The sequence below is a fragment of the Eleutherodactylus coqui genome, chromosome 1 (assembly GCF_035609145.1).
Source record: "Eleutherodactylus coqui strain aEleCoq1 chromosome 1, aEleCoq1.hap1, whole genome shotgun sequence".
Taxonomy (NCBI): domain Eukaryota; kingdom Metazoa; phylum Chordata; class Amphibia; order Anura; family Eleutherodactylidae; genus Eleutherodactylus; species Eleutherodactylus coqui.
In genome coordinates this window covers 533,532,630-533,676,808 of record NC_089837.1, presented here as the reverse complement: position 1 = coordinate 533,676,808, position 144,179 = coordinate 533,532,630, and the positions used below count along the sequence as shown (strand labels likewise).

Genomic DNA, 144,179 nt, shown 5'->3' with positions numbered 1-144,179 from the left:
TTCACAGGGTACACTCTGCTGTCCCTCATTAGGCTATCGCCCTAACATGGGTCATATGGCATCATTCACACGGTACACTCTGCTGTCCCTCCGCAGGCTATCGCCCTAACATGGATTATATGATGTCATTCACAAGGTACACTCTGCTGTCCCTCATCAGGCTATCACCCTAACATGGGTCATATGACATCATTCACAAGGTACACTCTGCTGTCCCCCATCATGCTATCGCCCTAACATGGGTCATGTGACGTCATTCACAAGGTACACTCTGCTGTCCCTCAGCAGGCTATCGCCCTAACATGGGTCATATGACGTCATTCACGAGGTACACTCTGCTGTCCCTCATCAGGCTATCACCCTAACATGGGTCATATGACATCATTCACAAGGTACACTCTGCTGTCCCCCATCATGCTATCGCCCTAACATGGGTCATGTGACGTCATTCACAAGGTACACTCTGCTGTCCCTCAGCAGGCTATCGCCCTAACATGGGTCATATGACGTCATTCACGAGGTACACTCTGCTGTCCCTCATCAGGCTATCACCCTAACATGGGTCATATGACATCATTCACAAGGTACACTCTGCTGTCTCCCATCATGCTATCGCCCTAACATGGGTCATGTGACGTCATTCACAAGGTACACTCTGCTGTCCCTCCGCAGGCTATCGCCCTAACATGGGTCATGTGACGTCATTCACAAGGTACACTCTGCTGTCCCTCAGCAGGCTATCGCCCTAACATAGGTCATATGACGTCATTCACAAGGTACACTCTGCTGTCCCTCAGCAGGCTATCGCCCTAACATGGGTCATATGACGTCATTCACACGGTACACTCTGCTGTCCCTCATTAGGCTATCGCCCTAACATGGATCATATGGCATCATTCACACGGTACACTCTGCTGTCCCTCCGCAGGCTATCGCCCTAACATGGGTCATAAGATGTCATTCACAAGGTACACTCTGCTGTCCCTCAGCAGGCTATCGCCCTAACATGGGTCATATGATGTCATTCACAGGGTACACTCTGCTGTCCCCCATCATGCTGTCGCCCTAACATGGGTCATATGACGTCATTCACAAGGTACACTCTGCTGTCCCCCATCATGCTATCGCCCTAACATGGGTCATATGACGTCATTCACAAGGTACACTCTGCTGTCCCTCAGCAGGCTATCGCCCTAACATAGGTCATATGACGTCATTCACAAGGTCCACTCTGCTGTCCCTCAGCAGGCTATCGCCCTAACATGGGTCATATGACGTCATTCACAACGTACACTCTGCTGTCCCTCCGCAGGCTATCGCCCTAACATGGGTCATATGACGTCATTCACAAGGTACACTGCTGTCCCTCATCAGGCTATCGCCCTAACATGGGTCATATGACGTCATTCACAAGGTACACTCTGCTGTCCCTCCTCAGGCTATCGCCCTAACATGGGTCATATGATGTCATTCACAAGGTACACTCTGCTGTCCCTCAGCAGGCTATCGCCCTAACATGGGTCATATGACATCAGTCACAAAGTACACTCTGCTGTCCCTCAGCAGGCTATCGCCCTAACATGGGTCATATGACGTCATTCACAAGTTACACTCTGCTGTCCCTCCTCAGGCTATCGCCCTAACATGGGTCATATGACGTCATTCACAAGGTACACTCTGCTGCCCCTCAGCAGGCTATCGCCCTAACATGGGTCATATGATGTCATTCACAAGGTACACTCTGCTGTCCCTCATCAGCCTATCGCCCTAACATGGGTCATATGATGTCATTCACAAGGTACACTCTGCTGTTCCTCATCAGCCTATCGCCCTAACATGGGTCATATGATGTCATTCACAAGGTACACTCTGCTGTCCCTCATCAGCCTATAGCCCTAACATGGGTCATATGACGTCATTCACAGGGTACACTCTGCTGTCCCTCAGCAGGCTATCGCCCTAACATAGGTCATATGACGTCATTCACAGGGTACACTCTGCTGTCCCTCATTAGGCTATCGCCCTAACATAGGTCATATGACGTCATTCACAAGGTACACTCTGCTGTCCCTCCGCAGGCTATCGCCCTAACATGGGTCATATGATGTCATTCACAAGGTACACTCTGCTGTCCCTCATCAGCCTATCGCCCTAACATGGGTCATATGACGTCATTCACAAGGTACACTCTGCTGTCCCTCAGCAGGCTATCGCCCTAACATGGGTCATATGCTGTCATTCACAAGGTACACTCTGCTGTCCCTCAGCAGGCTATCGCCCTAACATGGGTCATATGACGTCATTCACAAGGTACACTCTGCTGTCCCTCAGCAGGCTATCGCCCTAACATGGGTCATATGATGTCATTCACAAGGTACACTCTGCTGCCCCTCAGCAGGCTATCGCCCTAACATGGGTCATATGACATCAGTCACAAAGTACACTCTGCTGTCCCTCAGCAGGCTATCGCCCTAACATGGGTCATATGATGTCATTCACAAGGTACACTCTGCTGTCCCACCTCAGGCTATCGCCCTAACATAGGTCATATGACGTCATTCACAAGGTACACTCTGCTGTCCCTCAGCAGGCTATCGCCCTAACATGGGTCATATGACGTCATTCACAAGGTACACTCTGCTGTCCCTCAGCAGGCTATCGCCCTAACATAGGTCATATGACGTCATTCACAAGGTACACTCTGCTGTCCCTCAGCAGGCTATCGCCCTAACATGGGTCATATGACGTCATTCACAAGGTACACTCTGCTGTCCCTCATTAGGCTATCGCCCTAACATGGATCATATGGCATCATTCACACGGTACACTCTGCTGTCCCTCCGCAGGCTATCGCCCTAACATGGATCATATGATGTCATTCACAAGGTACACTCTGCTGTCCCTCCGCAGGCTATCGCCCTAACATGGGTCATATGACGTCATTCACAAGGTACACTCTGCTGCCCCTCAGCAGGCTATCGCCCTAACATGGGTCATACGATGTCATTCACAAGGTACACTCTGCTGTCCCTCCTCAGGCTATCGCCCTAACATGGGTCATATGGCATCATTCACAAGGTACACTCTGCTGTCCCTCAGCAGGCTATCGCCCTAACATGGGTCATATGACGTCATTCACAAGGTACACTCTGCTGCCCCTCAGCAGGCTATCGCCCTAACATGGGTCATATGACATCAGTCACAAAGTACACTCTGCTGTCCCTCAGCAGGCTATCGCCCTAACATGGGTCATATGATGTCATTCACAAGGTACACTCTGCTGTCCCTCCTCAGGCTATCGCCCTAACATGGGTCATATGGCATCATTCACAAGGTACACTCTGCTGTCCCTCCTCAGGCTATCGCCCTAACATGGGTCATATGACGTCATTCACAAGGTTCACTCTGCAGTCCCTCAGCAGGCTATCGCCCTAACATGGGTCATATAACATCATTCACAAGGTACACTCTGCTGTCCCTCAGCAGGCTATCGCCCTAACATGGGTCATATGGCATCATTCACACGGTACACTCTGCTGTCCCTCAGCAGGCTATCGCCCTAACATGGATCATATGGCATCATTCACACGGTACACTCTGCTGTCCCTCCGCAGGCTATCGCCCTAACATGGATCATATGATGTCATTCACAAGGTACACTCTGCTGTCCCTCCGCTGGCTATCGCCCTAACATGGGTCATATGACGTCATTCACAAGGTACACTCTGCTGCCCCTCAGCAGGCTATCGCCCTAACATGGGTCATATGACGTCATTCACAAGGTACACTCTGCTGCCCCTCAGCAGGCTATCGCCCTAACATGGGTCATATGATGTCATTCACAAGGTACACTCTGCTGTCCCTCCTCAGGCTATCGCCCTAACATGGGTCATATGATGTCATTCACAAGGTACACTCTGCTGTCCCTCAGCAGGCTATCGCCCTAACATTGGTCATATGACGTCATTCACAAGGTACACTCTGCAGTCCCTCAGCAGGCTATCGCCCTAACATGGGTCATATGACGTCATTCACAAGGTACACTCTGCTGTCCCTCCTCAGGCTATCGCCCTAACATGGGTCATATGTCGTCATTCACAAGGTCCACTCTGCAGTCCCTCAGCAGGCTATCGCCCTAACATGGGTCATATGACGTCATTCACAAGGTACACTCTGCTGTCTCTCAGCAGGCTATCGCCCTAACATGGGTCATATGACGTCATTCACAAGGTACACTCTGCTATCCCTCAGCAGGCTATCGCCGTAACATGGGTCATATGATGTCATTCAAAGGGTACACTCTGCTGTCCCTCAGCAGGCTATCGCCCTAACATGGGTCATATGATGTCATTCACAAGGTACACTCTGCTGTCCCTCATCAGCCTATCGCCCTAACATGGGTCATATGACGTCATTCACAAGGTACACTCTGCTGTCCCTCAGCAGGCTATCGCCCTAACATGGGTCATATGACGTCATTCACAAGGTACACTCTGCTGTCCCTCCGCAGGCTATCGCCCTAACATGGGTCATATGACGTCATTCACAGGGTACACTCTGCTGTCCCTCAGCAGGCTATCGCCCTAACATGGGTCATATGCTGTCATTCACAAGGTACACTCTGCTGTCCATCAGCAGGCTATCGCCCTAACATGGGTCATATGACGTCATTCACAGGGTACACTCTGCTGTCCCTCATCAGGCTATCGCCCTAACATGGGTCATATGACGTCATTCACAAAGTACACTCTGCTGTCCCTCCGCAGGCTATCGCCCTAACATGGGTCATATGCTGTCATTCACAAGGTACACTCTGCTGTCCATCAGCAGGCTATCGCCCTAACATGGGTCATATGACGTCATTCACAAGGTACACTCTGCTGTCCCTCAGCAGGCTATCGCCCTAACATGGGTCATATGCTATCATTCACAAGGTACACTCTGCTGTCCATCAGTAGGCTATCGCCCTAACATGGGTCATATGACGTCATTCACAAGGTACACTCTGCTGTCCCTCAGCAGGCTATCGCCCTAACATGGGTCATATGATGTCATTCACAAGGTACACTCTGCTGCCCATCAGCAGGCTATCACCCTAACATGGGTCATATGACGTCATTCACAAGGTACACTCTGCTGCCCCTCAGCAGGCTATCGCCCTAACATGGGTCATATGACGTCATTCACAAGGTACACTCTGCTGTCCCTCAGCAGGCTATCGCCCTAATATGGGTCATATGACGTCATTCACAAGGTACACTCTGCTGTCCTCAGCAGGCTATCGCCCTAACATGGGTCATATGACGTCATTCACAAGGTACACTCTGCTGTCCCTCAGCAGGCTATCGCCCTAACATGGGTCATATGACGTCATTCACAAGGTACACTCTGCTGTCCCTCATCAGGCTATCGCCCTAACATGGGTCATATGACGTCATTCACAAGGTACACTCTGCTGTCCCTCCGCAGGCTATCGCCCTAACATGGGTCATATGCTGTCATTCACAAGGTACACTCTGCTGTCCATCAGCAGGCTATCGCCCTAACATGGGTCATATGACGTCATTCACAAGGTACACTCTGCTGTCCCTCCGCAGGCTATCGCCCTAACATGGGTCATATGACGTCATTCGCAAGGTACACTCTGCTGCCCCTCAGCAGGCTATCGCCCTAACATGGGTCATATGACGTCATTCACAAGGTACACTCTGCTGCCCCTCAGCAGGCTATCGCCCTAACATGGGTCATATGATGTCATTCACAAGGTACACTCTGCTGTCCCTCCTCAGGCTATCGCCCTAACATGGGTCATATGACGTCATTCACAAGGTACACTCTGCTGTCCCTCCTCAGGCTATCGCCCTAACAAGGGTCATATGACATCAGTCACAAAGTACACTCTGCTGTCCCTCAGCAGGCTATCGCCCTAACATGGGTCATATGATGTCATTCACAAGGTACACTCTGCTGTCCCTCCTCAGGCTATCGCCCTAACATGGGTCATATGACGTCATTCACAAGGTACACTCTGCTGCCCCTCAGCAGGCTATAGCCCTAACATGGGTCATATGACGTCATTCACAAGGTACACTCTGCAGTCCCTCAGCAGGCTATCGCCCTAACATGGGTCATATGGCATCATTCACAAGGTACACTCTGCTGTCCCTCAGGAGGCTATCGCCCTAACATGGGTCATATGACGTCATTCACAAGGTACACTCTGCTGTCCCTCCTCAGGCTATCGCCCTAACATGGGTCATATGTCGTCATTCACAAGGTCCACTCTGCAGTCCCTCAGCAGGCTATCGCCCTAACATGGGTCATATGACGTCATTCACAAGGTACACTCTGCTGTCCCTCAGCAGGCTATCGCCCTAACATGGGTCATATGACATCAGTCACAAAGTACACTCTGCTGTCCCTCAGCAGGCTATCGCCCTAACATGGGTCATATGACGTCATTCACAAGGTACACTCTGCAGTCCCTCCTCAGGCTATCGCCCTAACATGGGTCATATGATGTCATTCACAAGGTACACTCTGCTGTCCCTCCTCAGGCTATCGCCCTAACATGGGTCATATGACGTCATTCACAAGGTACACTCTGCAGTCCCTCAGCAGGCTATCGCCCTAACATGGGTCATATGATGTCATTCACAAGGTACACTCTGCTGTCCCTCAGCAGGCTATCGCCCTAACATGGGTCATGTGACGTCATTCACAAGGTACACTCTGCTGTCCCTCAGCAGGCTATCGCCCTAACATGGGTCATATGATGTCATTCACAAGGTACACTCTGCTGTCCCTCAGCAGGCTATCGCCCTAACATAGGTCTTATGACGTCATTCACAAGGTACACTCTGCTGTCCCTCATTAGGCTATCGCCCTAACATGGGTCATATGGCATCATTCACACGGTACACTCTGCTGTCCCTCCGCAGGCTATCGCCCTAACATGGATCATATGATGTCATTCACTAGGTACACTCTGCTGTCCCTCAGCAGGCTATCGCCCTAACATGGATCATATGATGTCATTCACACGGTACACTCTGCTGTCCCTCCGCAGGCTATCGCCCTAACATGGGTCATATGATGTCATTCACAAGGTACACTCTGCTGTCCCTCAGCAGGCTATCGCCCTAACATGGATCATATGATGTCATTCACACGGTACACTCTGCTGTCCCTCCGCAGGCTATCGCCCTAACATGGATCATATGATGTCATTCACACGGTACACTCTGCTGTCCCTCCGCAGGCTATCGCCCTAACATGGGTCATATGATGTCATTCACAAGGTACACTCTGCTGTCCCTCCGCAGGCTATCGCCCTAACATGGGTCATATGACGTCATTCACGAGGTACACTCTATTGTCCCTCATCAGGCTATCACCCTAACATGGGTCATATGACATCATTCACAAGGTACACTCTGCTGTCCCCCATCATGCTATCGCCCTAACATGGGTCATGTGACGTCATTCACAAGGTACACTCTGCTGTCCCTCAGCAGGCTATCGCCCTAACATGGGTCATATGACGTCATTCACGAGGTACACTCTGCTGTCCCTCATCAGGCTATCACCCTAACATGGGTCATATGACATCATTCACAAGGTACACTCTGCTGTCCCCCATCATGCTATCGCCCTAACATGGGTCATGTGACGTCATTCACAAGGTACACTCTGCTGTCCCTCAGCAGGCTATCGCCCTAACATGGGTCATATGACGTCATTCACAAGGTACACTCTGCTGTCCCTCAGCAGGCTATCGCCCTAACATGGGTCATATGACGTCATTCACGAGGTACACTCTGCTGTCCCTCATCAGGCTATCACCCTAACATGGGTCATATGACATCATTCACAAGGTACACTCTGCTGTCCCTCAGCAGTCTATCGCCCTAACATGGGTCATATGACATCATTCACAAGGTATACTCTGCTGTCCCCCATCATGCTATCGCCCTAACATGGGTCATGTGACGTCATTCACAAGGTACACTCTGCTGTCCCTCCGCAGGCTATCGCCCTAACATGGGTCATATGACGTCATTCACAAGGTACACTCTGCTGTCCCTCAGCAGGCTATCACCCTAACATGGGTCATATGACGTCATTCACAAGGTACACTCTGCTGTCCCTCCTCAGGCTATCGCCCTAACATGGGTCATGTGACGTCATTCACAAGGTACACTCTGCTGTCCCTCAGCAGGCTATCGCCCTAACATGGGTCATATGATGTCATTCACAAGGTACACTCTGCTGTCCCTCCGTAGGCTATCACCCTAACATGGGTCATATGACGTCATTCACAGGGTACACTCTGCTGTCCCTCCTCAGGCTATCGCCCTAACATGGATCATATGATGTCATTCACACGGTACTCTCTGCTGTCCCTCCGCAGGCTATCGCCCTAACATGGGTCATATGATGTCATTTACAAGGTACACTCTGCTGTCCCTCCGCAGGCTATCGCCCTAACATGGGTCATATGACGTCATTCACGAGGTACACTCTGCTGTCCCTCATCAGGCTATCACCCTAACATGGGTCATATGACATCATTCACAAGGTACACTCTGCTGTCCCTCATCATGCTATCGCCCTAACATGGGTCATGTGACGTCATTCACAAGGTACACTCTGCTGTCCCTCAGCAGGCTATCGCCCTAACATGGGTCATATGACGTCATTCACGAGGTACACTCTGCTGTCCCTCATCAGGCTATCACCCTAACATGGGTCATATGACATCATTCACAAGGTACACTCTGCTGTCCCCCATCATGCTATCGCCCTAACATGGGTCATGTGACGTCATTCACAAGGTACACTCTGCTGTCCCTCAGCAGGCTATCGCCCTAACATGGGTCATATGACGTCATTCACAAGGTACACTCTGCTGTCCCTCAGCAGGCTATCGCCCTAACATGGGTCATATGACGTCATTCACGAGGTACACTCTGCTGTCCCTCATCAGGCTATCACCCTAACATGGGTCATATGACATCATTCACAAGGTACACTCTGCTGTCCCTCAGCAGTCTATCGCCCTAACATGGGTCATATGACATCATTCACAAGGTATACTCTGCTGTCCCCCATCATGCTATCGCCCTAACATGGGTCATGTGACGTCATTCACAAGGTACACTCTGCTGTCCCTCAGCAGGCTATCACCCTAACATGGGTCATATGACGTCATTCACAAGGTACACTCTGCTGTCCCTCCGCAGGCTATCGCCCTAACATGGGTCATATGACGTCATTCACAAGGTACACTCTGCTGTCCCTCAGCAGGCTATCACCCTAACATGGGTCATATGACGTCATTCACAAGGTACACTCTGCTGTCCCTCCTCAGGCTATCGCCCTAACATGGGTCATGTGACGTCATTCACAAGGTACACTCTGCTGTCCCTCAGCAGGCTATCGCCCTAACATGGGTCATATGATGTCATTCACAAGGTACACTCTGCTGTCCCTCCGTAGGCTATCACCCTAACATGGGTCATATGACGTCATTCACAGGGTACACTCTGCTTTCCCTCCTCAGGCTATCGCCCTAACATGGATCATATGATGTCATTCACACGGTACTCTCTGCTGTCCCTCCGCAGGCTATCGCCCTAACATGGGTCATATGATGTCATTCACAAGGTACACTCTGCTGTCCCTCCGCAGGCTATCGCCCTAACATGGGTCATATGACGTCATTCACGAGGTACACTCTGCTGTCCCTCATCAGGCTATCACCCTAACATGGGTCATATGACATCATTCACAAGGTACACTCTGCTGTCCCTCATCATGCTATCGCCCTAACATGGGTCATGTGACGTCATTCACAAGGTACACTCTGCTGTCCCTCAGCAGGCTATCGCCCTAACATGGGTCATATGACGTCATTCACGAGGTACACTCTGCTGTCCCTCATCAGGCTATCACCCTAACATGGGTCATATGACATCATTCACAAGGTACACTCTGCTGTCCCCCATCATGCTATCGCCCTAACATGGGTCATGTGACGTCATTCACAAGGTACACTCTGCTGTCCCTCAGCAGGCTATCGCCCTAACATGGGTCATATGACGTCATTCACAAGGTACACTCTGCTGTTCCTCAGCAGGCTATCGCCCTAACATGGGTCATATGACGTCATTCACAAGGTACACTCTGCTGTCCATCAGCAGGCTATCGCCCTAACATGGGTCATATGACGTCATTCACAAGGTACACTCTGCTGTCCCTCATCAGGCTATCACCCTAACATGGGTCATATGACATCATTCACAAGGTACACTCTGCTGTCCCTCATCAGGCTATCACCCTAACATGGGTCATATGACATCATTCACAAGGTACACTCTGCTGTCCCCCATCATGCTATCGCCCTAACATGGGTCATGTGACGTCATTCACAAGGTACACTCTGCTGTCCCTCAGCAGGCTATCGCCCTAACATGGGTCATATGACGTCATTCACGAGGTACACTCTGCTGTCCCTCATCAGGCTATCACCCTAACATGGGTCATATGACATCATTCACAAGGTACACTCTGCTGTCCCCCATCATGCTATCGCCCTAACATGGGTCATGTGACGTCATTCACAAGGTACACTCTGCTGTCCCTCAGCAGGCTATCGCCCTAACATGGGTCATATGACGTCATTCACAAGGTACACTCTGCTGTCCCTCAGCAGGCTATCGCCCTAACATGGGTCATATGACGTCATTCACGAGGTACACTCTGCTGTCCCTCATCAGGCTATCACCCTAACATGGGTCATATGACATCATTCACAAGGTACACTCTGCTGTCCCTCAGCAGTCTATCGCCCTAACATGGGTCATATGACATCATTCACAAGGTATACTCTGCTGTCCCCCATCATGCTATCGCCCTAACATGGGTCATGTGACGTCATTCACAAGGTACACTCTGCTGTCCCTCCGCAGGCTATCGCCCTAACATGGGTCATATGACGTCATTCACAAGGTACACTCTGCTGTCCCTCAGCAGGCTATCACCCTAACATGGGTCATATGACGTCATTCACAAGGTACACTCTGCTGTCCCTCCTCAGGCTATCGCCCTAACATGGGTCATGTGACGTCATTCACAAGGTACACTCTGCTGTCCCTCAGCAGGCTATCGCCCTAACATGGGTCATATGATGTCATTCACAAGGTACACTCTGCTGTCCCTCCGTAGGCTATCACCCTAACATGGGTCATATGACGTCATTCACAGGGTACACTCTGCTGTCCCTCCTCAGGCTATCGCCCTAACATGGATCATATGATGTCATTCACACGGTACTCTCTGCTGTCCCTCCGCAGGCTATCGCCCTAACATGGGTCATATGATGTCATTTACAAGGTACACTCTGCTGTCCCTCCGCAGGCTATCGCCCTAACATGGGTCATATGACGTCATTCACGAGGTACACTCTGCTGTCCCTCATCAGGCTATCACCCTAACATGGGTCATATGACATCATTCACAAGGTACACTCTGCTGTCCCTCATCATGCTATCGCCCTAACATGGGTCATGTGACGTCATTCACAAGGTACACTCTGCTGTCCCTCAGCAGGCTATCGCCCTAACATGGGTCATATGACGTCATTCACGAGGTACACTCTGCTGTCCCTCATCAGGCTATCACCCTAACATGGGTCATATGACATCATTCACAAGGTACACTCTGCTGTCCCCCATCATGCTATCGCCCTAACATGGGTCATGTGACGTCATTCACAAGGTACACTCTGCTGTCCCTCAGCAGGCTATCGCCCTAACATGGGTCATATGACGTCATTCACAAGGTACACTCTGCTGTCCCTCAGCAGGCTATCGCCCTAACATGGGTCATATGACGTCATTCACGAGGTACACTCTGCTGTCCCTCATCAGGCTATCACCCTAACATGGGTCATATGACATCATTCACAAGGTACACTCTGCTGTCCCTCAGCAGTCTATCGCCCTAACATGGGTCATATGACATCATTCACAAGGTATACTCTGCTGTCCCCCATCATGCTGTCGCCCTAACATGGGTCATGTGACGTCATTCACAAGGTACACTCTGCTGTCCCTCCGCAGGCTATCGCCCTAACATGGGTCATATGACGTCATTCACAAGGTACACTCTGCTGTCCCTCAGCAGGCTATCACCCTAACATGGGTCATATGACGTCATTCACAAGGTACACTCTGCTGTCCCTCCTCAGGCTATCGCCCTAACATGGGTCATGTGACGTCATTCACAAGGTACACTCTGCTGTCCCTCAGCAGGCTATCGCCCTAACATGGGTCATATGATGTCATTCACAAGGTACACTCTGCTGTCCCTCCGTAGGCTATCACCCTAACATGGGTCATATGACGTCATTCACAGGGTACACTCTGCTTTCCCTCCTCAGGCTATCGCCCTAACATGGATCATATGATGTCATTCACACGGTACTCTCTGCTGTCCCTCTGCAGGCTATCGCCCTAACATGGGTCATATGATGTTATTCACAAGGTACACTCTGCTGTCCCTCCGCAGGCTATCGCCCTAACATGGGTCATATGACGTCATTCACGAGGTACACTCTGCTGTCCCTCATCAGGCTATCACCCTAACATGGGTCATATGACATCATTCACAAGGTACACTCTGCTGTCCCTCATCATGCTATCGCCCTAACATGGGTCATGTGACGTCATTCACAAGGTACACTCTGCTGTCCCTCAGCAGGCTATCGCCCTAACATGGGTCATATGACGTCATTCACGAGGTACACTCTGCTGTCCCTCATCAGGCTATCACCCTAACATGGGTCATATGACATCATTCACAAGGTACACTCTGCTGTCCCCCATCATGCTATCGCCCTAACATGGGTCATGTGACGTCATTCACAAGGTACACTCTGCTGTCCCTCAGCAGGCTATCGCCCTAACATGGGTCATATGACGTCATTCACAAGGTACACTCTGCTGTTCCTCAGCAGGCTATCGCCCTAACATGGGTCATATGACGTCATTCACAAGGTACACTCTGCTGTCCATCAGCAGGCTATCGCCCTAACATGGGTCATATGACGTCATTCACAAGGTACACTCTGCTGTCCCTCATCAGGCTATCACCCTAACATGGGTCATATGACATCATTCACAAGGTACACTCTGCTGTCCCTCAGCAGTCTATCGCCCTAACATGGGTCATATGACATCATTCACAAGGTATACTCTGCTGTCCCCCATCATGCTATCGCCCTAACATGGGTCATGTGACGTCATTCACAAGGTACACTCTGCTGTCCCTCCGCAGGCTATCGCCCTAACATGGGTCATATGACGTCATTCACAAGGTACACTCTGCTGTCCCTCAGCAGGCTATCACCCTAACATGGGTCATATGACGTCATTCACAAGGTACACTCTGCTGTCCCTCCTCAGGCTATCGCCCTAACATGGGTCATGTGACGTCATTCACAAGGTACACTCTGCTGTCCCTCAGCAGGCTATCGCCCTAACATGGGTCATATGATGTCATTCACAAGGTACACTCTGCTGTCCCTCCTCAGGCTATCGCCCTAACATGGGTCATATGACGTCATTCACAAGGTACACTCTGCTGCCCCTCAGCAGGCTATAGCCCTAACATGGGTCATATGACGTCATTCACAAGGTACACTCTGCAGTCCCTCAGCAGGCTATCGCCCTAACATGGGTCATATGGCATCATTCACAAGGTACACTCTGCTGTCCCTCAGGAGGCTATCGCCCTAACATGGGTCATATGACGTCATTCACAAGGTACACTCTGCTGTCCCTCCTCAGGCTATCGCCCTAACATGGGTCATATGTCGTCATTCACAAGGTCCACTCTGCAGTCCCTCAGCAGGCTATCGCCCTAACATGGGTCATATGACGTCATTCACAAGGTACACTCTGCTGTCCCTCAGCAGGCTATCGCCCTAACATGGGTCATATGACATCAGTCACAAAGTACACTCTGCTGTCCCTCAGCAGGCTATCGCCCTAACATGGGTCATATGACGTCATTCACAAGGTACACTCTGCAGTCCCTCCTCAGGCTATCGCCCTAACATGGGTCATATGATGTCATTCACAAGGTACACTCTGCTGTCCCTCCTCAGGCTATCGCCCTAACATGGGTCATATGACGTCATTCACAAGGTACACTCTGCAGTCCCTCAGCAGGCTATCGCCCTAACATGGGTCATATGATGTCATTCACAAGGTACACTCTGCTGTCCCTCAGCAGGCTATCGCCCTAACATGGGTCATGTGACGTCATTCACAAGGTACACTCTGCTGTCCCTCAGCAGGCTATCGCCCTAACATGGGTCATATGATGTCATTCACAAGGTACACTCTGCTGTCCCTCAGCAGGCTATCGCCCTAACATAGGTCTTATGACGTCATTCACAAGGTACACTCTGCTGTCCCTCATTAGGCTATCGCCCTAACATGGGTCATATGGCATCATTCACACGGTACACTCTGCTGTCCCTCCGCAGGCTATCGCCCTAACATGGATCATATGATGTCATTCACTAGGTACACTCTGCTGTCCCTCAGCAGGCTATCGCCCTAACATGGATCATATGATGTCATTCACACGGTACACTCTGCTGTCCCTCCGCAGGCTATCGCCCTAACATGGGTCATATGATGTCATTCACAAGGTACACTCTGCTGTCCCTCAGCAGGCTATCGCCCTAACATGGATCATATGATGTCATTCACACGGTACACTCTGCTGTCCCTCCGCAGGCTATCGCCCTAACATGGATCATATGATGTCATTCACACGGTACACTCTGCTGTCCCTCCGCAGGCTATCGCCCTAACATGGGTCATATGATGTCATTCACAAGGTACACTCTGCTGTCCCTCCGCAGGCTATCGCCCTAACATGGGTCATATGACGTCATTCACGAGGTACACTCTATTGTCCCTCATCAGGCTATCACCCTAACATGGGTCATATGACATCATTCACAAGGTACACTCTGCTGTCCCCCATCATGCTATCGCCCTAACATGGGTCATGTGACGTCATTCACAAGGTACACTCTGCTGTCCCTCAGCAGGCTATCGCCCTAACATGGGTCATATGACGTCATTCACGAGGTACACTCTGCTGTCCCTCATCAGGCTATCACCCTAACATGGGTCATATGACATCATTCACAAGGTACACTCTGCTGTCCCCCATCATGCTATCGCCCTAACATGGGTCATGTGACGTCATTCACAAGGTACACTCTGCTGTCCCTCAGCAGGCTATCGCCCTAACATGGGTCATATGACGTCATTCACAAGGTACACTCTGCTGTCCCTCAGCAGGCTATCGCCCTAACATGGGTCATATGACGTCATTCACGAGGTACACTCTGCTGTCCCTCATCAGGCTATCACCCTAACATGGGTCATATGACATCATTCACAAGGTACACTCTGCTGTCCCTCAGCAGTCTATCGCCCTAACATGGGTCATATGACATCATTCACAAGGTATACTCTGCTGTCCCCCATCATGCTATCGCCCTAACATGGGTCATGTGACGTCATTCACAAGGTACACTCTGCTGTCCCTCCGCAGGCTATCGCCCTAACATGGGTCATATGACGTCATTCACAAGGTACACTCTGCTGTCCCTCAGCAGGCTATCACCCTAACATGGGTCATATGACGTCATTCACAAGGTACACTCTGCTGTCCCTCCTCAGGCTATCGCCCTAACATGGGTCATGTGACGTCATTCACAAGGTACACTCTGCTGTCCCTCAGCAGGCTATCGCCCTAACATGGGTCATATGATGTCATTCACAAGGTACACTCTGCTGTCCCTCCGTAGGCTATCACCCTAACATGGGTCATATGACGTCATTCACAGGGTACACTCTGCTGTCCCTCCTCAGGCTATCGCCCTAACATGGATCATATGATGTCATTCACACGGTACTCTCTGCTGTCCCTCCGCAGGCTATCGCCCTAACATGGGTCATATGATGTCATTTACAAGGTACACTCTGCTGTCCCTCCGCAGGCTATCGCCCTAACATGGGTCATATGACGTCATTCACGAGGTACACTCTGCTGTCCCTCATCAGGCTATCACCCTAACATGGGTCATATGACATCATTCACAAGGTACACTCTGCTGTCCCTCATCATGCTATCGCCCTAACATGGGTCATGTGACGTCATTCACAAGGTACACTCTGCTGTCCCTCAGCAGGCTATCGCCCTAACATGGGTCATATGACGTCATTCACGAGGTACACTCTGCTGTCCCTCATCAGGCTATCACCCTAACATGGGTCATATGACATCATTCACAAGGTACACTCTGCTGTCCCCCATCATGCTATCGCCCTAACATGGGTCATGTGACGTCATTCACAAGGTACACTCTGCTGTCCCTCAGCAGGCTATCGCCCTAACATGGGTCATATGACGTCATTCACAAGGTACACTCTGCTGTCCCTCAGCAGGCTATCGCCCTAACATGGGTCATATGACGTCATTCACGAGGTACACTCTGCTGTCCCTCATCAGGCTATCACCCTAACATGGGTCATATGACATCATTCACAAGGTACACTCTGCTGTCCCTCAGCAGTCTATCGCCCTAACATGGGTCATATGACATCATTCACAAGGTATACTCTGCTGTCCCCCATCATGCTATCGCCCTAACATGGGTCATGTGACGTCATTCACAAGGTACACTCTGCTGTCCCTCAGCAGGCTATCACCCTAACATGGGTCATATGACGTCATTCACAAGGTACACTCTGCTGTCCCTCCGCAGGCTATCGCCCTAACATGGGTCATATGACGTCATTCACAAGGTACACTCTGCTGTCCCTCAGCAGGCTATCACCCTAACATGGGTCATATGACGTCATTCACAAGGTACACTCTGCTGTCCCTCCTCAGGCTATCGCCCTAACATGGGTCATGTGACGTCATTCACAAGGTACACTCTGCTGTCCCTCAGCAGGCTATCGCCCTAACATGGGTCATATGATGTCATTCACAAGGTACACTCTGCTGTCCCTCCGTAGGCTATCACCCTAACATGGGTCATATGACGTCATTCACAGGGTACACTCTGCTTTCCCTCCTCAGGCTATCGCCCTAACATGGATCATATGATGTCATTCACACGGTACTCTCTGCTGTCCCTCCGCAGGCTATCGCCCTAACATGGGTCATATGATGTCATTCACAAGGTACACTCTGCTGTCCCTCCGCAGGCTATCGCCCTAACATGGGTCATATGACGTCATTCACGAGGTACACTCTGCTGTCCCTCATCAGGCTATCACCCTAACATGGGTCATATGACATCATTCACAAGGTACACTCTGCTGTCCCTCATCATGCTATCGCCCTAACATGGGTCATGTGACGTCATTCACAAGGTACACTCTGCTGTCCCTCAGCAGGCTATCGCCCTAACATGGGTCATATGACGTCATTCACGAGGTACACTCTGCTGTCCCTCATCAGGCTATCACCCTAACATGGGTCATATGACATCATTCACAAGGTACACTCTGCTGTCCCCCATCATGCTATCGCCCTAACATGGGTCATGTGACGTCATTCACAAGGTACACTCTGCTGTCCCTCAGCAGGCTATCGCCCTAACATGGGTCATATGACGTCATTCACAAGGTACACTCTGCTGTTCCTCAGCAGGCTATCGCCCTAACATGGGTCATATGACGTCATTCACAAGGTACACTCTGCTGTCCATCAGCAGGCTATCGCCCTAACATGGGTCATATGACGTCATTCACAAGGTACACTCTGCTGTCCCTCATCAGGCTATCACCCTAACATGGGTCATATGACATCATTCACAAGGTACACTCTGCTGTCCCTCATCAGGCTATCACCCTAACATGGGTCATATGACATCATTCACAAGGTACACTCTGCTGTCCCCCATCATGCTATCGCCCTAACATGGGTCATGTGACGTCATTCACAAGGTACACTCTGCTGTCCCTCAGCAGGCTATCGCCCTAACATGGGTCATATGACGTCATTCACGAGGTACACTCTGCTGTCCCTCATCAGGCTATCACCCTAACATGGGTCATATGACATCATTCACAAGGTACACTCTGCTGTCCCCCATCATGCTATCGCCCTAACATGGGTCATGTGACGTCATTCACAAGGTACACTCTGCTGTCCCTCAGCAGGCTATCGCCCTAACATGGGTCATATGACGTCATTCACAAGGTACACTCTGCTGTCCCTCAGCAGGCTATCGCCCTAACATGGGTCATATGACGTCATTCACGAGGTACACTCTGCTGTCCCTCATCAGGCTATCACCCTAACATGGGTCATATGACATCATTCACAAGGTACACTCTGCTGTCCCTCCTCAGGCTATCGCCCTAACATGGGTCATGTGACGTCATTCACAAGGTACACTCTGCTGTCCCTCAGCAGGCTATCGCCCTAACATGGGTCATATGATGTCATTCACAAGGTACACTCTGCTGTCCCTCCTCAGGCTATCGCCCTAACATGGGTCATATGACGTCATTCACAAGGTACACTCTGCTGCCCCTCAGCAGGCTATAGCCCTAACATGGGTCATATGACGTCATTCACAAGGTACACTCTGCAGTCCCTCAGCAGGCTATCGCCCTAACATGGGTCATATGGCATCATTCACAAGGTACACTCTGCTGTCCCTCAGGAGGCTATCGCCCTAACATGGGTCATATGACGTCATTCACAAGGTACACTCTGCTGTCCCTCCTCAGGCTATCGCCCTAACATGGGTCATATGTCGTCATTCACAAGGTCCACTCTGCAGTCCCTCAGCAGGCTATCGCCCTAACATGGGTCATATGACGTCATTCACAAGGTACACTCTGCTGTCCCTCAGCAGGCTATCGCCCTAACATGGGTCATATGACATCAGTCACAAAGTACACTCTGCTGTCCCTCAGCAGGCTATCGCCCTAACATGGGTCATATGACGTCATTCACAAGGTACACTCTGCAGTCCCTCCTCAGGCTATCGCCCTAACATGGGTCATATGATGTCATTCACAAGGTACACTCTGCTGTCCCTCCTCAGGCTATCGCCCTAACATGGGTCATATGACGTCATTCACAAGGTACACTCTGCAGTCCCTCAGCAGGCTATCGCCCTAACATGGGTCATATGATGTCATTCACAAGGTACACTCTGCTGTCCCTCAGCAGGCTATCGCCCTAACATGGGTCATGTGACGTCATTCACAAGGTACACTCTGCTGTCCCTCAGCAGGCTATCGCCCTAACATGGGTCATATGATGTCATTCACAAGGTACACTCTGCTGTCCCTCAGCAGGCTATCGCCCTAACATAGGTCTTATGACGTCATTCACAAGGTACACTCTGCTGTCCCTCATTAGGCTATCGCCCTAACATGGGTCATATGGCATCATTCACACGGTACACTCTGCTGTCCCTCCGCAGGCTATCGCCCTAACATGGATCATATGATGTCATTCACTAGGTACACTCTGCTGTCCCTCAGCAGGCTATCGCCCTAACATGGATCATATGATGTCATTCACACGGTACACTCTGCTGTCCCTCCGCAGGCTATCGCCCTAACATGGGTCATATGATGTCATTCACAAGGTACACTCTGCTGTCCCTCAGCAGGCTATCGCCCTAACATGGATCATATGATGTCATTCACACGGTACACTCTGCTGTCCCTCCGCAGGCTATCGCCCTAACATGGATCATATGATGTCATTCACACGGTACACTCTGCTGTCCCTCCGCAGGCTATCGCCCTAACATGGGTCATATGATGTCATTCACAAGGTACACTCTGCTGTCCCTCCGCAGGCTATCGCCCTAACATGGGTCATATGACGTCATTCACGAGGTACACTCTATTGTCCCTCATCAGGCTATCACCCTAACATGGGTCATATGACATCATTCACAAGGTACACTCTGCTGTCCCCCATCATGCTATCGCCCTAACATGGGTCATGTGACGTCATTCACAAGGTACACTCTGCTGTCCCTCCTCAGGCTATCGCCCTAACATGGGTCATGTGACGTCATTCACAAGGTACACTCTGCTGTCCCTCAGCAGGCTATCGCCCTAACATGGGTCATATGATGTCATTCACAAGGTACACTCTGCTGTCCCTCCTCAGGCTATCGCCCTAACATGGGTCATATGACGTCATTCACAAGGTACACTCTGCTGCCCCTCAGCAGGCTATAGCCCTAACATGGGTCATATGACGTCATTCACAAGGTACACTCTGCAGTCCCTCAGCAGGCTATCGCCCTAACATGGGTCATATGGCATCATTCACAAGGTACACTCTGCTGTCCCTCAGGAGGCTATCGCCCTAACATGGGTCATATGACGTCATTCACAAGGTACACTCTGCTGTCCCTCCTCAGGCTATCGCCCTAACATGGGTCATATGTCGTCATTCACAAGGTCCACTCTGCAGTCCCTCAGCAGGCTATCGCCCTAACATGGGTCATATGACGTCATTCACAAGGTACACTCTGCTGTCCCTCAGCAGGCTATCGCCCTAACATGGGTCATATGACATCAGTCACAAAGTACACTCTGCTGTCCCTCAGCAGGCTATCGCCCTAACATGGGTCATATGACGTCATTCACAAGGTACACTCTGCAGTCCCTCCTCAGGCTATCGCCCTAACATGGGTCATATGATGTCATTCACAAGGTACACTCTGCTGTCCCTCCTCAGGCTATCGCCCTAACATGGGTCATATGACGTCATTCACAAGGTACACTCTGCAGTCCCTCAGCAGGCTATCGCCCTAACATGGGTCATATGATGTCATTCACAAGGTACACTCTGCTGTCCCTCAGCAGGCTATCGCCCTAACATGGGTCATGTGACGTCATTCACAAGGTACACTCTGCTGTCCCTCAGCAGGCTATCGCCCTAACATGGGTCATATGATGTCATTCACAAGGTACACTCTGCTGTCCCTCAGCAGGCTATCGCCCTAACATAGGTCTTATGACGTCATTCACAAGGTACACTCTGCTGTCCCTCATTAGGCTATCGCCCTAACATGGGTCATATGGCATCATTCACACGGTACACTCTGCTGTCCCTCCGCAGGCTATCGCCCTAACATGGATCATATGATGTCATTCACTAGGTACACTCTGCTGTCCCTCAGCAGGCTATCGCCCTAACATGGATCATATGATGTCATTCACACGGTACACTCTGCTGTCCCTCCGCAGGCTATCGCCCTAACATGGGTCATATGATGTCATTCACAAGGTACACTCTGCTGTCCCTCAGCAGGCTATCGCCCTAACATGGATCATATGATGTCATTCACACGGTACACTCTGCTGTCCCTCCGCAGGCTATCGCCCTAACATGGATCATATGATGTCATTCACACGGTACACTCTGCTGTCCCTCCGCAGGCTATCGCCCTAACATGGGTCATATGATGTCATTCACAAGGTACACTCTGCTGTCCCTCCGCAGGCTATCGCCCTAACATGGGTCATATGACGTCATTCACGAGGTACACTCTATTGTCCCTCATCAGGCTATCACCCTAACATGGGTCATATGACATCATTCACAAGGTACACTCTGCTGTCCCCCATCATGCTATCGCCCTAACATGGGTCATGTGACGTCATTCACAAGGTACACTCTGCTGTCCCTCAGCAGGCTATCGCCCTAACATGGGTCATATGACGTCATTCACGAGGTACACTCTGCTGTCCCTCATCAGGCTATCACCCTAACATGGGTCATATGACATCATTCACAAGGTACACTCTGCTGTCCCCCATCATGCTATCGCCCTAACATGGGTCATGTGACGTCATTCACAAGGTACACTCTGCTGTCCCTCAGCAGGCTATCGCCCTAACATGGGTCATATGACGTCATTCACAAGGTACACTCTGCTGTCCCTCAGCAGGCTATCGCCCTAACATGGGTCATATGACGTCATTCACGAGGTACACTCTGCTGTCCCTCATCAGGCTATCACCCTAACATGGGTCATATGACATCATTCACAAGGTACACTCTGCTGTCCCTCAGCAGTCTATCGCCCTAACATGGGTCATATGACATCATTCACAAGGTATACTCTGCTGTCCCCCATCATGCTATCGCCCTAACATGGGTCATGTGACGTCATTCACAAGGTACACTCTGCTGTCCCTCCGCAGGCTATCGCCCTAACATGGGTCATATGACGTCATTCACAAGGTACACTCTGCTGTCCCTCAGCAGGCTATCACCCTAACATGGGTCATATGACGTCATTCACAAGGTACACTCTGCTGTCCCTCCTCAGGCTATCGCCCTAACATGGGTCATGTGACGTCATTCACAAGGTACACTCTGCTGTCCCTCAGCAGGCTATCGCCCTAACATGGGTCATATGATGTCATTCACAAGGTACACTCTGCTGTCCCTCCGTAGGCTATCACCCTAACATGGGTCATATGACGTCATTCACAGGGTACACTCTGCTGTCCCTCCTCAGGCTATCGCCCTAACATGGATCATATGATGTCATTCACACGGTACTCTCTGCTGTCCCTCCGCAGGCTATCGCCCTAACATGGGTCATATGATGTCATTTACAAGGTACACTCTGCTGTCCCTCCGCAGGCTATCGCCCTAACATGGGTCATATGACGTCATTCACGAGGTACACTCTGCTGTCCCTCATCAGGCTATCACCCTAACATGGGTCATATGACATCATTCACAAGGTACACTCTGCTGTCCCTCATCATGCTATCGCCCTAACATGGGTCATGTGACGTCATTCACAAGGTACACTCTGCTGTCCCTCAGCAGGCTATCGCCCTAACATGGGTCATATGACGTCATTCACGAGGTACACTCTGCTGTCCCTCATCAGGCTATCACCCTAACATGGGTCATATGACATCATTCACAAGGTACACTCTGCTGTCCCCCATCATGCTATCGCCCTAACATGGGTCATGTGACGTCATTCACAAGGTACACTCTGCTGTCCCTCAGCAGGCTATCGCCCTAACATGGGTCATATGACGTCATTCACAAGGTACACTCTGCTGTCCCTCAGCAGGCTATCGCCCTAACATGGGTCATATGACGTCATTCACGAGGTACACTCTGCTGTCCCTCATCAGGCTATCACCCTAACATGGGTCATATGACATCATTCACAAGGTACACTCTGCTGTCCCTCAGCAGTCTATCGCCCTAACATGGGTCATATGACATCATTCACAAGGTATACTCTGCTGTCCCCCATCATGCTATCGCCCTAACATGGGTCATGTGACGTCATTCACAAGGTACACTCTGCTGTCCCTCAGCAGGCTATCACCCTAACATGGGTCATATGACGTCATTCACAAGGTACACTCTGCTGTCCCTCCGCAGGCTATCGCCCTAACATGGGTCATATGACGTCATTCACAAGGTACACTCTGCTGTCCCTCAGCAGGCTATCACCCTAACATGGGTCATATGACGTCATTCACAAGGTACACTCTGCTGTCCCTCCTCAGGCTATCGCCCTAACATGGGTCATGTGACGTCATTCACAAGGTACACTCTGCTGTCCCTCAGCAGGCTATCGCCCTAACATGGGTCATATGATGTCATTCACAAGGTACACTCTGCTGTCCCTCCGTAGGCTATCACCCTAACATGGGTCATATGACGTCATTCACAGGGTACACTCTGCTTTCCCTCCTCAGGCTATCGCCCTAACATGGATCATATGATGTCATTCACACGGTACTCTCTGCTGTCCCTCCGCAGGCTATCGCCCTAACATGGGTCATATGATGTCATTCACAAGGTACACTCTGCTGTCCCTCCGCAGGCTATCGCCCTAACATGGGTCATATGACGTCATTCACGAGGTACACTCTGCTGTCCCTCATCAGGCTATCACCCTAACATGGGTCATATGACATCATTCACAAGGTACACTCTGCTGTCCCTCATCATGCTATCGCCCTAACATGGGTCATGTGACGTCATTCACAAGGTACACTCTGCTGTCCCTCAGCAGGCTATCGCCCTAACATGGGTCATATGACGTCATTCACGAGGTACACTCTGCTGTCCCTCATCAGGCTATCACCCTAACATGGGTCATATGACATCATTCACAAGGTACACTCTGCTGTCCCCCATCATGCTATCGCCCTAACATGGGTCATGTGACGTCATTCACAAGGTACACTCTGCTGTCCCTCAGCAGGCTATCGCCCTAACATGGGTCATATGACGTCATTCACAAGGTACACTCTGCTGTTCCTCAGCAGGCTATCGCCCTAACATGGGTCATATGACGTCATTCACAAGGTACACTCTGCTGTCCATCAGCAGGCTATCGCCCTAACATGGGTCATATGACGTCATTCACAAGGTACACTCTGCTGTCCCTCATCAGGCTATCACCCTAACATGGGTCATATGACATCATTCACAAGGTACACTCTGCTGTCCCTCATCAGGCTATCACCCTAACATGGGTCATATGACATCATTCACAAGGTACACTCTGCTGTCCCCCATCATGCTATCGCCCTAACATGGGTCATGTGACGTCATTCACAAGGTACACTCTGCTGTCCCTCAGCAGGCTATCGCCCTAACATGGGTCATATGACGTCATTCACGAGGTACACTCTGCTGTCCCTCATCAGGCTATCACCCTAACATGGGTCATATGACATCATTCACAAGGTACACTCTGCTGTCCCCCATCATGCTATCGCCCTAACATGGGTCATGTGACGTCATTCACAAGGTACACTCTGCTGTCCCTCAGCAGGCTATCGCCCTAACATGGGTCATATGACGTCATTCACAAGGTACACTCTGCTGTCCCTCAGCAGGCTATCGCCCTAACATGGGTCATATGACGTCATTCACGAGGTACACTCTGCTGTCCCTCATCAGGCTATCACCCTAACATGGGTCATATGACATCATTCACAAGGTACACTCTGCTGTCCCTCAGCAGTCTATCGCCCTAACATGGGTCATATGACATCATTCACAAGGTATACTCTGCTGTCCCCCATCATGCTATCGCCCTAACATGGGTCATGTGACGTCATTCACAAGGTACACTCTGCTGTCCCTCCGCAGGCTATCGCCCTAACATGGGTCATATGACGTCATTCACAAGGTACACTCTGCTGTCCCTCAGCAGGCTATCACCCTAACATGGGTCATATGACGTCATTCACAAGGTACACTCTGCTGTCCCTCCTCAGGCTATCGCCCTAACATGGGTCATGTGACGTCATTCACAAGGTACACTCTGCTGTCCCTCAGCAGGCTATCGCCCTAACATGGGTCATATGATGTCATTCACAAGGTACACTCTGCTGTCCCTCCGTAGGCTATCACCCTAACATGGGTCATATGACGTCATTCACAGGGTACACTCTGCTGTCCCTCCTCAGGCTATCGCCCTAACATGGATCATATGATGTCATTCACACGGTACTCTCTGCTGTCCCTCCGCAGGCTATCGCCCTAACATGGGTCATATGATGTCATTTACAAGGTACACTCTGCTGTCCCTCCGCAGGCTATCGCCCTAACATGGGTCATATGACGTCATTCACGAGGTACACTCTGCTGTCCCTCATCAGGCTATCACCCTAACATGGGTCATATGACATCATTCACAAGGTACACTCTGCTGTCCCTCATCATGCTATCGCCCTAACATGGGTCATGTGACGTCATTCACAAGGTACACTCTGCTGTCCCTCAGCAGGCTATCGCCCTAACATGGGTCATATGACGTCATTCACGAGGTACACTCTGCTGTCCCTCATCAGGCTATCACCCTAACATGGGTCATATGACATCATTCACAAGGTACACTCTGCTGTCCCCCATCATGCTATCGCCCTAACATGGGTCATGTGACGTCATTCACAAGGTACACTCTGCTGTCCCTCAGCAGGCTATCGCCCTAACATGGGTCATATGACGTCATTCACAAGGTACACTCTGCTGTCCCTCAGCAGGCTATCGCCCTAACATGGGTCATATGACGTCATTCACGAGGTACACTCTGCTGTCCCTCATCAGGCTATCACCCTAACATGGGTCATATGACATCATTCACAAGGTACACTCTGCTGTCCCTCAGCAGTCTATCGCCCTAACATGGGTCATATGACATCATTCACAAGGTATACTCTGCTGTCCCCCATCATGCTGTCGCCCTAACATGGGTCATGTGACGTCATTCACAAGGTACACTCTGCTGTCCCTCCGCAGGCTATCGCCCTAACATGGGTCATATGACGTCATTCACAAGGTACACTCTGCTGTCCCTCAGCAGGCTATCACCCTAACATGGGTCATATGACGTCATTCACAAGGTACACTCTGCTGTCCCTCCTCAGGCTATCGCCCTAACATGGGTCATGTGACGTCATTCACAAGGTACACTCTGCTGTCCCTCAGCAGGCTATCGCCCTAACATGGGTCATATGATGTCATTCACAAGGTACACTCTGCTGTCCCTCCGTAGGCTATCACCCTAACATGGGTCATATGACGTCATTCACAGGGTACACTCTGCTTTCCCTCCTCAGGCTATCGCCCTAACATGGATCATATGATGTCATTCACACGGTACTCTCTGCTGTCCCTCTGCAGGCTATCGCCCTAACATGGGTCATATGATGTTATTCACAAGGTACACTCTGCTGTCCCTCCGCAGGCTATCGCCCTAACATGGGTCATATGACGTCATTCACGAGGTACACTCTGCTGTCCCTCATCAGGCTATCACCCTAACATGGGTCATATGACATCATTCACAAGGTACACTCTGCTGTCCCTCATCATGCTATCGCCCTAACATGGGTCATGTGACGTCATTCACAAGGTACACTCTGCTGTCCCTCAGCAGGCTATCGCCCTAACATGGGTCATATGACGTCATTCACGAGGTACACTCTGCTGTCCCTCATCAGGCTATCACCCTAACATGGGTCATATGACATCATTCACAAGGTACACTCTGCTGTCCCCCATCATGCTATCGCCCTAACATGGGTCATGTGACGTCATTCACAAGGTACACTCTGCTGTCCCTCAGCAGGCTATCGCCCTAACATGGGTCATATGACGTCATTCACAAGGTACACTCTGCTGTTCCTCAGCAGGCTATCGCCCTAACATGGGTCATATGACGTCATTCACAAGGTACACTCTGCTGTCCATCAGCAGGCTATCGCCCTAACATGGGTCATATGACGTCATTCACAAGGTACACTCTGCTGTCCCTCATCAGGCTATCACCCTAACATGGGTCATATGACATCATTCACAAGGTACACTCTGCTGTCCCTCAGCAGTCTATCGCCCTAACATGGGTCATATGACATCATTCACAAGGTATACTCTGCTGTCCCCCATCATGCTATCGCCCTAACATGGGTCATGTGACGTCATTCACAAGGTACACTCTGCTGTCCCTCCGCAGGCTATCGCCCTAACATGGGTCATATGACGTCATTCACAAGGTACACTCTGCTGTCCCTCAGCAGGCTATCACCCTAACATGGGTCATATGACGTCATTCACAAGGTACACTCTGCTGTCCCTCCTCAGGCTATCGCCCTAACATGGGTCATGTGACGTCATTCACAAGGTACACTCTGCTGTCCCTCAGCAGGCTATCGCCCTAACATGGGTCATATGATGTCATTCACAAGGTACACTCTGCTGTCCCTCCGTAGGCTATCGCCCTAACATGGGTCATATGACGTCATTCACAGGGTACACTCTGCTTTCCCTCCTCAGGCTATCGCCCTAACATGGATCATATGATGTCATTCACACGGTACTCTCTGCTGTCCCTCTGCAGGCTATCGCCCTAACATGGGTCATATGATGTCATTCACAAGGTACACTCTGCTGTCCCTCCGCAGGCTATCGCCCTAACATGGGTCATATGACGTCATTCACGAGGTACACTCTGCTGTCCCTCATCAGGCTATCACCCTAACATGGGTCATATGACATCATTCACAAGGTACACTCTGCTGTCCCTCATCATGCTATCGCCCTAACATGGGTCATGTGACGTCATTCACAAGGTACACTCTGCTGTCCCTCAGCAGGCTATCGCCCTAACATGGGTCATATGACGTCATTCACGAGGTACACTCTGCTGTCCCTCATCAGGCTATCACCCTAACATGGGTCATATGACATCATTCACAAGGTACACTCTGCTGTCCCCCATCATGCTATCGCCCTAACATGGGTCATGTGACGTCATTCACAAGGTACACTCTGCTGTCCCTCAGCAGGCTATCGCCCTAACATGGGTCATATGACGTCATTCACAAGGTACACTCTGCTGTTCCTCAGCAGGCTATCGCCCTAACATGGGTCATATGACGTCATTCACAAGGTACACTCTGCTGTCCATCAGCAGGCTATCGCCCTAACATGGGTCATATGACGTCATTCACAAGGTACACTCTGCTGTCCCTCATCAGGCTATCACCCTAACATGGGTCATATGACATCATTCACAAGGTACACTCTGCTGTCCCTCAGCAGTCTATCGCCCTAACATGGGTCATATGACATCATTCACAAGGTATACTCTGCTGTCCCCCATCATGCTATCGCCCTAACATGGGTCATGTGACGTCATTCACAAGGTACACTCTGCTGTCCCTCCGCAGGCTATCGCCCTAACATGGGTCATATGACGTCATTCACAAGGTACACTCTGCTGTCCCTCAGCAGGCTATCACCCTAACATGGGTCATATGACGTCATTCACAAGGTACACTCTGCTGTCCCTCCTCAGGCTATCGCCCTAACATGGGTCATGTGACGTCATTCACAAGGTACACTCTGCTGTCCCTCAGCAGGCTATCGCCCTAACATGGGTCATATGATGTCATTCACAAGGTACACTCTGCTGTCCCTCCGTAGGCTATCACCCTAACATGGGTCATATGACGTCATTCACAGGGTACACTCTGCTTTCCCTCCTCAGGCTATCGCCCTAACATGGATCATATGATGTCATTCACACGGTACTCTCTGCTGTCCCTCCGCAGGCTATCGCCCTAACATGGGTCATATGATGTCATTCACAAGGTACACTCTGCTGTCCCTCCGCAGGCTATCGCCCTAACATGGGTCATATGACGTCATTCACGAGGTACACTCTGCTGTCCCTCATCAGGCTATCACCCTAACATGGGTCATATGACATCATTCACAAGGTACACTCTGCTGTCCCTCATCATGCTATCGCCCTAACATGGGTCATGTGACGTCATTCACAAGGTACACTCTGCTGTCCCTCAGCAGGCTATCGCCCTAACATGGGTCATATGACGTCATTCACGAGGTACACTCTGCTGTCCCTCATCAGGCTATCACCCTAACATGGGTCATATGACATCATTCACAAGGTACACTCTGCTGTCCCCCATCATGCTATCGCCCTAACATGGGTCATGTGACGTCATTCACAAGGTACACTCTGCTGTCCCTCAGCAGGCTATCGCCCTAACATGGGTCATATGACGTCATTCACAAGGTACACTCTGCTGTTCCTCAGCAGGCTATCGCCCTAACATGGGTCATATGACGTCATTCACAAGGTACACTCTGCTGTCCATCAGCAGGCTATCGCCCTAACATGGGTCATATGACGTCATTCACAAGGTACACTCTGCTGTCCCTCATCAGGCTATCACCCTAACATGGGTCATATGACATCATTCACAAGGTACACTCTGCTGTCCCTCAGCAGTCTATCGCCCTAACATGGGTCATATGACATCATTCACAAGGTATACTCTGCTGTCCGCCATCATGCTATCGCCCTAACATGGGTCATGTGACGTCATTCACAAGGTACACTCTGCTGTCCCTCCGCAGGCTATCGCCCTAACATGGGTCATGTGACGTCATTCTCAAGGTACACTCTGCTGTCCCTCAGCAGGCTATCACCCTAACATGGGTCATATGACGTCATTCACAAGGTACACTCTGCTGTCCCTCAGCAGGCTATCACCCTAACATGGGTCATATGACGTCATTCACAAGGTACACTCTGCTGTCCCTCCTCAGGCTATCGCCCTAACATGGGTCATATGACGTCATTCACAAGGTACACTCTGCTGTCCATCAGCAGGCTATCGCCATAACATGGGTCATATGACGTCATTCACAAGGTACACTCTGCTGTCCCTCAGCAGGCTATCGCCCTAACATGGGTCATATGATGTCATTCACAAGGTACACTCTGCTGTCCCTCCGTAGGCTATCGCCCTAACATGGGTCATATGACGTCATTCACAAGGTACACTCTGCTGTCCCTCAGCAGGCTATCGCCCTAACATGGGTCATATGACGTCATTCACAAGGTACACTCTGCTGTCCCTCAGCAGGCTATCGCCCTAACATGGGTCATATGACGTCATTCACAAGGTACACTCTGCTGTCCCTCAGCAGGCTATCGCCCTAACATGGGTCATATGACGTCATTCACAAGGTACACTCTGCTGTCCCTCCGCAGGCTATCGCCCTAACATGGGTCATATGACGTCATTCACGAGGTACACTCTGCTGCCCCTCAGCAGGCTATCGCCCTAACATGGGTCATATGACGTCATTCACAAGGTACACTCTGCTGCCCCTCAGCAGGCTATCGCCCTAACATGGGTCATATAACGTCATTCACAAGGTACACTCTGCTGTCCCTCAGCAGGCTATCGCCCTAACATGGGTCATATGATGTCATTCACAAGGTACACTCTGCTGTCCCTCCTCAGGCTATCGCCCTAACATGGGTCATATGACGTCATTCACAGGGTACACTCTGCTGTCCCTCCTCAGGCTATCGCCCTAACATGGATCATATGATGTCATTCACACGGTACTCTCTGCTGTCCCTCCTCAGGCTATCGCCCTAACATGGATCATATGATGTCATTCACACGGTACTCTCTGCTGTCCCTCCGCAGGCTATCGCCCTAACATGGGTCATATGATGTCATTCACAAGGTACACTCTGCTGTCCCTCCGCAGGCTATCGCCCTAACATGGGTCATATGACGTCATTCACGAGGTACACTCTGCTGTCCCTCATCAGGCTATCACCCTAACATGGGTCATATGACATCATTCACAAGGTACACTCTGCTGTCCCTCATCATGCTATCGCCCTAACATGGGTCATGTGACGTCATTCACAAGGTACACTCTGCTGTCCCTCAGCAGGCTATCGCCCTAACATGGGTCATATGACGTCATTCACGAGGTACACTCTGCTGTCCCTCATCAGGCTATCACCCTAACATGGGTCATATGACATCATTCACAAGGTACACTCTGCTGTCCCCCATCATGCTATCGCCCTAACATGGGTCATGTGACGTCATTCACAAGGTACACTCTGCTGTCCCTCAGCAGGCTATCGCCCTAACATGGGTCATTTGACGTCATTCACAAGGTACACTCTGCTGTTCCTCAGCAGGCTATCGCCCTAACATGGGTCATATGACGTCATTCACAAGGTACACTCTGCTGTCCATCAGCAGGCTATCGCCCTAACATGGGTCATATGACGTCATTCACAAGGTACACTCTGCTGTCCCTCATCAGGCTATCACCCTAACATGGGTCATATGACATCATTCACAAGGTACACTCTGCTGTCCCTCAGCAGTCTATCGCCCTAACATGGGTCATATGACATCATTCACAAGGTATACTCTGCTGTCCGCCATCATGCTATCGCCCTAACATGGGTCATGTGACGTCATTCACAAGGTACACTCTGCTGTCCCTCCGCAGGCTATCGCCCTAACATGGGTCATGTGACGTCATTCTCAAGGTACACTCTGCTGTCGCTCAGCAGGCTATCACCCTAACATGGGTCATATGACGTCATTCACAAGGTACACTCTGCTGTCCCTCAGCAGGCTATCACCCTAACATGGGTCATATGACGTCATTCACAAGGTACACTAAGCGCTGCGGAATAAGTTGGCGCTATACAAATAAAGATTATTATTATTATTATTTACACTCTGCTGTCCCTCCTCAGGCTATCGCCCTAACATGGGTCATATGACGTCATTCACAAGGTACACTCTGCTGTCCATCAGCAGGCTATCGCCCTAACATGGGTCATATGACGTCATTCACAAGGTACACTCTGCTGTCCATCAGCAGGCTATCGCCCTAACATGGGTCATATGACGTCATTCACAAGGTACACTCTGCTGTCCCTCATCAGGCTATCACCCTAACATGGGTCATATGACATCATTCACAAGGTACACTCTGCTGTCCCTCAGCAGTCTATCGCCCTAACATGGGTCATATGACATCATTCACAAGGTATACTCTGCTGTCCCCCATCATGCTATCGCCCTAACATGGGTCATGTGACGTCATTCACAAGGTACACTCTGCTGTCCCTCCGCAGGCTATCGCCCTAACATGGGTCATATGACGTCATTCACAAGGTACACTCTGCTGTCCCTCAGCAGGCTATCACCCTAACATGGGTCATATGACGTCATTCACAAGGTACACTCTGCTGTCCCTCCTCAGGCTATCGCCCTAACATGGGTCATGTGACGTCATTCACAAGGTACACTCTGCTGTCCCTCAGCAGGCTATCGCCCTAACATGGGTCATATGATGTCATTCACAAGGTACACTCTGCTGTCCCTCCGTAGGCTATCACCCTAACATGGGTCATATGACGTCATTCACAGGGTACACTCTGCTTTCCCTCCTCAGGCTATCGCCCTAACATGGATCATATGATGTCATTCACACGGTACTCTCTGCTGTCCCTCCGCAGGCTATCGCCCTAACATGGGTCATATGATGTCATTCACAAGGTACACTCTGCTGTCCCTCCGCAGGCTATCGCCCTAACATGGGTCATATGACGTCATTCACGAGGTACACTCTGCTGTCCCTCATCAGGCTATCACCCTAACATGGGTCATATGACATCATTCACAAGGTACACTCTGCTGTCCCTCATCATGCTATCGCCCTAACATGGGTCATGTGACGTCATTCACAAGGTACACTCTGCTGTCCCTCAGCAGGCTATCGCCCTAACATGGGTCATATGACGTCATTCACGAGGTACACTCTGCTGTCCCTCATCAGGCTATCACCCTAACATGGGTCATATGACATCATTCACAAGGTACACTCTGCTGTCCCCCATCATGCTATCGCCCTAACATGGGTCATGTGACGTCATTCACAAGGTACACTCTGCTGTCCCTCAGCAGGCTATCGCCCTAACATGGGTCATATGACGTCATTCACAAGGTACACTCTGCTGTTCCTCAGCAGGCTATCGCCCTAACATGGGTCATATGACGTCATTCACAAGGTACACTCTGCTGTCCATCAGCAGGCTATCGCCCTAACATGGGTCATATGACGTCATTCACAAGGTACACTCTGCTGTCCCTCATCAGGCTATCACCCTAACATGGGTCATATGACATCATTCACAAGGTACACTCTGCTGTCCCTCAGCAGTCTATCGCCCTAACATGGGTCATATGACATCATTCACAAGGTATACTCTGCTGTCCGCCATCATGCTATCGCCCTAACATGGGTCATGTGACGTCATTCACAAGGTACACTCTGCTGTCCCTCCGCAGGCTATCGCCCTAACATGGGTCATGTGACGTCATTCTCAAGGTACACTCTGCTGTCCCTCAGCAGGCTATCACCCTAACATGGGTCATATGACGTCATTCACAAGGTACACTCTGCTGTCCCTCAGCAGGCTATCACCCTAACATGGGTCATATGACGTCATTCACAAGGTACACTCTGCTGTCCCTCCTCAGGCTATCGCCCTAACATGGGTCATATGACGTCATTCACAAGGTACACTCTGCTGTCCATCAGCAGGCTATCGCCATAACATGGGTCATATGACGTCATTCACAAGGTACACTCTGCTGTCCCTCAGCAGGCTATCGCCCTAACATGGGTCATATGATGTCATTCACAAGGTACACTCTGCTGTCCCTCCGTAGGCTATCGCCCTAACATGGGTCATATGACGTCATTCACAAGGTACACTCTACTGTCCATCAGCAGGCTATCGCCCTAACATGGGTCATATGACGTCATTCACAAGGTACACTCTGCTGTCCCTCAGCAGGCTATCGCCCTAACATGGGTCATATGACGTCATTCACAAGGTACACTCTGCTGTCCCTCAGCAGGCTATCGCCCTAACATGGGTCATATGACGTCATTCACAAGGTACACTCTGCTGTCCCTCCGCAGGCTATCGCCCTAACATGGGTCATATGACGTCATTCACGAGGTACACTCTGCTGCCCCTCAGCAGGCTATCGCCCTAACATGGGTCATATGATGTCATTCACAAGGTACACTCTGCTGTCCCTCCTCAGGCTATCGCCCTAACATGGGTCATATGACGTCATTCACAGGGTACACTCTGCTGTCCCTCCTCAGGCTATCGCCCTAACATGGATCATATGATGTCATTCACACGGTACTCTCTGCTGTCCCTCCTCAGGCTATCGCCCTAACATGGATCATATGATGTCATTCACACGGTACTCTCTGCTGTCCCTCCGCAGGCTATCGCCCTAACATGGGTCATATGATGTCATTCACAAGGTACACTCTGCTGTCCCTCCGCAGGCTATCGCCCTAACATGGGTCATATGACGTCATTCACGAGGTACACTCTGCTGTCCCTCATCAGGCTATCACCCTAACATGGGTCATATGACATCATTCACAAGGTACACTCTGCTGTCCCTCATCATGCTATCGCCCTAACATGGGTCATGTGACGTCATTCACAAGGTACACTCTGCTGTCCCTCAGCAGGCTATCGCCCTAACATGGGTCATATGACGTCATTCACGAGGTACACTCTGCTGTCCCTCATCAGGCTATCACCCTAACATGGGTCATATGACATCATTCACAAGGTACACTCTGCTGTCCCCCATCATGCTATCGCCCTAACATGGGTCATGTGACGTCATTCACAAGGTACACTCTGCTGTCCCTCAGCAGGCTATCGCCCTAACATGGGTCATTTGACGTCATTCACAAGGTACACTCTGCTGTTCCTCAGCAGGCTATCGCCCTAACATGGGTCATATGACGTCATTCACAAGGTACACTCTGCTGTCCATCAGCAGGCTATCGCCCTAACATGGGTCATATGACGTCATTCACAAGGTACACTCTGCTGTCCCTCATCAGGCTATCACCCTAACATGGGTCATATGACATCATTCACAAGGTACACTCTGCTGTCCCTCAGCAGTCTATCGCCCTAACATGGGTCATATGACATCATTCACAAGGTATACTCTGCTGTCCGCCATCATGCTATCGCCCTAACATGGGTCATGTGACGTCATTCACAAGGTACACTCTGCTGTCCCTCCGCAGGCTATCGCCCTAACATGGGTCATGTGACGTCATTCTCAAGGTACACTCTGCTGTCCCTCAGCAGTCTATCACCCTAACATGGGTCATATGACGTCATTCACAAGGTACACTCTGCTGTCCCTCAGCAGGCTATCACCCTAACATGGGTCATATGACGTCATTCACAAGGTACACTAAGCGCTGCGGAATAAGTTGGCGCTATACAAATAAAGATTATTATTATTATTATTTACACTCTGCTGTCCCTCCTCAGGCTATCGCCCTAACATGGGTCATATGACGTCATTCACAAGGTACACTCTGCTGTCCATCAGCAGGCTATCGCCATAACATGGGTCATATGACGTCATTCACAAGGTACACTCTGCTGTCCCTCAGCAGGCTATCGCCCTAACATGGGTCATATGATGTCATTCACAAGGTACACTCTGCTGTCCCTCCGTAGGCTATCGCCCTAACATGGGTCATATGACGTCATTCACAAGGTACACTCTGCTGTCCCTCAGCAGGCTATCGCCCTAACATGGGTCATATGACGTCATTCACAAGGTACACTCTGCTGTCCCTCAGCAGGCTATCGCCCTAACATGGGTCATATGACGTCATTCACAAGGTACACTCTGCTGTCCCTCAGCAGGCTATCGCCCTAACATGGGTCATATGACGTCATTCACAAGGTACACTCTGCTGTCCCTCAGCAGGCTATCGCCCTAACATGGGTCATATGACGCCATTCACAAGGTACACTCTGCTGTCTCTCAGCAGGCTATCGCCCTAACATGGGTCATATGACGTCATTCACAAGGTACACTCTGCTGTCCATCAGCAGGCTATCGCCATAACATGGGTCATATGACGTCATTCACAAGGTACACTCTGCTGTCCCTCAGCAGGCTATCGCACTAACATGGGTCATATGACGTCATTCACAAGGTACACTCTGCTGTCCATCAGCAGGCTATCGCCCTAACATGGGTCATATGACGTCATTCACAAGGTACACTCTGCTGTCCCTCAGCAGGCTATCGCCCTAACATGGGTCATATGCTGTCATTCACAAGGTACACTCTGCTGTCCCTCATCAGGCTATCGCCCTCACATGGGTCATATGACGTCATTCACAAGGTACACTCTGCTGTCCCTCCGCAGGCTATCGCCCTAACATGGGTCATATGACGTCATTCACGAGGTACAGTCTGCTGCCCCTCAGCAGGCTATCGCCCTAACATGGGTCATATGACGTCATTCACAAGGTACACTCTGCTGCCCCTCAGCAGGCTATCGCCCTAACATGGGTCATATAACGTCATTCACAAGGTACACTCTGCTGTCCCTCAGCAGGCTATCGCCCTAACATGGGTCATATGATGTCATTCACAAGGTACACTCTGCTGTCCCTCCGCAGGCTATCGCCCTAACATGGGTCATATGACGTCATTCACAAGGTACACTCTGCGGTCCCTCAGCAGGCTATCGCCCTAACATGGGTCATATGACATCAGTCACAAAGTACACTCTGCTGTCCCTCAGCAGGCTATCGCCCTAACATGGGTCATATGACATCAGTCACAAAGTACACTCTGCTGCCCCTCAGCAGGCTATCGCCCTAACATGGGTCATATGGCATCATTCACACGGTACACTCTGCTGTCCCTCAGCAGGCTATCGCCCTAACATGGGTCATATGACGTCATTCACAAGGTACACTCTGCTGTCCCTCAGCAGGCTATCGCCCTAACTTGGGTCATATGACGTCATTCACAAGGTACACTCTGCTGCCCATCAGCAGGCTATCGCCCTAACATGGGTCATATGCTGTCATTCACAAGGTACACTCTGCTGTCCATCAGCAGGCTATCGCCCTAACATGGGTCATATGACGTCATTCACAGGGTACACTCTGCTGTCCCTCATCAGGCTATCGCCCTAACATGGGTCATATGACGTCATTCACAAGGTACACTCTGCTGTCCCTCCGCAGGCTATCGCCCTAACATGGGTCATATGCTGTCATTCACAAGGTACACTCTGCTGTCCATCAGCAGGCTATCGCCCTAACATGGGTCATATGACGTCATTCACAGGGTACACTCTGCTGTCCCTCCGCAGGCTATCGCCCTAACATGGGTCATATGCTGTCATTCACAAGGTACACTCTACTGTCCATCAGCAGGCTATCGCCCTAACATGGGTCATATGATGTCATTCACAGGGTACACTCTGCTGTCCCTCCGCAGGCTATAGCCCTAACATGGGTCATATGACGTCATTCACAAGGTACACTCTGCTGTCCATCAGCAGGCTATCGCCCTAACATGGGTCATATGACGTCATTCACAGGGTACACTCTGCTGTCCCTCCGCAGGCTATCGCCCTAACATGGGTCATATGCTGTCATTCACAAGGTACACTCTACTGTCCATCAGCAGGCTATCGCCCTAACATGGGTCATATGATGTCATTCACAAGGTACACTCTGCTGTCCCCCATCATGCTATCGCCCTAACTTGGGTCATATGACGTCATTCACAAGGTACACTCTGCTGTCCCTCAGCAGGCTATCGCCCTAACATGGGTCATATGATGTCATTCACAAGGTACACTCTGCTGCCCATCAGCAGGCTATCGCCCTAACATGGGTCATATGACGTCATTCACAAGGTACACTCTGCTGTCCCTCAGCAGGCTATCGCCCTAACATGGGTCATATGACGTCATTCACAGGGTACACTCTGCTGTCCCTCATCAGGCTATCGCCCTAACATGGGTCATATGACGTCATTCACAAGGTACACTCTGCTGTCCCTCCGCAGGCTATCGCCCTAACATGGGTCATATGCTGTCATTCACAAGGTACACTCTGCTGTCCATCAGCAGGCTATCGCCCTAACATGGGTCATATGACGTCATTCACAGGGTACACTCTGCTGTCCCTCATCAGGCTATCGCCCTAACCTGGGTCATATGACGTCATTCACAAGGTACACTCTGCTGTCCCTCCGCAGGCTATCGCCCTAACATGGGTCATATGCTGTCATTCACAAGGTACACTCTGCTGTCCATCAGCAGGCTATCGCCCTAACATGGGTCATATGACGTCATTCACAAGGTACACTCTGCTGTCCCTCCGCAGGCTATCGCCCTAACATGGGTCATATGCTGTCATTCACAAGGTACACTCTACTGTCCATCAGCAGGCTATCGCCCTAACATGGGTCATATGATGTCATTCACAGGGTACACTCTGCTGACCCTCCGCAGGCTATCGCCCTAACATGGGTCATATGACGTCATTCACAAGGTACACTCTGCTGTCCCTCAGCAGGCTATCGCCCTAACATGGGTCATATGATGTCATTCACAAGGTACACTCTGCTGTCACTCCGCAGGCTATCGCCATAACATGGGTCATATGACGTCATTCACAAGGTACACTCTGCTGTCCCTCAGCAGGCTATCGCCCTAACATGGGTCATATGATGTCATTCACAAGGTACACTCTGCTGTCCCCCATCATGCTATCGCCCTAACTTGGGTCATATGACGTCATTCACAAGGTACACTCTGCTGTCCCTCAGCAGGCTATCGCCCTAACATGGGTCATATGATGTCATTCACAAGGTACACTCAGCTGCCCATCAGCAGGCTATCGCCCTAACATGGGTCATATGACGTCATTCACAAGGTACACTCTGCTGTCCCTCCGCAGGCTATCGCCCTAACATGGGTCATATGCTGTCATTCACAAGGTACACTCTGCTGTCCATCAGCAGGCTATCGCCCTAACATGGGTCATATGACGTCATTCACAGGGTACACTCTGCTGTCCCTCATCAGGCTATCGCCCTAACCTGGGTCATATGACGTCATTCACAAGGTACACTCTGCTGTCCCTCCGCAGGCTATCGCCCTAACATGGGTCATATGCTGTCATTCACAAGGTACACTCTGCTGTCCATCAGCAGGCTATCGCCCTAACATGGGTCATATGACGTCATTCACAAGGTACACTCTGCTGTCCCTCCGCAGGCTATCGCCCTAACATGGGTCATATGCTGTCATTCACAAGGTACACTCTACTGTCCATCAGCAGGCTATCGCCCTAACATGGGTCATATGATGTCATTCACAGGGTACACTCTGCTGACCCTCCGCAGGCTATCGCCCTAACATGGGTCATATGACGTCATTCACAAGGTACACTCTGCTGTCCCTCAGCAGGCTATCGCCCTAACATGGGTCATATGATGTCATTCACAAGGTACACTCTGCTGTCCCCCATCATGCTATCGCCCTAACTTGGGTCATATGACGTCATTCACAAGGTACACTCTGCTGTCCCTCAGCAGGCTATCGCCCTAACATGGGTCATATGACGTCATTCACAAGGTACACTCTGCTGTCCCTCAGCAGGCTATCGCCCTAACATGGGTCATATGATGTCATTCACAAGGTACACTCAGCTGCCCATCAGCAGGCTATCGCCCTAACATGGGTCATATGACGTCATTCACAAGGTACACTCTGCTGTCCCTCAGCAGGCTATCGCCCTAACATGGGTCATATGACGTCATTCACAAGGTACACTCTGCTGCCCCTCAGCAGGCTATCGCCCTAACATGGGTCATATGACGTCATTCACAAGGTACACTCTGCTGTCCCTCCGCAGGCTATCGCCCTAACATGGGTCATATGACGTCATTCACAAGGTACACTCTGCTGCCCCTCAGCAGGCTATCGCCCTAACATGGGTCATATGACGTCATTCACAAGGTACACTCTGCTGCCCCTCAGCAGGCTATCGCCCTAACATGGGTCATATAACGTCATTCACAAGGTACACTCTGCTGTCCCTCAGCAGGCTATCGCCCTAACATGGGTCATATGATGTCATTCACAAGGTACACTCTGCTGTCCCTCCTCAGGCTATCGCCCTAACATGGGTCATATGACGTCATTCACAAGGTACACTCTGCTGTCCCTCCGCAGGCTATCGCCCTAACATGGGTCATATGATGTCATTCACAAGGTACACTCTGCTGTCCCTCCTCAGGCTATCGCCCTAACATGGGTCATATGACGTCATTCACAAGGTACACTCTGCTGCCCCTCAGCAGGCTATCGCCCTAACATGGGTCATATGGCATCATTCACAAGGTACACTCTGCTGTCCCTCAGCAGGCTATCGCCCTAACATGGGTCATATGACGTCATTCACAAGGTACACTCTGCAGTCCCTCAGCAGGCTATCGCCCTAACATGGGTCATATGACGTCATTCACAAGGTACACTCTGCTGTCCCTCCTCAGGCTATCGCCCTAACATGGGTCATATGTCGTCATTCACAAGGTCCACTCTGCAGTCCCTCAGCAGGCTATCGCCCTAACATGGGTCATATGACGTCATTCACAAGGTACACTCTGCTGTCCCTCAGCAGGCTATCGCCCTAACATGGGTCACATGACATCAGTCACAAAGTACACTCTGCTGTCCCTCAGCAGGCTATCGCCCTAACATGGGTCATATGACGTCATTCACAAGGTACACTCTGCAGTCCCTCCTCAGGCTATCGCCCTAACATGGGTCATATGATGTCATTCACAAGGTACACTCTGCTGTCCCTCCTCAGGCTATCGCCCTAACATGGGTCATATGACGTCATTCACAAGGTACACTCTGCAGTCCCTCAGCAGGCTATCGCCCTAACATGGGTCATATGATGTCATTCACAAGGTACACTCTGCTGTCCCTCAGCAGGCTATCGCCCTAACATATGTCATATGACGTCATTCACAAGGTACACTCTGCTGTCCCTCAGCAGGCTATCGCCCTAACATGGGTCATATGATGTCATTCACAAGGTACACTCTGCTGTCCATCAGCAGGCTATCGCCCTAACATGGGTCATATGATGTCATTCACAGGGTACACTCTGCTGACCCTCCGCAGGCTATCGCCCTAACATGGGTCATATGACGTCATTCACAAGGTACACTCTGCTGTCCCCCATCATGCTATCGCCCTAACATGGGTCATATGACGTCATTCACAAGGTACACTCTGCTGTCCCTCAGCAGGCTATCGCCCTAACATGGCTCATATGACGTCATTCACAAGGTACACTCTGCTGTCCCTCAGCAGGCTATCGCCCTAACATAGGTCATATGACGTCATTCACAAGGTACACTCTGCTGTCCCTCAGCAGGCTATCGCCCTAACATGGGTCATATGACATCATTCACAAGGTACACTCTGCTGTCCCTCAGCAGGCTATCGCCCTAACATGGGTCATATGACATCATTCACAAGGTATACTCTGCTGTCCCCCATCATGCTATCGCCCTAACATGGGTCATGTGACGTCATTCACAAGGTACACTCTGCTGTCCTTCCGCAGGCTATCGCCCTAACATGGGTCATGTGACGTCATTCACAAGGTACACTCTGCTGTCCCTCAGCAGGCTATCACCCTAACATGGGTCATATGACGTCATTCACAAGGTACACTCTGCTGTCCCTCAGCAGGCTATCGCCCTAACATGGGTCATATGATGTCATTCACAAGGTACACTCTGCTGTCCCTCAGCAGGCTATCGCCCTAACATGGGTCATATGATGTCATTCACAAGGTACACTCTGCTGTCCCTCCGTAGGCTATCACCCTAACATGGGTCATATGACGTCATTCACAGGGTACACTCTGCTGTCCCTCATCAGGCTATCGCCCTAACATGGGTCATATGACATCATTCACAAGGTACACTCTGCTGTCCCTCAGCAGGCTATCGCCCTAACATGGGTCATATGACGTCATTCACACGGTACACTCTGCTGTCCCTCAGCAGGCTATCGCCCTAACATGGGTCATATGATGTCATTCACAAGGTACACTCTGCTGTCCCTCCGTAGGCTATCGCCCTAACATGGGTCATATGACGTCATTCACAAGGTACACTCTGCTGTCCCTCAGCAGGCTATCGCCCTAACATGGGTCATATGACGTCATTCACAAGGTACACTCTGCTGTCCCTCAGCAGGCTATCGCCCTAACATGGGTCATATGACGTCATTCACAAGGTACACTCTGCTGTCCCTCAGCAGGCTATCGCCCTAACATGGGTCATATGATGTCATTCACAAGGTACACTCTGCTGTCCCTCCTCAGGCTATCGCCCTAACATGGGTCATATGACGTCATTCACAAGGTACACTCTGCTGTCCCTCAGCAGGCTATCGCCCTAACATGGGTCATATGACATCAGTCACAAAGTACACTCTGCTGTCCCTCAGCAGGCTATCGCCCTAACATGGGTCATATGATGTCATTCACAAGGTACACTCTGCTGTCCCTCCTCAGGCTATCGCCCTAACATGGGTCATATGGCATCATTCACAAGGTACACTCTGCTGTCCCTCAGCAGGCTATCGCCCTAACATGGGTCATATGACGTCATTCACAAGGTACACTCTGCAGTCCCTCAGCAGGCTATCGCCCTAACATGGGTCATATGACGTCATTCACAAGGTACACTCTGCAGTCCCTCAGCAGGCTATCGCCCTAACATGGGTCATATGACGTCATTCACAAGGTACACTCTGCTGTCCCTCAGCAGGCTATCGCCCTAACATGGGTCATATGACGTCATTCACAAGGTCCACTCTGCAGTCCCTCAGCAGGCTATCGCCCTAACATGGGTCATATGACGTCATTCACAAGGTACACTCTGCTGTCCCTCAGCAGGCTATCGCCCTAACATGGGTCATATGACATCAGTCACAAAGTACACTCTGCTGTCCCTCAGCAGGCTATCGCCCTAACATGGGTCATATGACTTCATTCACAAGGTAAACTCTGCAGTCCCTCCTCAGGCTATCGCCCTAACATGGATCATATGATGTCATTCACAAGGTACACTCTGCTGTCCCTCCTCAGGCTATCGCCCTAACATGGGTCATATGATGTCATTCACAAGGTACACTCTGCTGTCCATCAGCAGGCTATCGCCCTAACATGGGTCATATGACGTCATTCACAAGGTACACTCTGCTGTCCCCCATCATGCTATCGCCCTAACATGGGTCATATGACGTCATTCACAAGGTACACTCTGCTGTCCCTCAGCAGGCTATCGCCCTAACATGGGTCATATGATGTCATTCACAAGGTACACTCTGCTGTCCATCAGCAGGCTATCGCCCTAACATGGGTCATATGACGTCATTCACAAGGTACACTCTGCTGTCCCCCATCATGCTATCGCCCTAACATAGGTCATATGACGTCATTCACAAGGTACACTCTGCTGTCCCTCAGCAGGCTATCGCCCTAACATGGGTCATATGACGTCATTCACAAGGTACACTCTGCTGTCCCTCAGCAGGCTATCGCCCTAACATGGGTCATATGACGTCATTCACAAGGTACACTCTGCTGTCCCTCAGCAGGCTATCGCCCTAACATGGGTCATATGACGTCATTCACAGGGTACACTCTGCTGTCCCTCAGCAGGCTATCGCCCTAACATAGGTCATATGACGTCATTCACAGGGTACACTCTGCTGTCCCTCATTAGGCTATCGCCCTAACATGGGTCATATGACGTCATTCACAAGGTACACTCTGCTGTCCCTCAGCAGGCTATCGCCCTAACATGGGTCATATGACGTCATTCACGAGGTACACTCTGCTGTCCCTCATCAGGCTATCACCCTAACATGGGTCATATGACATCATTCACAAGGTACACTCTGCTGTCCCTCAGCAGGCTATCGCCCTAACATGGGTCATATGACGTCATTCACAAGGTACACTCTGCTGTCCCTCAGCAGGCTATCGCCCTAACATGGGTCATATGATGTCATTCACAAGGTACACTCTGCTGTCCCTCAGCAGGCTATCGCCCTAACATGGGTCATATGATGTCATTCACAAGGTACACTCTGCTGTCCCTCCGTAGGCTATCACCCTAACATGGGTCATATGACGTCATTCACAGGGTACACTCTGCTGTCCCTCATCAGGCTATCGCCCTAACATGGATCATATGATGTCATTCACACGGTACACTCTGCTGTCCCTCCGCAGGCTATCGCCCTAACATGGGTCATATGATGTCATTCACATGGTACACTCTGCTGTCCCTCCGCAGGCTATCGCCCTAACATGGGTCATATGACGTCATTCACGAGGTACACTCTGCTGTCCCTCATCAGGCTATCACCCTAACATGGGTCATATGACATCATTCACAAGGTACACTCTGCTGTCCCCCATCATGCTATCGCCCTAACATGGGTCATGTGACGTCATTCACAAGGTACACTCTGCTGTCCCTCAGCAGGCTATCGCCCTAACATGGGTCATATGACGTCATTCACGAGGTACACTCTGCTGTCCCTTATCAGGCTATCACCCTAACATGGGTCATATGACGTCATTCACAAGGTACACTCTGCTGTCCCCCATCATGCTATCGCCCTAACATGGGTCATGTGACGTCATTCACAAGGTACACTCTGCTGTCCCTCAGCAGGCTATCGCCCTAACATGGGTCATATGACGTCATTCACAAGGTACACTCTGCTGTCCCTCATCAGGCTATCACCCTAACATGGGTCATATGACATCATTCACAAGGTATACTCTGCTGTCCCCCATCATGCTATCGCCCTAACATGGGTCATGTGACGTCATTCACAAGGTACACTCTGCTGTCCCTCAGCAGTCTATCGCCCTAACATGGGTCATGTGACGTCATTCACAAGGTACACTCTGCTGTCCCTCAGCAGTCTATCGCCCTAACATGGGTCATGTGACGTCATTCACAAGGTACACTCTGCTGTCCCTCAGCAGTCTATCGCCCTAACATGGGTCATATGACATCATTCACAAGGTATACTCTGCTGTCCCTCAGCAGGCTATCACCCTAACATGGGTCATATGACGTCATTCACAAGGTACACTCTGCTGTCCCTCAGCAGGCTATCGCCCTAACATGGGTCATATGATGTCATTCACAAGGTACACTCTGCTGTCCCTCAGCAGGCTATCGCCCTAACATGGGTCATATGATGTCATTTACAAGGTACACTCTGCTGTCCCTCCGTAGGCTATCGCCCTAACATGGGTCATATGACGTCATTCACAAGGTACACTCTGCTGTCCCTCAGCAGGCTATCGCCCTAACATGGGTCATATGACGTCATTCACAAGGTACACTCTGCTGTCCCTCCGCAGGCTATCGCCCTAACATGGGTCATATGACGTCAGTCTCAGGGTACACTCTGCTGTCCCTCAGCAGGCTATCGCCCTAACATGGGTCATATGACGTCAGTCTCAGGGTACACTCTGCTGTCCATCAGCAGGCTATCGCCCTAACATGGGTCATATGACGTCAGTCTCAGGGTACACTCTGCTGTCCCTCAGCAGGCTATCGCCCTAACATGGGTCATATGACGTCATTCACAAGGTACACTCTGCTGTCCCTCAGCAGGCTATCGCCCTAACATGGGTCATATGACGTCATTCACAAGGTACTCTCTGCTGTCCCTCCTCAGGCAATCGCCCTAACATGGGTCATATGATGTCATTCACAAGGTACACTCTGCTGTCCCTCAGCAGGCTATCGCCCTAACATGGGTCATATGACGTCATTCACAAGGTACACTCTGCTGTCCCTCCTCAGGCAATCGCCCTAACATGGGTCATATGACGTCATTCACAAGGTACACTCTGCTGTCCCTCATCAGGCAATCGCCCTAACATGGGTCATATGACGTCATTCACAAGGTACACTCTGCTGTCCCTCCGCAGGCTATCGCCCTAACATGGGTCATATGACGTCAGTCTCAGGGTACACTCTGCTGTCCATCAGCAGGCTATCGCCCTAACATGGGTCATATGACGTCATTCACAGGCTACACTCTGCTGTCCCTCCGCAGGCTATCGCCCTAACATGGGTCATATGACGTCAGTCTCAGGATACACTCTGCTGTCCCTCAGCAGGCTATCGCCCTAACATGGGTCATATGACGTCAGTCTCAGGGTACACTCTGCTGTCCATCAGCAGGCTATCGCCCTAACATGGGTCATATGACGTCATTCACACGGTACACTCTGCTGTCCCTCAGCAGGCTATCGCCCTAACATGGGTCATATGACGTCATTCACAGGGTACACTCTGCTGCCCCTCAGCAGGCTATCGCCCTAACATGGGTCATATGACGTCATTCACAAGGTACACTCTGCTGTCCCTCCTCAGGCAATCGCCCTAACATGGGTCATATGATGTCATTCACAAGGTACACTCTGCTGTCCCTCAGCAGGATATCGCCCTAACATGGGTCATATGACATCATTCACAAGGTCCACTCTGCAGTCCCTCAGCAGGTTATCGCCCTAACATGGGTCATATGACATCATTCACAAGGTCCACTCTGCAGTCCCTCAGCAGGTTATCGCCCTAACATGGGTCATATGACGTCATTCACAAGGTACACTCTGCTGTCCCTCATCAGGCTATCGCCCTAACATGGGTCATATGTCGTCATTCACAAGGTACACTCTGCTGTCCCTCAGCAGGCTATCACCGTAACATGGGTCATATGACGTCATTCACAAGGTACACTCTGCTGTCCCTCATCAGGCTATCGCTCTAACATGGGTCATATGACGTCATTCACAAGGTACACTCTGCTGTCCCTTCGCAGGCTATCGCCCTAACATGGGTCATATGACGTCATTCACAAGGTACACTCTGCTGTCCCTCCTCAGGCTATCGCCCTAACATGGGTCATATGACGTCATTCACAAGGTACACTCTGCTGTCCCTCAGCAGGCTATCGCCCTAACATGGGTCATATGACGTCATTCACACGGTACACTCTGCTGTCCCTCCGCAGGCTATCACCGTAACATGGATCATATGTCGTCATTCACAAGGTACACTCTGCTGTCCATCAGCAGGCTATCGCCCTAACATGGGTCATATGACGTCATTCACAAGGTACACTCTGCTGTCCATCAGCAGGCTATCGCCCTAACATGGGTCATATGACGTCATTCACAGGGTACACTCTGCTGTCCATCAGCAGGCTATCGCTCTAACATGGGTCATATGACGTCATTCACAAGGTACACTCTGCTGTCCCTCATCAGGCTATCGCTCTAACATGGGTCATATGACGTCATTCACAAGGTACACTCTGCTGTCCCTTCGCAGGCTATCGCCCTAACATGGGTCATATGACGTCATTCACAAGGTACACTCTGCTGTCCCTCAGCAGGCTATCGCCCTAACATGGGTCATATGATGTCATTCACAAGGTATACTCTGCTGTCCCTCAGCAGGCTATCGCCCTAACATGGGTCATATGATGTCATTCACAGGGTACACTCTGCTGTCCCTCCTCAGGCTATCGCCCTAACATGGGTCATATGACGTCATTCACACGGTACACTCTGCTGTCCCTCCGCAGGCTATCGCCCTAACATGGGTCATATGTCGTCATTCACACGGTACACTCTGCTGTCCCTCCGCAGGCTATCACCGTAACATGGATCATATGTCGTCATTCACAAGGTACACTCTGCTGTCCATCAGCAGGCTATCGCCCTAACATGGGTCATATGACGTCATTCACAAGGTACACTCTGCTGTCCATCAGCAGGCTATCGCCCTAACATGGGTCATATGACGTCATTCACAGGGTACACTCTGCTGTCCATCAGCAGGCTATCGCTCTAACATGGGTCATATGACGTCATTCACAAGGTACACTCTGCTGTCCCTCATCAGGCTATCGCCCTAACATGGGTCATATGGCATCATTCACACGGTACACTCTGCTGTCCCTCCGCAGGCTATCGCTCTAACATGGGTCATATGACGTCATTCACAAGGTACACTCTGCTGTCCCTCAGCAGTCTATCGCCCTAACATGGGTCATATGACGTCATTCACAAGGTACACTCTGCTGTCCCTCATCAGGCTATCGCTCTAACATGGGTCATATGACGTCATTCACAAGGTACACTCTGCTGTCCCTTCGCAGGCTATCGCCCTAACATGGGTCATATGACGTCATTCACAGGGTACACTCTGCTGTCCATCAGCAGGCTATCGCTCTAACATGGGTCATATGACGTCATTCACAAGGTACACTCTGCTGTCCCTCATCAGGCTATCGCTCTAACATGGGTCATATGACGTCATTCACAAGGTACACTCTGCTGTCCCTCCGCAGGCTATCGCCCTAACATGGGTCATATGATGTCATTCACAAGGTACACTCTGCTGTCCCTCCTCAGGCTATCGCCCTAACATGGTTCATATGATGTCATTCACACGGTACACTCTGCTGTCCCTCCGCAGGCTATCGCCCTAACATGGTTCATATGACGTCATTCACAAGGTACACTCTGCTGTCCCTTCGCAGGCTATCGCCCTAACATGGGTCATATGATGTCATTCACACGGTACACTCTGCTGTCCCTCCTCAGGCTATCGCCCTAACATGGGTCATATGACGTCATTCACACGGTACACTCTGCTGTCCCTCAGCAGGCTATCGCCCTAACATGGGTCATATGATGTCATTCACAGGGTACACTCTGCTGTCCCTCAGCAGGCTATCGCCCTAACATGGGTCATATGATGTCATTCACAAGGTACACTCTGCTGTCCCTCCTCAGGCTATCGCCCTAACATGGGTCATATGACGTCATTCACACGGTACACTCTGCTGTCCCTCAGCAGGCTATCGCCCTAACATGGGTCATATGATGTCATTCACAGGGTACACTCTGCTGTCCCTCAGCAGGCTATCGCCCTAACATGGGTCATATGATGTCATTCACAAGGTACACTCTGCTGTCCCTCAGCAGGCTATCGCCCTAACATGGGTCATATGATGTCATTCACAGGGTACACTCTGCTGTCCCTCAGCAGGCTATCGCCCTAACATGGGTCATATGACGTCATTCACAAGGTACACTCTGCTGTCCATCAGCAGGCTATCGCCCTAACATGGGTCATATGTCGTCATTCACACGGTACACTCTGCTGTCCCTCCGCAGGCTATCACCGTAACATGGATCATATGTCGTCATTCACAAGGTACACTCTGCTGTCCATCAGCAGGCTATCGCCCTAACATGGGTCATATGACGTCATTCACAAGGTACACTCTGCTGTCCATCAGCAGGCTATCGCCCTAACATGGGTCATATGACGTCATTCACAGGGTACACTCTGCTGTCCATCAGCAGGCTATCGCTCTAACATGGGTCATATGACGTCATTCACAAGGTACACTCTGCTGTCCCTCATCAGGCTATCGCCCTAACATGGGTCATATGGCATCATTCACACGGTACACTCTGCTGTCCCTCCGCAGGCTATCGCTCTAACATGGGTCATATGACGTCATTCACAAGGTACACTCTGCTGTCCCTCAGCAGTCTATCGCCCTAACATGGGTCATATGACGTCATTCACAAGGTACACTCTGCTGTCCCTCATCAGGCTATCGCTCTAACATGGGTCATATGACGTCATTCACAAGGTACACTCTGCTGTCCCTTCGCAGGCTATCGCCCTAACATGGGTCATATGACGTCATTCACAGGGTACACTCTGCTGTCCATCAGCAGGCTATCGCTCTAACATGGGTCATATGACGTCATTCACAAGGTACACTCTGCTGTCCCTCATCAGGCTATCGCTCTAACATGGGTCATATGACGTCATTCACAAGGTACACTCTGCTGTCCCTCCGCAGGCTATCGCCCTAACATGGGTCATATGATGTCATTCACAAGGTACACTCTGCTGTCCCTCCTCAGGCTATCGCCCTAACATGGTTCATATGATGTCATTCACACGGTACACTCTGCTGTCCCTCCGCAGGCTATCGCCCTAACATGGTTCATATGACGTCATTCACAAGGTACACTCTGCTGTCCCTTCGCAGGCTATCGCCCTAACATGGGTCATATGATGTCATTCACACGGTACACTCTGCTGTCCCTCCTCAGGCTATCGCCCTAACATGGGTCATATGACGTCATTCACACGGTACACTCTGCTGTCCCTCAGCAGGCTATCGCCCTAACATGGGTCATATGATGTCATTCACAGGGTACACTCTGCTGTCCCTCAGCAGGCTATCGCCCTAACATGGGTCATATGATGTCATTCACAAGGTACACTCTGCTGTCCCTCCTCAGGCTATCGCCCTAACATGGGTCATATGACGTCATTCACACGGTACACTCTGCTGTCCCTCAGCAGGCTATCGCCCTAACATGGGTCATATGATGTCATTCACAGGGTACACTCTGCTGTCCCTCAGCAGGCTATCGCCCTAACATGGGTCATATGATGTCATTCACAAGGTACACTCTGCTGTCCCTCAGCAGGCTATCGCCCTAACATGGGTCATATGATGTCATTCACAGGGTACACTCTGCTGTCCCTCAGCAGGCTATCGCCCTAACATGGGTCATATGACGTCATTCACAAGGTACACTCTGCTGTCCATCAGCAGGCTATCGCCCTAACATGGGTCATATGTCGTCATTCACACGGTACACTCTGCTGTCCCTCCGCAGGCTATCACCGTAACATGGATCATATGTCGTCATTCACAAGGTACACTCTGCTGTCCATCAGCAGGCTATCGCCCTAACATGGGTCATATGACGTCATTCACAAGGTACACTCTGCTGTCCCTCAGCAGGCTATCGCCCTAACATGGGTCATATGATGTCATTCACAAGGTACACTCTGCTGTCCCTCAGCAGGCTATCGCCCTAACATGGGTCATATGACGTCATTCACAAGGTACACTCTGCTGTCCATCAGCAGGCTATATATTTTTGCCATAACAATATCAAGGTAGGGACTCACACCTGCCAGAAAATATGCTGTAAGGGCTTATTCACAGGAGCGTATAGCAGTCAGTTTTTCCCGGCCGGCCGACATATGCTTCCATCCTAGCAGCCCACCCCTACCCTCCCCTCACCGGCTCTCTGCCACTCTCCTCCACTCCAGCATTTGCAAGGATAGGAGTAAGGCGGAGCTAAGCTCCGCTCTGTCCCACCCACTCCCATTGCTGACTGCAGGGAGGGGGCCACAGCTTAGCTCCGCCTCCACCCCGCCCACTCCCATTGAATAGAGCCGGAGGTGAGGAAAGAGGCAGAGAGCCGGTGAGCGGGAGGGAGGGGTGGGCTGCTCAGATGGAAGCGTATATCAGCCGGCCCTGAAAACCTGACTGCTATACGCTCCTGTGAATAAGCCCTTACAGCCCATTTTCTGGCAGGCGTGAGTCCCTATCGGCCGGCCCTGAACACACCGGTACATGTTTGTGTAGATAAGCCCGGATACCTCTGTGGAGGTTTTACTGCCCGATTTTTTTTACTTCAGCTACCAAAATCATTCTCGCTGCACTTTTTTCTCTTATTGGGCTATTTTTTAAATATCTTCAGTGATTTTTTTTCCGGATCGTCCGGTTTTATTGGGGGGAAAAGCTACAAATGACTTTTTTGTTTACATTTAAAGTTGTTTTTTTATTAGTTTTTTTACGCTACAATAGAGTGCGGGCGGCTTCCACATTGTTTCAGACGCTTTGGGATTGTGTTACAGGGTGCGCACAGCGACGGTTTGGGGTCACTTACTTTTTATTATATTTTCTTATTTCTGTACTTGTGTTTTCGCCCTCTCTGCCCCCCGTGACGTCACATAAGGCCTCTGCTGGACAGCCACGTTGTCTCTTTATTACACACTTTTCCACTGTAGCCGGGGCATCGGTATTTGTAAAGCCTTGATAAGCTCAGGCTATGCAGAGACATAAGGGTTTGGACAGATGAGCGGCATAAGAAGACCTGGAGCCAAAGGACACGATGGCCGATACAGTCAGAGCCGATACTGGCATGGAGATCACATAACTGCAAGAAGCAGAACCAAGAAACATGGAGGAGCTCGCCTGTAGGGTCACCGAGGGTCGTGAGCGACTAAACGGCTAACAACAACAAGTGTTCTTATATAAGGAGACACTTTAGCCAGGGAAGTCACACCATACCAAGTCTACCATCAGGACTGCAGGCTTTGTCTCCTGCTTTGTTATTTTGGGGCACCTCTCCACAATCCTTTCTACCTTTGCTCCTTAATTTGATCTTCCCATTTAGGCAGTAGCGTAGAGGTAGGGGCCGCACCGCTGAACTATCAGGGAATTGTGCCAGACCTTAGTATTGGGATGGGGCTTCTTTGGTCTTGATGTATTTACTCTTGTTGAGGATACTAGTCCCACTGGTGATAGTCTGGTCCTTTATTTTGGATGGACCATCAGGGTTATTAGTTCTGGGCTTCTCTATAGGGAGCACTGATCCCACTCAATTGGACGTGTTTTCCACTAATTATAGCCCCATTGTTTTGTTTACTAAGGCACACAGTAACATTAAGCATTGAGTATTAAGGCATTTAGACTCCTCTGACTAGTAATTTAGAGGTCTCTTGTGAGAAGCCCTCTCTACTACCATTGTGGTTAGCACCACAGGTTGGTACATCGGTTCACTTTGGTTCCTGAAGAGGCGGTCACACGGCAGAAACGTGTGGAGATAGTCAGCCATCTTGGCCATCTTGACTATCAGAGCAGAATATCTAGAGCTAGTGTATTAGGTTTGTGAATCTTGAGTGCTGAGTACTGGGGGAGGTACTAGAGGTCCCCCAACATATCCCATCTCACTATTGACTTGGGCTATTTGGTTCTATTTAGGACAACTATAAACCTGGTGGGGCTTATTCATTATAGGCTTCTCAAGTATATCGGTTGGAACAACCCCTTGGTCCAATATTGGCATCTGGGTCTTACAATATTATACCTGGGGAAGTCTCTGACTACCTCATATATGTATTGTCCCGATTGGACCAGATAGGAATTGGTTTTATATGTCAGGGTTTGTCTTTCTCAGCCTTCCAATTTTGAACTTAGGAGAATATTAAGCAATACATCCCCCTGCGTATAGTGATATATAACCTGGGGATCCCTGTGTCTAGTGCTACTAGTAATTATTAGGAAATTATAGTAGCAGTGTTTCTGGTGGCGAAATGCACCACACAGCTCTGCTACATGCACATCACACACACACAGATGTGCCACAGTACATGTGCATGTCACAAACTCAGCTCTGCTACATGACATGTGCGTCACAGACACAGCTTTGGCATATGACATGCGCATGGTACAAAACACAGCTCTGCTACATTATATGCACGTGGCAGACACAGTTGTGCCACAGTACATACGCATGTTGCACACTCATTTCTACTACATGACATGCGCCTGACAAACACAGCTGTGCTACATGACATGTGAATGTTACAAACACAGCTGCGCTACATGACATACATCCATGCTGACTTTACACTGCCTGATAACATGCTCCCTGACCTACTGACCGAAATCCCTGCTAGCCATCATAAACCGCTCCTGTAGTCATATTGATCCTGCCGTCGCATAGTTAAATGTCTGACTGTTGTCTGTATATAGCATCCCTCACTCTCCATCACGCGATACTGTGCACATCTCCCCCCCCCCCCGCCATACTGTGCACATCTCCACCCCCCCCCCATACTGTGCACACCTCCAGCCCCTTTACCTTCTGTATCCCCCCATTACCTGTAGTATGTAAGCTCCTTGGAGCAGGACCCGCACCCCTATTGTTTCCATCAGCTGATTACTATGTAACCGTGGTTCTGTAATGTTTGTACTTTTGTCTTTCTGTATTCCCCCTGTCTATGTAAGCGCTGCGGAATATGTTGGCGCTATACAAATAAAGATTATTATTATTATTATTATTACTTTACACATTATAGGCACGGCACATTAGACAAACAGCCACTCGCAGCTCTACTACATTTATGCTGACTGCACACATGACACACACAGCTCTTGGATACAGTGATTAGCCCCTGGTCATGTGATCTCTGACTCCACCCACACAGGTGATCACACGACAGTGATGTCATTACAGGTCCTGATAGTTTATGTTGGCTTATCCAGTATACAGTACTACCAAACTCCAGAATGGCTCCTCCCACAGCAGTGACATCACCACTGGTCCTTCAACCCAACGGATCTCTGTCGTGGCAGTAGGTCGGTGTCTCCTGTCAAGACCGCTGCTCTGTGGCAGCAGTAGGTTGGTGTCTCCTGCCAGGACTGCTGATCTGTGGTGGCGGTAGGTCAGTGGCTCTTGTCAGGACTGCTGAGTTGTGTCTGAGATAATAACGGCTTAGTTGTATTCTCAGTGGGCGGAGCTATGACTTTGCCAGGGGCAGAGCATGAGAATCACTCACTCACATACTAACGGACAAGTAGTTGTTAGTAGTTTGATAGACCATGCTCCTATAACCTGATATCTCCTGTATATAATTATATATGTACAGCTGGTATAAGTTATACCAGCTATACATACAAGTTTACATGCGGTATATACCTTGTTGTATCACATGGTCAGCAGACTCATTTTCACTTTCAGTACACTGCCAGCCAGACCAATCACACAGCAATCTCTCAGTGGATGGGAGGGCCACACTCCAAAAGGGTGTCAGCAGCCTGAAATTGGCTGTCGGCTACCCATACAACAGTCCCTCCCCTCCCTGGATGCCATCCACAGCCACCCCGCGGTGCTAAAACTGCATATGGCAAGGGCTTGCTGGCCCCTGTACACTAAGGGGCCAGGTTGCAATTGACCCCTGTGACCCCTAGTGGTGGTTGCAGTAATTAAGTCAAGGATGGATCAGGGCGACAGGAAGAGTCTTTTGTATACCCAGTGAGTAAAGGATAAACTCTGGAGATGTTTTTGAGGTGCAGATGATATGAGCGAGCAAGTGACTGAATATGGGGAGTGAGGGAAAGCCTGTCATCAAATATGATCCCAAGACAGCGGCATACTGCCAAGGAGTGAACCCAAAACAGCGGCATACTGCCAAGGAGTGATCCCACGACAGCAGGCGTACTGCCAAGGAGTGATCCCAAGACAGCAGGCGTACTGCCAAGGAGTGATCCCAAGACAGCGGCATACTGCCAAGGAGTGATCCCAAAACAGCGGCATACTGCCAAGGAGTGATCCCAAGACAGCAGGCGTACTGCCAAGGAGTGATCCCAAGACAGCAGGCGTACTGCCAAGGAGTGATCCCAAGACAGCAGGCGTACTGCCAAGAAGTGATCCCAAGACAGCAGGCGTACTGCCAAGGAGTGATCCCAAGACAGCGGCATACTGCCAAGGAGTGATCCCAAGACAGCAGGCGTACTGCCAAGGAGTGATCCCAAGACAGCAGGCGTACTGCCAAGGAGTGATCCCAAGAGAGCGGGCATACTGCCAGGGAGTGATGGTGGCGCCACAGATTCAGATGCAGCGATCAGGATTAGGTCGGGCAGTAGATGGTGGAAACACAAGAAGCTCAGTTTTTGAGAGGTTCCGTTTGATATAGAGCGATGACGTAGTGTTGGTGACAGCGGACAGACAATGATGTTTTGTGATGTCATGAAGTATAAAATTGAGTATCGCCAGCGTACAGATGGTATAGAAACCCATATCCAGTTTGCCCAATAGGGGCCATGTAAATGAAAAAGAGGAGAGGACCGAACCTTGAGGAACCAACAGCAAAAGGAAGCGGAGAAGTAGAGGCGGCGAATGAGACACTGAACGAGCAGTCACAAAGGAAAATCATGAAAGCAAAGTATCTTGAAGACCAATAGAATAGAGCATATTGAGGACAACTTAGTGATTATGGTGCCAAATGACGCAGAGACATCCAAGAGGATCAGTAGAGAGCGGTTGCCATTTGATTTGGGGTCAGAAGACCATTTGGCACTTTAGTATTAGCGGTTTCTGTAAAATGTAGACAACAAAAACCAGAAAGGGTTGAGGGTCTCCGAGCCTGGAGACGTCTTCTGCTGAGAGTGAAGTGGAGGCGGTGCAGGAGGGAAGGGGATCAAAGCTGCTCGGGATGGGAAGGTTATTTCCTGCCAGATGTCAGTTTTCTCCTTGAAAAAGGCCGCCAGATGGTCACCACTGAGACCCTCGTAGGGGGCCGTATTTTATGGTTGCGGAGCATCAGAGTCTTTTGGGTTGTTGGATATTGAGGAGAGGAGAGGTGAAGGCATCTGGTTTGGATTGTGAAGGGCGAAGCTGTAGGTTCCGAGCAGGAATTTGTAGTGGAGGAAATCTACAGCCGTTTGTGATTTTCTCCATCCCCGTCGCCCCTGGGGGCGCAGCTTCATCTACTGCAGGTTTAGGTATGTTACGGTAGTACTCAGCAGCCAGATTGGGAAGAGATCGGGAACAGCGACAACTAAGGAAGGTCTCACACGACCGGAGTTGAATTGTGGATTCTGCCACCGTATATTCCGCGGTCGTACGCTGTTCAAACTAATACATGGGATTACACAATACCACTTACTTTAGCAGGTCAGAATGGTGTAATCCGCTTGGAAAAAAATAGAAGGCAGCATGTTCCATTTTACCACATAGATCCATGTAGTAGAGGCCCTTGTGCTCTATAGTTGTGGATCTATAAGGAGTTGTACTGCGCATGAGCGCCCGCGTTATTGCTAGGCAACGGTGTGGGAATACAAACAAAACAAAGCAGTATTGTGCATGACCGCCTGCATGAGTAAGCAGTCATATACAGTACAGTACACAGCCGTACGCAGGGTCACCAGCCGGGCTCACAGCTGCAATCCGCTGCAGGCCTCCCATTCGCGGTATGCAACCCGCTCGTGTAACCCCAGCCTTAGGAGTCTGAGACTTGCTGAGCGTAGACAGCCTGTAGATTCCTGTGTACAGCAGGTAGGAGAGTCCTGAGTCAGATGAGACACCTGACAGTAAAGCAGAGGAAGTTGTGACCGGAGGGGGAAAGGAGATTGCAAAGTCAGAAGCAGGACAAAGATGGAGGAAAACCAAATCAAGCGCTATGTCATCTTTGTGCGTGTGGGAAGCTGTAAGCATGGAGAGCTCTAGGGAAGAAGTGAGTGGTAGGAGCGGAGAGATGGACGGGGAGATTGGGCCATCAATAGGATAAGAAGTGGGCGGCAAATTGATGTAAAAACAGGCTCGGAGGGCCCAAAGGGCCCGAAGGGCGGTAGATGCCCACCACTCATGGACAGAAGCGGTGCAAAATGGTGGTAGTCACAGTGGCATGGTTGCTCCTCTCCAGATGAAAAATGTGGCCTGGCTTGGTACTGCAGAGTGGTAAATTTGGCAGTTCCTTTTGTGTGCTGCCCGCAGGGTTGGACAGGGTAAGATTGTGATACCCCAGTGGGGTGCTACCAGCAGAGTTGGGTAGGGAAAAAGGTTTTGTTGTGATGCCAGTCTGTATACAGGTAGGGACCTGTTTTGAACAAAAATAAATGCCAAAAAGTGGATAAATATGTATAACAGAGGTAGAACCTCTATTCCCCTCGTGCAGGTAGTGTGGTACTTCAGGGCAGGTGTTACATTGGTGGAAAGGGACTCCAGGAGTCAGGTTGCAAAGTAAACCAAAACAGCTTTATTCCTCAAGAGCAAATGAGAGTTCAGATTGAAATGCTTCATACAGTTCACATGCCATGACTTAGTACAGTTACATGTGCAGGTATTAATCAGGTCTGCATTTTCCTCAGGTACAACAAACTACATTTGTATGCTTTGTTTTTCCTTCATGCTTCTTTCCCTGGCTGTGCCTACGTTTGGCTGACTTAGTTTCTTTCCTCTTCTTAGCTTCTCCACTTGCTTGAGTACTCACACTTGTGATGTTATTTCCTTTCCACTGCACTGGCTGCTCAGCGATGACTTGGCAGAGGCTTTCTACTACACCCCAGGCTCCTTCAGACTCCTCTGATCTGATCTGGCTAGACTGACTTAGCTCCACCAGCTCCTTTTATACCACCACACTAGCTCTACCTATAAAGGGATTGTATTCTACTAACCACAGATCCTCTTTTCTTGTTAAGCCTGGCTAACCCTGCCCCCAGCAGTTGCTAGGTGACCTGTTCTCACTAGGGAGTGGAGAACATCATACAGTACAGACAGTTCCAGAACACATATTTACAGTGGAAAGCAGCGGGTGTACAGTGAATACTGGCCAGAGCAGATGGGCGACGAGAGAGTTTGGGTGCTCGCTCATCTCTAGCGGAGACCATTTCAATATGACTGTTTAAATCACGAGCCGAACCAAACAAATCTTTCAGAGGTTCACCTGCACTCTGGGTAAAAAAAATCTTTTGTTGTAGAATGGGATATTGAATTGTGGAGATGTGTAGAAGTACTGGCATCTGAGTCCGCTTTATGCCCACGTTCATGGATCATGAAATTTTGTGACGGAGGTGGCACGGGATTGGAATTATTGGAACCCAACAGTCCTTTCCAGGACTACAACTCCTCTCATTGTGTGCATCATCAGTTTGTCTGCCTGGGAGCAGTAATTCGCACAAAGCATTCACAAGCATCCCGGCTTTATATTGCATACTGTTACCGGCTCTATACAGTAACTGCTACTGGTGTACACAGACTATATAGGAACTAACAAAACTGCCCTCATTTTTATTTTTTTTTTATTTGTTTTTGGCCGAAAGCATTTGCATAGTAGGCCCAAGTGTTATATAGTGCAGATCGAGAGGACACACAAGACTGTACACATTTTACACTGTCTATTTTTGGCTTAAAGCGTATGTAAAATACCCTTAGGGCGCCCACCCACTGGCGTTTGCGATTTTCGTGCGTGAAAAACGCAGCGTTTTCGCTGTGTTTTTCCCGCGTTTTTCGCGGCGTTTCCATTCATTTCCATTGACTTTCATGGGTGCATTAGGAGAAAAATAAGGACACATATGCAACTGACAGTTCCTATGTTAAAAAACGCAAACGCAACGCAAAAAAAAAACGCCAGTGGACAGGAGTACATTCAATTCTAATTGCTCTTGAGAAAAAACGCAAAACGCAAAGAAAAAAAAATCGCCAGTGGGTGGGCGCCCTTAGGGGTAAGGGTCGAGGACGAGGATGTGGACGTCCGAATGAGGGTGTGGGTAGAGGCCGAAGTCGTGGGCGGGGTGAAACAGTGTCTGGTTTGGCCACTTTAATTTCTTCATAGTACATGCTGTCTTTCCCTGGGGAACTGGTTAAAAAGCCCCTCTGGGAGAGGCAGGGGCTGGTAGAGGCTGTAGCTTGCCTGTCGGTGGACTGCCACTTGAATCCCATTAAGCAAGTACGAGCTGTCGCTGAAAAAATCTTTCAGGTTTTTACCTATACTCTTGGTAAACAAATCTTTTAGGGGTTCACCTACACTCCTGTGTCATGGAATATAAAGTGTTAAGTTTCAGAATGCAATAAGTCTATGTTTCTTACCTTGTATTGGACTATTGACCCTTAAATAGAAGACTAAAACCTATGCTTTGTAGTGTCAGGAACTAGGATTTTAGGATAAGAAGTCAACAGACAAATTAAATACGGCTGAGCTATGTTAGCAGAGAAGACACACAGCGATAGCAGAACTATTGTCTAACGCAGCAGCAATATCCTGACTTAGGTAATTCTGTGTTTAAGACGGCCTTAAGAGCTTTGAGACTATTTGGTAGATGTCAATAAGCCTTATGATCAATAACCTCTGTCGCCCATGTAACACTAATCTTTGTACCAAGTAGCTTTTGTAGAAGTCCTGGCCTCTGAGTCCCCCCTATGCTGGCGTTTGTGGGTAATGAAATGCTGCGACGGAGGTGGCATGGGATGGCACTTATAATCTTACATTAATTTGTCTGTGATTTGTCAGCTATGAAGCTCAATTTTAAAAGGGTCACACAGAGTATGGAAACGTATCCCAGTGCGGTGTCCATCTTTGGTCACTAATTTCTTTACAGTTCGTGCAGTCTTTCCCTAGGGCACTGGTTAACAAGCCCCTCGGGGAGAGATTTAATTTTTTTTTTCTCTTTGCACGCTTCCTCAACCGCCAGAGGCGTCGTTGTGTGACTGGCCGCTCTGAGGGGGGCCTACTGCGGGCGGACAGGCAGAGTGGGGACTCCGTGGCTCTGTCCCAAAGGGAGGTGAAAGAGGGGCGGCTGCGGTGCATTGACTCCAGTGTGCGCGTCCCCACTCCTTCTAAATAGGTCAAAGACCGCCAGCACTCAGGGACAAAGGCGGGTTGACTTGAACCCCCGGGACGAGAGGAGAGGGCCACTCCGTGCAGGCACGGCGTCGGTCCATCGAACGTCAGGAGCCGGAAGGACCCGCCTACGGTGTCGCAGAGCTCCCGTCAACAAAGTAGGCGAAAGGGGTCCACCTTAGCCCATCTGGGATGGGGACAGCTGGATGCTGCGCTGGGAAAAATTGGTGATTGGCCTTCATTGCACCTAGTGTGGTGCTTAGCTAAGAAGTGCCAGCGCGTGTCCTGCTGCTTATGGTCTGTCCCAAGTAAATTGTTAGGGGGATGACTACCAGGCCCTTGCCCACAATTTGGCATATTAGTGCGACCTGAGAGCCTCAGATGTACCCATGCATGCTGCCACTGCTGTTTCCTATCCATTTCTGTGGCGTTTCCATGACTTTCTGATGTTTTCAGGTGATTCACACAACCTCCCCCATGACTACAATGGGGTAGGTTACTCAAAACAAGCTAGCCCTCGAGCATTACGAAAAGCTCGACTCGAGTAATGAGCACCCGAGCATTTTGGTGCTCGCTCATCTCTAGTTGTGACTCACCTACAGTTATGCACTACACCGAAGGTCCACGACTAGTCCGGTATGGCTAGACCTTGACCATGAAGGTCTGCTGGCACCAGTACCGGATACGTAGATTAGGACACCCTAGTCAAACTGTTGGTGAAGGCAATGGCAAACCACCCCACAAAAACAGTCTGCCTAGACAATGTGACATTACCCAAGGAGTCAGTCATGACTCAGTGCTTGCAACAGGGGACTTTACCCTTCAGTCATCCTGTGCCATTTGGGTCGGTTCCTCCTGGAGGGCCCCAGCAGTTTCCATTCCCCTGTATCTAGGGGGAAGCACCCTTCCCTGACCTGGGCCCTCCTAACTTACATTTTGACAGTTGTACCTGAGGATTTATTACTTAGTAATCCCTTCTCGTAGATCTCAGCCACCCAGGCCTGCAGTTCTGGATCTGTCCACACCGACTCGTCACTCTTATAATAATGTTCCATCATGTTGGAAACAAATCTGTAAAGCAGAAGAGGATTAGATTGTCATCCTCATAATGTAGGGTTTTCTCCAGCTGCTCCCCCAATCATTATTGGTACAGCCATAGTTCATTAACCACCCCACCCCCACCCCCCACCCCCCCCCACCGCCACCCTCCATCTTACAGTTAGCAGCTGGGGGCCAGTGTAGCACCCCAAGTGCTTTGCAAAAAGCCTCATGATTGTTCTAGGCAATAGATGTGCACCATTCTAAAGACCGCGCTAATGCTGGCTTATAGATTTCATTGAGCCGGGTGGTGCCTGGAGGACTGGAAATGCTATATGTGCAAGCTGCAGCAATTGAATGGTTAACAGACAACCAGCCAAGGTAAAGAACTCCAGGAACATCCTTGCTTCAGGTTAGCCTGGTGGGAGGAGTTAGTTAAGATGTGAGACCCAGTCAGAGGAGAAAGCAGTGTGACCATCGAGAGCAGGGCATGTAGCCCAAAGACCAGCAGGTCTGAGGATACAAGAGCAAGTGAGGCCCACTGGTGCGGGATCCTGAAACTACGAAGCAGATACTCCAAAGGCACAGTCAGCGAGAATTACTTGCAGTCTAGAGAGGAAGTGAGTGGCCCACAGACTCAAGGAGAAGTATGCACTGGTAGGCAGAATACAGAAACCCTGAGTGTAAGCCTGAGGAGAGTCATGATATACCCCGGGAGGTGCAGCCACACAGGAGTCTGAAGGGAGAAAAGTAGCAACAACCACCACCACGAGTAACCGTCACCGAATCTCCGTATTATGGAGGAATGCAACCTCCAAACTTTTATTCGACTAAAATTGTCAGCTTGTGTATACCTGGCCCCCATCTGTACCCCTATTTGATCACCCATCTCCTAGAGGCAGTATAAACCAGTGTACCCTACTGGACCCAGTTAGCCAAAGCTGGGCAGTTTCATCTCTGGACCAAGTAGGACTCTGTGGGTAGGGTTCGACTTAAATCTTGTCTAGCAATGTAGTATGCATTATTAATGTGGTTGCTCCATGTTGTATCTGTAGTCTATGCAGCATGAGGATGTTCTACAGGGTGTTATGGCTACCATAGGTGCAGACAGGATACTGCGCCTCTCCATCGCTTCCCAGATCATCTTCCCATCATCCCTATAGAAGTATTTGGGAACAGAATCCAATCCTCGAGCCTCAATGTCTTCAGGCAGGCAGAGGGTGCTGTAAGTCACCTCCTCCATCGCTCTCTGCATCAAAGCTTTATACCCCTCTTTACCAACAGCCGTAGTCTGAGAGAAAGAGGAAAAAAGTGAAAGGTGACTCCACACAACGTACCTCGTCCCCCAATTACTGTAATATCCCTGAGCACCACACATACTACACTAATAGCCATTTATCTATTCCTACTGACAACCAGCCTGTACATCATGGCCGAGAGGTTGTCATGTCTACATACAATATGACAGGCTATCAGGGTCTCACTTGATCAAAGACGCCCCCAGGTCCAATGAGATCCTTTCTGGCGAGAGTGTGGATGTCCAGAGTGTAGTGCAGATGAGGCACGAGGAGCTGGAGAAATAATGAGAATGAAGAATGAATCTGATTGTCGGTTGAGCAGAGATTGTAGAATTGTAGTAAAATATACAGTAAACCAGAGCCGAGCGTCTGATACATGTCCGCCATTACCGCAGGGCTCCATTGGTTAGAGAGGATTAATACTGATGGTTGTACCAGCTGAGTGGTCAGTGGGCTCCTTACTTGTCTACTAGGTTTGGTTTTCAGTAGGCGCCATGAGTCGTGCCCACCAACCTTTAGGGATCAGGACTCTGAGATTGGGTCTTGCATGGAGCCAGAATATCATGGGGGTGGGGTCAGGGTATGAGCAATATTCAGTACATAAACTATTTGGCTCTTCACACATCCTGTTCAATCTGAGACCCAACCATGGGGTGGATATCTCACACTGATGTCTCACACTCACCTTGAATCACCTGGAACTCAGCATTGTGCACCCAAATCTTGGCCAAGGTCCAGTCCCACTTGGAGTCACTCGGCAGGAAGATCGGTGTCTGTTCTCCTGGAGTCTGACCCAACTATGATGAAAGCAGATGAGACATTCAAAGAATCCCAGAGGTGTAGAAGAAAATCAGCTTGAAAGTCATATCTGCTCAAGTGTACTGATGGCACCATCATATGCAATGCTGCTAACCTAGATACCAACATGCATCAAGACTAGAGATGAGCGAGCACCAAAATGCTCGGGTGCTCGTTACTCGGGATGAACTTTTCGCGATGCTCGAGGGTTTGTTTCGAGTAACGAACCCCATTAAAGTCAATGGGCGACCGGAGCATTTTTGTATTTCGCCGATGCTCGCTAAGGTTTCCTTGTGTGAAAATCTGGGCAATTCAAGAAAGTGATGGGAACGACACAGCAACGGATAAGGCAGGCGAGGGGCTACATGTTGGGCTGCATCTCAAGTTCACAGGTCCCACTATTAAGCCACAATAGCGGCAAGAGTGCCCCCCCCCTCCCAAAAACTTTTACTTCTGAAAAGCCCTCATTAGCATGGCATACCTTAGCTAAGCACCACACTACCTCCAACAAAGCACATCACTGCCTGCATGACACTCCACTGACACTTCTCCTGGGTTACATGCTGCCCAACCGCCCCCCTCCCCCCCACAGCGCACACCAAAGTGTCCCTGCGCAGCCTTCAGCTGCCCTCATGCCACACCACCCTCATGTCTATTTAGAAGTGCGTCTGCCATGACGAGGAACCGCAGGCACACACTGCAGAGGGTTGGCACGGCTAGGCAGCGATCCTCTTTAAAAGGGGCGGGGCGATAGCCCACAATGCTGTACAGAAGCAATGAGAAATAGAATCCTGTGCCACCGCCATCAGGAGCTGCACACGTGGGCATAGCAATGGGGAACCTATGTGCCACACACTATTCATTCTGTCAAGGTGTCTGCATGCCCCAGTCAGACCGGGCTTTTTAATTCATAGACACAGGCAGGTACAACTCCCTATTGTGAAGTCCCTGTCGACCGACAGCATGGGTGGCTCCCTGGAACCCACCGGCGATACACAAAAATATCCCATTGCATTGCCCAACACAGCTGAGGTAGTAATGTCGTGCTTAATGCAGGTGGGCTTCGGCCCACACTGCATGCCCCAGTCAGACTGGGGTTCTTTAGATGTGGAAACAGATGCATTTATAATTCCCTGTGGACCGACAGCATGGGTGGCTCCCTGGAACCCACCGGCGATACACAAAAATATCCCATTGCATTGCCCAACACAGCTGAGGTAGTAATGTCGTGCTTAATGCAGGTGGGCTTCGGCCCACACTGCATGCCCCAGTCAGACTGGGGTTCTTTAGATGTGGAAACAGATGCATTTATAATTCCCTGTGGACCGACAGCATGGGTGGCTCCCTGGAACCCACCGGCGGTACATAAAAATATCCCATTGCATTGCCCAGCACAGCGGATGTAACGTCAGCTGTAATGCAGGTGGGCTAAAAATTCATTTGATTACACTGTAGGCGAGGGCCCACAAAAATTGGTGTACCAACAGTACTAATGTACATCAGAAAAATTGGCCCTGGCCAACCAAGATGGCAGGTGAAACCCATTAATGGCTTTGGTTAATGTGGCTTAAGTGGTAACTAGGCCTGGAGGCAGCCCAGTGTAACGAAAAATTGGTTCAAGTTAAAGTTCCAACGCTTTTAATAGCATTGAAACATATAAAAATTGTTTAGAAAAATTAGATGAGTGAGCCTTGTGGCCCTAAGAAAAATTGCCCGTTCAGAGTGATTACGTGAGGTTTCAGGAGGTGGAGCAGGAGGAGGAGGAGGAGGAATATTAGACACAGATTGATGAAGCAGAAATGTCCCCGTTTTGGATGGTGAGAGAGAACGATGCTTCCATCCACGGGTGCAGCCTACGTATTGCTTACGTATCGCTGCTGTCCGCTGGTGGAGAAGAGAAGTCTGGGGAAATCCAGCCTTTGTTCATCTTGATGAGTGTTAGCCTGTCGGCACTGTCGGTTGACAGGCGGGTACGCTTATCTGTGATGATTCCCCCAGCCGCACTAAACCCCCTCTCCGACAAGACGCTAGCCGCAGGACAAGCAAGCACCTCCAGGGCATACAGCGCTAGTTCAGGCCACGTGTCCAGCTTCGACACCCAGTAGTTGTAGGGGGCAGAGGCGTCACGGAGCACGGTCGTGCGATCGGCTACGTACTCCCTCACCATCCTTTTACAGTGCTCCCGCCGACTCAGCCTTGACTAGGGAGCGGTGACACAGTCTTGCTGGGGAGCCATAAAGCTGTCCAGGCCCTTAAAGACTGTTGCACTGTCTGGGCTGTACATGCTGCTCGATCTCCGCACCTCCCCTGCTACCTGGCCCTCGGAACTGTGCCTTCTGCCACTAGCGCTGTCGGATGGGAATTTTACCATCAGCTTGTCCGCCAGGGTCCTGTGGTATAGCAACACTCTCGAACCCCTTTCCTCTTCCGGAATGAGAGTGGGAAGGTTCTCCTTATAGCGTGGGTCGAGCAGTGTGTACACCCAGTAATCCATAGTGGCCAGAATGCGTGTAACGCGAGGGTCACGAGAAAGGCATCCTAACATGAAGTCAGCCATGTGTGCCAGGGTACCTGTACGCAACACATGGCTGTCCGCACTAGGAAGATCACTTTCAGGATCCTCCTCCTCCTCCTCCTCAGGCCATACACGCTGAAATGATGACAGGCAAGCAGCATGGGTACCGTCAGCAGTGGCCCAAGCTGTCTCTTCCCCCTCCTCCTCATCCTCCTCATGCTCCTCCTCCTCCTGAACGCGCTGAGATATAGACAGGAGGGTGCTCTGACTATCCAGCGACATACTGTCTTCCCCCGGCTCTGTTTCCGAGCGCAAAGCTGCTGCCTTTATGGTTTGCAGGGAACTTCTCAAGATGCATAGCAGAGGAATGGTGACGCTAATGATTGCAGCATCGCCGCTCACCACCTGGGTAGACTGCTCAAAGTTTCGAAGGACCTGGCAGATGTCTGCCAACCAGGCCCACTCTTCTGAAAAGAATTGAGGAGGCTGACTCCCACTGCGCCGCCCATGTTGGAGTTGGTATTCCACTATAGCTATACGCTGCTCATAGAGCCTAGCCAACATGTGGAGCGTAGAGTTCCACCGTGTGGGCACGTCGCACAGCAGTCGGTGCACTGGCAGATTAAAGCGATGTTGCAGGGTGCGCAGGGTGGCAGCGTCCGTGTGGGACTTGCGGAAATGTGTGCAGAGCCGGCGCACCTTTACGAGCAGGTATGACAAGCGTGGGTAGCTTTTCAGAAAGCGCTGAACCACCAAATTAAAGACGTGGGCCAGGCATGGCACGTGCGTGAGGCTGCCGAGCTGCTGAGCCGCCACCAGGTTACGGCCGTTGTCACACACGACCATGCCCGGTTGGAGGCTCAGCGGCGCAAGCCAGCGGTCGGTCTGCTGTGTCAGACCCTGCAGCAGTTCGTGGGCCGTGTGCCTCTTATCGCCTAAGCTGAGTAGTTTCAGCACGGCTTGCTGACGCTTGCCCACCGCTGTGCTGCCACGCCGCGCGACACCGACTGCTGGCGACGTGCTGCTGCTGACACATCTTGATTGCGAGACAGAGGTTGAGGAGGAGGTGGAGGAGGAGGGTGTTTTAGTGGACGAAGCATACACCGCCGAACATACCACCACCGAGCTGGGGCCCGCAATTCTGGGGGTGGGTAGGACGTGAGCAGTCCCAGGCTCTGACTCTGTCCCAGCCTCCACTAAATTTACCCAATGTGCCGTCAGGGAGATGTAGTGGCCCTGCCCGCCTGTGCTTGTCCACGTGTCCGTTGTTAAGTGGACCGTGGCAGTAACCGCGTTGGTGAGGGCGCGTACAATGTTGCGGGAGACGTGGTCGTGCAGGGCTGGGACGGCACATCGGGAAAAGTAGTGGCGACTGGGAACTGAGTAGCGCGGGGCCGCCGCCGCCATCATAGCTTTGAAAGCCTCCGTTTCCACAACCCTATACGGCAGCATCTCAAGGCTGATAAATTTGGCGATGTGGACGGTTAACGATTGAGCGTGCGTGGCGGCGTACTTGCGCTTGCGCTCCAACACTTGCGCTAGCGACGGCTGGACTGTGCGGTGCGAGACATTGGTGGATGGGGCCGAGGACAGCGGAGGTGAGGGTGTGGGTGCAGGCCATGAGACGGTAGTGCCTGTGTCCTGAGAGGGGGGTTGTATCTCAGTGGCAGGTTGGGGCACAGGGGGAGAGGCAGCGGTGCAAACCGGAGGCGGTGAACGGCCTTCGTCCCACCTTGTGGGGTGCTTGGCCATCATATGTCTGCGCATGCTGGTGGTGGTGAGGCTGTTGGTGGTGGCTCCCCAGCTGATCTTGGCGCGACAAAGGTTGCACACCACTGTTCGTCGGTCCTCAGGCGTCTCTGTGAAAAACTGCCAGACCTTTGAGCACCTCGGCCTCTGCAGGGTGGCATGGCGCGAGGGGGCGCTTTGGGAAACAGTTGGTGGATTATTCAGTCTGGCCCTGCCTCTACCCCTGGCCACCCCACTGCCTCTTGCAACCTGCCCTGCTGCTGCCTCCCCCTCTGAAGACCTGTCCTGAGTAGGCGTTGCACACCAGGTGGGGTCAGTCACCTCATCGTCCAGCTGCTCTTCCTCCGAATCCTCTGTGCGCTCCTCCCTCGCACTTACTGCCCTTACTACTACCTCACTGCAAGACAACTGTGTCTCATCGTCATCGTCCTCCTCACCCACTGAAAGGTCTTGAGACAGTTGGCGGAAGTCCCCAGCCTCATCCCCCGGACCCCGGGAACTTTCCAATGGTTGGGCATCAGTGACGATAAACTCCTCTGGTGGGAGAGAAACCACTGCTGCCCAATCTGAGCAGGGGCCCGAGAACAGTTCCTGAGAGTCTTCCCGCTCCTGAGCATGTGTCATTGTAGTGGAGTGAGGAGGCTGGGAGGAAGGAGGAGCAGCAGACAGAGGATTCGGATTTGCAGCACTGGACGGCGCAGAACTCTGGGTGGATGATAGCTTGCTGGAAGCACTTTCTGCCATCCAGGACAGGACCTGCTCACACTGCTCATTTTCTAATAAAGGTCTCCCGCGTGGACCCATTAATTGTGCGATGAATGTGGGGACGCCAGAAACGTGCCTCTCTCCTAATCCCGCAGCAGTCAGCTGCGACACACCTGGATCAGGAGCTCGGCCTGTGCCCACACCCTCACTTGGGCCTACGCGTCCTCGGCCGCGTCCACGTCCTCTAGCCCTACCCCTACCCCTCAGCATGCTGTATTACCAGTGATTTCACAGCCAGGAAATAAATTGGCGCAAGCCTGCAGGCCAAATAGAATTTTTTCCCTGCTTTTTACAAGGAACACCCACACTGCATGTATTCAATGAATACTAAGTTTAATAACTGTGTTGTGGCCCTGCCAATTTGTCCCAGAACTGCAGTGATGCAAAGTAATTCGCTACAGCAGATCAGGGATTTCCCATGCCGGAAAAAAATTGGCGCAAGCCTGCAGTAAAACGTAGCTGACTGCGTCTGATTTTTTCTGAACGTTCAGCGCACAGCACACACGTACCCAGAGCCCTGAGTACTGTCAGAGGCAGGCCAAATAGAATTTTTTCCCTGCTTTTTACAAGGAACACCCACACTGCGTGTATTCAATGAATAATGTATGTCTTCTGGCCCTGCCTACACAATTCTATCCCTGTAGTATTAATGCCGGGTGCAATGCTCTGCAGATCCAATTTTGGGGAAAAAAAATAAAAATACTGTGCTAACACAGTACTGCACACTAGTAGATGTGGCCCTGAGAAGGGCCGTTGGGGTTCTTGAAACCTACACTAACTCCTAACGCTCTCCCTACAGCAGCTCCAGCACGATACCACTGTCCCTCAGCTAACTCACCAGGCATCTGAGGCGAGCCGCGGGAGGGGCCGATTTTTATACTCGGGTGACATCTGATCGCCCCAGCCACTCACTGCAGGGGGGTGGTATAGGGCTTGAACGTCACAGGGGGAAGTTGTAATGCCTTCCCTGTCTTTCAATTGGCCAGAAAAGCGTGCTAACGTCTCAGAGAGGAAACTGAAAGTAACCGGAACACCGCGTGGTGCTCGTTACGAGTAACGAGCATCTCGAACACGCTAATATTCGCACGAATATCAAGCTCGGACGAGTACGTTCGCTCATCTCTAATCAAGACCCCTTCTGGACTGTCAGTACATAGCATCCATGTCTGGGTGAGCTAGCCTTAAAGTCTATCCCGAGTTACAGCCTGTATTGTTCTCCAGAGCAGCAATCACTGTACTGCAGCTTCAGTAATGAGTTCTCAAAGCATTCCCTGCTGGTTCAGTGTCTGTAGGAACTTGTTTGGGTGCTTGGCAGGCAGGGAAGGGTCATCTTCACACTAGATGTAAGATAAACTAACACTCATATCTTTGGGGACAGATACAAGACACTTCTGATGCCACTTATCTCCTCTGCCACCACCTGTGGACACGGCATTTCCATGCAGCGTTGGGGCAGATAGAATTAATGACCATTTGGCGTATAGCTAAGAGTCTTAAGATGCTCCTTGCATTATGTGCCTGCAGCTTCTATGAACAAGTCTCTCCATACATTTGGTAGAAAGCAATGGCAAATCCCCCTGCTAAAACAGTCTGTCAAGAACACATCATGATATGACATCACCCTAGAAGTCAGTCATGTCTGGGAGCTTGCACCAGGGGACTTTATCTTCACTTACTTGATCAAGGACCTTCCGAGACAGAGGTCACATGATTTACAGCAACTGGAGTGAAAAGATCTTCAACCACACCCGAGGAAGGCCCTGAAACTCACTAGGACTGCTTCTACGCTGGGACTGTGAATGACTAAGCTCTACCCTGAGGTGATATCACAGTGGCCATACAAGTTATTGCAGGTGCACCACAAGATGATGCATTGAGCAGCAGCAGAGCCCAGCAGCAGTGAGAATGTGTAGAGCAGCAAAAGAAACCTGCATAGAACACAGCAGCAGTGTGCAAGAGATTCAAGGGCTCTGAAGACACGATCTGCCAGCAAAAGGAGCCGATGACCCGGGGCTGAAGAAGGACAAGGCACTTTGAGTAGCAGTGTTATGTACAGATACAATCTTATGTGAGACAAGATTGTATCTAAGATGCCGGTATATTTATGGTGTGTAGAGTCTGCAGTGCCACGGAATACTCTACAGAGTATATCTACCCTGGCAGCTACGGTGAGTGAGGCCACCATGTTGTCATGCTGCAGATTGGGGAGTACAACTATGAGTATGGAGTACTGTGAGGGCAGTGGTTGGTAATGATTGAAGTACTCCGTCACAGAGGTGTACCCTCATACTCATAAGTAAAGATGCGTGCAAGTGAATTCCGGTGTAAAATTACATAACGTGAAGTAACCTCACAACTTCATGTAGGGGAAATGAAAACATGGCTTCCTTTCTTACTGCTGTGCCATAAGGATTTGAAATATGGCCACATGCAGGAGGAGCAAGAATGAGGGTGAAACACTGAAGATGCTCCATGGGGTGACTGGACATTACCTGGATAGCGATGGGGAGCAGCTGGTCCTGGGGGTCCTTCCACAGCAGACACATGGGGGCGCTGATGTACTGCTGCTTCCCATTTACAGAGTCGTTGGCAGGAATTCCCTGGAGAATCTTGTAGTCGGCCAGGAAGACATTCCCGTTCTGGAAGATCAGCACATGGTCATGACATGCCATACGGAAGCTTCATTAGTAGTTGCTGTCCTCACTCAAAATGCCCCACCTGAAGCTCTTCATCAAGGACCTTGGAGCTCCCCAGAGATGTAGCCACCATGCTGCTGGTGACTGGGAAGTTCTGCGGTAGGTTGAGACATTTATGCATCATCATCGGGTTAACTCCATTCAGGTACTGGTAACCAAACAAGGTGTCCTCATTCCATCTCTTGGAGATCTCATCTAGAGATAGAAGCAGACCGTGATCATAACCATGAAGAGCAACAAACATGGGAGAGAACTCCATTCCTGGTTCAACTCCAGAAAGGTCATAGAACTGTGCCAAATAGCCACTGGTGAGGTGCAAAGGGGTCTAAGGGTTCCATGCATGAATGGCAAGTCTTTAACCTCCTCATGCCCCAGGACGTATACTTACATGTGCGGGGTGTGTATGGAATGGGATGGGGAACCAATCCGGCTCTATACAAGGCAGGTGCCGACTGTCTGACTCCTGCACATAACAGTCGGGATCAGGTCTTACACTAAGATCATGGGGTGCCATTCTGAAGACCCCCCAGGGCTGCCATGACTGGTTACAATCACTCAAAAGAAATCCAGCAGGGTTGGGTTGTCACGGCATATTCCAGGTCACAGCATTCACTTGTGATGAAGGCAGCACAGCACTGCGATCTTTGGCCATGTGACACATCACACGCTGTCACTATGTACCCCTAGTCTATATGTAGAGGGGGGTGTCCTCCTGATGGGGTCTGCTTACCACAAACACTGCTGCTCCTTTATGTTATTTGGGGTGGGGGTTCTGGCGGCAGAGGAGCTCACTCCCCTGGACTTTTCACCTTCCGATGGAAATGCCCAAGGCCAGTAGTGGAGAGTCATGAGTGTAGGGCACCACATCTGGCACTCATGCACTTCTGCCTGTGGTGCCTACCATATGGGCTCCACATTGATTGCATAGGAGGATGCAACTTCTTCTCTGAAGGATGCCATTACACAGAAGGGACGGTTGGTACTTCTATTGCTTTGCTGACCACAACAGTGGGCTCCACCAATCCTGCTCTTCATATATGGTATGGCGCTTCCCTGCAGGCAGGATTTACCTGCAAGTGAAGTAATTGGTTGGCCAGCTTGTTGGTTGTCATGGTTAGAAGAGACGACGTTGTAAGAGCATTGCCAATGACGGGGACCCCACCTGTCCATCTTGCATCGCCCCTGCCCGTGTCTCATTGTGGCGATACCTTGGATTCCATGGCCGGATGGGACAGCAGGCCTTATACCCTTATGCAGCCGCCCGCTAGGAGTCCTTAGGGGGACAAAGGAGGCACCCTTCAGGAGAAAAACACAGTTTTTGCTTGATTAATGGGTTAAAGGTGATCTGCCCAACAACAGTGCCTCTCCGTCTGAGAGGATTTTTGTGATTGGAGGAAACTGGCCATGTGACCCAGGAGAGACAAAGCCCCAGAGATTGGTGGAGTAGGAGGAGTATAGTGGAGCCCAGGAAAGTGGAGCGAGTCAGCAGAAGGAGACCGGGAAGCTGGAGGGGTGCAGGAGCCGAGCGTAGTGATCAGACAGCGCCCAGAAGAAGGAACCCGTGCCAGGTTCAGCCACCGCAGCTGTGAGTTTGTCCGTCCATAGTCAGAAGTCAGTGCGTCCACAGGAGAGCATGCACTATTCCCTCCATTCCTCCACAAATAACCTCCTAGTAAGCAACCACTTCACTTAGCCTGGCAGCCACACCCCATTTTTTAGGAGAGGGTCAAGGAATAAATGTATGGCATTGCATCTGCTGGAGAATTTACTGTTTGCCCCAAGGGAAGTGAATCTTGCACTCAGTCCTAAGGTTAAGCCTTCAGTGTTACTGATACTTCTATGGACTTGTGTCTTTATTTCATCACCACAGAAACATTCACTGAAATGCACTGGCGTCACGAAGAACTTACACTAATCACCAACTGCTCTCGCCAAGACTGCCATTGCAATCCCACCTACCGCATGAGCCACCATTTCTGTCAGTGTAGCCACCACTGTGATTGGCCAGAGCTCAAGCTACTGCTGCCAACTCCTGCTCACTGCACCACTGTGAAGGTGCAGAACCGGAAGGTCTGGTGGCCAGTCAAATGTGGATCCAACCTATAGCCCCATTTAGATGGGATGAATGTTGGGCAAACGATGCCCGCCCCTCGTGCCCGCACACACTCGCTGCCGTGCTTGCATCTCGGGCTCACAGCGGGGCAGCAGGAGCGGACTTCAGTTCTCACCCGCCCCTCTCCATTCAGTTAACGTAGTGGCTGTTCAGTACTGACTGGCTGCCACTTACACTGCGCTGTCATAGTAAAACGCATCGCTCATTGTTTATGCAGTGTAAATGGCAGCCATTCAGTATTGTAGACCACCATGTTAACTGAATGGAGAGGGGCAGGGGGTGGAGAAGAGCAAGAACTGAGGTCTGCTCCTGCCGCCCCGCTGTGCGCCAGCGATACAAGCAGGAATGATTGTCGGGCATAGTTTGTCATTCGCCCCGTCTGAATGGGGCTTAAAGCTGTGCACATCAGGCTCATTTCCAGCAGAATGCCCGCAGTAGGCATTCCAGATCAGCTGCAGGATGCCCGCTCCAGACTCGCGCCATTCGGTGCTGGTTTTATCACGAACACCTTGCGGAATCTACCGCCTCATTGTGAGTTAATTCCGCAGCAGGGGCGGGGATACAATCGACATGCTGCAGTATTGGATGCCACACGGGTATGGCGCAGGTCATTACCACAGCTTGTGGGTGAGATCTTCCAAATCCCTTTACTGCTACGATAAATGCTGTGGAATTTCCGTGTGGAGGGGCTGCATGGAAAGTCCGTGGCAACTCCGCCGCATGTGATCCCACCTTCCCAGCGGCAGGTCGGCGTTATCGATGGCGGTTTATCTGTTGCTTTAGTTGCCAGTATGAGATTTATATCTGCTGGCCATTTTCTCGCCTCCCTTCTGATGGAGAATTAGCAGAGGTTTATCCATAGCAGGCAGTTTTCTCGCATGGCATGCGTGCCGCTAGTGGCTGCTGTGTGATGCTAGAAAATCACCGGCGCTGTAGGTGAACGTGGGATACGGAAAAATACAATAAATCGCAGATCGTGGAAGTATAGAGCGTGCCATCATTTTGTAATCTCACACCCTGCAAAACATGGCGTGTGTGGAAGGACCCAGAGGAAAGCATGGACTCTACAAACATCGCTCAAGGAAATCGCCTGTGCGGAAGAGGCCTAAACGTGTGGTCATGTGATGTAGAGAGTCCAGGGGGTTAGACATGGAAGAGTCCGAGAAGTCCTCACTGATACAGCACTAGTCATGTGTTTTACTGCAGAGTGTTAAGGCAGCAGTATGCAGTCCTAGGCTCTCACTCACAGACTATGTCAGAGAGGATGGAACGTTGGCGTCACGTGTGACAAGCAGGACGTCAGGTAACCATGGTTACTACCCCCATGATCGTCCTCAGCAGTAGCGTGGTTGGGTCCCACACTACCCTTGGGGAGGAGGTGGTAGAGCACCATGATAAGGTTTTCCCTCTACCCCGCTGTCTCTTCAGCTGAGGGCCTGCTCCTCGGACGCTGCACTTCCAGGAGGACAGAGATTTTGGCGGCCTCATGACTGGAGCATGCTGGACCTTATGGGTGGGCCAGCACCCTTGGACCCTACAGGCCAGAGTAAAAGAGCATCAGCTAACCCGCGTTAAAGAAACAGTGGTCACTACTGTTAAACCAAATGGGTAGTCAGCATGGTTTTGTAAGGACTATACGGCCGACAGGTCAGCCTGGAGGGATTAGAGTTTGTTCAACGAGCGTTGACAAGCATTTAGCAAATGGCCGAGTCCATGTGCCATCCTCGAACGTCCCGCTGACCTCCGGACTGCGCAGCTAGCACATCGGCCACTGCCAGACCTTATTGTGGCCTGAGCCCAGGCATGAAGGGTTAATCTAGTTATTGCCCTCCTCATAAGACAAGGGCACGATGCCCCCTCCCTCGTGTATTCTCAGGCCCAGACTACCCTTGATATCCCCTCCACCGGTGGTTATCCGTAAAGCAGAAGGGCAGAGGAACGTGGAGGAGTCGCTGGAAGGACAGTCCCTGTAATCACGTATATACCCCCATGTCCGCCAGCAGAACCGGTCAGAAGACGCCACTGAAGAAACGCGAGACAGAAAACAGCACCCAGCAAAACAAGCCAGCGACCTGGGGCCACAAGCAGCAGCCCGGCCGGGCCCCCTGTAGCCCAGAAGTCACATAAGAGGAGAGGAATGCCATACCCCTCATGGTTGGGGCCCATGGTTCTGCAGTGGGGCCCAGGAGCTTCACCTTACACGTCCGGGGCTCAGACCGCTCACTATCATGACTATTCTCCAGCGGACAGCACCATGTGTACGGCACTACAGCTATAGAGGAGCGGCGACCCTGCAAGCACGGGGCGGACATCTACCACTAGGGGCTCATTCACACGGGCGTATGCATAGTCAGCCGCTGAAACACACTGCATATTCACCGCCCGTGTGTCACGCTTTTTTGTGTTTTCAGCTCTGCATGCTTTACATGCACACTTTTTTTTTAAAAGACAATCAATGCTGACGGAGGCCGAGGGATCTCCTGGGATCTCCTGGGGTCTCCTGGGGTCTCTTGGGGTCTCCTGGGATCTCCTGGGGTCTCCTGGAAGCTGGTCACAGGAGGGGAACGCTAAGAATTAACCTGATGCTTCATTAATCCCTCAGGGCTAGAGACCCGCAGGCATCACTGTGCTCCCCGACAGACATTAGTGGGGTGGGGGGACGATCCCATCCGGGGACACAGCGAGCGCCGCAGCCGCGCTGCACATTTATACATTCCCGTAACGTTAATGGCTTCTGGTCCGTGAAAACACAAGTACAGAACGCAACGCAATTTGTTTTTTCATGCAACTGAAAAACCCCTCATCCGAATCGACTAATACAATGCAAGGAGGACCATCCAGAGGATGCCTACACCAGTGTGCCCACAGCCCCGCCACCTACCTGATCCCAGGACAGCCGGGCACTTACCTCTCAGTGAGGCAGTAAGCTTTATGCACGTTAGGGACAGGTCGCCGAGCAGCCGCCCCATCCCCAAACCTGGTTGGTTTTAACCCCCTAATCACTGGACACTACTGACCAATACTTTGGGTTTCCTCATCTCCCCATTCCCAGGAGCCCCGACCTTCCTCCCTATTGGCGCCGCCGCAGGGAGGGACGCGTTTTGCCGGATGAGTTGCCTTTTTTTAATGGCACCATTTTGGGAGTACGAATATCGTCTTTTATTAATGTGTCTTTTGTGGGAAGCAGCAGCGACGGTTTCACAAGAGCATTCGCATCTGTCCGTGATACGGATTTGTAACAACGACGTATTACAGACAAAACTGCGTCCAGAAGAGATGCTGAAGACCAGTGCGGGGGAGCGAGGAGGGGATGCCGCCAGACGGACGGCGCTTCTGCTGTAGGTGATGTCTGAGGCTTAGTTTAGGGCTTTGACACCCGAACCTCCCCTAGGTCCCGCCGTCCTGTGTGGTGCTATAATACTAATGGTGTATGCTAACACAGTGGGCATCAGGTGGGTAGAGGTGCCAACATCTTTGTTTTTCCCAGCTCAAAAGCACACTTTAACTGCTTCTTAGGCAAGATGGCCGCCCCCATAGTCATGTACAAACAGGATGGCCGCCCCCATAGTCATGTACAAACAGGATGGCCGCCCCCATAGTCATGTACAAACAGGATGGCCGCCCCCATAGTCATGTACAGACAGGATGGCCGCCCCCAATACTCATGTACAGACAGGATGGCTGCCCCCAATACTCATGTACAGACAGGATGGCCGCCCCCATAGTCATGTACAGACAAGATGGCCGCCCCCATATTCATGTACAGACAGGATGGCCGCCCCCATAGTCATGTACAGACAAGATGGCCTCCCCCATATTCATGTACAGACAGGATGGCCGCCCCCATAGTCATGTACAGACAGGATGGCCCCCCCTCCCCCCCCGTAGTCGCGTACAGACAGGACGGCCGCCCCCGTAGTCGCGTACAGACAGGATGGCCGTCCCCATAGTCATGTACAGACAGGATGGCCGCCCCCATAGTCATGTACAGACAGGATGGCCGCCCCCATAGTCATGTACAGACAGGATGGCCGCCCCCATAGTCATGTACAGACAAGATGGCCCCCCCCCCCCCGTAGTCGCGTACAGACAGGACGGCCGCCGCCCGTGGTCGCGCGCAGACAGGACGGCCGCCGCCCGTGGTCGCGCGCAGACAGGACGGCCGCCGCCCGTGGTCGCGCGCAGACAGGACGGCCGCCGCCGTAGTCGCGCGCAGACAGGACGGCCGCCGCCGTAGTCATGTACAGACAGGATGGCCCCCCCCCCCCCCGTAGTCGCGTACAGACAGGACGGCCGCCTCCGTAGTCGCGTACAGACAGGACGGCCACCCCCGTAGTCGCGTACAGACAGGATGGCCGTCCCCATAGTCATGTACAGACAGGATGGCCGCCCCCATAGTCATGTACAGACAAGATGCCCCCCCCCCCGTAGTCGCGTACAGAGAGGACGGCCGCCCCCGTAGTCGCGTACAGACAAGACGGCCGCCCCCGTAGTCGCGTACAGACAGGACGGCCGCCCCCCGTAGTCGCGTACAGACAGGACGGCCGCCCCCGTAGTCGCGTACAGACAGGACGGCCGCCCCCGTAGTCGCGTACAGACAGGACGGCCGCCGCCCGTAGTCGCGCGCAGACAGGACGGCCGCCGCCCGTAGTCGCGCGCAGACAGGACGGCCGCCGCCCGTAGTCGCGCGCAGACAGGACGGCCGCCGCCCGTAGTCGCGCGCAGACAGGACGGACGCCCCAGTAGTCGCGCGCAGACAGGACGGCCGCCGCCCGTAGTCGCGCGCAGACAGGACGGCCGCCGCCCGTAGTCGCGCGCAGACAGGACGGCCGCCGCCCGTAGTCGCGCGCAGACAGGACGGCCGCCGCCCGTAGTCGCGCGCAGACAGGACGGACGCCCCCCCCCCCCCCCCCCCCCCCCCGTAGTCGCGCGCAGACAGGACGGACGCCCCCCCCCCCCGTAGTCGCGCACAGACAGGACGGACGCCCCCCCCCCCCGTAGTCGCGCACAGACAGGACGGACGCTCCCCGTAGTCGCGCACAGACAGGACGGCCGCCCCCCCCCCCCCCCCCGTAGTCGCGCACAGACAGGACGGCCGCCCCCCCCCCCCCGTAGTCGCGCACTGACAGGACGGCCGCCCCCGTAGTCGCGCACAGACAGGACGGCCGCCCCAGTGGTCGCGCACAGGCAGGACGGCCGCCCCCACAAGCATGTACAGGCAGGACGGCCGCCCCCACAAGCATGTACAGGCAGGACGGCCGCCCCCGTGGTCGCATACAGACGATAGAATAAAACAATCTACAGTCAAAAAATGAAAATGTTTCACTCTCCGGCTTTACAGGTGATATTATATAATCACTGGGACATAAAAGGCTGCAAGTTCCGTCAGTCAGGGTCAGCGTGTTACGGCACTCTGCCCCCCGAGCGCCAGGTGGGGTGCCCTGAACTTACCGCACCCCACTGTCCCTGCCTACTTGCATCGACTCTGGCTAACCCCAGGCGGACAACTGGACGGCGGTCCCTATCCTGCCTAGGGACCTGGCGACTGACAAGATGAACTAACTGACGGGGGACAGAGCGCCGACAGGGAGGCAGATGGAAATGACCAACAGGGAAGACTGAGCTACAGGCAAACTGGAAGGGATGCTGACTAGCAACTAGGACTGACTGAGACAGGCTGCAGACAGACCTGACTAGCAGCTGACAGAACCAATAACTGGCAGTGAGCTCAGATCACTGCCAGCCTTATAACTACAAGACTCCGCCTGGGGGCGGAGAGTGGGAGGAGCCAACTCCCCACTGCTGCATAAGAAAGGCGGAAGAGTGCGGGCGGCGCCCTACGGGCGGACACGCCGCTGCGCACCGGCCACCCCACGCCACCGGGAGAGCCCCGACCCCAGAGCTCCAGGACACCGGAGCCGACGCCGGCGTGGCGCGCGCTGACCGGGGGACCCCGCGCCGCCCTGCATGGTAACACAGAGCCTGGAGTGAACACATCTACCTGGTGGACTTCTGCATTTTGCTGACCATTGCTTCACCTTAGTAGTAAGTGAGAGTACTGCTGCTTAGTTAGCGCCTTGACGGGCAAGAGTTTGTTTTGTTGATCGCACTAAGTGTATGTGATGGCGGTGGCGATTGTTGTCCACCATGTTTTCTATTATTTCTGAAGATTCAAGAAAACAAAGTGTGTTGTCGCTGACCACTCCCCACGCGAACATTACCACATATGGTGGACTAAATCTGCTCATGTCATGAGTGAAGCCTGCTATTATGCGAGCACAGTCCGCTGCTCTGGAGGAGCTTGTCTAGCAGCCGGCTCAGGAGAATGACCAATGACAGCAGACAAGTGCCCAACAGCAGGAATGAATTGGTATGATGATAGAGGCACTTCTGGGGTGCCCTAAGAGAAAAGACGAAAGGACCCCCGCTACTATAAGTGCAAGAGAAGCTGTGCAATGGTCTATACAAAAGATGACTGCTGAGGATGATGTAGAAGCATATTTGACTGCCTTCAAGCGAGGATTGCAGAAAGGGAGAAACTCCCAGAAGTGGAATGGGTGGGAGTTCTTGCACCCTATCTCACTAATGAACCCCCAAAAGCCTACCATAACTTCAGCTAGCATGATGTTAAAGACTATGCAAAGCTAAAGGCTGAGATACGGCTAGTCTGGGAGTCATGGCTGCTATACGTGCCCAAAGGTTACATAACTGGAGCTACAGGGTTGACCAGCCTGCCAGGTCCCAAATGTTTGATCTTTTCCACCTGGTCGAGAAATGGCTGGAAACAGAGGCCTGCACACCAACCCAGACTGTGGAAAGGATAATGATTGATCACCACATCAAACTGGTCAACCATGTGGACCGATATGCTGTGACAGAGGATTATCTTCGTGACCTCCCACTTGCCCAGACCTCTCCATGGACCATCTGGCCTACTGCTGGTAAGAGACTTCCATTTCCTGAGAGAAGTTTGAGGCCTGTGGAAAAAGAGCCAAGGGCCCCTGAAGTGACACCACGTGGGGTCAGTATGGATGAGCCTAGAGGCCCAGTCAGCCCTAGAAAGGACTCTCAGCCAAACAGACCAGGGATATTGCAGCGTTGGAGGTGCCAGGAGTCAAGACATTTCTTAGCTAATTGCCCCTTAACGACCAAGCCCATGGAGTGTGACAGGTCTAGGTGCTGCTCTTTGTTTGCATAAGCTGCATGTGTTGCATCACTGGGACTAGAGCCTGAACTACAAGTGTAGGAGCTGAGTGCGGACCTTTGCTTGGTGAAGGCTCTTCTGGACTCCGGTAGTATGGTTACACTGGTTTATGCTACCCTGGTAGCTGAGAGCTATCTGCCTGGAAAACATGTATGTTGTAACATGTATACTTGGGGATATGAAAGTGTACCCCATAGCTCTGGCTACCATAGAGAATAGCAGGAACTGCATCCTACCAAGTAGGCTCGTTAAAAAATGTAATGCACAGTGTGATATCAGACATGATCTCCCTCTGTTTTGGGACTTGTGGGGAAAGATATAGCCTAAATCTAAAGAGAATGATGTAATGCCCAGTGAATTTACCTCATCCTCACAGATGCAAAATTGTGGACATTAAGGAGAAATGTGTTCACTTTCCATTGCAGGTCTTTGCTGAAGGAAATGATGAGGATCCTCCGCCACTCCAGGGGCATCTGAACTAGACTTTTTTTTTTAGGAAAACTTTGGGACAGCATGGTTGATGGATCCCACTCCCGCAAATGCACAATAGAGTATTATGGTCATGAATGGTGTGCCACGAGAACCAGGTGCCAACCAGCAGTTTCACCACTTTTCCATGAACAATGGACTCATATATAGAGTAACTAAAAGTAATGAGCAGATGGTTAATAACTGGTCCTACCCAGGTCATATAAACGTAAGGTCCTGGATAGTGAAGTACTTGGGGGACTGATAAAACACAGGACAGAGTCCTACAAAGGTTCTACTGGCCTTGTATTAAAAAAAAATAAAGCAATATTGTGAATCCCGCCCAACGTGTCAGATGACTGCACTTGCCTCACATTTTTGCAGCCCGTTAATTCCCCTCTCCATTATTGAGGTGCCATTTGAAAGAATCTAGTGGATCCCATAGTCAAATTGGCAAGCGGACATCAGTAAATCATGGCGGCGATAGATTATGCTACACGATATCCTGAAGCTGTCCCATTAAAAAAATACTACCACCAAAAGCATTGCTCGAGAATTGTCACTAATGTCTTCCAGGACAGGGATTCCTAAAGAAATCCTTACTGACCAGGGGACACTGTTTATGTCCAAGATAATGAAAGAACTGGGCCACCTCTAAAATCAAGCACCTACGTACCTCTGTGTACCACCCTCAGACAGATGGGTTAGTGGGGAGATTTAACAAGACTCTAAAGCAAATGTTAGTGAAGGTAGTAGCCAAAGATGGCTGTGGCTGGGATTGTCTGTTACTGTACCCTATGTTCTCTATTATAGACATACCACCGCCATTTACCGAGTACTCTTCCTTTGAGTTGGTCTATGGCCGTCATCCAAGGGCGCTGCTGGACATAGCCAAAGAGACATGGGAGACCGAGTTGACACCCTACAAGAGCGTTATTGAGCATGTAGCACAGATGCAGGACCATTGCTACTGTAATGCCTATTGCCAGGGAGCACTTCTAGAAGGTACAGAGCAGAATGTATAATCGGTCTGCCAAGGTTAGAAATTTTGACCTTGGGTACCGAGTCCTGGTATTGGTATCTACGGTGAAAAGTGCATTTCTCGCCAAGTGGCAAGGTCCCTATGAAATAGTAGAGAGGGTTGAAGATGTAAATTATAAAGTACACCAACTGGGGAGAAGAAAGCCTTACCAGATCTACCATGGTAACTTAATTAAGCCCTGAAAGGATAGGAAATCATTGGGTACCTCGGGTGTTAGGGAGCAGAAGGTGCAGCAACCTTCTCCCACATTTAGGATACGAGACTCCCCCCTCAGTACACCAACAACAAGACGCCAAGGAGTTTCTACAGAGAAATAAAAGGAAGTTCTCTGAGCGGCACTTGGAGGTTCTGTAATGACTTCAGAAAGCTAAACAAAAGCTCCAAGTTTGATGCTTATCACATGCCAAGGGCGTAACTATAGGGGATGCGGTTGCACCTGGGCCCAAGAGCCATAGGGGGCCCATAAGGCCTCTCTTCTCCATATAGGGAGCCCAGTGCTATGAATAAAGCATTATAGTTGGGGGCCCTGTTACAGGTTTTGCATTGGGGCCCAGAAGCTTCACATTACGCCTCTGTCACAAGCCAAGGCTGGATGAACTGATTGAGAGGTTAGGTGATGCCAGATACATTACCACTCTTAATCTTACAGATTGGTACTGGCAAATACTTTTGACGGATAGAGCCAAAGAGAAAACCATGTTTGCCACCCCAGATGGTTTGTTCCAATACAAAAACATGCCATTCGGATCGCACGGGACGCCGGCTGCTTTTCAGAAGTTGATGGGCCATATTTTGAGGCCACATCATGATTATTCTGCTGCATACCTGGACGATGTGGTCATGTACAGTTCAGATTGGCAGAGCGACCTTTGCAAAGCACCGGCACTAAAATACTATCATCTGGGTAGAACATTTAGAACAATAAAACAAAGAGAAAAACACAAGAGTGACAAGATGGTTCTTGTCACTACAAAACTTTAACTTTGCCCTGGAGTATAGACCTGTCAAGTCTCAGGGTGAGGGTGGGTTCAGACGACCGTATATCGGCTGGGTTTTCACGCCGAGTCGATATACGTCGTCTCTGTCTGCAGGGGGAGGAGGATGGAAGATCCAGGAGCAGTGCTCTGAGCTCCCGCCCCCTCTCTGCCTCCTCTCTGCCCCCCTGCACTATTTGCAATGAGGAGAGGCGGGGCGGGGTGGGGCTAATTCTCAGAACTTAGCCCCGCCCCGTCTCGCCTCCTCGTGAAAACCGAGCCGATATACGGTCGTCTGAATCCACCCTAATGCTGATGCGCTCTGTAGAGGGCACTGCATGGTGGCTAAAGTTGCCCAGCTCTCTGGTCTAGAAATGAGGGGTGGATGTAGACATGTGCAAGGAAGAGTATTGGAGGGAGGGTATATTTCACCCAAATGCTTAGCTGCGGTGAGATAAAACTCTAGTCTAGGTCTTCCTTCTGGATCCCAGTGAGCTCAGCTGGACCCACTGGGGTAATCACTGGGACATAAAGGCTGCAGGGTCAGGCAGTCCGAGCCGGGAGGAGCGCATCTACCTGGTGGACTCCTGCTGACCATTCCTGCACTTCAGAACTAAGTCAGAGTATTGCTGTGTAGTTAGCGCCTTGAGAGGCTAGTGCTTGTCTTGTTGATTGCACAAACTGTGTTCGCTGCCGCTGGGGATTGTTTTCCACTGAGTTTTCTGATATTTCTGAAGATTTAAGAAAATAAAGTTATTCTGACTTTTACATGGACTGAGTGAGCCACTGTGTCATACGAGAGATCCACATCTCTGGAGTGTCTACATGTGTGGTGCGCCAGGTCCATATAAGAGAGGTCGGCGATCCCGAGGCGAGTGCACCCCGCCAGCCTCAAATATATATAATGTACATATACAGTATGTGTTCTTTCTGTGCTTTTGCCCTGGAGGGTCTTCAGACGGTGCGCGGAGGGAGAGGTCACAGACTCAGTAGCAGCTGCCATCCCCAGACCGGAGTTGCAGGCTGGATGAGTGAAATGCCCGTTGAGTTGCTGCCCAGCTGGCATTAATGGCCAGTAAAAAATAATTACCAGCAAGTTAGCAACCTGTTGCCTCTCTGAGGTCCTGCAGACTGCAGCCCGAGGCAAGTCTCAGGTTGCCTCATGGTATGGGTGCCTTTGTCTAGTACCAACACATGCATAGATGGCAGACACACTGTCTTCCAATAGAGAAGACATGCCCCTATTAGGCTGCCATCTTATGGATGGGATTGCCTTCCAGAGTAGACAGTACCCTGGCTGAACAGAAGGGGGCATGGCTTCAGAAATAAAAACACTGGGACACAACTCCAATAAAGGCTGTAAGAGTATGGCCGGCTTCATAGGAAAATGAGCGCATTGTCCGCACCTGAGCTGCGCTTTTGCAGGACGAACGATGCGTTTTTGTACACCTTGGCATAATTTACTGCACTTTTTGTCTCCCCGCAAGGCACGCAGCAAACAAACGCACTGATTGAAATGGCTAATTAGTTCCAGATGTGTTATTCTTCCAGCGTAACAGCTTAGCGTTCCACACATCATCTTGTGCGCTCGCGCATCCCCCATGGACTTCTATGGGTAGGTTTGGTTTGCAGACATGCAGAAAAATAGACAAATGTGTGTGCAAAATACGGAAATGTGAACGAACCCGTTGGAATGAATGGGTTCTATTCTCTGTGTGACGCTGGCCTGAGGGCATAAAGACAGCAGTGCTATGCATTTGGAACGACTCCTCGAAGGGCACCTTCAGACGGGCGTATCTGTTTTTGTGCACGCCTCAGCGCAACATATTTGTGCTTTCTATGAGGCTTTTTTGCGTGCATATTGGCGTATTTTCCCGTACGTTTTGCTCATGGAGGGCATGTTTATTTGCACGTTGCAGACGAACACGCTCATATTTAAATGGCTATTTAATCTAATGAGTTCCAGATGTGTCCTCCTTGTTATGGAATTGTGCAGCATATTATGAATCTGACCAGCGTCAGGACCAATGGTGAGCTACAATATTGGTGGTTTTAGCGGCCGGTGTCGAGGCCCCCACGGTTGTCAAAACCAAACACAGGATGCAAGCCACATGGACTGGAAGGAGGGGCAGGTGATCCCAGCAGCAGCGGCGGCTCCTCTTCTCCAGCGTGTTCTTCCGCCAGGAAGGCTGAATGCTCCATTAGTGGTGCTGTAAGTAGTGTGTGCAATGGCCCCAAAGAACTTACTGTAGCACATATGGCCAGAAGGCCTAGTTTTGTCATGGTGATGCCAACGCTCCGACTGGACCCTCGGGGTGGTATGCCGAAGAAATAACAGAGTCGAGTCCAGCAACAGTTTAGACATCTGGGAGTGTACAGATTTACCAACTATACAACTTGAATTTACAGTTCTCTAGAAAAAAGTATCAAACAGGTACACGAAGAAGCAGTATTAAGCAGGCAACTGAACACAAAATACAGTATAATGACTTGATTAAGACCTGACTTCAACGCTCTCTCCTCTTCTTTCCTTTCCTCAGAATTGTTTTATAAGACAATCTCCCCACTAGTTGCTTTAGATGAAGCATTGATTTCGATTTTCGTGAAGTGTACATGAAGCAGAGGGACAAGTGGCTGAATGGCTAATCCTGGCTTTGAATTCACCAGGTAGCTATGACTCATTGTTTGAAGAAGATAGACATCAGGAAGGTTCTCTTTTCCTCCGCTGTGTGGTGCCAAGGGAGCGGGTTTACACCCCGCTCGATCTTGGAAGAAAACGTGGCTTGCTCTCATACGGGTACTTCCTCCTCTCCGACATGACTCAACTGCTCCTATTTCCACCTCTTCTGATTACTCTCTCCTCTAACTGCTCACTATCACTCCCTTTTATCTCCTCTTCCAGTTCCCACACTTTCTGGACTCCTCCCCCTCTGCATAGGGACTTGAGTCGTGTTTTTCCTGCCCTTGGACTCTGCGCCAGTGAAATTCAATCTGACTGTCAGCCAATGAGACTGCAGCTAACATCAGGCTAAGTTCTAGGCTTAGTGGAGAGAAGGGGAGTACAGGGTCTCTCCTACAGACATAGACAGGTAGGACAGGGCAAGTGTTGCTGTGAGTGTTCTGTAGAACCCACTGGGCCACTACAGTGTGCATGCATATACAGAGTGCGTAAAAGTGTAGACTCATCAAAATAGAGGACACAACTATGTGTCAATTATATATGCTGTTTTATGATGAGCCTCGTGTAGTGCAGAGTGTAAGCTCTCGCCTATGACCTGAATGTTGCAAGTTCGATCCCCGCATGAGTCAGGTAGCCCGGCTCAAGGTTGACTCGGCCTTCCATCCTTCCGAGGTCTGTTAAATGAGAACCCAGCTTGGTGGGGGGTAATAAGTAATAATTACCTGAAAGTGCTGCGGAATAAGTTGGCGCTATACAAATACCAAGATTTATTTTAATTTTTTTTGTTTGTTTTTGATTTTTACAATATGGTGCATTTTTTTTCTCAAGGAACCAAATGTAAGCTTATTTCTGTACCATATCTATGTGGTATGCTTGGTTCTCATACTGTATGTAGTAATCTTATCTGTGTTACCGCATCTACTTAGTAAGCTTAATTCTGGCACTAGATCAATGGAGTAAGCTTGGTTATGGTACTGTATTCATTCAGTAAGCTTGGTTGTGCTACTATATGTAGGTAGTAAGTTTGATTCTGGTGCCGTATATATGTAATAAGCTTGGTTTTAGTACTTTATGAAGTAAGCTTAGTTTTGGTACCATATCTACTTAGTAAATTTGGTTCTGTTCTTGTATCAATGCAGTAAGCTTCAAGTCATGCTCTAAACTTCATGGGGGCCTACAACTGTCAAACAAGCCCCATGGAAGCTTTAATCTGCCCCTGGTCAGTATACACAATGTAGACATCAATTTAGGAGTCTGAGGAGGACACTTTTAACTTTGTCTAAAACCAGTCTTGACTGTTATTGGAGATCCATGGATGGTACACAAGCACATTTCCTCAATCACAATGCACTGGGCTGATTTGGGAGATCTCTCATATGAAATGACATCTGCTCGCCACTATCTGCATATTCATTCACCTCATGCTGTGCAGGTCAATGATTGGAATATAGGCTCATTGTCCATCGTGGAGCTCCTCTTTAGACCCCTCTTCCTCCCACAGGCTTATCTCCCACTCAAGACATTTAATCCTCTGACACATCTTGACAGCATTGGACTCGAGTTCAGCTAGAAGCCTGGCCAGTTTGGTCTGTAGAGATTCCAAGTTGACCTCCAACCTCCTCACCTTGTTGTCCACCTCTTGTTGTTTGGCCACCAGCTCAGCAGCCAGATTCTCATCGAGTTTATTCATTTTGAGTAGGATCTCTCGACCCTTCTCCTCCAGCATGGCCTTGGCATCAGGGTACTCAGTGAGGACGTCCTTTAGGTCCTCCTTGGAAAGGCAGAAAAGATCTGAGTAGCCAATGCTTTTGATGTTTGCAGTTCTGCGGTTGCCAGACGTGTTGCCTACAAGGAATATAAAAGCCTGAAGTATAATTGCAGCTTTTCTCTATGAATGATAAAAGAACATCTCATAATCAGAATATTAAACCCTAATGTGGGTTTACTTTGATTTGATGCTTCAATAAAGTGAAATTATGCCTTGTGCCTCACAAAGGTTTCATTTTTACTTCTTGTGTCTCTATAATACTGCTCCTATAATTGATCTTATATACAAGAATATCTAGAAAAGCTTGAGCAGTGGTTGACAACTAACAAAATGGTATTTAACAAGGAGAAATGCAAAGTCCTACATCTGGACAAGAAAAATAAAGAAAGCACATACAGAATGGGAGGAATTCGGCTAAGCAGCAGCAAAACATGTGAAAAAGACTTGGGTATACTGATAGATCATAGCCTGAACATGAGTCAACAATGTGATGCAGCAGCCAAAAAGGCAAACACAATTCTGGGATGTATTAAGAGAAGCATAGAGTCTAGATCACGTGAGGTCATTATCCCCCTCTTCACTTCCTTAGTCAGACCTCATATGGAATACTGGGTCCAGTTCTGGGCACCCCGCTTTAAAAGAGACATAGACAAACTGGAGCAAGTTCAGAGAACAGTTGCCAAGATGGCGAGCGGTCTGCAAATCCTGTCCTATGAGGAACGGTTAAAGGATCTGGAAATGTTTAGCAGAAGAGAAGGCTGAGAGGAGACGTAATAGCGGTCTACAAATATTTGAAGGGTTGTTACAGTGCAGAGGGATCAGCCCTATTCTCCTCTGCACAAGGAAAGACTAGAAGCAATGGGATGAAACTGAAAGGGAGGAGACACAAATTAGATATTAGAAAATACTTTCTGACAGTGAGGTGATCAATGAGTGGAACAAGTTGCCATGGGAGGTGGGGAGTTCTCCTTCAATGGAAGTGTTCAAACAAAGGCTGGACAGACATCTGTCTGGGATGATTTAGTGAATCCTGCACTGAGCAGGGGGTTGGACCAGATGATCATGGAGGTCCCTTCCAACTGTACCATTCCGTGATTCTATGAGAATACAGCTACTATAATACTGCCTCCTATGTACAAGAATATAACTACTATAATACTGCCAACTATGTACAATAATATAGCTACTATAATATTGCCCCCTATGTACAATAATATAACTACTATAATACTGCCCCCTATGTACAAGAATATAACTACTATAATACTGCTCCTATGTACAAGAATATAACTACTATTAAACTGCCCCCCTATGTAAAAGAATATAACTACTATTATACTGCCCCCCCCTATGTAAAAGAATATAACTACTATAATACTGCCCCCTATGTACAAGAATATAACTACTATAATACTGCCCCCTATGTACAAGAATATAACTACTATAATACTGCCCCCTATGTACAAGAATATAACTACTATAATACAGCCCCCTATGTACAAGAATATAACTACTATAATACTGCCCCCTATGTACAAGAATTTAACTACTATAATACTGCCCCCTATGTACAAGAATATAACTACTATAATACTGCCCCCTATGTACAATAATATAACTACTATAATACAGCCCCCTATGTACAAGAATATAACTACTATAATACTGCCCCCTATGTACAATAATATAACTACTATAATACTGCCCCCTATGTACAGGAATATAACTACTATAATACTGCCCCCTATGTACAAGAATATTACTACTATAATACTGCCTCCTATGTACAAGAGTATAACTACTATAATACTGCCCCCTATGTACAAGAATATAACTACTATAATACTGCCCCCTATGTACAAGAATATAACTACTATAATACTGCCTCCTATATACAAGAATATTACTACTATAATACTGCCTCCTATGTACAAGAATATAACTACTATAATACTGCCCCCTATGTACAAGAATATAACTGCTATAATACTTCCCTCCTATGTACAAGAATATAACTACTATAATACTGCCCCCTATGTACAAGAATATAACTGCTATAATACTTCCCTCCTATGTACAAGAATATAACTACTATAATACTGCTCCCTATGTACAAGAATATAACTACTATAATACTGCCTCCTATGTACAGGAATATAACTACTATAATACTGCTCCTATGTACAAGAATATAACTACTATAATACTGCCTCCTATGTACAGGAATATAACTACTAAAATTCTGCCCCCTATGTACAAGAATATAACTACTATAATACTGCCTCCTATGTACAGGAATATAACTACTATAATACTGCCTCCTATGTACAGGAATATAACTACTATAATACTGCCTCCTATGTACAAGAATATAACTGCTATAATACTTCCGTCCTATGTACAAGAATATAACTACTATAATACTGCCTCCTATGTACAAGAATATAACTACTATAATACTGCCCCCTATGTACAAGAATATAACTACTATAATACTGCCCCCTATGTACAAGAATATAATTACTATAATACTGCCCCCTATGTACAAGAATATAACTACTATTAGACTGCCCCCCCTATGTACAAGAATATAACTACTATTATACTGCCCCCCCCCCCTATGTAAAAGAATATAACTACTATAATACTGCCCCCTATGTACAAGAATATAACTACTATAATACTGCCCCCTATGTACAAGAATATAACTACTGTAATACTGCCCCCTATATACAAGAATATAACTACTATAATACTACCCCCTATGTACAAAAATATAACTACTATAATACTGCTCCTATGTACAAGAATATAACTACTATAATACTGCCCCCTATGTACAAGAATATAACTACTATAATACTGCCCCCTATGTACAAGAATATAACTACTATAATACTGCCCCCTATGTACAAGAATATAACTACTGTAATACTGCCCCCTATATACAAGAATACAACTACTATGATACTGCTCCTATGTACAAGAATATAACTACTATAAGAATGCCCCCTATGTACAAGAATATAACTATTATAATACTGCCCTCTATGTACAAGAATATAACTACTATAATACTGTCCCCTATGTACAAGAATATAACTACTATAATACTGCCTCTATGTACAAGAATATAACTACTATAATACAGCCCCCTATGTACAAGAATAAAACTACTATAATACTACCCTCTATGTACAAGAATATAACTACTATAATACTGCCCCCTATGTACAAGAATATAACTACTATAATACTGCCCCCTATGTACAAGAATATAACTACTATAATAGTGCCCCCTATGTACAAGAATATAACTACTATAATAGTGCCCCCTATGTACAAGAATATACCTACTATAATACTGCCCCCTATGTACAAGAATATAACTTCTATAATACTGCCCCCTATGTACAAGAATATAACTACTATAATAGTGCCCCCTATGTACAAGAATATAACTACTATAATACTGCCCCCTATGTACAAGAATATAACCACTGTAATACTGCCTCCTATGTACAGGAATATAACTACTATAATACTGCCCCCTATGTCCAGGAATATAACTACTATAATACTGCCCCCTATGTACAAGAATATAACTACTATAATACTGACCCCTATGTACAAGAATATAACCACTGTAATACTGCCTCCTATGTACAGGAATATAACTACTATAATACTGCCCCCTATGTACAAGAATATAACTACTATAATACTGCCCCCTATGTACAAGAATATACCTATTATAATACTGCTCCCTATGTACAAGAATATAACTACTCTAATACTGCCACCTTTGTACAAGAATATAACTACTATAATACTGCCCCCTATGTACAGGAATATAACTACTATAATACTGCCCCCTATGTACAAGAATATTACTACTATAATACTGCCTCCTATGTACAAGAGTATAACTACTATAATACTGCCCCCTATGTACAAGAATATAACTACTATAATACTGCCCCCTATGTACAAGAATATAACTACTATAATACTGCCTCCTATATACAAGAATATAACTACTATAATACTGCCCCCTATGTACAAGAATATAACTACTATAATACTGCCCCCTATGTACAAGAATATAACTACTATAATACTGCCTCCTATATACAAGAATATTACTACTATAATAATGACTCCTATGTACAAGAATATAACTACTATAATACTGCCCCCTATGTACAAGAATATAACTGCTATAATACTTCCCTCCTATGTACAAGAATATAACTACTATAATACTGCCCCCTATGTACAAGAATATAACTGCTATAATACTTCCCTCCTATGTACAAGAATATAACTACTATAATACTGCTCCCTATGTACAAGAATATAACTACTATAATACTGCCTCCTATGTACAGGAATATAACTACTATAATACTGCTCCTATGTACAAGAATATAACTACTATAATACTGCCTCCTATGTACAGGAATATAACTACTAAAATTCTGCCCCCTATGTACAAGAATATAACTGCTATAATACTTCCCTCCTATGTACAGGAATATAACTACTATAATACTGCCCCCTATGTACAAGAATATAACTGCTATAATACTTCCGTCCTATGTACAAGAAAATAACTACTATAATACTGCCTCCTATGTACAGGAATATAACTACTATAATACTGCCCCCTATGTACAAGAATATAACTACTATAATACTGCCCCCTATGTACAAGAATATAATTACTATAATACTGCCCCCTATGTACAAGAATATAACTACTATTAGACTGCCCCCCTATGTAGAAGAATATAACTACTATTATACTGCCCCCCCTATGTAAAAGAATATAACTACTATAATACTGCCCCCTATGTACAAGAATATAACTACTATAATACTGCCCCCTATGTACAAGAATATAACTACTGTAATACTGCCCCCTATATACATGAATATAACTACTATAATACTACCCCCTATGTACAAAAATATAACTACTATAATACTGCTCCTATGTACAAGAATATAACTACTATAATACTGCCCCCTATGTACAAGAATATAACTACTATAATACTGCCCCCTATGTACAAGAATATAACTACTATAATACTGCCCCCTATGTACAAGAATATAACTACTGTAATACTGCCCCCTATATACAAGAATACAACTACTATGATACTGCTCCTATGTACAAGAATATAACTACTATAATACTGTCCCCTATGTACAAGAATATAACTACTATAATACTGCCTCTATGTACAAGAATATAACTACTATAATACAGCCCCCTATGTACAAGAATAAAACTACTATAATACTACCCTCTATGTACAAGAATATAACTACTATAATACTGCCCCCTATGTACAAGAATATAACTACTATAATACTGCCCCCTATGTACAAGAATATAACTACTATAATAGTGCCCCCTATGTACAAGAATATAACTACTATAATAGTGCCCCCTATGTACAAGAATATAACTACTATAATACTGCCCCCTATGTACAAGAATATAATTACTATAATACTGCCCCCTATGTACAAGAATATAACTACTATAATAGTGCCCCCTATGTACAAGAATATAACTACTATAATACTGCCCCCTATGTACAAGAATATAACTACTATAATACTGACCCCTATGTACAAGAATATAACCACTGTAATACTGCCTCCTATGTACAGGAATATAACTACTATAATACTGCCCCCTATGTACAAGAATATAACTACTATAATACTGCCCCCTATGTACAAGAATATACCTACTATAATACTGCTCCCTATGTACAAGAATATAACTACTCTAATACTGCCACCTTTGTACAAGAATATAACTACTATAATACTGCCCCCTATGTACAGGAATATAACTACTATAATACTGCCCCCTATGTACAAGAATATTACTACTATAATACTGCCTCCTATGTACAAGAGTATAACTACTATAATACTGCCCCCTATGTACAAGAATATAACTACTATAATACTGCCCCCTATGTACAAGAATATAACTACTATAATACTGCCTCCTATATACAAGAATATAACTACTATAATACTGCCCCCTATGTACAAGAATATAACTACTATAATAGTGCCCCCTATGTACAAGAATATAACTACTATAATAGTGCCCCCTATGTACAAGAATATAACTACTATAATAGTGTCCCCTATGTAAAAGAATATACCTACTATAATACTGCCCCCTATGTACAAGAATATAATTACTATTATACTGCCTCCTATGTACAAGAATATAACTACTATAATACTGCCCCCTATGTACAAGAATATAACTACTATAATACTGCCCCCTATGTACAAGAATATAACTGCTATAATACTGCTCCCTATGTACAAGAATATAACTACTATAATACTGCTCCTATGTACAAGAATATAACTACTATAATACTGCCTCCTATGCACAAGAATATAACTACTATAATACTGCCCCCTATGTACAAGAATATAACTACTATAATACTGCTCCTATGTACAAAAATATAACTACTATAATACTGCCCCCTATGTACAAGAGTATAACTACTATAATACTGACCCTATGTCCAGGAATATAACTACTATAATACTGCCCCCTATGTACAAGAATATAACTACTATAATACTGCCCCCTATGTACAAGAATATAACTACTATAATACTGACCCCTATGTACAAGAATATAACTACTGTAATACTGCCTCCTATGTACAGGAATATAACTACTATAATACTGCCCCCTATGTACAATAATATAACTACTATAATACTGCCCCCTATGTACAAGAATATAACTACTATAATACTGTCCCCTATGTACAAGAATAAAACTACTATAATACTACCCTCTATGTACAAGAATATAACTACTATAATACTGCCTCCTATGTACAAGAATATAACTACTATAATACTGCCCCCTATGTACAAGAATATAACTACAATAATACTGCTCCTATGTACAAAAATATAACTACTATAATACTGCCCCCTATGTACAAGAGTATAACTACTATAATACTGACCCTATGTCCAGGAATATAACTACTATAATACTGCCCCCTATGTACAAGAATATAACTACTATAATACTGACCCCTATGTACAAGAATATAACCACTGTAATACTGCCTCCTATGTACAGGAATATAACTACTATAATACTGCCCCCTATGTACAAGAATATAACTACTATAATACTGCCCCCTATGTACAAGAATATACCTACTATAATACTGCTCCCTATGTACAAGAATATAACTACTCTAATACTGCCACCTTTGTACAAGAATATAACTACTATAATACTGCCCCCTATGTACAGGAATATAACTACTATAATACTGCCCCCTATGTACAAGAATATTACTACTATAATACTGCCTCCTATGTACAAGAGTATAACTACTATAATACTGCCCCCTATGTACAAGAATATAACTACTATAATACTGCCCCCTATGTACAAGAATATAACTACTATAATACTGCCTCCTATATACAAGAATATAACTACTATAATACTGCCCCCTATGTACAAGAATATAACTACTATAATACTGCCCCCTATGTACAAGAATATAACTACTATAATACTGCCTCCTATATACAAGAATATTACTACTATAATACTGCCTCCTATGTACAAGAATATAACAACTATAATACTGCCCCCTATGTACAAGAATATAACTGCTATAATACTTCCCTCCTATGTACAAGAATATAACTACTATAATACTGCTCCCTATGTACAAGAATATAACTGCTATAATACTTCCCTCCTATGTACAAGAATATAACTACTATAATACTGCTCCCTATGTACAAGAATATAATTACTATTATACTGCCTCCTATGTACAAGAATATAACTACTATAATACTGCCCCCTATGTACAAGAATATAACTACTATAATACTGCCCCCTATGTACAAGAATATAACTGCTATAATACTGCTCCCTATGTACAAGAATATAACTACTATAATACTGCCCCTATGTACAAGAATATAACTACTATAATACTGCTCCTATGTACAAGAATATAACTACTATAATACTGCCTCCTATGTACAAGAATATAACTACTATAATACTGCCCCCTATGTACAAGAATATAACTACTATAATACTGCTCCTATGTACAAAAATATAACTACTATAATACTGCCCCCTATGTACAAGAGTATAACTACTATAATACTGACCCTATGTCCAGGAATATAACTACTATAATACTGCCCCCTATGTACAAGAATATAACTACTATAATACTGCCCCCTATGTACAAGAATATAACTGCTATAATACTGCTCCCTATGTACAAGAATATAACTACTATAATACTGCCCCTATGTACAAGAATATAACTACTATAATACTGCTCCTATGTACAAGAATATAACTACTATAATACTGCCCCCTATGTACAAGAATATAATTACTATAATACTGCCCCCTATGTACAAGAATATAACTACTATTAGACTGCCCCCCCTATGTAGAAGAATATAACTACTATTATACTGCCCCCCCTATGTAAAAGAATATAACTACTATAATACTGCCCCCTATGTACAAGAATATAACTACTATAATACTGCCCCCTATGTACAAGAATATAACTACTGTAATACTGCCCCCTATATACAAGAATATAACTACTATAATACTACCCCCTATGTACAAAAATATAACTACTATAATACTGCTCCTATGTACAAGAATATAACTACTATAATACTGCCCCCTATGTACAAGAATATAACTACTATAATACTGCCCCCTATGTACAAGAATATAACTACTATAATACTGCCCCCTATGTACAAGAATATAACTACTGTAATACTGCCCCCTATATACAAGAATACAACTACTATGATACTGCTCCTATGTACAAGAATATAACTACTATAAGAATGCCCCCTATGTACAAGAATATAACTACTATAATACTGCCCTCTATGTACAAGAATATAACTACTATAATACTGCCCCCTATGTACAAGAATAAAACTACTATAATACTACCCTCTATGTACAAGAATATAACTACTATAATACTGCCCCCTATGTACAAGAATATAACTACTATAATACTGCCCCCTATGTACAAGAATATAACTACTATAATAGTGCCCCCTATGTACAAGAATATAACTACTATAATAGTGCCCCCTATGTACAAGAATATACCTACTATAATACTGCCCCCTATGTACAAGAATATAACTTCTATAATACTGCCCCCTATGTACAAGAATATAACTACTATAATAGTGCCCCCTATGTACAAGAATATAACTACTATAATACTGCCCCCTATGTACAAGAATATAACCACTGTAATACTGCCTCCTATGTACAGGAATATAACTACTATAATACTGCCCCCTATGTCCAGGAATATAACTACTATAATACTGCCCCCTATGTACAAGAATATAACTACTATAATACTGACCCCTATGTACAAGAATATAACCACTGTAATACTGCCTCCTATGTACAGGAATATAACTACTATAATACTGCCCCCTATGTACAAGAATATAACTACTATAATACTGCCCCCTATGTACAAGAATATACCTACTATAATACTGCTCCCTATGTACAAGAATATAACTACTCTAATACTGCCACCTTTGTACAAGAATATAACTACTATAATACTGCCCCCTATGTACAGGAATATAACTACTATAATACTGCCCCCTATGTACAAGAATATTACTACTATAATACTGCCTCCTATGTACAAGAGTATAACTACTATAATACTGCCCCCTATGTACAAGAATATAACTACTATAATACTGCCCCCTATGTACAAGAATATAACTACTATAATACTGCCTCCTATATACAAGAATATTACTACTATAATACTGCCTCCTATGTACAAGAATATAACTACTATAATACTGCCCCCTATGTACAAGAATATAACTGCTATAATACTTCCCTCCTATGTACAAGAATATAACTACTATAATACTGCCCCCTATGTACAAGAATATAACTGCTATAATACTTCCCTCCTATGTACAAGAATATAACTACTATAATACTGCTCCCTATGTACAAGAATATAACTACTATAATACTGCCTCCTATGTACAGGAATATAACTACTATAATACTGCTCCTATGTACAAGAATATAACTACTATAATACTGCCTCCTATGTACAGGAATATAACTACTAAAATTCTGCCCCCTATGTACAAGAATATAACTGCTATAATACTTCCCTCCTATGTACAGGAATATAACTACTATGATACTGCCCCCTATGTACAAGAATATAACTGCTATAATACTTCCGTCCTATGTACAAGAATATAACTACTATAATACTGCCTCCTATGTACAGGAATATAACTACTATAATACTGCCCCCTATGTACAAGAATATAACTACTATAATACTGCCCCCTATGTACAAGAATATAATTACTATAATACTGCCCCCTATGTACAAGAATATAACTACTATTAGACTGCCCCCCCTATGTAGAAGAATATAACTACTATTATACTGCCCCCCCCCCTATGTAAAAAAATATAACTACTATAATACTGCCCCCTATGTACAAGAATATAACTACTATAATACTGCCCCCTATGTACAAGAATATAACTACTGTAATACTGCCCCCTATATACAAGAATATAACTACTATAATACTACCCCCTATGTAAAAAAATTTAACTACTATAATACTGCTCCTATGTACAAGAATATAACTACTATAATACTGCCCCCTATGTACAAGAATATAACTACTATAATACTGCCCCCTATGTACAAGAATATAACTACTATAATACTGCCCCCTATGTACAAGAATATAACTACTGTAATACTGCCCCCTATATACAAGAATACAACTACTATGATACTGCTCCTATGTACAAGAATATAACTACTATAAGAATGCCCCCTATGTACAAGAATATAACTATTATAATACTGCCCTCTATGTACAAGAATATAACTACTATAATACTGCCCTCTATGTACAGGAATATAACTACTATAATACTGCCTCCTATGTACAAGAATATAACTACTATAATACTGCCTCTATGTACAAGAATATAACTACTATAATACAGCCCCCTATGTACAAGAATAAAACTACTATAATACTACCCTCTATGTACAAGAATATAACTACTATAATACTGCCCCCTATGTACAAGAATATAACTACTATAATACTGCCCCCTATGTACAAGAATATAACTACTATAATAGTGCCCCCTATGTACAAGAATATAACTACTATAATAGTGCCCCCTATGTACAAGAATATACCTACTATAATACTGCCCCCTATGTACAAGAATATAACTTCTATAATACTGCCCCCTATGTACAAGAATATAACTACTATAATAGTGCCCCCTATGTACAAGAATATAACTACTATAATACTGCCCCCTATGTACAAGAATATAACCACTGTAATACTGCCTCCTATGTACAGGAATATAACTACTATAATACTGCCCCCTATGTCCAGGAATATAACTACTATAATACTGCCCCCTATGTACAAGAATATAACTACTATAATACTGACCCCTATGTACAAGAATATAACCACTGTAATACTGCCTCCTATGTACAGGAATATAACTACTATAATACTGCCCCCTATGTACAAGAATATAACTACTATAATACTGCCCCCTATGTACAAGAATATACCTATTATAATACTGCTCCCTATGTACAAGAATATAACTACTCTAATACTGCCACCTTTGTACAAGAATATAACTACTATAATACTGCCCCCTATGTACAGGAATATAACTACTATAATACTGCCCCCTATGTACAAGAATATAACTACTATAATACTGCCTCCTATGTACAAGAGTATAACTACTATAATACTGCCCCCTATGTACAAGAATATAACTACTATAATACTGCCCCCTATGTACAAGAATATAACTACTATAATACTGCCTCCTATATACAAGAATATAACTACTATAATACTGCCCCCTATGTACAAGAATATAACTACTATAATACTGCCCCCTATGTACAAGAATATAACTACTATAATACTGCCTCCTATATACAAGAATATTACTACTATAATAATGACTCCTATGTACAAGAATATAACTACTATAATACTGCCCCCTATGTACAAGAATATAACTGCTATAATACTTCCCTCCTATGTACAAGAATATAACTACTATAATACTGCCCCCTATGTACAAGAATATAACTGCTATAATACTTCCCTCCTATGTACAAGAATATAACTACTATAATACTGCTCCCTATGTACAAGAATATAACTACTATAATACTGCCTCCTATGTACAGGAATATAACTACTATAATACTGCTCCTATGTACAAGAATATAACTACTATAATACTGCCTCCTATGTACAGGAATATAACTACTAAAATTCTGCCCCCTATGTACAAGAATATAACTGCTATAATACTTCCCTCCTATGTACAGGAATATAACTACTATAATACTGCCCCCTATGTACAAGAATATAACTGCTATAATACTTCCGTCCTATGTACAAGAAAATAACTACTATAATACTGCCTCCTATGTACAGGAATATAACTACTATAATACTGCCCCCTATGTACACGAATATAACTACTATAATACTGCCCCCTATGTACAAGAATATAATTACTATAATACTGCCCCCTATGTACAAGAATATAACTACTATTAGACTGCCCCCCTATGTAGAAGAATATAACTACTATTATACTGCCCCCCCTATGTAAAAGAATATAACTACTATAATACTGCCCCCTATGTACAAGAATATAACTACTGTAATACTGCCCCCTATATACATGAATATAACTACTATAATACTACCCCCTATGTACAAAAATATAACTACTATAATACTGCTCCTATGTACAAGAATATAACTACTATAATACTGCCCCCTATGTACAAGAATATAACTACTATAATACTGCCCCCTATGTACAAGAATATAACTACTATAATACTGCCCCCTATGTACAAGAATATAACTACTGTAATACTGCCCCCTATATACAAGAATACAACTACTATGATACTGCTCCTATGTACAAGAATATAACTACTATAAGAATGCCCCCTATGTACAAGAATATAACTACTATAATACTGCCCTCTATGTACAAGAATATAACTACTATAATACTGTCCCCTATGTACAAGAATATAACTACTATAATACTGCCTCTATGTACAAGAATATAACTACTATAATACAGCCCCCTATGTACAAGAATAAAACTACTATAATACTACCCTCTATGTACAAGAATATAACTACTATAATACTGCCCCCTATGTACAAGAATATAACTACTATAATACTGCCCCCTATGTACAAGAATATAACTACTATAATAGTGCCCCCTATGTACAAGAATATAACTACTATAATAGTGCCCCCTATGTACAAGAATATAACTACTATAATACTGCCCCCTATGTACAAGAATATAATTACTATAATACTGCCCCCTATGTACAAGAATATAACTACTATAATAGTGCCCCCTATGTACAAGAATATAACTACTATAATACTGCCCCCTATGTACAAGAATATAACTACTATAATACTGACCCCTATGTACAAGAATATAACCACTGTAATACTGCCTCCTATGTACAGGAATATAACTACTATAATACTGCCCCCTATGTACAAGAATATAACTACTATAATACTGCCCCCTATGTACAAGAATATACCTACTATAATACTGCTCCCTATGTACAAGAATATAACTACTCTAATACTGCCACCTTTGTACAAGAATATAACTACTATAATACTGCCCCCTATGTACAGGAATATAACTACTATAATACTGCCCCCTATGTACAAGAATATTACTACTATAATACTGCCTCCTATGTACAAGAGTATAACTACTATAATACTGCCCCCTATGTACAAGAATATAACTACTATAATACTGCCCCCTATGTACAAGAATATAACTACTATAATACTGCCTCCTATGTACAAGAATATAACTACTATAATACTGCCCCCTATGTACAAGAATATAACTACTATAATAGTGCCCCCTATGTACAAGAATATAACTACTATAATAGTGCCCCCTATGTACAAGAATATAACTACTATAATAGTGTCCCCTATGTAAAAGAATATACCTACTATAATACTGCCCCCTATGTACAAGAATATAATTACTATTATACTGCCTCCTATGTACAAGAATATAACTACTATAATACTGCCCCCTATGTACAAGAATATAACTACTATAATACTGCCCCCTATGTACAAGAATATAACTGCTATAATACTGCTCCCTATGTACAAGAATATAACTACTATAATACTGCTCCTATGTACAAGAATATAACTACTATAATACTGCCTCCTATGTACAAGAATATAACTACTATAATACTGCCCCCTATGTACAAGAATATAACTACTATAATACTGCTCCTATGTACAAAAATATAACTACTATAATACTGCCCCCTATGTACAAGAGTATAACTACTATAATACTGACCCTATGTCCAGGAATATAACTACTATAATACTGCCCCCTATGTACAAGAATATAACTACTATAATACTGCCCCCTATGTACAAGAATATAACTACTATAATACTGACCCCTATGTACAAGAATATAACTACTGTAATACTGCCTCCTATGTACAGGAATATAACTACTATAATACTGCCCCCTATGTACAATAATATAACTACTATAATACTGCCCCCTATGTACAAGAATATAACTACTATAATACTGTCCCCTATGTACAAGAATAAAACTACTATAATACTACCCTCTATGTACAAGAATATAACTACTATAATACTGCCTCCTATGTACAAGAATATAACTACTATAATACTGCCCCCTATGTACAAGAATATAACTACTATAATACTGACCCCTATGTACAAGAATATAACCACTGTAATACTGCCTCCTATGTACAGGAATATAACTACTATAATACTGCCCCCTATGTACAAGAATATAACTACTATAATACTGCCCCCTATGTACAAGAATATACCTACTATAATACTGCTCCCTATGTACAAGAATATAACTACTCTAATACTGCCACCTTTGTACAAGAATATAACTACTATAATACTGACCCCTATGTACAAGAATATAACCACTGTAATACTGCCTCCTATGTACAGGAATATAACTACTATAATACTGCCTCCTATATACAAGAATATTACTACTATAATACTGCCTCCTATGTACAAGAATATAACTACTATAATACTGCCCCCTATGTACAAGAATATAACTGCTATAATACTTCCCTCCTATGTACAAGAATATAACTACTATAATACTGCCCCCTATGTACAAGAATATAACTGCTATAATACTTCCCTCCTATGTACAAGAATATAACTACTATAATACTGCTCCCTATGTACAAGAATATAATTACTATAATACTGCCTCCTATGTACAGGAATATAACTACTATAATACTGCTCCTATGTACAAGAATATAACTACTATAATACTGCCTCCTATGTACAGGAATATAACTACTAAAATACTGCCCCCTATGTACAAGAATATAACTGCTATAATACTTCCCTCCTATGTACAGGAATATAACTACTATAATACTGCCCCCTATGTACAAGAATATAACTGCTATAATACTTCCGTCCTATGTACAAGAATATAACTACTATAATACTGCCTCCTATGTACAGGAATATAACTACTATAATACTGCCCCCTATGTACAAGAATATAACTACTATAATACTGCCCCCTATGTACAAGAATATAACTGCTATAATACTTCCCTCCTATGTACAAGAATATAACTACTGTAATACTGCCCCCTATGTACAAGAATATAACTGCTATAATACTTCCCTCCTATGTACAAGAATATAACTACTATAATACTGCCCCCTATGTACAAGAATATAACTACTATAATACTGCCCCCTATGTGCAGGAAGATAACTGCTATAATACTGCCCCTTATGTACAAGAATATAACTACTATAATACTGCCCCCTATGTACAAGAATATAACTACTATAATACTGCCTCCTATGTACAAGAATATAACTACTATAATACTGCCTCCTATGTACAAGAATATAACTACTATAATACTGCCTCCTATGTACAAGAATATCACTACTATAATACTGCCCCCTATGTACAAGAATATAACTACTATAATACTGTCCCCTATGTACAAGAATATAACTACTATAATACTGCCTCCTATATACAAGAATATTACTACTATAATACTGCCTCCTATGTACAAGAATATAACTACTATAATACTGCCCCCTATGTACAAGAATATAACTGCTATAATACTTCCCTCCTATGTACAAGAATATAACTACTATAATACTGCCCCCTATGTACAAGAATATAACTGCTATAATACTTCCCTCCTATGTACAAGAATATAACTACTATAATACTGCTCCCTATGTACAAGAATATAACTACTATAATACTGCCTCCTATGTACAGGAATATAACTACTATAATACTGCTCCTATGTACAAGAATATAACTACTATAATACTGCCTCCTATGTACAGGAATATAACTACTAAAATACTGCCCCCTATGTACAAGAATATAACTGCTATAATACTTCCCTCCTATGTACAGGAATATAACTACTATAATACTGCCCCCTATGTACAAGAATATAACTGCTATAATACTTCCGTCCTATGTACAAGAATATAACTACTATAATACTGCCTCCTATGTACAGGAATATAACTACTATAATACTGCCCCCTATGTACAAGAATATAACTACTATAATACTGCCCCCTATGTACAAGAATATAACTGCTATAATACTTCCCTCCTATGTACAAGAATATAACTACTGTAATACTGCCCCCTATGTACAAGAATATAACTGCTATAATACTTCCCTCCTATGTACAAGAATATAACTACTATAATACTGCCCCCTATGTACAAGAATATAACTACTATAATACTGCCCCCTATGTGCAGGAAGATAACTGCTATAATACTGCCCCTTATGTACAAGAATATAACTACTATAATACTGCCCCTTATGTACAAGAATATAACTACTATAATACTGCCTCCTATGTACAAGAATATAACTACTATAATACTGCCTCCTATGTACAAGAATATAACTACTATAATACTGCCTCCTATGTACAAGAATATCACTACTATAATACTGCCCCCTATGTACAAGAATATAACTACTATAATACTGTCCCCTATGTACAAGAATATAACTACTATAATACTGCCCCCTATGTACAAGAATATAACTAATATAATACTGCCCCCTATGTACAAGAATATAACTAATATAATACTGCCCCCTATGTACAAGAATATCACTACTATAATACTGCCCCCTATGTACAAGAATATAACTACTATAATACTGTCCCCTATGTACAAGAATATAACTACTATAATACTGCCTCCTATGTACAAGAATATAACTACTATAATACTGCCTCCTATGTACAAGAATATAACTACTATAATACTGCTCCCTATGTACAAGAATATAACTACTATAATACTGCTCCTATATACAAGAATATAACTACTATAATACTACCTCTATGTACAAGAATATAACTACTATAATACTGCCCCCTATGTACAAGAATATAACTACTATAATACTGCCCCCTATGTACAAGAATATAACCACTATAATACTGCCCCCTATGTACAAGAATATAACTACTATAATACTGCCCCCTATGTACAGGAAGATAACTGCTATAATACTGCCCCTTATGTACAAGAATATAACTACTATAATACTGCCCCCTATGTACAGAAATATAACTACTGTAATACTGCCCCCTATATACAAGAATATAACTACTATAATACTGCTCCTATATACAAGAATATAACTACTATAATACTGCCCCCTCTGTACAAGAATATAACTACTATAATACTGCCCCTATGTACAGGAATATAACTACTATAATACTGTCCCCTATGTACAGGAATATAACTACTATATAATACTGCCCCCTATGTACAAGAATATAACTACTATAATACTGCCCCCTATATTCAAGAATATAACTACTATAATACTGTCCCCTATGTACAAGAATATAACTACTATAATACTGCCCCCTATATACAAGAATATAACTACTATAATACTGCCCCCTATGTACAAGAATATAACTACTATAATACTGCCCTCTATGTACAAGAATATAACTACTATAATACTGCTCCTATGTACAAGAATATAACTACTATAATACTGCCCCCTATGTACAAGAATATAACTACTATAATACTGCCCCCTATGTACAAGAATATAACTGCTATAATACTGCCCCCTATGTACAAGAATATAACTACTATAATACTGCCCCCTATGTACAAGAATATAACTGCTATAATACTGCCCTCTATGTACAAGACTATAACTACTATAATACTACCTCCTATGTACAAGAATATAACTACTATAATACTGCCCCTATATACCAGAATATAACTACTATAATACTGCCCCCTATGTACAAGAATATAACTACTATAATACTGCCTCCTATATACAAGAATATAACTACTATAATACTGCCTCCTATATACAAGAATATAACTACTATAATACTGCTCCCTATGTACAAGAATATAACTACTATAATACTGCCCCCTATGTACAAGAATATAACTACTATAATACTGCTCCTATGTACAAGAATATAACTACTATAATACTGCCCCCTATGTACAAGAATATAACTACTATAATACTGCTCCTATGTACAAGAATATAACTACTATAATACTGCCCGCTATGTACAAGTATATTACAACTATAATACTGCTCCCTATGTACAAGAATATAACTACTATAATACTGCCCTCTATGTACAAGAATATAACTACTATAATACTGACCCCTATGTACAAGAATATAACTACTATAATACTGCCCCTATGTACAAGAATATAGCTACTATAATACTGCTCCTATGTACAAGAATATAACTACTATAATACTGCCCCCTATGTACAAGAATATAACTACTATAATACTTCCCCCTATACACAAGAATATAACTACTATAATACTGCCTCCTATGTACAAGAATAGAACTACTATAATACTGCCTCCTATGTACAAGAATATAACTACTATAATACTGCCTCCTATGTACAAGAATATAACTACTATAATACTGCCCCCTATGTACAAGAATATAATTACTATAATACTTCCCCCTATACACAAGAATATAACTACTATAATACTGCCCCCTATGTACAAGAATATAACTACTATAATACTGCTCCCTATGTACAAGAATATAACTACTATAATACTGCTCCTATGTACAAGAATATAACTACTATAATACTGCCCGCTATGTACAAGTATATTACAACTATAATACTGCTCCCTATGTACAAGAATATAACTACTATAATACTGCCCTCTATGTACAAGAATATAACTACTATAATACTGACCCCTATGTACAAGAATATAACTACTATAATACTGCCCCTATGTACAAGAATATAACTACTATAATACTGCCTCCTATGTACAAGAATATAGCTACTATAATACTGCTCCTATGTACAAGAATATAACTACTATAATACTGCTCCTATACACAAGAATATAACTACTATAATACTGCCTCCTATGTACAAGAATATAACTACTATAATACTGCCCCCTATGTACAAGAATATAACTACTGTAATACTGCCCCCTATGTACAAGAATATAACTACTATAATACTGCTCCCTATGTACAAGAATATAACTACTATAATACTGCTCCTATGTACAAGAATATAACTACTATAATACTGCTCCTATGTACAAGAATATAACTACTATAATACTGCCCCCTATGTACAAGAATATAATTACTATAATACTTCCCCCTATACACAAGAATATAACTACTATAATACTGCCCCCTATGTACAAGAATATAACTACTATAATACTGCTCCCTATGTACAAGAATATAACTACTATAATACTGCTCCTATGTACAAGAATATAACTACTATAATACTGCCCGCTATGTACAAGTATATTACAACTATAATACTGCTCCCTATGTACAAGAATATAACTACTATAATACTGCCCTCTATGTACAAGAATATAACTACTATAATACTGACCCCTATGTACAAGAATATAACTACTATAATACTGCCCCTATGTACAAGAATATAACTACTATAATACTGCCCCCTATGTACAAGAATATAGCTACTATAATACTGCTCCTATGTACAAGAATATAACTACTATAATACTGCCCCCTATGTACAAGAATGTAACTACTATAATACTGCCTCCTATGTACAAGAATAGAACTACTATAATACTGCCTCCTATGTACAAGAATATAACTACTATAATACTGCTCCCTATGTACAAGAATATAACTACTATAATACTGCTCCCTATGTACAAGAATATAACTACTATAATACTGCCCCCTATGTACAGGAAGATAACTGCTATAATACTATCTATTATGCTGTCTCTTATCTGTTTATATATATATTTCCTATCTCTTAGCTGTCGATTTATCTATCTCCCATCTATCTATCTATCTTCTATTTATCTCTTCTATCTATGTATTTATCTGTCTTCTATCTATCTTTTTATGCAATGTATGTATCTATCTCATCTCATATCTATCTATCTCCTATCGTAGCTCATATCTATTTGTCTATCTATCTCCTATTTTATATCTATCTATCTACCCCCTGTAGCCCCACTCACTTTTCCATCATTTGAGGTACATATGCTACGGCTTTTCCGCCCGCTGTCCATGCGAGTAGCCGTTATCTATCGCCCCCCGGGTGCTCCTCGACTGTTTCTGGACCACTTTGCTGCCTGGCTCCCCCACTTCCTATCCTGCAAAATTCCAACCCTCATCCTAGGAGACTTCAACATCCCCACTAATGACCCCATCTCTCCATCTGCCTCTCAGCTTCTATCGCTCACCTCCTCCCTTGGTCTCTCCCACTCACAGGGATGGCAATACTCTTGATCTGGTCTTCCTCCGTTGCTGCTCTGTTTCCAACTTCACTAACTCCCCTCTCCGGCTCTCGGATCATAACCTCCTCTTTCTGTCACGCTTCCTAACATCTCTCCAGACCCACCTACCTACCGTACCTACAGAAACCCTCAGGCCATTGGTGTATTTATAGGGGAAGCAGGGGTCACGGCTGCAGCCCGGCCCCTGAGCTGTGGGGGCCCACTAAATAGGCTGCGGAAGTTTGTGTCTGCGAATGTCGGCACGCATTGGTGGCTCAGGGGAGCAGGGCGCAAAGAGGCAGCGGCGGCAGCAAGAAAAACCTGTGCTCCTTAGAAGGGAGCAGCGCTTCATTAGTGAAAGGTTGGGGGCGGGGTTAAGGGTGGGTTAGGGGCAGGGCCAGCAGCGGGTTTCGGTTTGAACCTTTGAAGACTTACCACCGGCACCAATCAAATCATCCCCCCCTCCTCCTTGGTAAAGGCAGTGGATGGATGAAGCACCAGGGAGGTATATGTATGGGACAGTATTCCTGTGTGTGCATGTATAAGCCTGCCTATGTGTATGTACACTACTAGCTGATATACCCGGCTTCACCCGAGTTAATTTGGTACTGGTGTTTATCTGGTGTTCACACGGGAAATCTTATGAAGCCGTGGTTACTTTAGAGATACTGAGGAAAAACATATGTTCACCATTTTGCATAGTTCTCTGCGTTACCCAGGAAACACCACGTGGAGGTAACCATGCGACGTTTCCTTTATATAAAGTGACATCAGGAAGTGAGAGAATTAGATTACGTACATAAAATTTGGACGCTAATTCTTTGGCGCTTAGAATTGACTAATTGAGTTGGGACCCACTAACTTTTCCTATTTATGACATAATCAATGCCCGTGCCAAATTTCATGTTTCTATGACATCGGGAAGTGAGAGAATTACATTCCGTACGTAAAATTTGGACGCTAATTCTTTGGCGCTTAGAATTGACTAATTGAGTTGGGACCCACTAACTTTTCCTATTTATGACATAATCAATGCTCCTGCCAAATTTCATGTTTCTATGACATTGGGAAGTGAGAGATTTAGATTATGTACGTAAAATTTGGACGCTAATTCATTTGCACTTAGAATTAAATAATCGAGTTGGGAGCCCTTTACTTTTCCTATTTTGGACATAATCTATGCGTGTGCCAAATTTCATGTTCCTACGACATCGGGAAGTGAGAGAATTAGTGGCGAGTCAGTGAATCAGTCAGTCAGTGAGGGCTTTCATCTATCTATCTATCTATCTATCTATCTATCTATCTATCTATCTATCTATCTATCTATCTATCTATCTATCTATCTATCTATCTATCTATATGTGTGTGTGTATGTGGTAAACTGTGTTCTGTACGCACTATATCTGTGTATACACTGTATATATGCCTGTATATGTGTGTATATGCTGTATGTGTAGTGTTCTGTATATACACTATATATGTGTGTGTGTATATATATATATATATATATATATATATATATATATATATATATATACTGTATGTGTACAGTGCGTGTACACACTGTATATATGCCTGTATATGTGTATATACAGAACACTACACATACAGTATATACACACATATACAGGCACATATATACTGTATACACAGAATACTGTACACATACAGTATATACACACATATACAGGCATATATACAGTGTGTACACGCACTGTACACATACAGCATATATATATATATATATATATATATACACACACATATATAGTGTATATACAGAACACTACACATACAGCATATACACACATATACAGGCATATATACAGTGTGTACACAGAACACTACACATACAGTATATCCACACACATACAGGCACATATATAGTGTGTACACGCACTGTACACATACAGCATATATACACACACATATATAGTGTATATACAGAACACTACACATACAGTATATACACTATATATATGTGTGTGTATATATATGCTGTATGTGTACAGTGCGTGTACACACTATATATGTGCCTGTATATGTGTGTATATACTGTATGTGTAGTGTTCTGTATATACACTATATATGTGTGTGTATATATGCTGTATGTGTACAGTGCGTGTAGACACTGTATATGTGCCTGTATATGTGTGTATATAGTGTATGCGTACAGTATTCTGTGTATACAGTATATATGTGCCTGTATATGCTGTATGCGTACAGTATTCTGTGTATACAGTATATATGTGCCTGTATATGTGTGTATGTCTATAGGGCTAACAACACTGTCTTCTGCACCAGTCATGCTTATGATGCTCGGAGTTCAGCTCTGGAGACCCGCGGTCAGGCTGGGACACATTTCCAAACTCTGTACATAATACAGATGGCGCCGAAGACAGTGTGGTTATTCTCTGCCAGAGTTCATTCTGGTGTGAACCGGGACGTTGGCGTCACCCGTGACAAACTCTTTCCCTGTTCTACAATCTATTGGGCATCCCTTTCCTAGGGCTGTCCGGAAGACGCCCAGAGCTGCCCTGACCTGGGCTGTGTGCAAGCCTCCGGGAGGGAGCGTGGTAAGTGCCGCAGTGACAAGCCAGCATCTTGCCCTCCCAGCTCCTCAGTGTATGCCATGTGTCCGGGGTTACCCTATGGGACGCTGCACTCTAGTACCGCCTCTAGCTTGGATACAAGATGTGATGTTGGCAGCCATGGAGGCCCTAGTACCCTGTTGTACTGCCTCTAGCTTGGATACAAGATGTGATAAGGGCAGGCATGGAGGCTCTAGTACCCTGTTGTACCACTTCTAGCTTGGATACAAGATGTGATACGTGGGGGCATGGAGGCTCTAGTACCCTGTTGTACCACCTCTAGCTTGGATACAAGATGTGATACAGGCGGGCATGGAAGTTCTAGTACCCTGTTGTACCTTCCCCTAGCTTGGATACAAGATGTGATACCAGCAGGCATGGAGGCTCTAGTACCCTGTTGTATCACCTCCAGCTTGGATACAAGATGTGATACTGGCGGGCATGGAGACATACAGGCTCCGTATGGTATCCTGACATATAGTTCCACATTTGCTGTTACGGAGCCTCTAGATCATCCAAACTCATTGGTTGTCGAAGTTGGCGTCCTAGATGGTCCCATATATCAATCTCGTAACTGGGCATGGAAGTGTGAATTTGTTGTGGAGCTCCTGTGACCCCGTTGTGTGCGGCTGAGAATTATCCTGCGGGTAAATATATAGGAGATGTCTAAGTTATACCAGCTATACATATCCAATTATATCCGGAGATATGAGGTCTCTGCAGCCCTATCGTTTGGCGTGCCCTGGCATCGCATCTCCCATGCTAGGTGCATGCAGTGCAATGTGAGGTTTCCCCATTGAAACTACTTCCTCGAAGTGATGTGAGACGTTTGATACAAAAATGCCTCTTATCCACTGCGAATTCACATATTGGTGAGCGCGATATCGGGCCGTGATTCATGGCCAGATATCACACTTATCCGTGTGAAATTAGTCTAAAGTCATCTTCATGCTTGTCATAAAATCCGGCAATGCAAGAGTGAGTGAGTGAGTGAGTGAGTGAGTGAGTGAGTGAACACGCATGACTTTGAAACCAATGATTTTCAATGGTTTCATTCTCATTCTCAAGCCAAATTGCAATAAAAAAAACTGCGATATCGCTCATTGTCAATGAGTACTGGTGGTCACCTCCCATCTCACCACTATATTCAACCTCTCTCTGACCTCTGGCATCTTTCCCTCTTCTTTCAAACACGCCATCATATCCCCACTGCTAAAGAAGCCGACTCTGGACGCGACTGATGCTGCCAACTACCGACCCATCTCAAACCTCCCCTTCATCTCCAACTACTAGAATGGCTGGTTTACTCCGGCCTTGTAAGCTACCTATCAGAGCACTCTCTCCTAGACCCCCTACAGTCTGGCTTCTGACCTCAACACTCCACAGAAACTGCCCTTACAAGGGTATCCAATGACCTACTGACAGCCAAATCAAGGGGCGATTACTCCCTACTGATCCTCCTCGCCCTCTCTGCAGCATTTGACACTGTTGACCACAAACGCCTCCTCAGTATGCTTCACTCCATCGGCCTAAAGGACACTGCCCTCTCCTGGTTCTCCTCCGACCTATCTGACCGCTCTTTCAGTGTCTCCTTTGCTGGCTCTACCTCTTCTCCTTGCTTTTGGGGTTCCCCCAGGGCTCGGTCCTCAGCCCCCTCATTTTCTCTATTTACACAGCCCCTATTGGACAAACCATCAGATTTGGCCTCCAATACCACCTCTACGCTGACGACACCCAGCTATACACTTCTGCCCGTGACATCTCTGCACCTTTGCTCCAAAACATCACCGACTGTCTGTCCGCTGTCTCTAACACCATGTCCTCTCTCTACCTAAAACTAAACCTCTCTAAAACTGACCTGCTGGTATTTCCCCCCTCCACTTACCGACCTCCTCCTGACATCTCCATCTCAGTGTGTGGCACCATAACTCCTAGACAACATGCCCACTGCCTTAGGGTTATATTCAACTCCGATCTCTCTCTCCTTTACCCCCTACATCCAATCTCTTGCCCGAACATGTCAGCTGCACCTCAAGAATATCGCAAGAATCCGCTCTTTTCTCACTGTGGACACGTTAAAAACGCTTACTGTTGCCCTCATCCACTCCCGCCTCGATTATTGCAACCCGTTGCTGATCGGCCTCCCCTGCACCAGACTCTACCCTCTCCAATCCATCCTGAATGCAGGAGCCAGGCTCATCTTCCTGTCCAGCCGCTACTTGGACGCCTCTGCCCTGTGCCGGTCACTGCACTGGCTGCCCGTTAACTACAACTCACTACCTTCATCCACAAAGCCCTCCACAGCACAACGCCCCCCTATATTGTATCCCTCATCCACAGCGCAGCACCCCCCTATATCACCTCCCCCATCTCAATTCATCACCCAGCCCGGGCTCTCCGCTCTGCTAATGAAACTAGATTGCACGCCCCTTTAATTCGAACTTCTCATTCCTGCCTCCAAGACTTCTCCAGAGCAGCACCAGTCCTCTGGAACGCACTACCAAAGAACATCCGGGCAATCCAGGACTCGCAGAACTTCAGGCGTGCTCTAAAAACGCACCTCTTCAGGGAGGCATACCGCATTCCCTAAACAAACCTCTCTGTACTCCGCCTGATAACATGCTCCCTGACCTACTGACTGCAATCCCTGCTAGCCATCATAAACCGCTCCTGCAGTCATACCGATTCTGCAGTCACACGGCTAAATGTCTGACCATTGTCTGTATATAGCATCCCTCACTCTCCACCCCGCCATACCGGGCACATCTCCACCCCACCATACCGGGCACAACGCCAGCCCCTTTACCTTCTGTATCCCCCCATACCATGCACATCTCCACCCCGCCATACCGGGCACATCTCCAGCCCTTTACCTTCTGTATCCCCCCATTACTTGTAGTATGTAAGCTGGTTGGAGCAGGACCCTCACCCCTATTCTCTCCATCAGCTGATTACTATGTAACCGCGGTTCTGTAATGTTTGTACTTTTGTCTTTCTGTATTCCCCTGTCTATGTAAGCGCTGCGGGATATGTTGGCGCTATACAAATAAAGATTATTATTATCTATCTCCTATCTATCTATCTATCTATCTATCTATCTATCTATCTATCTATCTATCTATCTATCTCCTATCTATCTATCTATCTATCTATCTATCTCCTATCTATCTATCTCCTATCTATCTCATATCTATCTATCTATCTATCTCATATCTATCCTATCTATCATCTATCTATCTATCTATCTCATATCTATCTATCTCCTATCTATCTATATCCTATCTATCTATATCCTATCTATCTAAAATCATATCTATCATCTATCCATCTCCTATCCATCTCATATCCATCTATCTATCTCATATCCATCTATCTATCTCATATCTATCTATCTATCTCATATCTATCTAACTATCTCTCTCTCATATCTCTCTCTCTCATAACTCTCTCATATCTATCTATCGCTTATTTCTCTCATTTCTGTCTCTCTCATATCTATCTCTCTCCTATCTATCTATTTCATATCTATCTATCCACCTATCTATCTACCTCATAGCTAACTATCTCTCTCTCTATCTCATATCTATCTCTCTATCTATCTATCTTATATCTATCTCATATCTATCTATCTCTCTCCTATCTCTCTCCTATCTCTCTCCTATCTCTCTCCTATCTCTCTCCTATCTCTCTCCTCTCTCTCTCCTCTCTCTCTCCTCTCTCTCTCCTCTCTCTCTCCTATCTCTCTCCTATCTCTCTCCTATCTCTCTCCTATCTCTATCTATCTCTCTATCTCATATCTATCTATCTATCTCATATCTCTCTCTCTCATATCTCTCTCATATCTATCTATCGCATATCTCTCTCATATCTATCTATTTCATATCTATCTACCTATCTATCTACCTCATATCTAACTATCTATCTCTCTATCTCATATCTATCTGTCTATCTTATATCTATCTCATATCTATCTATCTCTTATCTCTCTCCTATCTCTCTCTCTATATCTCATATCTATCTATCTCTCTCTCTCATATCTCTCTCTCTCATATCTATCTATCGCATATCTCTCTCATATCTATCTATTTCATATCTATCTACCTCATATCTAACTATCTCTCTATCTCATATCTATCTTCTATCTGTCTATCTATCTATCTATCTCATATCTATCTCCTATCTCTCTCCTATCTCTCTCCTATCCATCTCCTATCTATCTATCTCATATCTATCTCATATCTATCTCTCTATCTATCTATCTCATACCCATCTAACTCCTATCTATCTCATATCTATCTATCTATCTATCTATCTATCTATCTATCTCCTATCTATCTATCTATCTATCTATCTCCTATCTATCTATCTCCTATCTATCTATCTATCTATCTCATATCTATCTTATATCTATCCATCTATCTCCTATTTATCTATCTATCTCCTATCTATCCATCTATCTTCTATCTATCTATCTATCCATCTATCTCCTATCTATCTATTTATCTATATCCTATCTATCTAAAATATCTATATCCTATCCTAGCTCCTATCTATCTATCTATCTATCCATCTCATATCTATCTCATATCTATCCATCTCATATCCATCTATCTATCTTATATATATCCACCTTGAATCCATCTATCTATCTCATATCTATCCATTTCATATCTATCTCATATCTATCTATCTATCTATCTATCTATCTATCTATCTCATATCCATCTATCTATCATCTATCTATCTCTCTATCTCCTATCTATCTATCTATCTATCTCATATCTATCTATCTATCTATCTCATATCTCTCTCTCATATCTCTCTCTCTCATATCTATCTATTTCATATCTATCTACCTCATATCTAACTATCTATCTCTCTATCTCATATCTATCTGTCTATCTATCTTATATCTATCTCATATCTATCTATCTCTTATCTCTCTCCTATCTATCTATCTATCTATCTATCTATCTCTTATCTCTCTCCTATCTCTCTCTCTATCTCATATCTCTCTATCTATCTATCTCTCTCATATCTCTCTCTCTCATATCTATCTATTTCATATCAATCTACCTATCTATCTACCTCATATCTATCTATCTATCTCTCTATCTATCTCTCTCCTATCTATCTATCTATCTATCTACCTCATATCTAACTATCTATCTATCTGTTTATCTATCTCTCTATCTATCTCATATCTCTCTCCTATCTCTCTCCTATCTCTCTCCTATCTCTCTCCTATCTATCTATCTATCTATCTATCTCATATCCATCTCTCTCCTATCTATATATCTCATATCTATCTATCTATCTCATATCTATCTATCTATCTCATATCCATCTATCTCCTATCTATCTATCTATCTATCTATCTATCTCCTATCTATCTGTCTCATATCTATCTCATATCTATCTATCTCCTATCTATCTATCTCTTATCTATCTCCTATCTATCTATCTATCTATCTATCTCCTATCTATCTATCTCTTATCTATCTCCTATCTATCTATCTATCTATCTATCTCCTATCTATCTCCTATGCATCTCCTATCTATCTATCTGTCTGTCTATCTATCTATTTCCTATCTATCTCGATAGGAAATAGATATGAGCTTTTGCACCCAGGCCCCTGAGCCTTTAGGTACGCCCCTGTGTACAAGAATACAACTACCGCAAAACTGCCCCCTTTCATTGGGGCCTGGGAGTTTAAAATGAGGTCTTTGTTCGTTGGGAGATTCCTCGCCTCATTGCTATGGATGAGAAACATAATTTGCAGATCACCTTTTATATTTATGATGCTGATCTCTCCGAAGTACATGCCTTCCCCAAGGACTGCGAACTGTGTAATTCCATCATCGGCCACAACGGCCAACTTCCCATCCTTGATGATGTACATCTCTCGTCCAATGTCCCCTTTCTTACAGACATACTCCCCGGGGCTGTAGACCTGTGGCTTCAGCTTCAGCACCAGCTCCTCTAGTAAACCCTTTTCACAGTGCTGGAAGATCTGCACTTTGCTGAGAGTGGGCAAGTGGACACTGACGGCCACCTCCACCCGCAACTTCTCTGGCAAATTCTGCAAAATTTGGTTCTCATTGGTCAACTTCTTATTGATCTGGAGGTGCTGGTGCCACGCTATGACCTTCTTCTTCACGCTCTTGTTGACCTTGTACATCTTCATGTACAACTTGACCTGGTCGTAGTTCGGGTAGAAGGACTTGTCTGCGCTGTTGAGGTTGGTGACTACGGAGCTGATGCTACCCATTATGGTGGCAAATCCGAGGACGGCAATGAGAAAGTCCACCACCATGAAGATGTACTCTTCCTCTTGCATAGGAGGTGGTATGTCGCCCACCGTCGTAAGGATGAGTGTGGAGAAGTAAAAGCTGTACAGATACTGACGCCCCAAACGTCCAAAGTCGGGGTCTGAAATGTTGGGGTACACCCACACATCTTTTCCAAACCCTACATAACTAGAGAGAGCAAAGTATATGCAACTGTTCCAGTGAATGACCACAAAGATGTAGGCCATGAGTTTGGAGATGCGGAAGACATTGGGATAGGAGATCCGTGTCTCTGTGCGGTCAAACGACTCAAACAGACGATGGGAACGTAAAAAGCGATTGACTCGGACGGAGGGAGTGTGGAGGCCAAACTTGAAATACAGGAAGTCGGTGGGAAGGATGGACAAAAGATCCCAACAGAATGTAGAAGAGCGACTGTAGTAACTGGCGATTAAGCGTTTATCGGTAACCAAGATTCCTTCTTGCAAAAAGCCTGAAGAGAAATTAGAAACGTATCAATAGGGTGTAAACTATGTCATCACATCACATGCAGGCCTTCTGTACTGATCCCAAGTATCATCTGATACACCCAGAGCCACAGACACCATTCTACTCTTGCATCATGCTTTATACTTGCTACTAGGGAGATCAGAGGGAGCGTTACACAAAACATGCTACAAAAACTTTCCTGTGCAGGCCACGCCTCTTTCACAGGTCACTCCCCTTTTTGCTCTCCACGCTGCCTATTTACAGTTCACACCCCCTGGAGCAATGCACTAAAGTTACTTGGAGATTCATCCTCCTTCCATCTCTGCCTTTCTCATTGCTCCCCACACAGTGATACCCTCTTTGTGCCCCCTTAGTTTCCCACAGCTCTAGTGCCCTCTCTGTGCCTTAACAAGGTAATAGTGACCTGGATGTAATAGTTCTGCCTTTGTGTTTCCATTAGGTAACAATGTCCTGTTTGTGCCTCTGTAGTACCCGCTATGTGCCCTTGTTAGATAACTGTGATCATTGGTATTAGTGCCCAGTTTGTGCCTCTGTAGTACCCGCTATGTGCCCTTGTTAGATAACTGTGATCATTGGTATTAGTGCCCAGTTTGTGCCTCTGTAGTACCCGCTATGTGCCCTTGTTAGATAACTGTGATCATTGGTATTAGTGCCCAGTTTGTGCCTCTGTAGTACCCGCTATGTGCCCTTGTTAGATAACTGTGATCATTGGTATTAGTGTCCAGTTTTTGCTCACGCTAGGTAATGGTGCCCATTTTGAGCCTCATCTGATAGTGCTCACATTGTGCCCATTTAGTTAATAGTGCCCCCATTAGGTAAGTGTCCACCTTGTGCCCCAATTAGTAATAGCTCCCCTCTGTTTTTCCATTAGATATTAGTGCCCACTTTTTGGCCTCATTAGGTAACAGCGCCCACTTTCTAGTGCTTCCTTTGTGCCCTGTCAGGTAACAATGCCCCCTATATGCCCCACAAGTCCCCCTCTGACTGCAGTTACTTGCTTTATGTGCAGCTTCCTTTCCTTCGTGCGCTATATGGCATCGTTGTGGGCATCATGACCTCCTCCCGGTTCTGACGTCTCCGCTCTGATGTTCTGAGTATCGGAGGGGAAAAGACAGAGCCAGGAGGAACATAACTCAAGGAAGCTGCAGATAGAGCAAGTAGTGCAGTCCCGCCCCTGAGGGGCTTGTCAGCTCCTCCAGGAGAGCAGGAGGGCGCCCTTTTCTCCAGGAGCTTCCTGGATATGCTGGGAAATGTGGTAAGCATCCTTCTACTCCAATCACATACAGAGCTGCACTCTTACTTTTGCTGCCCTATTGTGTCCTATAGTCCAAAACCATCTATGGCTAGCTGTTATATCATGTAGAGTCATTTGAAATTCTTCTCCCACAATGCACCACAGCATTTTATGATCTGACAGACAATGAAGCAACCTGAGAATGACCAGGAAACCAACAGTATTGTGAATGCAGCTCTTGATGGAACTGGAGTAAAACAATGGAGAAATTCAGTGTTCATAAGTACTTGTTGGAAGCTTTGTGGGTGGCTGATATACATGTGTTGCCCAGTCTGGGTCACAAGACACACCTGTATGGAAGTTGGCGATTATGTCCATGATGTATAGGATGTCACACAGGTAATCCAGGCAGAGCCAGATGGGCAGGTACTTGTGCTGCATCTCAGTGAAGCAGGACCTGCGGGGACACATGGAGGGGTCATCAGTGCCTCCTGCTGTGTAGAGGCAGAGGGAGCTGCTTGATTCACTGTCGGGACACAGAGCCGTGTACCTGCAGCAGAGCACGGAGACTCACACGGGCGACAGCGATATCTGCGCTACAAAACCGCAGTGATATCGCAGCTTTGTGCACACGATTTTGTATGCTTTTTCTTGTGACAAAGTCTCGCATCGCGTTGCGGCGACCGGCGGTTTTATCACAAGTAAGTTGATAGGACTTTCTAATGTTAAAATCGCATCACAGGGGTCCACAGGGGAACACGGGCTACAAAACATCGCAAATGTAGCAGCCTACAAATATCGCTCATGTGAAGGAGCCCATTGGAAAGCATGGCCGCACATACATGTGAAGGAGCCCATTGGAAAGCATGGCCGCACATACATGTGAAGGAGCCCATTGGAAAGCATGGCCGCACATACATGTGAAGGAGCCCATTGGAAAGCATGGCCGCACATACATGTGAAGGAGCCCATTGGAAAGCATGGCCGCACATACATGTGAAGGAGCCCATTGGAAAGCATGGCCGCACATACATGTGAAGGAGCCCATTGGAAAGCATGGCCGCACATACATGTGAAGGAACCCATTGGAAAGCATGGCCGCACATACATGTGAAGGAACCCATTGGAAAGCATGGCCGCACATACATGTGAAGGAACCCATTGGAAAGCATGGCCGCACATACATGTGAAGGAGCCCATTGGAAAGCATGGCCGCACATACATGTGAAGGAACCCATTGGAAAGCATGGCCGCACATACATGTGAAGGAACCCATTGGAAAGCATGGCCGCACATACATGTGAAGGAACCCATTGGAAAGCATGGCCGCACATACATGTGAAGGAGCCCATTGGAAAGCATGGCCGCACATACATGTGAAGGAACCCATTGGAAAGCATGGCCGCACATACATGTGAAGGAACCCATTGGAAAGCATGGCCGCACATACATGTGAAGGAACCCATTGGAAAGCATGGCCGCACATACATGTGATTTGAAGCGCTGCTGCATTGCGAGAAAATCATGTGATTTTTGTCACCCGTGTGAAAGCGGCCTCACACCCATGGGGCGGAGCGGTTCCTGGCGCACATTACATGCTGGGGAGTTCAGATTCTTCTGCAAGAGAAAATATTTTTTAGAAGAGGAGCAAAACATTTATGTGGAGCGCTGTGACACCAGGAGCTTGGGAACGCAACGCGGCCGCGGTCAGCTGACTTTCGGTGACATCGGGGACTATAGCTGGGCTGCAGCGCTGGATCGGGAGGTGGAAGGGTAGGTACTGATCAGTTTATTTTACTACATGGAGCCTATTAAAGGGATGTCGTCTGGTCACAGGACCGCCCCTTTAACCCCTTAAGGACCAAGCATTGTCCTGGGCTTTAATCCCGGAGGATAGAAGAAGTAAAGTGTGAGATTAACCCCTTAAGGACAGGGCCACATTTTTTTTCTCGTTTTTTCTTCCCTTCTCACTTTTAAAGGAATCATAACTCTTTTACTTCTCCTTCGCCGCCGCCGTCTGCGGGTTGTTTTTTGCAGGATGAGGTGTATTTTTTAATTGGAGTAAAATGGAAAAAAAGGAAACTCCGCCATCTTCGAGTGCGTCTTGTTTCTATGGCGCACAAGCTGAAACAAAAATGACCGGCTAACTTTCCTCTCTGGGTCAGTACGATTACTGCGATACTCAGTTATGTCGTTTTTGGGTTTTTTTGCTGTATTACTTTAGATTTTTTTCAATGATCTATTTGATTTTTTTTTATTTTCTGCCGCCATTTCCTGACCGCCATAACTGTTTTATTTGTGCGCGGGCTCATTCTGCGCGGGACGTCCTGGAGTTTTCGTTGGTACCCAGCTATACAAAAAACCTTTTTATAGCTTTTTAGCACCTTTTTTTCTTGGAGACAGGGTGACCAAAAAGGCGCAATTCTGGCGTTGTTTCTTAATCGTTTTCTGACGATGTTCATTAATGCATTACTTCGATAGATCCGATTTTTCTGGGCGCAGTGGTGCCACATATGTGTGTTTGCTTTATTATTCAGATTTTTTATAATATTTAATGGCCAAAGGGGGGAGGGGAAAACATTTTATTACATTTACTTTTTTATTAACTAGTAAAACTTTTTAAAACTTATTTTTACTTTTTTCTTTTAGTCCCCAGAGCGGCCAAGAACATGTGATGCTTTAATCGCTGCTGCAGTAACACCATAGCATTATGTTACAGTGCAGTCTGACAGGCATTCTATCAAGCCTTTCAGAAGGCCCTCGGCTGCCATGACAGCCGCACGGCAACCTGTGAGCTCATCGCGGGGACGCCGTACGCAATCCCTGAACATCAGTTGGGACATTTAAATGCCACTACCAGAATTGATGATGGCATTTAAAGGGGTTACCAGCTCCGATGAGCCGCACGGTTGATTAGAGGTGTCGCGGGTTCATGTCAGCTATACGAAACAGCCGGCAGCCCCATTGTATGGACGGAGATCCCCCTTCATACATCCCCTAAACATGCAGGACGTAACTATACACCCTGCAGCATTAAGGGGTTAAAGCCTCTGTTCCTGCAATCAAGCAGGAGGAAGTCGGGTTGTCAGCTGTCAGACACAGCCGAGGACCCGGAGGAGAAGCGGTTTTTAACCACTTCTGCCTTCTTCTTTCCAGGCTATATAGAGCTCAATGAGCATTATGTACTAAAGAGTGAAAGTGGAAGTTTTATTTCCACTATGTGGCCCAGCGACCACGTGACCACCGGGAGCCTCCTGTCACAGCAGAGCTGCTGGAACCCAGCAGACCCAGGTCAGCTATGTTAGTGACTGATGTCACTACAGGGGATGTTTTCCCTGTAACTGGGGCTCCTATGGATGCCCCAGCTACAGTGGGAAAGTATGGAACAAAAACAATGTGAATGACCCCCAGAGGTCTTATATGGCGAACATAGGTGGTAAGAAAAATGTGTTACAAAAATAAGTTACAAACAATTACAGAATAAAATAAAAATATATATATAAATCAAACTTTTTTTTTAGTTTTTTTACCCAAAAAAACTGGGAAAAAAGTCAGTTAACAAAAACTATTTAAAAATTGTCCTACACGTCACGGGGAAAAAAAGCAGCAAAAGTAATTTTAGTAGCTGATGAAAAAAAATAAAGCTGTAAAACCACCGGATGGGTAAAATCCCTAAAAAGTGTCTGGTCCTTAAGGGGTTAAACATTCTGGGAGTATACATTTAGGCTTAGGACAGCTCCTCAGTGTGCGAGTAGTTGGTTTCTGACTTCGGAGATCCAAACCAAATAGCACAAAGCAGATGAGGAGAACCTCAGGGCTCATCGCTGCCCCCTTGAGTGCTGTGACGGGTACTGCAACTCAGTTCCCGGTCTTCACTGTGCTGATCGCTCGTGGTCCGGGGAGTTAGCGAAAACTAATGTGCTGTGGCGAGTCCATCAATGTCTACACCCGCACACCGCCTTTACCGTCCCAACCACATTGTCTTCTCTGTTTGGGTGGTAATGACATCGTTCATTTGTTTTAGTTAGAAGTGTAAATCATTCTTGCGCCCGTAAGAGGATGATGAAAGAATCCAATGAAAATGATTTCAAATGCAAGTAACAATCCAAAGTCACTTACTTCATAGGCGTGGGATCGATGAGCCCTCCCAGAGCCCCTCCTGCACTTACTTCATAGGAGGAGGTGGATGAGTCCTCCCAGAGCCCCTCCTGCACTTCATAGGCGTGGGATCGATGAGCCCTCCCAGAGCCCCTCCTGCACTTACTTCATAGGAGGCGGTGGATAAGCCCTCCCAGAGCCCCTCCTGCACTTACTTCATAGGAGGGGTGTGGATGAGCCCTCCCAGAGCCCCTCCTGCACTTATTTCATGGGCGGGTGTGGATGAGCCCTCCCAGAGCCCCTCCTGTACTTACTTCATAGGAGGGGGTGGATGAGCCTTCCCAGATCCCCTCCTGCACTTATTTCATGGGCGGGTGTGGATGAGCCCTCCCAGAGCCCCTCCTGTACTTACTTCATAGGAGGGGGTGGATGAGCGCTCCCAGAGCCCCTCCTGCACTTCATAGGCGGGGGATGGATGAGCCCTCCCAGAGCCCCTCCTGCACTTACTTCATAGGAGGGGATCGATGAGCCCTCCCAGAGCCCCTCCTGCACTTATTTCATCGGCGGGTGTGGATGAGCCCTCCCAGAGCCCCTCCTGCACTTCATAGGCGGGGGGTGGATGAGCCTTCCCAGAGCCCCTCCTGCACTTACTTCATAGGCGGGGGGTGGATGAGCCTTCCCAGAGCCCCTCCTGCACTTACTTCATAGGCGGGGGGTGGATGAGCCCTCCCAGAGCCCCTCCTGCACTTACTTCATAGGCGGGCGGTGGATGAGCCCTCCCAGAGCCCCTCCTGCACTTACTTCATAGGCGGGGGGTGGATGAGCCTTCCCAGAGCCCCTCCTGCACTTACTTCATAGGCGGGCGGTGGATGAGCCCTCCCAGAGCCCCTCCTGCACTTACTTCATAGGCGTGGGATCGATGAGCCCTCCCAGAGCCCCTCCTGCACTTACTTCATAGGAGGGGGTGGATGAGCCCTCCCAGAGCCCTTCCTGCACTTACTTCATAGGAGGGGGTGGATGAGCCCTCCCAGAGCCCCTCCTGTACTTCATAGGCGGGGGGTGGATGAGCCCTCCCACCAGAATAACATCCATGTAGACCCATAACAAATGCAGACAGAGAAACTCCAGACCAAAACAAGATGGGCAATGTGTTTCTGGGTACTCTGAACCCCCTTTTCAAGCCCTTGCAAGTTTCATTTGATTTTTTCATCATCCTCTTATTAGTGCAAGAATTTTCTACACTTCTATTTATTTGTTGTTACAGAACTGCGTTGGAGCTTTTGGTTGCTTCTCTCCATTAGACCCATCTGATGCCATTTAGCGTAAGAAGAGACCTGTACTTACAGGAGGACTGCAGGTGCGACACCAGGTCCTTGGGGCTCAGGTCTCTACACCAGGTGACTCCTTCCATTTTTATAATCATATTTCAGCAATCGTCTCTGGCCCCTCCCTTATGTGCCTGATCTTGTATCTCTGGCTCCTCCCTCATTTATTGCTGGCCTCTCCTGTCAGGGTGTGCTGCAGGGATCTGTAGTACTAAGGTTCCTAGCAGCACATCTCACAGGTGGTTGAGGGTTAATTGAGCTGGCTGGGTGTGGTATTCTCCAGTAGCCACTCCCCTTTAGCCTGCAGCACATATAAACCCAGCATCTCTCAGTAGTTGTTGCTGGTCTTGTACTGTTTGGGTGTATCTGTCTTGTTACCACACAGATCTGTATTTGCATGTAGGTCTATTGTGTCTCTCTGCTTCCCTAAAGACGGTTTGGACACCTGTAGTCCTAGTCTGCAGCACATGCAGCTCCCTTTTCCCTTCTCCTGACAGGTGCGGCCTCCAAATGTCTGATGTCTTGCTCTGTGTGTCAGTTGGTGGATCCCTGACACAGTTCCCCATGTCAGCACAGTGCTGACTGTCTATCCTAGTAAGAGAACACATAGACTTGCTGTGAGTTTCAACTGTGTGCATGTGAGCTCTGGGTGGAGTCTGTGTAGTTCGCACTATATGTTGTAGTACGGTAGAGTCTGTGCTGGTCCTGTTGCAGCTTGCTGTGTGACTTGTATCCTGTTCCTGCCTTGCTGCAGCTTGCTGTGTGACTTGTGTCCTGTTCCTGCCTTGCTGCAGCTTGCTGTGTGACCTGTGTCCTGTTGCTGCCCTGTTGCAGCTTGCTGTGTGACCTGTGTCCTGTTGCTGCCCTGTTGCAGCTTGCTGTGTGACCTGTGTCCTGTTGCTGCCCTGTTGCAGCTTGCTGTGTGACCTGTGTCCTGTTGCTGCCCTGTTGCAGCTTGCTGTGTGACCTGTGTCCTGTTGCTGCCCTGTTGCAGCTTGCTGTGTGACCTGTGTCCTGTTGCTGCCCTGTTGCAGCTTGCTGTGTGACCTGTGTCCTGTTGCTGCCCTGTTGCAGCTTGCTGTGTGACCTGTGTCCTGTTGCTGCCCTGTTGCAGCTTGCTGTGTGACCTGTGTCCTGTTGCTGCCCTGTTGCAGCTTGCTGTGTGACCTGTGTCCTGTTGCTGCCCTGTTGCAGCTTGCTGTGTGACCTGTGTCCTGTTGCTGCCCTGTTGCAGCTTGCTGTGTGACCTGTGTCCTGTTGCTGCCCTGTTGCAGCTTGCTGTGTGACCTGTGTCCTGTTGCTGCCCTGTTGCAGCTTGCTGTGTGACCTGTGTCCTGTTGCTGCCCTGTTGCAGCTTGCTGTGTGACCTGTGTCCTGTTGCTGCCCTGTTGCAGCTTGCTGTGTGACCTGTGTCCTGTTGCTGCCCTGTTGCAGCTTGCTGTGTGACCTGTGTCCTGTTGCTGCCCTGTTGCAGCTTGCTGTGTGACCTGTGTCCTGTTGCTGCCCTGTTGCAGCTTGCTGTGTGACCTGTGTCCTGTTGCTGCCCTGTTGCAGCTTGCTGTGTGACCTGTGTCCTGTTGCTGCCCTGTTGCAGCTTGCTGTGTGACCTGTGTTCTGTTGCTGCCCTGTTGCAGCTTGCTGTGTGACCTGTGTCCGCTGCTGGACTCATGGTTAGTATAGGGACTAGCGATATAGCCAGGAGCCATGAAGTGGCCCACTAGCTTCCATGTTTTGATCAAAATGTTAACTAATACCTGGTATTTATATTCAGCTTATCACCTGTTACTAGTGGTGTCATTGTGGCTGCTGTATGTTGTGTTTTCTGGCTCTGTGTATCCTGTTGTTCTGTCCCTGGCACGTGGCATATGTATGTATCCTGTTCTGGTGTATGGTTCCTAGGAGCAGCTAGGGCCCAGATCCGAAGACCAATGGACCACCCTTTATCAGGGCGATGTCCCCGCTTAGGTAGGGCCATGTCATCCTCCCTTGTAGCTCAGGATCAGTTGTCTGAAACCCGTGCGTGTATCCATCTTTTGGTCATGATCGTGAGGGCCCCGTGCTTAGTTTGCCCACACGATCATAACACCTCCCTTATGTGATCCTTAAGTGTTTTTGACTTTTCCCTCATCCTGTATCTCTGGCTCCTCCCTCATCATGTATCTCTTGTCCCTTTCTCTAAATTCAATCAGATCACTAGATGACGGCCCAGGACTTGGGTAAGTAAATTTCTCCTATTAAAGGAAGCACAGCATCCAATGCATCAGAGTGGTGAAGAATCAGCTCTCAGGTAGCTGCAACAAAATTACTCTTAACTTGGTTAATATTCACTCTGATAGCAGTAACAGAGGGACTTCAGATAGTGATGCGGGGGATGATGGGATGTTGGGCATGGATATGGCGTTCTAGTTAATCCCGCTCAATGGGATTAAGATTTGGACTTTTGGTGGCCAATGAAGTCTCCAGACATTCTGCTCCTCCACAATGCATGCTGTATGACATGGCGCTCATCATGTTGGTGGAGACAAAGCTGTACCAGAGTATTACCACAGGAGAGGTGATGTCACATAGAATAATAAAATCCTAGAATGGTAGAATTGGAAGGGACCTCCAGGGTCTTTGGGTCCAACCCCCTGCTCAGTGCAGGATCACTGAATCATCCCAGATAGATATTTGTCCAGCCTTTGCATGAAGACTTCCATTGGAGGAGAACTCACCACCTCCCGTGGTAACCTGTTCCACTCATTGATCCCCCTCACTGTCTAATATCTAATCGGTGTCTCCTCCCTTTCAGTTTCATCCCATTGCTTCTAGTCTTTCCTTGTGCAGATGAGAATAGGGCTGATCCCTCTGCACTGTGACGGCCCTTCAGATATTTGTAGACAACTATTAAGTCTCCTCTCAGCCTTCTCTTCTGCAAGCTAAACATTCCCAGATCCTTTACCCGTTCCTCATAGGACATGATTTGCAGACCGCTCACCACCTTGGTAACTCTTCTCTGACCTTACTCCAGTTTGCCTATGTCTTTTTTAAAGTGGGGTGCCCAGAACTGGACCCTGTATTCCAGATGAGGTCTGACTAAGGAGGAGTAGAGGAGGATAATGACCTCACGTGATGTAGACTCTATGCTTCTCTTAATACATCCCAGAACTGGACCCAGTATTCCAGATGAGGTCTGACTAAGGAGGAGTAGAGGGGGATAATGGCCTTACATGATCTAGACTCTATGCTTCTCTTAATACATCCCAAAATTGTGTTTGCCTTTTTGGCTGCTGCATCACATTATTGACTCATGTTCAGTCTGTGATGTATTAGTATACCCAAGTCTTTTTCACATGTGCTGCTGCTTAGCCCAATTCCTCCCATTCTGTATGTGTTTTCTTCATTTTTCTTGCCCAGATGTGGGACTTTGCATTTCTCCTTGTTAAATACCATTCTGTTAGTCGCTGACCACTGTACAAGCTTTTCTAGATCTTTTTGAATCCTCTCTCTCTCTTCCCTAGTGTTAGCTATCCCTACTAGCTTTGTGTTGTTGGCACATTTGATTAGTTTCCCACAATTCCCTCCTCCAGATCATTTATAACAATGTTGACCAACACTGGGCCCAGGACAGAGCCTTGTGGTCCCCACTTGATACATTCTCCCACTTGGATGTGCAGCCATTTATGACCACTCTTTGAGTACGATCACTCAGCCAGTTGTGAATCCACCTAACAGTTGCCTTGTCAATCCCAGATTTGGTCATTTCATCAGTAAGTATGGTATGAGATACTTTGTCAAATGCTTTACTAAAGTCAAGATATACTATATCTACCGCATCTCCCTGATCAACCCAGTCAGTGATTCTGTCATAGAAGGAGATTAGATTTGTCTGGTATTTAGAATTCCCTGCTGCAGCTGTCACAGATGACAGCTGCGGTAGAGGATCCTGCTGCCGGCACCCCCTAATTGTTTTTCAGGGAAGGGTTTTAAATATAAGCCCTTCCCTGAAAAACAAGGCAAAGTAGTGTAAAAAATAAAAAAAAAACATACTCACCTTCCTTCAGCTGCCGGGGCTCACCCGTGTCCTCTCTGTGCTGTCCCCACCTGTTATTCATTCAGCGAGAGCTGCCTGTGTTTAGCTGAGCACCTCAGCCAATCACAAGCAGCTCTTTCAGCAGACGGGGATTTTAAATTCCCGCCTGCTCAAAGAACTGCATTGCAGAGCAGGGACAGCACAGAGAGGACACAGCTGAGCCCCGGCAGCTGAGGGAAGGTGAGTATGTTTGTTTTTTTACACTACTTTGCCTTGTTTTTCAGGTAAGGGCTTATATTTAAAGCCCTTCCCTGAAAAACAATTACGGGGTGCCGGCAGACCATTGTTTTCAATGTAGCCGCCAGCAGCAGCCGTGGCTCCTCTGAAGACAATGCGTGCATTCACTATGGTGTGCGCATGTCCTATGTTTGCAGGCACACGCCTGTAAAGGACGGACATGTGAGCACACTGTAGGGAATGCATTGGGGCGTGTTTTTGTGCTCGTGTGAAGCCACCCTTAGTGATATCGCATCTATGTTTGGAGATTCTGGTTCTGAGATTATTTTTTGTTCGTCCTACGTATCTCTTCTTGCAGGGACATTCCAATAAATCAATAACTTGATTGGTTTAATATCCATAATTTCCTGCTCTGTTAATTCCTTCCTCCTTGTGTGGGATGCGCTGGCAGCACCTCAATACTCCCTCTGTGCCGGGTGGCATTTATTGATTGTCTTTCTTTTTGCTGGGATTGGGTGGTGCCAGTATGTTTTGTAGCGCCGTATTCTTCCTGAAAACTATAGGCACATTACCATCTAAAATTTGTTCTAAAAATGGATCACTTTTTAAAACATTCCAGTTATCTTTTAACTTGCCGTATTGTGAGCTGACTACTGTATTCAGTCCTAAATGCTGTCTGTCTTTTACTACTATTTGTTGTATGGTGAGAATCTATTTTATTTTTATTTTTCACTGCTGATATTTGTCCTTTTTCTTCGTCTTTATTCATTTCTTTCCCTTCTATCATCTTCTATTAATGGATTAGGATATTTCTTTTCTTTGAATTGTTTATTTTAAATTGTTTGTTTGATGTTCAAAATCTTCTTTCTTCTTTAAGTTAGCTAAGTGTTCCCTCACCGTCTCTCTGCTTACAGATAGCCTACATTCTTGTATTCCCCCAATAACACAGGGAAGATCAGCTGATGTTATATCTACTTTCTGAGAGAAAACCGATACAAAATAGGAATTTAATAGTTCGGCCTTCTCACCATCATTCTAAACCAATTCACCATTTTCATCCTGTAAGCATCCAATAGCAGTGGAGCCGGAGGCTACATTGAAGACAATGGTCTTTCTTTTGCTTTTGACCCCCCCAAATCCTTTTTTATTGCTTTTGGCCTCTCTTACAAGCCTTACAATTCATTACCAGCTTTAGCTTTTCTGACACTTGCCCTACAGTTTCTGCAGACCCCATTATATTCTTCTTTAGAAACCCCCCCCCCTCCTCTTTTTATTTCATAAACATATTTTCTTCCTCTAACATGTGTACAAGTTCTCTGTTCATCCATCCGGGTCTCTTTAAATGCTTCCCATTCTTCCTTCTTTTAGGGATTGGTAACAATTGTGCTTTGAGATTCTCATTTCACAATATTTCCCTTCTTGGACATTTCTGTCCTTAAGAACATCCAGCCATTGGATTCTTCCTCTCCTCTTTCTGAGTTCATTAAAATCTGCCTTTCTGAAATCCAACCTTGAGGTCTGAGTCTTCTCAGGTCTTCCTCCCCTTTTTATCCAACATCCAAGGATATCATGATCGCTGCCTCCTAAGGTCCCAGCCACCCTTACTCCCTCAACCATTCCCTCCCTGTTGTTAAGAATTAGGTCCAAGATAGCAGATCCTCTTGTTTTCTCTTCGACCTTCTGGAAGATAAAGTTGTCAGAAGAGCGGATAAGAATCTGTTGGATCCATTACTTTTACCTGAGAGATTCCCAACAAATGTCTGGATGGTAAAATCTCCCATGGTCACCATGTTGCGCTTCTCTGGGAGCTTGGCCATCTGATGTAGAAGGAGTTCCTCCATATCTTCTGCTTGTCCAGGCGGCCTATAGTAAATGCCTACAATGGTGTCCTTTCTGTTGTTCTCTCCTTGTATTCTTACCCAAACAGTTTCTACAGAACTCCCAGCTCTAAAGCTTGAATCTCAGTGGAGATTAATGTTTTCCTAACATACAACACAACACCTCCTCCTCTTTTATTAGGTCTTTTTCTTATAAATACATTGTATCCTTCAAGCCTTGTATCCAATCATGTGTATCATCCCACCAAGTGTCCGTGATGCCGATGACATCATATTTCTCTTCCTGTGTTCGGAGCTCCAATTCTCCTTGTTTGTTTCCCATGCTCTGTGCATTTGTGTCTTTGTTCTTTCTTTCCACTTCTAATAGCGAGGGTCTCAAATGTATTAATTAGCTGTATATTTAGCTATATATTTTTACCTGACCTTTCCCTTTCCTCCACATTGTCCAGGATGTCTCTGTACCCATTGGTGTTGACGGTGGACTTCACTATAACCAATGGTCCTAGTCCTTCCCAGCAGAAACCCTCTTACAACATAACAGAACCTCCCCCAAACCTCACTACTGGGACGATGCCATCACGTAGAAATTGCACTCCAGGCAACCACCACACCCAAGTGGTCAGACGATGTGTGTGATGTCTGCACAGCTCCTACAAGGCTTTGTTGTCCATGGTCTGTCAGTTTACAAGGTCTCCCTGAATGTGGCCACAACACACACACCGGATGGTCTCCATCTCCCTGGCCAGCAGTAGGAGCGTCCCTGCGCTGTCCCTTAATGGTTGGTGGTCAGAAACGCTATCTTTTCTCCTTAGGGAGAGCACCTAGACGGTGAGTGAGAAGACTCAAATGGCCATGCACACTCCTCTGGGTAATATGCAAATAAGGGAGATAGAATAAAACCTCCACAGTGCCACCTATTACTACCTATTACTGGTTGGTGACATCCTATCAGCATAAGCACAGACAAATGAGAGCAGAAGAAGGCAATCTGTTCACTGAGGGCGATGAATAAGAAATCTAGCGCCATCTTGTGGTTATTTTTCCCCATTACACTTTGGCATCTATTTTTATTCTTTTCTCCCTGTCTCTGCTCGCTGGCTAGGCAATAACAATATTACCTCTATTGTACGGCTTGTCTTTTTTTTATGCAATAGTATTTTATGTCACATTGTTAAAATTTGAGAGGAACATTGCGCCCCGAGGACCTCAAAATATTTGGTGCCGTGTTCGCGAATAGAAAAAAATAGTTATTGCCTTCAGTAAGGCTACCTTTACACGGGCGAGTATGACGTGGGGCCGTGAGTCCGCCCCCATATCGCGCTCGCCACCCATGTGAAAACAGCCTTGCATCACTTCAGGAATGAACGGGGTCACAGAGGTTCTATATTGTTTTCCATGGTAGATCTCGCAGCGCACGCACTTTGCACGTGGCGCGATGCTGCCGCCAGCCCCACTGAAAGCAATAGGCGCTGCGATCTGAGAGCACGCACAAGATAGAACACGCTGTGATTTGTTTCCCGCACCGCGGTGCCATGCGGTAACACATCGCTCATGTGCATGACCCCATTCAATGGAATGGGGACCATATTTGTGCAGATCGCAACGTACAAATCTCATGTAACTTTCTCGTCGGCGTGCAGCCGGCCTACGAGGAACAAAGCATCTGGGTAAATACTAGTCTATGATTGTAAACCGCAGCTTCCTGGCGACTTCGGTCTCTTCATCACTCATGGTCTGACAAGGTATCCAAATGCAGATGTGGTTGATGCAGTGCCTCAGCAGTGCCCCCTACTGGAAGGCAGCTTTCTTACAAGTCCATGTCTGTCCTTTTAAAGGGAACCTGACAGCAGATATGAGCAGTATAAAAGTTACGGTACTCATAAGGCTCCCTGAAGCGGGTTAGGTAATTCTTAAGCTTACCCGGCTTCCCGATCCAGCTCTGTCACCGTCAAAAGTGAGTGCAGACCCTGCAGCTGCAGCATGGCGGGACACTGGGCGTGCGCACTCCCATTGGTTGCTATGGGTGTTGACATATGGATGTTCCAGGAATCCTCTAGTTCTGCTGAATGTTGAGGACTGTAAGACTTCCTGGGATGTTCACCTGTCCTACATGCTGTGCACCCGATCCTGCGCACTAAGTGTCCGATTGGGGGAAAACAATATCACGGGCACCAATCCTCAGATAGCTGTGGCATCGGGTCTAGAAACAGTAGGGCCACAGGATCACAGATAGTCAAGGGCATCAGGTCCAGGGACCAGGTAGAGAGAGTGGGAGCAGCGGGCCCAGGGAGATGGTGGGAGCAGCGGGCCCAGGGAGATGGTGGGAGCAGCGGGGCCTAGAGCCGGTGGGAGCAGCGGGGCCTAGAGCCGGTGGGAGCAGCGGGCCCAGAGGGAGTGGGAGCAGTGGGCCCAGAGGTAGTGGGAATCTATTATACCTAGGACAGTAACAAGGGAGCGCTCTAATAACTATGTATAGATATATCAGGGGTCAGTACAGAGATCTCTCCCATCATCTATTATATCCAGGACTGTAACAAGGGGGTGCTCTAATAACTATGTATAATATATTAGGGGTCAGTACAGAGATCTCTCCCATCATCTATTATACTCAGGACTGTAACAAGGGGGCGCTCTAATAACTATGTATAATGTGAGGGGTCCGTACAGAGATCTCTCCCATCATCAATTATACCCAGGACTGTAACAAGGGGGCGCTCTAATAACTATGTATAGATATATCAGGGGTCCGTACAGAGATCTCTCCCATCATCAATTATACCCAGGACTGTAACAAGGGGGCACTCTAATAACTATGTATAGATATATCAGGGGTCAGTACAGAGATCTCTCCCATCATCTATTATACCCAGGACTGTAACAAGGGGGTGCTCTAATAACTATATATAGATATATCAGGGGTCAGTACAGAGATCTCCCCCATCATCTATTATACCCAGGACTGTAACAAGGGGGCGCTCGAATAACTATGTATAGATATATCAGGGGTCAGTACAGAGATCTCTCCCATCATCTATTATACCCAGGACTATAACAAGGGGGCGCTCTAATAACTATGTATAGATATATCAGGGGTCAGTATAGAGATCTCTCCCATCATCTATTATACCCGGGACTGTAACAAGAGGGCGCTCTAATAACTATGTATAGATATATCAGGGGTCAGTACAGAGATCTCTCCTATCATCTATTATACCCAGGACTGTAACAAGGGGGCGCTCTAATAACTATGTATAGATATATCAGGGATTAGTACAGAGATCTCTCCCATCATCTATTATACTCAGGACTGTAACAAGTGGGCGCTCTCTACATCTAGAGGGAAGAAGGTTTCTACACCGACATAGAAGGGGGTTCTTTACTGTAAAAGCAGTGTTGGGGTAAAGAGGCCCTCTGCTATGTTCAGTAGCCATTGCTGTGCTTAGTCACTGTGATAGCTGTGATTGTTTGCTAACTATATGATTCTCAGCAAACTACGGTATTATTGTATCTTGTCACCACCAGGAAGTCCTGGTAGACACATGAGTGACAGCTGATTGCCTACAGAGCAAGCTGGGCTGCAGGTCCTGGCAGCCCACTAAGGGTTCTCCTACAGGCATATTAGCTTTTTACATCCCACCTCCACACAATTCGCAACCTGATTGGTTGTTTTAATTTACTCATTCACGGTGATAGGTTATTTGGGTTGGCTGTTTTACGGTGATTGGTTGTTTAGGTTGGCTCGAGTAGAGGTGGTGTTGAATAGGGATATATGCCTCCCACAGCAGCAGCAGAGCATCCTCAGGCCGGGGAGGACCTTGGCAAAGCTGGCAGAGGTGGCACCACATGCACAGACAGCGGTGGCAGGACACGAACAGGCATTACCAATCCCCCTACAACAGCGGTAGCAAGGGTCGGAGCAGATGCAGTGGCGGCAGGAGACACCGGAGCCCCTGCCTCAGTGAAGGTGGATTGCTGCAGGCCGTAAGTCCAGCGTAACGGTTTGCATGGGGAGATGTTAGGGGTACGGCAGCTCCAACGAAACTCCTTGCAGCAGCGTCTGTATAGATTGTTGCCGGGGCTGGAGGGTTAGGGGTGCGTTTTCAGGTGAGGCTTAGATTATTCACTTGAAATGCTTCCATGTTACCTCTGTAACCCCTGTAACATGGAAGTATTTACAGCTAAGAATCTAAGCCTAACATGAACACCAACCCCTAACCCTAACCGTCCAGCCCCGGCAACAATCTATACAGACGCTGCTGCTAGGACCTTACAGAAGTTAGCCAATCGGAAGCTAGGGGTGTGACAGGAGCGTTCCTGCATCCAAGCCCTATCAAACCCCAAGCTTCCTGGTGGTGACAAGATACAATAATACCACAAACTACTAAGTTGCTGACCTTTGCTCTACATACAAAGATAAGTGAAGATTTCTTTTTGTAGTAGCATCTAGTTAGCCATAACACTGAGGCCATGTTATCGGGTCCGGCCAGATCACACAGGAGCCTGGAATATGCGTGGAGAACAGACAAGCAGCATGTAAAAGGTTAATGGGTATTAGTGTATCTTGACGCCACCAGGAATTCCTGGTGGAGTCAAGATTGACAGGGGGGTGACGCCCTCTGTACCTGATTGGCTTGAGTGCTTCTGCGCCTTCAGGTCCTGCAAGGTCACTAAACTGATTTAGACAAGGCATGCAGAGGGCGCCGCCGCTGCATCCCTACAGCCCAAGGTGTACAAGTGCGTTCTCCGGCGGCACAGAAGCGATGGCACTTTCCTTTTCAGCTGTCAGCAGGGGATCGGCCATCGGGGATGACACACAGGCGGGCAGCATGATGGAGCACCGAGGGTAGCGCCGGCACAGAGCACACAGCTAACGGGCCTGATGGAGCCGTGAGCCGTCGGGCAGGACAGAGGCATTCAGCGGCTGACGGCAAGAAGGCAGGAGGCGGCGGGTGGGTGGTAAGCATAGCTGAAATCCTAGGGCGGACGGAGCAGACATACAAGCTGCAGTGGCTGCAATTGAATTGCGGCTGCCCTGGAAGGTTAGGCAGACGGTTCTTTGGCTTCATTTACAGGTATTCATGTAAGGCTAAGAAGCAGAGGAATGTACACCCTAAGCCTGCAGCGCTGCCACTAATCAATCCACAGTGTGCAGCTACAACCTTCCACGCTTGACCCTATCGGAAGGTAGGGGTGTGAGAGGGGCGTTCCTCCTGTCAAACCCCTAGCTTCTGGTGGCGTCAAGATACACTAATACCGGATTAATGTAACTATCTGTTATGATGGGTTATATACTGACAGGTTGATATGAATATAAGTTACAGTTGGTTGTATGTTATCCCAAATCCTGCTATTCCTGTGATTGGCCTGCTGTGGGCGCTGTTCCTTCAGGAAGAGATATATCAGCTGCTGAACAATAATCATGACCCGGTGCGGCTTCTAGAAGACAGATCTGTTTTCCTCGGGTCACCTTAACAGAATTAGGCGTACAGCTATAGGTGACAATTCCCACTGAGTGTCACCTACATTACGCAATAACTCTAAGGAGCAGAGAGACTATGGAACTCTCCGGAGCACGCGCTGATGGGGGACTCACTAATAGATACAATATTACATGTTATATCATTTATTACTCAGGAGCGTCGGATTTTTTGCCCTTAAATGAGGAGAATTGTCTTTTACCTCCTTGTTTGCCTTACTCTGGATCAACATTGGGGTTAATGGGCTGATCTGGATGGTTGGGGGCTGTTTTGGCTTTACACACTGTTACAATGTCCGCACCTACAAAGTTCCCGAGCTGTAAGCAGCCTTGCGTCATCCGTTGAGCGCACGTACGTGACTCTCCACAGGATGGACGCCATCATGGATGCACCAAGACGGTCGGCTTACAACAATTACAAAAGCCTGTGAAGCTACGATGTGAAAGTGGAGTCCAACCATTCTCTCAAAGGTAGGTATTCCCAATACTAGCAATCCGGCACAGGAGGCGCCCGCCATGCTGTCTTTACATGGTGCTTTTCTCATCATGTGTTTCTAGCCTCTCCCTTGTCATGTGTGTCTGGCCCAGGCTCCTTTGTGCCATCTCTGGCTCCTCCCTCTACATCTGCCTCTGGCCCCTCCTTCCTCACTTATCTCTTGCCCCTCCCTTATTATATCTCTCGGGCTCCTCCCTCTACATCTGCCTCTGGCCCCTCCTTCCTCAATTATCTCTTGCCCCTCCCTTATTATATCTCTCTGGCTCCTCCCTCATCACTGATCTCCAGCTTCCACCTCCTCTCAGGCCCCTGCTTTGTCTCCTTTCTCTGGCCCCTCCCTCATCCAGTGTTTGGCCCCTCCCTCATCCTGTGTCCCCATCATATTAACACCAGACCGGTGCATCAAAGTGATCAAAGGGGTGAACAAAACATGAGCCCTTCCTTGTACAATACACCATGTGACAAAGGGTAAACAAGGGGGAGGAGCCTCATAGATCCACCAATCACATTCCAGCTTTTCTTACTTGTATAGGAAAATAAGCTGTGATCTGATTGGTTGCTAAGGTCACCTCTTTATCACCGCCCCCTCAGAGAACATCTCCGGCCCCCGAGTACCTGCAGATGATGGTGACCCAGTTGTAGGTGATAGGGATGATCATGATGTTGAGCCAGGCGTAGTACCAGCTGCCTGCCGGGTCAAGGATCCATGCCCGCTTCTGGGTGCTGCAAAAACAACCACACATCTCTTATGGAATGAACGTTCTGCATCTCTCTATTAGACCGTGTGCCTTATTCCTCACCTGCTTGCTGTCAGTGAATTATAACGCGCTGGTGTAGTGGCCCAGAGTTAATGGGGCCCTTCCATAAGTATGAATGTTTTTGTCTCGTGCTTACTGTATTGTCAGTGTCTTTGTGTTGTATGAATATGATGTGTATTGCACCTCTGCAGCACTGAATGGGTTACAGTCTGGGTTATGTCTGGAAATGTATCTATTTGTATGTCATGTGACCTTGTTGTATGCATGTGTTTGCAAGGTGCATGAGTGGAGTCTTCTGCGTTCTGGATACCTGTTGTCACGCAGACACCTTCAGTCTGTGGGCCGGAAAGACAGAGGAGGCAGAGAGGATGCTGTGTGCTCTGGGTCTAACCTACCCGGCCTCTATGCTGACCACCGAGGGAAATCACAAGCCTGTGAGAGCCCACCATGCAGCGCTGAGTGCCGTTCCTAAACCGTGAGTGTGTGCCGGTAGAGTCCTGAGAGTGAGAAGAGCGTCCGGGAACAGATCCTCGCAGATCACTGGCCTGTGGATTCATCTGCGCGCCCGTGTTTTCCTCCGCCACACCACAGTCCTCCTGCACCCGTGTCCTGGCGGTGGCTGTAGATTGCTCTGGACTGTTTCTACTTCGTACAAGTTATTTCTCCAGTAAATGGCTTTACCGACCAATCAGGGTTCAGCCTTTTAAAGGTAACCTCTGTGGCGCGGACTCATTATCGCATCTTCTGGAATTCACCGCAGAGGATGGAATGGTGGCGTCACCCGTGACAAGAGACAAAGTTACACTGCAGTTAGGTTCACCTCCCTTCAATAGCCTGTCCTCAGCCCCTTGGATGTGTCCCTGGTTACCCTCCGGGTGGGAGACAGTAGAGCCACTGTGACAAGGCCCTACTCTACCCTAGGCTGGGGCCCACTCCTCGGATGCTGCACAACAGTCTCACAGCTGATGGTTTGTTACAATGTATCAGTGCAGGTAAAAGTGGTCAGCCTGGATCCAGTATGGGAGAGAGGTCTGTGTTTGGCTCACAAGGGATTGCCAAACCTGATACATTGTAACAATTTAAGCGCGAACACATAAGAATACCAGAGCAGATAATCCATCTGTAGACGGTCCCTCTCACCTTGAGCTGTCATGGCCGCCATATTGGTGGACACAGAAGCCCTCCTGCAGCAATGCTCTGTGATGTACAACATGCGTCACTCTTACCTGGGGTGCTCTGTGTTCTCCATGGGTTTACTCCAGGCTTTGATCTCCTCTTTCTCCATCTTGACTTCTTCTTTCATCCTCATGGCTCGATGGGACATCATCTGGGTCAGGGCGTTCATGGCTGCAGCGTAGGGGTCCGGCCACCGTTGATGTCCCAGTGATTAGTAGTGGCTGTGCTGCAGGCGCAGAGTCACGAGAGGTACGTGTAAACCTTGGTAACGGAGGCGAGGCAGCCGCCCCCGGGAGGCACAACGCACCTGAGCCCGGAAGCTTAAACAGCCATTACTGCAGCTAATGTGCGCAGCTCCGCGCCACACCTGCTCATTACCACAGTCCTTACACACCTGGGGAGAAGACATGTCATGTGACCGCGCTGAAAACAGGCGAAGAACCAAAGGGAAGTCTCCCCAAAAACTCTGCAGGAGGGAAACACGTTTCTACCGACTTTACTGGTACTTTTAACACGTAATGCGGACAGAATGATGGATTCGCATTGGAGAATTTAATTCAGACAAGCAGATGTTTCCTGTGACTCGCAGAATGTCCTATTTTTGTGCGTCTTCACGGACTGAAAATGCCCATATAATTCTATGGGATCACGTAAAAGCGAACGGATATTCACGGAGTTTATGCAGGAGGCAGTGGGGGAAACATAATGACACGAATCGGGCACCGTGTGGAAAAAACGCATTACAGATGCAGGAAACACGCATAAGATGCGCAATACACAGGCAGCAAATAGCAGCACATGTCAGCGACCACATGCGTCCGTGTGAATGAGCCCCTACACTGAACGGCCCCTTTATTAGAGCTCCCCCATCTCGTAGGGTGTTGGACCTCCTTTGGCCTCCAGAACCGCTGCAATTTGTTGTGACGTCCAATTACAGACGACGGGTGCGCCTATAAAACCGTCCCCACATTATTACTGCACCTTCAGCAGCCTAACAGGAAGGGGTCAGCGATTCATGCTGCTTGCGCCAAATTCTGACCTCCCATCCCCACAGTCTGAATCCAGTGGACCAGGAGATGTTTCTCCGCTGCTCAGTGATACAAGTTTTGCGCTCTTTTGCCCGCTGGAGCCTTTCTCTTTCTCTAAGACACAATGGCGCTGGAACTGGTCGCCCGCTGTTATACCATCCGTGCGGAGGAACGGCGAGTTGTGCGTTCAGACATATTGCTTGGAGCTCCAGCGTTGTATTCCGCTGACTGTGCAGCCTGTTGGTCAGAACGATTCCTGACATCCTCCTCCGACCCCTTTCAGTGATGAGTTGTTTCCCTCCACAGGATCCCTTTTCCCTAGATGTGTTTCATCAATCACGTCATTCCCGGTATATTCTCTGCACCGTTACACGAGAAGATCCAAATACAAATCATTTATATATATTGTGACCCTATAGAAACTCTGCTCAAGACAATTTCAGGACCTCTTAAACTTCCCAGTACGACCTCAAATCACCCCCGCTTCAGGGTCAGCTGCAGCCATCAGGTTGTACAGGCAGTCCTGCCCCTCCCGGATGCGCATCCATACATGCCGGCGCCGCTGCTGCAGCGGCGTGGGAGCGCGGACGAGAGGCAGAGATCACAGAATGGGCATTATGTGGAGAAGGTAGAGAAAAAGAAAAAAATAGGGCTCCTGCGCTACTTTGTATGGAACAAAGACCGATTCTTTTTCAAGAAGAATTGCAGCGGTCAGTAGTGATTAATAATAAAAACATTTATTAAACGTAACAAATTAAGGTCACAGCCTTATATAAAAAGTATATAAATACTTGCAATACGAAATATGCGACGCGTTTCGACGTGCTAGACGTCTTTCTCAAGCATACATGAATACAGGTCAAGCCAGGTATATATAGCACAATAATTGATTACATACCTTTCCCTGAAAGGTCACCGGTGTTGTACATAGTTCCGGTGTGCGGCGCCATCTTGGGCCATCAATGATGACGTTCTCACAACTAATCTATGGGGCTCCTCTCTGGGAGCCGACGTACGGGGTTTCATCACATGACTCCTAATACGGAGCTACGCTGTATGGATGACACGCAGCGCTGCGTTCCATACACCGGTGGTTTGCCGGGGGCGGCATCTGAAGGCCGTACCCCGTCACATGACCCATCACATGAAGCCACGCTGCGTAGGTGACACGCAGCGCTGCGTTCCATGTAGAGGTAACGAGCCGGGGGCGGCATCCAAGAGCCGTACCACGTGACAGCTCGCTACTAAATTAAAGCCGTGTAGCGTGACTCATATCCGGAAGCCTACTGTGTAAAGGAAAACTTCCTTTATCTACCGATTAAGGTGCTGACCTCAATATATAACAAACAGCTATTTTAAATACACCAATATGTTGAAAAACTATTAAAAATATATATAAAAGGACCCTATGACTGATGTTTTACATGTAAATAGCTATTGGTTCTACCATTTTTTTCTTTTTCTCTATTTCTCTATTTCTGTGTGATCCGACCTCTTAGGAGGTTCGGATTTTTTTGGGTGACACCTGCAGCTCTCCATTGTAATATAACTCGGTGGATTTTTTTGAAAGAAAAATGCTATATACCTGTCTGGATACTAGGTGCTGACATGTTCACCCTAGAGTGTCATGTCTGGCACCAGGTGAGTTGATATAAGTTACCAACTAACATCTGGAAAAGTGTTTGGCGCTCTCCTTGACTTCCTTTCCTATGTGGAGAAGGTGGGAGACAGAAACAGAAATGTGGCCGATGAGGAAGAGAAGACAAGTCCCTGACTGTTACCACTTTACTGGATTATGTGCATTAAATTATGATCATATTGGAAGATTCTGCAGCTGGCGTCAAACTCAAGACCGCCGGCTGAATCCACACCGCTACCTCACTTTATGTGGCCCCGAGATCCTGACGCAGAAAAGCCTCTTCTAGACGCATGCGGACTGAACGAAAGTACATCCCGGCCGATCCGCGCTGCAGTACAGCCTAGCTGATCCTCGCTACCATCCTGCAGTACAGCGCTACACCATAAGGCAGCTTGTACATCCCGCCTGGTCCGCAGTACCATCCTGCAGTACAGTGTAAGGTGGCTTGTACATCCTGGCCGGTCCTCGCTCCCATCCTGCAGTACAGTGCTGCAGCATAAGGCTGCTTGTACATCCTGGCCGGTCCTCGCTCCCATCCTGCAGTACAGTGCTGCAGCGTAAGGCTGCTTGTACATCCTGGCCGGTCCTCGCTCCCATCCTGCAGTACAGTGCTGCAGCGTAAGGCTGCTTGTACATCCTGGCCGGTCCTCGCTCCCATCCTGCAGTACAGTGCTGCAGCGTAAGGCGGCTTGTACATCCCAGCAGGTACGCTCCCATCCTGCAGTACAGTGTAAGGTGGCTTGTACATCCTAGTTGGTCCTCGCTAACATCCTGCAGTACAGCATAAGGCTGCTTGTACATCCCGGCCAGTCCGCACTACTATCCTGCAGTACAGCGCTACAGCGTTAGGCAGCTTGCACATCCCAGACTGTTCGCATTACCATCCTGCAGTACAGCGTAAGGCGACTTGTACATCCTGGCCATTCCTTGCTACCATCCTGCAGTACAGCGCTACAGTGTAAGGTGGCTTGTACATCCCGTCCGATCCACACTACCATCCTGCAGTACTGCGCTACATCGTAAGGCGGCTTGTACATCCTGGCCAGTCCTTGCTACCATCCTGCAGTACAGCGTAAGGCGGCTTGTACATCCCGCCTGATCCGCACTACCATCCTGCAGTACAGTGCTACAGCGTAAGGCGGCTTGTACATCCCGCCCGATCCGCACTACCATCCTGCAGTACAGCGTAAGGCTGCTTGTACATCCCGGCGGGTGCGCACTACCATCCTGCAGTACAGTGCTACAGCGTAAGGCGGCTTGTACATCCCAGACGGTTCGCATTACCATCCTGTAGTACAGCGTAAGGCGACTTGTACATCCTGGCCAGTCCTTACTACCATCCTGCAGTACAGCGCTACAGTGTAAGGTGGCTTGTACATCCCGCCCGATCCGCACTACCATCCTGCAGTACAGCGTAAGACGGCTTGTACATCCTGGCTGGTACTCGCTACCATCCTGCAGTACAGTGCTACAGTGTAAGGTGGCTTGTACATCCTGCCCGATCTGCACTACCATCCTGCAGTACAGCGCTACAGCGTAAGGCGGCTTGTACATCCCAGACGGTTCCCATTACCATCCTGCAGTACAGCGTAAGGCGACTTGTACATCCCGGCCAGTCCTCGCTACCATCCTGCAGTACAGCGCTACAGTGTAAGGTGGCTTGTACATCTCGCCCGATCCGCACTACCATCCTGCAGTACAGTGTAAGGTGGCTTGTACATCCTGCCTGATCCGCACTACCATCCTGCAGTACAGTGCTACAGTGTAAGGTGGCTTGTACATCCTGCCTGATCCGCACTACCATCCTGCAGTACAGTGTAAGGTGGCTTGTACATCCTGCCTGATCCGCACTACCATCCTGCAGTACAGTGTAAGGTGGCTTGTACATCCTGCCTGATCCGCACTACCATCCTGCAGTACAGTGTAAGGTGGCTTGTACATCCTGCCTGATCCGCACTACTATCCTGCAGTACAGCGTAAGGCTGCTTGTACATCCCGGCCGGTCCGCACTACCATCCTGCAGTACAGTGTAAGGTGGCTTGTACATCCTGCCTGATCCGCACTACTATCCTGCAGTACAGCACCACAGTGTAAGGCTGCTTGCACATCCTAGCTGGTCTTTGCTACCATCCTGCAGTACAGCACTACAGCGTAAGGCGGCTTCTACATCCTGGCCAGTCCTCGCTACCATCCTGCAGTACAGTGTAAGGCGGCTTGTGAATCCCGTCCGATCCTTGCTACCATCCTGCAGTACAGCGCTACACCATAAGGCAGCTTGTACATCCCAGCCGGTCCACACTACCATCCTGAAGTACAGCCTAAAGCGGCTTGTACATCCCGGACGGTCGGCACTACCATCTTGTAGTATAGTGTAAGGCGGCTTGCACATCCTGGCTGGTCCTCGCTACCATCCTGCAGTACAGTGGTGCAGCGTAAGGCTGCTTGTACATCCTGACCGGTC

At 47.3% G+C, this 144,179-nt stretch overlaps 2 protein-coding genes across 2 annotated transcripts; both read right to left on the bottom strand.

Annotated features, from left to right (window-relative positions):
* Positions 1-62,852: 62,852 nt before the first annotated feature.
* Positions 62,853-76,684, bottom strand: LOC136607507 (hydroperoxide isomerase ALOXE3-like). The gene is made up of 6 exons (XM_066589044.1): positions 76,624-76,684; positions 71,625-71,797; positions 71,399-71,545; positions 63,765-63,876; positions 63,266-63,352; positions 62,853-63,072 (listed from the first exon to the last, which is right to left on the bottom strand). The coding sequence occupies exons 1-5, from the start codon at positions 76,682-76,684 to the stop codon at positions 63,270-63,272; spliced, it is 576 nt and encodes a 191-aa protein (XP_066445141.1). The 3' UTR covers positions 62,853-63,072; positions 63,266-63,269.
* A 9,504-nt stretch (positions 76,685-86,188) lies between these two features.
* Positions 86,189-139,237, bottom strand: CNGA4 (cyclic nucleotide gated channel subunit alpha 4). Its single transcript, XM_066594166.1, has 5 exons — positions 139,102-139,237; positions 137,733-137,840; positions 119,986-120,092; positions 117,389-118,384; positions 86,189-87,928 (listed from the first exon to the last, which is right to left on the bottom strand). The coding sequence occupies exons 1-5, from the start codon at positions 139,218-139,220 to the stop codon at positions 87,537-87,539; spliced, it is 1,722 nt and encodes a 573-aa protein (XP_066450263.1). The 5' UTR covers positions 139,221-139,237; the 3' UTR covers positions 86,189-87,536.
* Between the last annotated feature and the right edge of the window lie 4,942 nt (positions 139,238-144,179).

What these genes read in the sequence shown, in the direction of transcription:
- LOC136607507 (XM_066589044.1), bottom strand. Translation starts at nt 76,684, where the DNA reads ATGGGGCGGCTGCTCGGCGACCTGTCCCTAACGTGCATAAAGCTTACT. An exon ending in TGCTCCCCATCGCTATCCAG is followed by an intron (nt 63,877 to 71,398) that starts GTAATGTCCAGT and finishes CTTTCATCATAG; the next exon opens with TTGGGTCAGACTCCAGGAGA. An exon ending in TGAGTTCCAGGTGATTCAAG is followed by an intron (nt 63,353 to 63,764) that starts GTGAGTGTGAGA and finishes TTATTTCTCCAG; the next exon opens with CTCCTCGTGCCTCATCTGCA.
- CNGA4 (XM_066594166.1), bottom strand. Translation starts at nt 139,220, where the DNA reads ATGAACGCCCTGACCCAGATGATGTCCCATCGAGCCATGAGGATGAAA. An exon ending in GAGAACACAGAGCACCCCAG is followed by an intron (nt 137,841 to 139,101) that starts GTAAGAGTGACG and finishes TTGTTTTTGCAG; the next exon opens with CACCCAGAAGCGGGCATGGA. An exon ending in CAGCATCATAAATATAAAAG is followed by an intron (nt 87,929 to 117,388) that starts GTGATCTGCAAA and finishes TATTCCTTGTAG; the next exon opens with GCAACACGTCTGGCAACCGC.